Here is a 144,179-nt window from a genome sequence, read left to right as displayed (position 1 = left end):
TACTGCATTCTGGATTCCCATTCTGGTACCACAGACCTTTCTAAGTGATCTTCTAAGTCTTTGGCTGGAAAAGTACCACTCCATCTTTTTGTGGGTTCTGACACTCTAGAATTTGTTAGAGTCATTATATCCACCCTACTGGCCATTGTATCAATTTCAAAAGAGGCATAGACCTCTAAATCAAGAGTCAAAAATTTTATTACACTCCTAAAAGCAGTTAAATTCTTAGAATTTAGCAAAGAAAAGGGTTTTAGCAATTAATGAAGGACTTAAATTGCCATTGAGGGGAAGGAAATTAAGGAGCTGCAAGTAAGGAATTACAGAACTAAAAGAGTTTACAATCCTAATAGAAATTAGGTATTGTGGTGCTTAGCAAACAGATTAACTCCCAAAAGAAACCTTAACATGGGGAAAGACACCATGAGGCAGGATTGCACCATAGTAAATTAAACTTAAAAAGCAGTTAGCAAGGATCTATAGTATGAACAGATTTTTTTTAAAATAGCTTTTAATTTACAAAATATATGCATGGGTAATTTTTCAGCACTGACCCTTGCAAAACCTTCTGTTCCAGCTTTTCCCTTCCTTCCCCCCACTCTCTCCCCCAGATGACAGGCAGACCAATACATGTTAAATATGTTAAAGTATATGTTAAATACAATATTTGTATACATATCCATACAGTTATTTTGCTGCACAAGAAGAATCGGACTTTGAAATAAAGTAAAATTAATCTGAGAAGGAAATAAAAAATGAAAGCAGATAAAAACAGAGAGACTGGAAATGCTATGTGGTGGTTCACACTCATTTTCCAGAGTTCTTTCCCTGGGTATAACTGGTTCTATTAATTACTGAACAAATGGAACTGATTTGGTTCATCTCATTGTTGAAGAGAGTCATATCCATCAGAATTGATTGTCATATAGTATTGTTGTTGAAGTATATAATGATCTCCTGGTCCTGCTCATTTCACTCAGCATCAGTTCATGTAAGTCTATACAAGCCTTTCTGAAATCTTCCTGCTGGTCATTTCTTACAGAAAAATAATATTCCATAACATTCATATACCACAATCTATTCAGCCATTCTCCAATTGATTGGCATCCATTCAGTTTTCAGTTTCTAGCCACTATGAAAAGGGCTGCCACAAACAATTTTGCACTTACAGGTACCCTTCCCTTTTTTAAGATCTCTTTAGGATATAAGCCTAGTAGTAACACTGCTGGATCAAAGGGTATGCATAGTTTGATAACTTTTTAAATATAGTTCCAAATTGCTCTCCAGAATGGCTGGATGAATTCACAATTCCACCAACAATGTATCAGTATCCCAATTTTCCCACTCCCCTCCAACATTCAGCATTATCTTTTCCTGTCATTCTAGACAATCTGACAGGTGTAGTGGTATCTCAGAGCTGTCTTAATTTGCATTTCTCTGATTAATAATGACTTGAAGAATCTTTTCATATGGCTAGTAATAGTTTCAATTTCTTCATCTGAAAATTGTCTGTTCATATCCTTTGACCATTTATCAATTAGAGAATGGCTTTGATTTCTTATAAGTTAGAGTCAATTCTCTATATATTTTGGAAATGAGGCCTTTATCAGAACCTTTGACTGTAAAAATGTTTTCCCACTTTATTGTTTCCCTTCTAATATCGTCTGCATTAGTTTTTGTTTGTACAAAAGCTTTTTAATTTGATATAATCAAAATTTTCTATTTTGTGATCAATAATGATCTCTAGTTCTTTTTTGGTCACAAATTCCTTTCTCCTCCACAGATCTGAGAGGTAAGCTATGCTATATATTCTTCTTATTTATTTATAATCTCATTCTTTATATCTAGATCATGAACCCATTTTAACTTTATCTTGGTGTACAGTGTTAAGTGTGGGTCAATGCCTAGTTTCCATCATACTAATTTCCAATTTTCATGGCAGTGTTTTTCAAACAGTGAATTATTATCCCAAAAGCTGGGATTTTGGAATTTATCAAATGCTAGATTATTAAAATTATTGACTATTTCATCCTGTGAACCTAACCTATTCCCCTGATCAACTAGTCTATTTCTTAGCCAATGCCAAATGGTTTTGGTGATCTCTGCTTTATAATATAGTTTTAGATCTGGTACAGCTAGGCCACCTTTATTTGATTTTTTTTTTTATTAGTTCCCTTGAAAATCTTGACCTTTTATTCTTCCAGATGAATTTTGTTGTTATTTTTTTCTATCATTAAAATAGTTTTTTGGGATTGGTATAGCACTAAATAAATAGATGAGTTTAGGTAGTATTGCCATCTTTATTATACTCACTCTGCCTATCCAAGAACATTTAATATTGTTTCAATTTGTTAGATCTGACTTTATTTGTGTGGAAATTATTTTATAGTTTTGCTCATATAGTTCCTGACTTTCTCTTGGCAGATAGATTCCCAAATATTTTATACTATTGACAGTTATTTTAAATGGAATTTCTCTTTGTATCTTTAACTGTTGGATTTTGTTAGTGATATATAAGAATTCTGATGATTTATGTAGGTTTATTTTGTATCCTGCAACTTTGCTAAAGATGTGGATTATTTCTAATATCTTTTTAGTAGAATCTCTGGGGTTCCCTAAGTATACCATCATATCATCTGCAAAGAGCAATAATTTGGTTTCCTCATTATCTACTCTAATTCCTTTAATCTCTTCCTCAACTCTTATTGCTGAAGCTAGTACTTCTAATACAATATTGAATAGTAATGGTGATAGTTGGCAACCTTGTTTCACTCCTGATTTTATTGGGAATGGTTCCAATTTATCCCAATTACATATGATGCTTGCTGACTTTTAAATAGATGCTACTATTTTAAAGAAAAGGCCATTTATTCCTATACTCTCAAGTGTTTTTATTAGGAATGGATGTTGGATTTTATTATTTTATTTATTTATTTTTTTTTTGAGGCTGGGGATAAGTGACTTGCCCAGGGTCACACACCTAGGAAGTGTTAAGTGTCTGAGACCAGATTTGAACTCGGGTCCACCTGAATTCAAGGCTGGTGCTCTATCCACTGCGCCACCTAGCTGCCCCTTAAATGCTTTTTTTGCATCTATTGAGATGAGCATATGGTTTTTGTTAATTTGGTTATTAATATAGTCAATTATGCTAATAGTTTTCCTAATATTGAACTAGCCCTGCCTTTCTGGTATAAATCCTACTTGGTCGTGGTGTATTATCCTGGGGATGATTTTCTGTAATCTTTTTGCTAATATTTTATTTAATATTTTAGTATCAATATTCATTAGGGAGATTGGTCTATTACAACCTACTTGGTTTAGGTATCAGTACCATGTCTGTTTCATAAAAGGAATTTGGTAGGAGTCCTTCATTCCCTATTTTTTCAAATAGTTTAACATTGGAGCTAATTGTTCTTTAAATGTTTGGTAGAATTCACATGTAAATCTAAACACTCTCCTTTGCTGGATCCTCATTCAGATTATACCTTCTCACTTTAAGTATACTACAGAGAACTTTGTCTATCTTTATACTAATTCATTTGATGATCTCAATAACTCCAGGGATTTAATTACCATCTCTATATTGATGATTCCCAAATCTACCTATGCTCTCCCAACTTTTCTACTGATTGCTAATCCTGTATCTGTCTTCCAGGCATCTTAAATTGGATGTCCAGAAGGAATTTTAAACTCAACAAGTTAAAAATTGAACTCAATATTTTTTCTCCTAAACTTTCTCCCAATTCTTCCTACTTTCCCTATTATTGTAGAGGGCAACATCATCTTCCCAATCCTTCTATCTCACAACCTAGATGTCAGACAGAACTCTTCACTATCTCTCACCTCTCATAGCCAATCTATTGCCAAGTATTATCAATGTCATCTTTGCAACATCTTTCTAATAATCCCCTTTCTCTCTTGTGACACAGGTTACCACTCTGGTGCAAGTCTACATTACTTCATGCCTATATAATTGCAATAGTCTTGCTGGTGGGTCTAACTACCTAAACCATTTGTCACCAAAAGGGTTTTCCTAAAACACATTTCCAATAATGTCACTTACCATCTCCCACTCCATAAATTTCAGTGGTTCTTGGTCACCTCCAAGATAGAATATAAAATATTTTATTAGGTTTTTCAAAGCCCTGCATAATCTAGCCCCCTCCTACCTTTCCAGTCTTTTAGCACCTTACTCCCTGCACCTATCCTTCAATCCAATAACATTGGCCTTCTTGTTGTTCCATGAACAAAGCATCTGAGTTATAGGAGATGACAAAAAGGGAAGAGGAACCTTTTAATTAGTGGCCTCAATTTTTTTCTGTAAAATAGGAAGAAAGGTTCTCACATGATAGATTTGGGGAGGGGCAACTATGGGAAATCTGAGAAGGGAAGAAAAAGTTTGGATGACCCACTGTAGAGAATTGGATAGTGAGTTGATAAAGGAGAATTGCTTAAGAGCAGTAAGGGTCCAGTTGATTTTGTAACAAATTTAGTGAATCCAATTGGAATGATTGTGTCTTCTTGTTTTTTTTTTTTTTTTTTTTTTTTTTAATTCACCTCTGTTTAGCAGCAGTAGGAACAAGGACAGTAGATGGTTGGAGTAATCCAAGGCTGAGTCTTGGCAAGACAAAATCAGTGATACAAAGTGCTAGGGACTCAAGAGAAGAGGCCAGTGTAGAACTGATCTGATTTACAAAGGATCAAGTTAGATAAAAGAGGAGAATGGAAGTATGATAAAGATGGCCTGGAGAGGTTAAAGCTAGAACTATTGGAAATCCCGTTTTGGACAAATGATAGGGTTTGGTAAAGGAAGGCAAAAAGAGAGGTAAAAAGTCAATAGTTTATGATCAGATATGGAGTTTTTGAAGTCTTGAATGGGAAGAGATGATACATTTGTTGGTGATGGCAAGATCAAGGGTATGACTATCTTTGTGTGTAGTTTGAGGTAGGTTGGAGGAGTAACTCTTAGTAGTGAGTAGATTGAGATTGAGACATTGTATTTACGGTTTTGGGGGAGAAAGTCAATATGTAAGTTAAAATCCCCAAGTATAAGGATGGGAGTTGCAGAGGAGAAAAAAAATAATTATCAGCCACACATTGAACTCAATAAGGCAGAAAGAGGAGTGGCCTGGAAGTCTGTAGACAAAACCTGCCAGGATTTTGATTGGTTGATAGAAATTAATCCCATGAACCTCATAGGAGGAAAGGTTATTGAATGATTTAAGTAGGGAGATAACCTGGAAGTTCTAATAGGGAACAAGGAGTAGTTCAATTGACTCCCTTCATTGAGGATTTGTGCCTCTGTGAAACACCAAAAGTAAATAGTTTTTTTTATCCATTTTGATTTCTTGTGAGACTTGTGTTTTGTATACATGCCCCAAGAAGACGACAGCCTTTTCAATTTGTTACCAGGTTGACAAATGGCTATCTCAGCCCTTAAGCAAGGAATCACAATTACCCTTATCTTCTTCTGACCCTCACTGCCAGATCTGTCACTTTATAGAATATATTTGTTGGATATTTTGCAAATCTAATCAAAGGGGTTTAAACTAAAAAGAAAAGGAGTAAGAAGACCATTTGTGTATATCTCCCAAGTTATATAACGGAGAGTAGCTACAGAAAAGAAAGAACAGCAGCTAAGAAACCCAAAAGTTCATAGAACACACAGAAAAGTAAAAGCCATGGTATCTAATGTCAATAAACTCAAAGTGGCTATACTATATCATATCTTAGAGAACAAGCAGTTTTTCCCTCAGAGCATTTATCTTCCCCCTTCTTACTTTTTTGTAAGAATACCAAATTTGTGTTTTAGTTCTGCATGCATAGTTGTCCTTTTCTTCCTTTTCTCCTCAACATTCTTCTACTCTCCATAATCCTGACAAAGATCATCTTCCTTCTTCTACCTCAGACTTCCTTTGTTTTCTTTCAGTGAAATCTTATTTATTTTTCCTTTAGGAACACTTCATTCTTCCTAACAATCAATTTGGAGAGACATTCTTCTAGTCTCCAGGAGGTTTCTCTACTCCATGTAATGACTAAGATTTTTATTCCTGGTCACTTAAAATGTTTTTTGTTTTACATTAGAAATTTTATTGCAGACATGCAGAAATTGTTCTAATGTAGTATAAAAATAGATCTTTATACATTTTTTTTTGTGACTTTTATGTTGTTTTTTTCTTTATAATCAGCCTTCTCTTTAGTGTGTCATTTCACTAATGCTGAAATAAGCAGTTCAAACAAAGATGTCATCTCCTATGACCAAGTTTGGGCCCGGGACCAGTTCATAGTCACATCAATAAACTTTTAATAAATTTGCCTTTGACAAAGGGCAGCTAGGTGACCTAGTGGATAAGAGCACAAGGTCAGGAGACTGAAAGTCTAGAGTTCAAATATGACATCAGACAAATAGTAAGTGTGTGATTTCTGGGCAAGTCACTCAATCCCTGCTTGCATAAAACTGGAGAAGGAAAAGGCAAACCCTCATGAAGAATCAGATATGACTGAATTACTATACAAAACAACAAACAACTTGACACCCTCCTCAACTAGCTTTTTTATTTTCTTTTTCTTTCTTTCTTCTTCTTCTTCTTTTTTTTTTTAAAGTATAATGTCTCTCAAAATAACTGTATGGGATATGTATACATATATTGTATTTAACATATACTTTAACATATCTAAAATATATTGGTCTACCTGCCATCTGCTGGAGGATGTGAGGGAAAGGATGGGAAAAGTTAGAACAGAAGGTTTTACAAGGGTCAATGCTGAAAAATTACCCATGCATATATCTTGTAAACAAAAAAACTATTAAAAAAAAAAAAAAGTACAATGCTTTTTCCTTTTATGAAGTCTGGCAATTTCTACAATAATTTGCAATATTTTCAACATGTAAAAAAAGAATACTGTATTTACTCAAATGATTAAATTGTAAATTTTTGTGTATACCAGGTAACAATTTAAGTCTTCATTATGTACTTGTGCTTCTGCTATGGGGTACTTGATTGATGAAGAATTCATTTCTATAGGATTATATCTTGTTGGAGCATTCTTTAGTATTGGTCCACACTTGAACTCCCTTTTTGGACATTCTAATCTGAACAGCTGCATAGCTTATGCAAGTCCCCTTTAAATTGTGATCTTTTGTTCTTTGAAGCATTCAATATCTGCCCAAGTAGTTTTCACAAATTTTGTCTTCCAGAATTTTAGACTTCAGTTGTTCTTCACTTATTTGTTCCTCTAGCATCTTTATTCAGGCTTCTCTTTGCTCTGGAGTTTCTTGACTGAACATTTGGAAGCCAGATCCTGAGCAGCTATCTCCAAGTCATACTGCATTAGTTTATGTTTCTTACAAATTGCTCTTAAAGCTTCAGCATAGAAAAATATTCCTTTTTCTTTCTTTTTTTCTTCTATTTCTTTTTTTCTGTGGCACTTCATTCACTGAAAACTGCCACTGATTGGACTCTGAATGTTGAGTTAAGAGCTTTTAACCGAAAGTCTGCCTTTAGCTGGACCATGTTTCATTCACAGTCTCCTTCCAATTATTTTCCTTCTGTTATCTTGGTGTCCCAGGAACCTTCGAGTCAGCCCTCAGCTGCTTCCCATACTGGCCCCTACCTCATCTCCAGTCTCTACCTGATAGGCCTCCAGACCCCCAAGGGCTCTGACAAGAGGCAGTTTAGGTGCTTTCTGCTCCAGCTTTCCTTACTTTCAATTGCTCATCAGTCATGCTCATGAGCTTCAGCTTGTATCAAGCTCCTATTTCACCAGTTTGCCCCACCCACTAATCCACTCTATCAATTTGCTTTACCCTCTAATTGTTCCATTTAACTTTTTTCTTACCTAACTACTTACCTACATCTTACCTACTATGCTTACTTTTGTCTAATTACTGTCTTATCCTTATCCTCTGGAGTCTACCTCTTTATGATATATTTATATACCATATATATACCACTGGTGTATAAATATTGCAAATACAAAGTCCATACCACTCCCTAAAGCCTCTTGAATCTCCATAATCCTTTTTAATCCTTTTATACCCTCTTTCATCATCTTTAATCCTGCCTTATTTTCAACCTAGAAATAGAATTTGGACCCTGAGATTGCTCTCCTTAAATTTCTTGTAAATCTCACCAAATTTCCTATCCCAAAATTTAATTTCTGCCCTTCCATCTTAGATTCAATTTTCATCTCCTTTTCGTTGGGCTCAAATCCTCCATTCTTCTTCTATTCCTTCCACAAAAGCCAGAAGTAGGTGTGAGGTAAGGTAGTTTACTTCTGGGTAGCCAATGATTTAAGTAATAGAGAAACAGAGAACAAGAGCAATGGTATGAGTTTGTTAGATACACAAGGAGTAGATGAATGAAAATGCCCAGTCTTAACCTCATGATATTGGAAGAACAAAGACCTAACTCTTCCATTTTGGCTTGGTGGAGACAGTACTAAAATCTTTCAGGGAGTAAAACAAGATTCCTGGGCCTTGGTTACCAAACTTGAGTGCTTGTTCTGAGGTACTATGCTAGGCACTGGAGATAAAGAAAGAAGCATTTATTAAATACTGTGTTCCACAAATAATGATGAATGTTGGAGGGGATGTGGGAAAACTGGGACACTGATACATTGTTGGTGGAGTTGTGAAAGAATCCAGCCATTCTGGAGAGCAATTTGGAACTATGCCCCAAAAGTTATCAAACTGTGCATACCCTTTGACCCAGCATTGCTGTTATTGGGATTATATCCCAAAGAAATACTAAAGAGTGGAAAGGGACCTGTATGCGCCAAAATGTTTGTGGCAGCTCTTTTTGTTGTAGCTAGAAACTGGAAGTTGAATGGATGTCCATCAATTGGAGAATGGTTGGGTAAATTGTGGTATATGAAGGTTATGGAATATTATTGCTCTGTAAGAAATGACCAGCAGGAAGAATACAGAGAGGCTTGGAGAGACTGAAATCAACTGTTGCTGAGTGAAATGAGCAGAACCAGAAGATCACTATACACTTCAACAACAATACTGTATGAGGATGTATTCTGATGGAAGTGGAAATCTTCAACATAAAGAAGATCCAACTCACTTCCAGTTGATCAATGATGGACAGAAATAACTACACCCAGAGAAGGAACACTGGGAAGTGAATGTAAATTGTTAGCACTACTGTCTATCTACCTAGGTTACTTATACCTTCGGAAGCTAATAATTAATGTGCAACAATAAAATGGTATTTACATACATATATTGTATCTAGGTTATATTGTAACACATGTAAAATGTATGGGATTACCTGTCATGGGGGGGGGGGAGGGAGTGGAGGGAGGGAGGGGATAATTTGGAAAAATGAATAAAAAAATAAATAAATAAATAAATACTGTGTTCCAGGTATTACAATAAATGCTATTGTAATGCCAGAGAAACTAAGGCAGGATAGAGATTAGAGAACAATTTAACATTTTATTTAAAAGGGAGAGATTTATTGGGACCAAATGGATCCATGATTTGGTCCCAGGGCTGAAGGAGGCTATCGTCTCCAAGAATCCAGCAGGGAATGTCAGATACAAGATTCTTTCATAGGATAACAAGAATGATGACCTGATGGGGGAAGTACCTGGATGGGGATGATTTAATGAGGATGCATAATGGAGGGAGGTACTGAAGAGGCTCCTGATATTCTAATGATGTCTAAAATAGATAGACCTTTATCCCATCAAACATTAAGAAGGAATTGAATTGGATTGAGAGTTTAAGTGTTTCCTATGGTAATGAGACAATTAATTACAATTAATACAATTAATAAGTGTGAGAGGTTGGATTTGAGCCAAAATTTTCCTGCCTATAAAGATATATTGCTGTTCTGTATAATCCTCTCTTTTACTCTCCCTCTCTCATGTGTGCATGTATTATGATCCACTAAAGTTTTATTCCAGTGCTGCCTTAATTTGGTGTGGAGGTTATTTTGAGTTCTTGAAAGCCTTGCTAATCAAATATAACTTCTAAACTATCTGTTCTTAGGGGAAATTATATATGTCTAAATAGCTACATAAATAAAGTAGAGAAAGAGAACAATGAATTAGATATGCAACTAAAAAAACTAGAAAAAGAACAAATTTAAAGTCCCAATTAAATATCAAATTAGAAATTTTTGAAACTCAAAAGAAAAATTAATAAAATAGAAACCAAGAAAATTATTGAACTAATAAACAAAACTAAGAGTTGATTTTATGAAAAAAAGTAATAAAATAAATAAACCTTTGGTCAGAAAACTTGATCAGAAAAATGAAAGGAGAAAAAAATCACCAGCATCAAAAATGAAAGAGGTAACTTACCACCAATGAAAAAATAATAATTAGGAGCCATTTTGTCCAATTATATGGTAGCAGGTATGACAATGTAACTGAAATGGATAGATATTTACAAAAATATAAACTGTCCAAGTTAACAGAAGAGAAAATAAAATACTTAAATGGTCCTACTTTAGAAAAAAAAGTTGACCAACTTATTAATGAAGTAAGAAAAAATCTCCAGGGCTAGATGGATTCACAAGTGAATTCTACCAAACATTTAAATAACATTTAATTTCAATACTATGTAAACTATTTGGAAAAATAGGTAAAGAAGGAGTACTGCAAAATTATTTCTGTGACACAAATATGGCACTGATACCTAAACCAGGAAGGGCCAATACAGAAAAAGAAAATTGCTGACCAATATCCCTAATGAATATTGATGGAAACATTTTAAATAAAATATAATTTAAAATAAAATAAATTTAAAATTTAAACAAAATATTATTTTAGCACCTTATCAGCAGTTAAGTTATTATTTTGACCAAGTAGGATTTATGCCAGGATTCAATATCAGAAAAACTATTACCATAATTAACCATATCAATAACAAAACCAACAGAAATCATGTGAGAATCTCAGAAGATGCAGAAAAAGCTTTTGACAAAATACAGCATCCCTTCCTATTTAAAAACATTGGAGAATATAGAGATAAAGAGAGCTTTTTGAAAAATAATCATCAGTATCTATCTATCTAAAACCTACAGCAAGCATTATTTGTAATGGAGAGGTGCTGGATGTATTCCCAATAAGATCAGGGATGGAACAAGGATGACTATTATCACCACTAATATTCCACATTGTATTAGAAATATTGGCTTTAGCAATAAGAAAAGAAAAAGAAATGAAAGGAATAAGAATAGGCAATGAAGAGATAAACCAGTCATTCTTTGTAGATGATATGGGGGTATGCTTTGAGAATTGTGGAAAATGATCCAAAAATCTATTAGAAACAATTCACAACTTTAGCAAAGTTGCAGGATAAAAAATGAACTTACACAAATCATCAGCATTTCTATATATTACTGACAAAGCACATCAGCAAGAGATAGGGAAATTCCATTTAAAATTACTATAGACAAAATAAAATACTTAGCAGTCTATCTGCTAAGACAAACCCAAGAACTATATGAACATAATTACAAAAAGCTTCTCACGCAAATAAAGTCATATTTAAACAATTTGAAAAATATCAATTGTTCATGGCTAACCAAGCTAATATAATAAAAATGACAATACTGCCTAAATTGATCTACTTGTTCAGTGCTATACCAAGTAAACTTCAAAAACATTATTTTATAGAACTAGAAAAAAATAATAACAAAATTCATCTGGAAGAACAAAAGAATATCAAGGAAAACAAAAACAAAGTAGTACCAAACCTAAAATTATATTATAAAGCAGCAATAATTAGAACTATTTGGTATTGGCTAAGAAATGGAGTAGTGAATCAGTGGAATAGATTAGATACACAAGACACAATAATCAAGGCCTATAGCAATCTAGTTATTGATAAACTCTCAAACTCCAGCTTCTGAAATTAGAACTCACTATATAACAAAAATTTCTGGGAAAACTAGAAAAAAATATGCCAGAAATTCATTTCAGATAATATCAAAATAAGGTCAAAATGGATACTTGGATACTATAAACAAATTAAGAGAACAAGGGATAATTTACTTATCAAATATTTGGACAATGGAGAAATTTATGACTAAAGAACTAGAGAACATTATGAAAGGCAAAACAGACAACTTTGATTACATTAAATTTAAAAGGTGTTGCACAAATAAAATCAACAAAAGTAAGATTAAAAGGGAAAGTACAAAGCTGGGGGAAATTTTTATAGCCAGTATTTCTGATAAAGGTCTCATTTCTAAAATATATAAAGAACTGTGTCAAATTTATAAGAATGCAAGTCATTCCCTAATTGTTAAATGGCCAAAGAATATGAACAGATAATTTTGAGATGATGAAACTCAAGCCATCTATATAGTTATATGAAAAAATGCTCTAAATCACTATTTAAAAAAAAAAAATACAAATTAAAACAACTCTGAAGTACCATCTCACATCTCCCAGATTGACTAAGATGAAAGGAAAACATAATAAGTGTTGGAGGGGATGTGAGAAAACTGAGACACTAATGATCCAACCATTCTGCAGAGCAATATGGAACTATGCCCAAAGGACTATAAAATTGTGCATGCCTTATTATTATTATTATTATTATAGCTTTTTGTTTGTTTGTTTGTTTGTTTTCTGAGGCTGAGGTTAAGTGACTTGCCCAGGGTCACATAGCTAGGAAGTGTTAAGTGTCTGAGACCAGATTTGAACTTGGGTCCTCCTGAATTCAGGGCTAGTGCTCTATTCACTGCACCACCTAACTGCCCTGTATAGCTTTTTATTTACAAAACATATGCATGGGTAATTTTTCAACATTGACCCTTGCAAAAACCTTCTGTTCCAACTTTTCCCCTCTTTCCCCCCACCCCTACCCTAGATGGCCAGTAGTTCAATACATGTTAAATACATTAAAGTATATGTTAAATCCAATCTATGTATACATATTTATACAGTCATCTTGCTGCACAAGAAAAATCAAGTCTAGAAAGAAAGAAAAAACCTGAGAAGGAAAACAAAAATGCAAACAAACAATAACAAAAAGAGTGGAAATATTGTGTTCCACACTCATTTCCCATAGTTCTCTCTCTGGGTGTAGCTGATTCTCTTTTTTACTGAACAATTGGAACTGGTTTGAATCATCTCATTGTTGAAGAGAGCCATATCCATCAAAGTTGGTCATTGTATAATCTTGTTGTTGCCATGTATAATGATCCCTTGGCTCTGCTTATTTCACTTAGCATCAATTCATGTAAATCTCACCAGGCCTCTCTGAAATCATCCGGCTGGTCATTTCTTACAGAATGATAATGTTCTATAGCATTCATATACCACAATTTATTCAGCCATTCTCCAATTGGTGGTCATTCATTCAATTTCCAGTTTCTAGCCACTACAAAAAGGGCTGCCACAAACATTTTTTCACATGTGTCCCTTTCCCTTCTTTAAGATCTCTTTGGGATATAAGCCCAGCAGTATCATTACTAGGTCTGTATCCCAAGGAATTCATTAAAGAGGGAAAAGGGTCCACATGTGCAAAAATGATTGTAGCGTCTCTTTTTTGTGGTAGCAAAGAATTAGAAAAGTTGTGGATGCCCATCAATTGGGGAATGGTTGAACAAGTTGTGGTATATGAGGGTAATGGAATATTATTTTTCTTTTAAAAAGATGAACAAGCAATTATAGAAAGGCCTGGAAATTTTTACATGCATTGATGTTAAGTGAAACAAGTAGAACCAGGAATACATTATGCTGCAAGAATGTATGGTGATCAATTATGAAAGCCTTGGTTCTTCTCAGTAGTTCAGTAATTCAAAGAAATCCCAATAGACTTTGGAGAGAAAATGCCAACTACATCCAAAAAAAGAACTAAGGAGACTGAATGTAAATCAACACATGCTATATTCACTTGTTTTTTTCTGTTGTTGTTTTTTTTTTTATCCTTCCATGGTTTTTCTCTTTTGCTCTAATTTTTCTCTCCCAAGATGATTCATAAAACAATGTGCATTAAAAATAAATAAAATAAAATAAATTTTTAAAAAGAAGAAGAAGAAGAGTGATGTTCAAGGTGAGGAGGCCCTTGGGGCTAAGGGAAATTTCAGTGCTAGATGGTATTTTGAGCTCTCTGGCAAAGTTAAGAAAATAAAAACATGGCTGAGAGGGGGATGAGAAAAGACAAAGAAGAAAACAGTTTTTTCACCCAAGGAATATAGAGGGAGACAAGTCTAGAACTAAACCACTTTTATTTGGTTTCCTTATCTTAACAGTGGGAAAATAATATCCCCTAAAACCACTTCACAGGGTTGTTAGTAGTCTGGAATGAAGTAATGTACTTAAAGCACATTATAGATTTAAGATAGATAGATAGATAGATAGATATATCTATATATATAGATATATCTATCTATCTATCTATCTATCTATAGCAAAAAAGTCAGCCTTCATATGGAAAGAAAGAGGTGTTGAACCCCACTTATGATGAGGGAAACTATAGTTGTGTATGGCTTGGAGGAAGGCTGAATACACATCTCTAGACTCCTTTCCTCCACTTTTCTCCAAGGAATGCCTCTTTTAAGAGGGGAAGCAGGAGTTTGGAGCCAAAGGCCATCACTTTGCTCTCAGAGAGAGTGTGCCTAATTAGTATTGTATCTATCTTCTTCCTTAAAAATGTTTCAAGCTAACTTTTGATCACTTTGTCATGTTATGGGGAAGGGAGACCCCAAGACTTATAAGCAAGGTTTGATTCCTTTCAGGCCAAATACCAATTCCACAGAAAACACATGTAACAAATAGCAAAGAAATACATTTATGCAAATCACAGTAAAACAGAATTTGGAGAAGGTATACATTAGAGAAAAAAATGCAAACAATACAGAATAAAGGAGTTCTTCCATTGAGAGTGAAATAATTCAGCTTAATCAAGAGAGAATGTTTTTCATCTCATTTAAGAAGAAAATTCCCTGAAGTATCTAGAGTAGCAAACTAGGAATAGGGACATGATAGAGACTGCCTACTTCTCTCATGTCTTTTCAGTCTTTTCCTTCAGAATTTGAAATTGGATTGGTAGAAGCTGGAAGCTGATTCAGTGCTGTGTTCAAATGCTTAAGAGTCCTAAAGAGGCACTCTCTCTTGAAAAAGTCTCCAAAGGGGGATTGGTAAAGGCAGAGCTATCTAGCCTTCATTTCCATCAATAAATCACATATAATGAGCTTTGGTAAGAGATTAAATATAAATGATGAGCTAAAAAATGTATGGATGAATTATCAACTGGACCAAAATGGCCTCTAACCTGTAGGTAGCCAGAACCACACAAAGCAGGCTAAAAACAGAAGAGTCAGGAGTCAAACAGAAACTTAATTACAGAATGAGAAAAATGGTTTGTAAGCAAGAACTAAGTTAGACACATATGCTGGAGCGCCATTCCTGTTTACTGTAGGTAGATCTCAATATACCTATGGCTATGCAGTGAGCTGTAATCCTGACAATTAGGATACAGTAACAATGTGTCCAGTTTGAATCATAGCAGGACTTATGATCACAATTTGTCTGAGTTGTCCTGTGCTTGTCGTGTCTTGGAAAACACTTGATGATGGTCAAATCAATACAATAATTATGTGATTTTGCTGAGTGAAATCATCCAGAGAGTGAAGGCAAAGGATTGTCATTTTGCCAAGCTTAGGGTTAAAGCTTGCTTACTGGTGCTTATCTCTAGTATGTATACATGCATGTGTATATATTTATGGAATTAAAATAATTTAACTTTGCAATTTACTATACAGTGTTCTGACTCATTTTAAAACAAGTCTCATATAAAAAAATCTTTATAGGCTTTTGTAATTAACTCTTTTTTAAAGTTAAAAAAAAGACACACACACAAACAAACAAACAAACAAAAAACCTGACAAAACCCCATAAGATCAGTATCTTTTCTCAAACTGGATTTTAATTTCTTAAATAAGATCATTGTGAGGAAGCCAGTTTGAAACCCTTTAAATAATAAATAGTCTTCCTTTATGTTTCATGGCATCTAATGATTTATAAAGCATTTTATAGAAAGAGAGAATAACCAATGTAGCCAAGACTAGAAAGGAAGCAGAAAACTGAGGGAAAACTTTTACATCCAAGGATTCTGATAAAGACCTCATTTCTAAAATATATAGAAAATTAACTCAAATTTATAAAAAATATAAGCCATTCTCCAATTGATAAATGTCTAAGGATATTAACAAACAATTTTCAAATGAAGAAATTAAAGCCATTTCTACTCATATGAAAAAATGCTTTAAATCACTATTGATTAGAGAAATACAAATTAAGACAACTCTGAGTGATCATTTCATACCTCTTAGATTGGTTAAGATGGTAGGAAAAGATAATAATAAATGTTGGAGACTTGGGAAAACTGGGACACTGATATACTGTTGGTGAGTTTTGATCTGATCCAACAATTCTGGAGAGCAATTTGGAACTGTGCTCAAAGGGCTATCAAACTGTGTATAGCCTCCTACTCAGCAATGTCTCTACTGAGTATCCCAAAGAGATTATAAAAAAAAGGGGAAAGGATTTACATGCGCAAAAATGTAGCAGTTCTTGTTTTGGTGACAAGGAATTAGAAATTAATTGGATGCCCATCAGTTGGGGAATAGTTGAATATGTCATGGTATATTAATGTAATGGGATATTATTGTTCTATAAGAAGCATTCAGCAAGATGATTTCAAAAAGGTCTGGAGAGATTTACATTAACTGATGCTTAGTGAAGTGAGTAAATCTAAATAACATTGTACAACAAGCAACAAGATTATGTGATGATCAACTATGAAGGATTTGGCTCTTTTCAATAATGAGGTGATTCATGTCAATACTAATAGACTTATCTTGGAAAGAGCCATTTGCATCCTGAGAGAGGACTATGAGGATTGAATTTGAATCACAACATAGTATTTTCACCTTTGTTGTTTTTATTTGCTTGCTTTTTTCTTTTGTTTTGTTTTGTTTTTTTCTTTTTGATCTGATTTTTCTTGTGCAGTATAATAAATGTGGAAATATGTTTAGAAGAAGTGCATATGTCTAGGAGAGAGAAGAAGTGGGGCATTTCATGGAATTGGAAAGTTATATGTCCTTATGTTGTAGAGTCCATATGTTGTCACATCATAAAATAATTCCTATGAGTTGGGAATTGTTCAATACTTTCATTTTTCATTTCAAAATGAAAGAAATTTATTTAGTAGTGTTTTTCTGAGAACTAACAGTGCTGCCTTTGTCTTTAAATCCATATGGGAAAGTCATGTGAAGGTATAATATTGAATTAGTGCTCTGTGAATTAGTATTTCTGCAAACTGGCAGAATGAAGAACATTTTCTGAGCCTTAGCAGAATATAAAAGTATTTACCTCAATACTCTTAAAACTATTTCCTTAGGTAAAAATTATTGTCGAATATATTTTTAAGCTTTTTAAGCTTATAAGAAAATGTAAAAGAACACAACTGTACAAACTAATTTGACATTGGAAGAGATACTGAATACAATATGATGTAAGAAGGCATTAGATGTTGGGTCAGTGGTAATAGAAGTGGAAGGGAAAGGGCAGAAGCAAATAGTTGAGGACATTTGAATGTTTGTATTATGGCATTGGCAAAAATCTGTTCATTTCAGATTAAAGTCATCTGTGCAAATTGGTTAAGCTAATGTAGGAAAATGGCAGAAACTATGCTCTGGTGTTAAGTGACAAATGAGATGGAAGAATGCCTCATGGTTATCAAAAAGATTGAAATGGTTGTGGTTTTTAAAATCTCTACAAAACACTTTCTTCATACTTCCTTTTCTTCTTTCCTTCATTCTCTCCTGACACATTTTGTTTTGACATATCAGTCATTTCCCAATAAATAATAACTCCTACTCTAGCTTCTAGAAAACACAGATTTCCCCCCCACACACACACACACATGCAAATAGCTCAGCAAAATTACATAATATGGTGGTTTCAAGTGTCACCTGATATTATCTTTCATTTCTACAGTTTATGACTTAACAGAAAATAGATTTTAAAATTTTCACTCCTCTCCTAGTTCTACTCCTAATTCTCCAGACTTTTCTGATTTTTCCCAGCAGTCTCATCACTCTAGAAAACTCCTACACTTCTCATCTTGAAAGATCCTCTTGCCCTGAAATTCCCTTTTCTGTTTGATCAGTACTTTCTGGAACATCCATTTTGAGAAAGTGCCAAGGCCACCTTCATTTCTCTCCCTACTCGTGACTCTCTGGACTTTTCTTTCAAGCCTCCATTGAATACTTCCTTCACTGTTCAGGTCCCTTTCCCAAGTCATTTTCCTCCATTAAAAGGTAAATTTCTTGATGGCAGGGACTATCTTTTTTCAAAGACAAAGATAAGGATCTTGATGACTAAGGAAACCTAATTGCTTAGTAGACAGCAAGGTTTTGAATGGACTTCAAGGGAACAGAATTCCTCTTGTTCCTAAGGTAAAAGTCCTAATTCTTTTTTGAAAGAACCTATCACTTCATTAGTTAAGGGTTTAAATTTAGTCTGTGGAGTTTGTAGAAATTTTGGCTAACCATCTTGGCAAGGTGCCCAATGGAGTAGCCCTACTGAGCCAGGCAAAGAAACCCACTCAGACACGAAACCTTGCCTAGCAAGAAACATTTTATGATTTACTGTTGTGAAACGAAAGCCACCTGCCAGTGGCTATTGGAGGTCTAATTCAGACCTGTAGAATGGATCTCTTCATGTGAGAGGATGATGATACAAGGAGACTGAGAGGCAATTGTGTTCTCTGACCTCCCTCCTCTTCCCTCTTGCCTCCAATTTATTTCATTCTCAATCCATAAGGAATATCTTCAAAGGCTGCTTTGCAACTCCTTCAAGTTTATGATTTACAGGGTGGAGGCTCTCAGAGAATTGACCTGCCCCTTCACCTAGGCATGGTCCTCAACAATTCCCCATTTTTTGTTTTATGGAAATGCAATTGTTTTTCCCTCATAGCATGGTTTGTAAATTTGTACATTAGCTGTTATCTGAGTTCACATGCTAAGAAATCTAAGTCCACATGCTAGGAAGTGCAAACAGCACTATAGCAGGTATTGACTCTTATGAGATGATATTGAGGCAAACTTTCAAATGGAGAAGAGGACTATTGTCAGAACACGCATTTTTCATAAGTCTCTCATCAGTCTCCTGGCTTGGCCCTTTGGTGTACTGGCTTATTTAATTATCCCAACTAAAAAAAAGTCTTACCAGGTCTCTTTTCCCTCTCCTTCCTTGAGGGTTACCAAAGGAACTTTGAGAGGATCCTACTCACAAACAGCTCTTGGGCACTGCTTCTTTTTTGTTTCTTGTGTTTCTTATGGCCCACGTCTGGGCACCATATGTTATGTCTGGACTAGCTCTCTGGAGGATCTCAAGATTAACCTTGGTCTTAGTGGAGGAGTGAAAGTGGCAAGAGACCCAGGAGGATTCTCAAAAATGGAGTCCTTATTTCCAGTCCTCCCAGTCCTTAAATACCTCAGTATGATTACATCATTACAGCACTCTAAGCATGTGTGCTTATATCATTAATCACACTGAGCAAGTGCTAACTATAAGCATCCTGCTATGTAAAATGCCTCTTACTCTAAGTAACCCTTGTTTCAAAGGGAGGTGAGAAGCCAAACCAAACATTGTTAGCAAGTTCCCTGTAGATTGAAGGGTCTTATACCTTACCCAGAGTTCCCCCACTATCTGTGGCCCTCTACAATTCACCATGAGAAGAAATTAGGAGCTAAAGAGCATCAGTGATGTGAGCTGCCCATCCACATGTGGGCCCCTCTTGTGGGTTTGCTCATTCACCACATTAATGCTATGGTTATTTGTTGTTGAATATGTTATAAGCTTCTAAGGGGAAAAGGTTCCACTATAAATCTTACAATTCTATTTCTAGTAATCCCCTTTGCTTTGAGAGAACATATCAGTGTGGTCCAAAAAAGATTAAGAGTTCACACTCAAGAGGACCTGAAATCTAAAGTAGCAGTCTTTTGGGGAACTTCCCCCATAACATATTCCCCCAGAGTAGCTTAAAGAGTTTCTACATAATTACATAATTATTAAGTGAATTGTTATTTTGGTTCTGCTTTGCAATGTGACTTACTGGATAGAAAGTATCTTACTTATATGAATGCTACACTGATGCTACATGAAGTGAGAGAAACCAAGAGAATGTTGTACATAGTATCAACAAAATTATGTGATGATCAATTCTGTTGGACTTGGCTTTTTTCAGCAATGAAGTGATTCAGACCAATTCCAATGGATTTATAATGGAAAGAGCCAACTCCATCCAGAAAGAAGTCTGTGGGAACTGAATATGGATCACAATATAGGATTTGCATCTTTTTTGTTGTTTGCTTTTTTCCCATTTCTTTCTTTCTCATTTTTTCCCTTTTCTGATTTTTCTTGTGTAGTATGATAAATGTAGAAGTATGGATAGAAGAATTGCACATGTTTAGCATCTATTAAATTTCTTGCTTTCTAGGGCAAGGGTGAGGGAAAAGGGAGGGAGAAAAACATGGAACACAAGGTTTTTGCAAAGGTGAATGTTGAAAATTCTTTGCATGTATTTTGAAAATTAAAAGCTATTATTTAAAAGAAAAGTGTGTCTTAGAAATTGGAAGACCTTAAGTCAAGTTCTTCCTTTGACAAATACTTATTTGTGTCAGTGACCTGGGCATAGTGGTCTCAACATATTAGCAGTCTCTAAGACTTTAATTTGCAGAAAAGATGCTGACCAGAACTATTAGAGTGAGTTTCTAACAATTATAGTTATTTGTTTCATATCTTGGGGATTAGGATAGTAGTGCTCCTGGAATATGAAAAATCCAAGTAAATTTTTTTGGCCCTTTTTTTTGTATCAGAGAAGAATTATGAATTTTTTTCTTTTTCTTTTATGGGGTGTTTATAGTACCTTTTAGGAAAATTTGGATTAAGTATTTGATCATAAGCTCTGTGTCATATGCTAGCCTTCACATATCATCTATGGTTTCTGCAAAACTCCTAAAAAATTGCTATTTAATTTTTTATGCCATCTGAAATATATCAAAACTGCAATAGGGAAAGTTACAATGTGGAGGGATAATTGTAAATCACAGATCTACTCTCTATCCCTATCCTTTTGTATCAATTCATGTAAGTCCTCAAAATGCTATAAGGTAAAACCCTAAAAGACAAAGTATCCTAAAATATAAGAAATCCAGACCTATGAGAATAGAATGTGAATGACAGACTTTTGAAATTGTGTAATAGCTTCCAAGCTCTTCCAACAAAGACCTTAATTTTTTTCAGGAGGAAGTAGCAACATGTTGATTTTACAAAGACATTCAGAACATAGGAGTAACCACAAGTATTAGAATGAATACAAGAGTGGAAATACAAAAAGAGTTGTAGTAAGGCACTTTAGATATCATCTAGTTCTACTTCCTCATTTTAAGGATAAAGAAACTGAAGGCAAGAGGCTAAATGATTTGGCTAAGATCAACATCTAGTTCTTCTAAACCAAAATTCATTCTTTTTGTTTCTCTTTCTCTCTTTTTAATTTGCAAATTAGTGTTTCCCTTCCCCTCTCAATGAATCTAATCTCAGAGCTTATTTAAATTTGTGTAAGGTCCTAATGACAACAAAAATGTCCTCTAATTGATTTTTTAAGCCACAATGATTTTAGGAGAACACTGAAGTAGAAGAAAGTGATGAAATACTGATGAGGTTAGTGGCAGTACAGAGAGTTGAGTTGTGGGAATCCCTTTCTGGTTGGCCCAGGTCCTTAGTGAAAGAATTCACGAACTCGAAAAGTTTGAATGGCAAAAGGGAGGTTTTATTGACACTGCAGAAATCAGATTTGCTAGGAGACTAACTTCCTCAGTGATATTGTCCTAGTAGGGAAATAGAGTTTTGCACTGAGAAGAGAATGTCTTCACAGCAGGCAGGAGTCCTAATAGGTGGCTATGCCAAGAGAGGTCTCTTGGCAGAAGCATAAGTCCTACTTTGGACATTCTGCAAAAAAAAAAAAATGAGTTTAAAATTCCCCTTTAGTAGGAAATCTGAGGCTCAGATTTCAAATTGAAAAGAAAATCAAAGTCCCCAGGCCTAGATGCTTATCAATATCAGGCCCAGATCTCCAATTATATGGAAATCACTTTGAATGCTTCCCCATTGAGGATTCTACTACCTATGGTGGTGGGGGGGGGAGGGATGATTTACCTTAGAAAAGGCCCAGTTGAATGACACCACTTAACTTGTCTGGGGAAATATGCTTCCCAGAAAGGCCTGAGACTGAAATCTCCCTTCTTTACAGATCAAAGGATACACAATTTCAGAGTATTAATTTTACACATCAAAAGGAGACATTAATACAACACATCAAAAAGATACAAGTGATGAAAGTGGTAGTCAACTGGAATGATTTCACAGATCAGACTATTTCCAGATCAAGAAGCAAAACTTTATTATAACACTTAGCAGGGTTAAAGTTCCTAAAGAATTTACAATTAATATGAGGATAAGTTTGGTCCTTTTATAGGAAAGGATTCATAGCAAGGTAGTAAACTATGCTAATTGTATAGGTCAGTAAATCAATTGTTGGTGGTCACTCTCTCTTTATACAAGATAGCCTTGGGAGTTTGATATTTGTATATTAATCAGGAGGAATCAATATAGGATGGCTCTGTTTGTACATAATAATTTTGTCAGTACAAGATAATTATATGGGGTTGGTTTGCTCATTAATGGGGCCCACTCAGATATTGAGATCCATTCAGATACTGTTTTACAGCCAGGGACATAGTATTTTGCTAAGATACATTCATTCCATCAGTACAATGATAACAAGTAACCAGAGCAGGCAGGATAGCTATTTAAGTCTCATAGTACTTTGTTTCTACTTTTTTTTCAAGGAGAATGATTTTTATACTAGGATGTATAGAACAAAAGTTGAACTGAATTGAAACCCATATATATGATCAAATGATCAGAGAGCTGTTTTCAATAATTTCAAGTTACTAGGTCTACATGAACTACATATTTCAAAGTAGTGAAAGAATTAGTGATTGGTGAGTTCCTGTCAGGGATCTTTGAAAAGAATTCATATAGTATATTATATAGACTATAAACTTAGAGACAGAAAGACCTAGACTTCTTTCTTCTTCTTCTTTTTTTTTAAACAAGGCAATTGGGGTTAAGAGACTTGTCCAGGGTCACACAGCTAGGAAGTGTTAAGTAACTGAGGTCAGATTTGAACTCAGGTCCTCCTGACTTCAGAGCTGGTGCTCTATCCACAAGATCTAGATTTCAATATCAACTGAGACACTTATTAGATATATGACCTTGGGCTGGTCCATCACACATTTATTAAGCATCTGTTATGTTCTAGGTATTGTGTTAATTGCTGAGTATACAAACCAAGGCTTCACTCTCCTCATTTATAAAAGAATGAAATAGGTAGCCTCTAAGATTTCTTTCTATTTGATGTATTTGGGATTTTATGAATTAATATGTTAGGAAAGATAATACCCTAGGAAAGACAGTGTCAATAATAGTGACTGCTTATTGAGTACCTTATGAGCCAAACACTGTGCTATAAGCATTGGGTGCATATAGCTGTCCAGAGTTGGGCACATACAGTATTTAAGGGGACTTGAAACTGTGCCACAAGAGAATTGGCAAAAGAAACTTGTGTGTGTTTTCTCTGAAGAACACATGACATACATATGTCCCTAAGGGAGGGCAGAGGGTATCATGAAAGTTACATTTGAATATTGGAAACATTGTGCTCTTGAACAGGGATGAGATTTATTTATTTACTTTTTTACTTACTTTAAGAGGGCATGGCTAGAAGCAATGCATGAAAGTTGCAGAGAGACAAATTTTGATTTGCCATAAGGAAACAATTATTAACAATTAGAACTAGTTAAAAAGAAAAAGGATTCCTTTATGAGAAAGTGAGTTCCTTGTAACCAAAGGTTTTTAAGTTACAAGAAGATAATTACTTATCAAGAATGTTTGAGAGGGAAATCTTGTTTGAAGAAAGACTTATATAAAATAAATCTGAGATATCTTTAATTTTTGAAAGTCTGGAATTATATAGTGAGAGAAGAGTAATCATATGCTTAAAATGTCAATGGAGGGAATCTAACTATTCCATTATAGTATATTTCAATTAAGTTGCCCCATTGGAAAATTTTATATTTTAATTATAATCCCTTCTCTGGGAGCTACTCCCTCAAGGAGGTAAACACTCAAACCCCCAGATTGAGACACAACCTTCGCCCCCCCCCCAAAAAAAAAAAAGTTATATAACTACTCTTATTCTGGATTTAAATATTCCTGAGGGCTGGATTTCTAGTGCTTTCATTCACAAGCACTGGGCTTCCTGTTGTTCTTAAAGCAGTAGCCTCAATTAACTTTGAGCAAATATTTGCCAAAGTAATATGGTAAGAAAACTTTAAAAACATTTTACTTAAGCCCAGAAATGATTCCCTCTCATGGATTGATTAGAACTTTTCTATACCTAGTTTGGTCTGCCAAAGGAATGGAAGATTCTTAGATGGCTCATTGTTTAAAAACATATAGACCCAGAAGTGTTTGATTTTCTTTTTAGAAAGTCAGAAGGTATTTACTCTGTGAGTTTCTCTATATATAATGATCCCAACAATTTCTCAAATTAATCAAGGACTTATTCACAACTAGATTACCCTTTTGATTGATACAATTGAGCTTTCTGTGAATACATAAGTAGGAAGACATAGTATTTTAATAGCTTTAGTAATATTGTTAAATCCATAGTTGCTTTTTAAAATATACAAATGTTCTTTAAAAGAGAGATTAAGTATTTGTTTTTCTTAGCATAATTAAACAAACATTTATTAAATGCCTGCTACCCAAATTTCATAAAATATATTATCAGAGAGGCACTGACATCTATCTATATATCTTTATCATTGTTTAGCTTTTGTTGAAAAAAACAGCAACAACAACACACTTCTTTGTATAAGAAACAAGAAACAAAAACCCATGAATATAATTGCCAAATATCAACATCTTGCTATCTTATTTCCTTATTTCATCTCCTTATTTCAGTGGCATTTTTATAGTTTTTGTATTTGTTATAGCTTTATTCCTATTATCTTGAGCTAAAACATTTGAAAGCAATATTGTAATTTATATTATATCAAATGAAACCAATTTGCTAATAGTAAATTGGGACTAAAATGAATTTGTCTTAGAAGGTTTTATGTTTTTTTCATGGCATCTATATGGATTAACTTTTCTCTTTAACTGAGGCAAACAATTTTCTACATTCAGCAGTAATTCAATAAACAATTTATCACATTATAGTAACATTCTGTGGGTAACTTAGAACTATTTCTCCATCATATATTTTTCAACTGAATATAAAATTGGTGAAATAGAACAGTGTCACAGGATCCATGTTAATTTTTAAAAGCAAACATCTTTCAACAACTAGTCATATAATCACTGGTTTAGAAGCTTTCTTTTTTTCAAGTTAGAAGCAAACATGAACTTAATTTTTGAAATTATCTCATAGCAGGAAGCCATTATCTTACAAAATTTATGTGCTTCATCATGTTTGTCACTTAATGATTTAAGAAGGTGCATGTTCTTAATAAATATGAATATCCTTATACATCTTTTATTTCTTATTAAGGGGAAGCTCACATAATAAAAGAAAAGGAATTTAAAACATGGATGGATTAAATAATGTTTTTCAGATTGGTGGATATAAATGGTTATTTGGAAGTATAACTATTTCCCAAATAATTATTTTGTTCCAATTTGTTAATGTTGCAAATAGACAAAGATTCTATCCTATCTCATTTATGATAAAGTGTTCCTTTTTAAAAAAAAAAACTCATAATTGAAATAAATTGATGATATTTTGGCTTTTAATATGCTATAAAATGTAATATATTCATTTATGATTTTTTTTGAGAATTTTTTTTAATGTGAAAATAAAAATTTTGCTGCTTCCCTGACATTGTTATTTTTCTTTTGGTCTAGACTTGTGAATTTGTTCAGCAAGTCCTATTTAATTTATAGTCAAAGAAAATTACCTAGGCCACTGAAAATTTTAGTGTATTGGTAGTGTTCATATAACTAGTAAGAGAGGAGGTCGGAAAAATAAGAAAGCTAACGATGAAATTCTCAGACAACCCCCAAAACTTTAGTTAATGATTTTAATCCTATTTTTCTGAAAAACCTTTGAACAGAATGGATAATATAAATATAATTTAAATTTTATGTTCTTTTTCAATTTTCATTCTCTGTTGATATGCTAAGGACTTAGAAGAAAGGAACTGATTTCCCCTCTGATCTTAGCTGCACTAGTTGTTTATGCAAAAAATGTTAAATTTTATAATATTCAAAATCATCCATTCTATGCTTCTCTATATCCTTTTTTGGCCATTAACTCTTTCTCTATTCTATTTTGTTATAGCAAAATAATTGTGGCATATATATATAAATTGCTGAGGCAACTGGGGTTAAGTGACTTGTCCAGGATCACACAGCTAGGAAGTATTAAATGTCTGAGGTCAGATTTGAACTCGGGTCTACCTGAATTCAAGGCTGGTGCTCTATCCACTAAGCTACCTCGCTGCCCCTGTGGTTCTTATTTTCCTTTCATATACAAATAGGAAGGAAAGACTATTCCAATTCCCTCAACCTTAATTAGTGAGATAGAAGAATGAGTGAAAATGCAATTTGTGCTGAAGAGGGAGATCAGGGAAACTGTCATAAGGATGGATCCAGGGCTCCATGAGAGTCAAAAGATGTAAGAAGTGGGAAAAGAAAAAATTTAAGTTGAAAATAAGTTCATCGTCTATGAAGCAGGCATTCTAGAAATTGTAAAAGTATAGGAAGCTTTAGATTGGTACATTGAAGGGGGTGGGTTGAAGGGAATATGAATAAGAGATGATCCAGTGAAAGTTGGAAAATTTGTATAATGACAGCCAAGGGTTCAAGATCACTGGGGTGGGGAGAATATAACCAGGTGAGAGTTTGTGGATCATTGAGAAATAAATTAAAGTAGGTTATCAGTATTCTTACATAATTGGTCTTAGAATAAAGTCCTCATAGGATCTTAGGCAGCTCAGATAAAGGGAGAAGTTGGGGGAGCTGAAGAAAGTGCTACTTCCCTTCCTCTCAGTGATAGAGATCAGACAGGAGATGTGATGACCTGCTGTTTCTCCTATTCTAGAGAGCAAGAAATGTGATGCAGTGTTATGTTTTCTCTCCCATGCCTCTAAGGAGAACTAGAACTAGAACATCACAAAATAATGAATAGGAAAAACTAAAAGAGCCCATTTATTCAAACCTGTTCCTGAACAAGAATCCCTTCTTCAAAATTCCACATATATGGTCATTCAGTCTTAGTTGGAAGACAGAGTGATGGGGGACTCACTATCTTTTGAAGAAGCCCATTCCAAATCTCAGACAGTTTGAATTGTTAGGAAGTTTTCTCCTCATATAAAATTGAAATGTACCTCTCTGACACTGTTCATTACTCCTACTTCTTTCTGGACTCAAGCCGAATAACTAACATTTTTATAGTCTTTAAAAATTTTCAAGGTTCTTGACCTTTTAACCCAACATCACCACACTCCAGGAGTTGGCACTATTGTTCCCATTTCATAGATAAGAAAATTGGTGCCCTGAAAAGTCAAGTAACACAATTAGACCCTATGTTTTAGCATCAAAAAATCATAGATCTAGACCTGAAAGATACCTCAGAGTCCATCAAATTCAATTCCCTAATTTTCCAAATGGGCACTATAGATCCAGAGATCCTTGAGCCAAGTGCATTGTAACAGAAGGCCTCTTCCAATGGCTAATTTTTTCCTCTGAAGACTAGTGACTTGAACAGAATCATAGAGCTAGTAAGTTTCTGAGGCTGATTTAAACTCAGGTCCTCCTGATTCCAGGATCAGTGCTTTACCCACTGTGCTGCCTGGCTGCTCCTGGGTCTGAAAACTGAGAAACATGTTAGTTTAAAAAGGTCAGGGTCTCCTACTGTATAGGACCACCATCAGTCATCCTGACCTAGGTCTTACCACTGTGATTCTGAAGATCCTAAAAGAGTTAGGCTGATTACAGCACAATCTTGCCTCACTCAAATTTAATTCACTTGCAAGACAAGATATCACACTTCAGATAATGATGGTCCTCTTCAAAGAAGAAAAACTAACAACAATAGTCTAATGACTGATATTGTGCACTTCCCATTCTACCTGATTGATTACAACAAATAATAAAACTCTAAGGTTGTGGTCAGTCAAATTAATTAAGTCACTTTGATAGCTTAAATAAATGTGGAAAGAAAATAGGAATCACAATTATTTTGCTACATCTTGATGAACTAATCCCCCAACTAATATTAAAAAGTCCCCAACTGTTAATGAAGCAGAAATATATGCAATTTTCTCTAATAAAACTTCTTTTCACAGTTGTAAAAGTACCTGGTCATTTCCCTTTAATCCTTGCCTTTGAGTAGGAAATGTTTTCTTAGAATAAATTCTGCAAATTGCATTGCAAATACTTCCCTTTTCTTCCTAGATTGATTTTCTTCTTCCTCTACTATGAAATGTTTTATTTAACAATCCTAAATTTTTGTACAATGCTTCTAATTGATTATGTGTTCTAAGTAGGTCAGAGAGGTAAAAACTAAAACTGTACTATTTTGTGAGAGTAATTTTCCTCACAATGTTAATAAATATATCTTTCATTTCATTTGGCTTTCTATCTTTGATTTATGGTCATTAAGCCCCTTTCCCCCATCTTTCCTCCTTTCCCCCCCTACAGTGATACTTCTCCCAAGAGATTCTGGTCCTCTCAATCAAGAGAAGTTCCCTCCCCCACAGCAACTTCTGGGTTGTCCCTTTGTCACCATCATTCAGTAATTTCTCTGAGCTATACTCAATTCATATTTATCACCCAATCAAATTTCTTGTAGCTTTGTCTACCAACCTCCAAGACAGATCTACTTATCCAACCATCCAACCTTTTTGTTGACCTCCATTCTTGTATCTCCAATTGCTTATCATACATATGAAAATGGGTATTCCATAGGCATCTTAAATTCAGTACAAAAATAAACTCATTATCTTTTCCCCAAAGCTCTCTTTTCCCCCCTAACTTCTATTTTTCTGTCCTATACTGCCATTTTTTCAGTCACCTGAATTTATAATACAGGTGTCATATTTAATTGCCAAGATCTATCAATCTCACTTCTCTATTTCTCCAATATGTCTATTTCTCTCCTTTGATATTGCCACCACTTTTAGTGCAGGTTCTTATCACCTTATGTTTGGTTTACTATGATAGCCTACTGATGTGTCTGCCTGACTCAAGTCTCTCCCCAGTCCAGTTTATCCTCCTTTCATCTATCTATTAAAATAATCTTCCTAAAGTTCATGTCATACCATGCTTCCCCACCATACTCTTCAATAAACTCTAGCATTTCCCTATTACCTCCAAGATCAAATATAAAAAATCCTGTTTGGCATTAAAAATATTTTTAACCTACCTCCCATAACTCTTTCCAGTTACTTTACCTCTTATAGCCCTTCATGTACTCCACTAATATTGGCTTCCTTGCTGTTTCTTGCAAGAAGAGTGCAAGAAATGGCTCTGGGCATTTTTACTACTTCTCTGCAGGCCCAGAATGCCCTTCCTCATCTCTGCCTCCTGGCTTCCTTCAAGAGCCAGCTAAAATCTTACCTTTTATAGAAAATCTCTTCTGATCCCCCTTAATTCTAATGTCTTCTCTCTAAGTGAATTCTAATTTGTCCTTTCTATAGCTTATTTGTACTCAATGTTTTGCATGTTGTATCCTCCATTATGTGAGGGATTATGTAGTTTCTCATAGAATCACTAAGATAGATGGAATCTACCATTAAGATTTAAATATATGAAGTAAATTGATGGGTTTGGGAAATGAAATTCTTTGTATAAATATTATGATAAGAATTTAAAATTGTTTAAGTAAAGTATTGTGACCAGCTAAATTTGAGCAAACATTTGTAATAAGTCAACCATATCCATTTGAATAAGCATTATTACAGACTGGAATGTATCAAACATTGTAACACTTTATAACACTTTAACCATGGGTGAAAGGGGAAACTGAGGATTTCTCAGAATAGTAAGACTCAGCACCAAGGATTTAATCATTAAGGCTCTGGGAAGAAGCCTTAATCCAAGAGAAAATATTTAAGAGATAACTGGTTAGAGAAGAATCTGACTATTTAATGGCCTGGAGATATTTGAGAAGTCTACCAACTGGCTAATCTCTAATTGTTGATTGAGAAAAGTCTCCTTAGAAACCTCTAAATTGATTATTACCCTTAGAAGCAGAACAGACTCTTTCTTTTGAAATAGGTATAGCTTAACCAGGACCCTAGTGCCACAAAAGCCCACCTATATTCCAGAAAAAAATAAATGCCAATGATTTTAGGAATATTAACAGGAGATGGGTGGGCGAATTGTTTCTGTAATTTTTTTTTTTTTGAACATTTAAATTATCTCTCAGCCTTTGTGAAACCGACCTCCTTTCTCTGAGACTCCAGTGAGTGGACTGTCTACTTCTCGTGAGATTCTAATAAAGCTTCTGTTCTACACTTTGAGATATCTCTGAGCAGTTATTTTGAATTAGGGCTTGCAGTCCCACACAATTAGACGGTGAACTTCTTGAAAGCAAGGATTATCTTTTGCCTTTTTTTGTATCTGTTAATCAAAAGAACAAACTCTAAAATTTGAAATTGTTTTAGAAAGAAATTTATTAGGTCATCTAGTGGGAAGAGAGCCAGCAATGTGTGGCTTTTTCCTGAAGTCTTTATGAATTACAATGTATAGAATTCAGACAAAGGAATAAGAATATTCCCCTCATTGGCCTCAAATTGGCCATAGATAATCTGTAAGAAAAGTACAACTGGAGATATATATCAGCAGATAAGTCAATCAAATTTAAGAAATCCAAAACAGAAGACTTGAGCTAATCCAAAACAAACACAAAGTTTGATCTAAGTATTCTTTACATCCATTAGACTTCCCTGGGGATCTTGGAAGTCAAACTGACCTCTACAGCTAATTTTTGGATTAGGCAATTTTCTAACCACATAAAACTAATTTCAACAATATTAATAAAGTTTTCCAAACAATATAATGATATTTCCTTACCTAGAAGCTTAGCATAATGTATGACTGCATCTAGGTCCTGATCTATATCTGACCATTGAACCCAGATGGCTCTGGAGGAGAAAGTGAGGCTGCTGACTTTGCCCAGCCCTCCTACACTTAAATCCAATTTACTAGCATAGGATGGCTCATTCCCTTGAAGTCATGACCCTTTTCAAGAATGAAAGGCAAACAAGAACCCTTGAGAAGGAGCAGTCCCACTGAGGACCAGGCAACTACAACTTCCTTCCTTCTTTTCTCCTTTCCCTACGCCTTCCCTCTCTGCCTTCCTTTCTTCCTTCCTTCCTTCTTTTCCCCTTCTTTCTTTCTTTTCTTCCTTTCTTCTTTCTTTCTTTCTTCCTTCCCCCTTCCTTTTTTTTCTTCCTTCCTACCTTTCTTCCTTCCTTCTTCTCTCTCTGTCCCTCTCTTCTCTCCTTTCCTTTCTCCTTACCTCTGTTCCTCCTTATCTTCCTCCCTCCTTCCATACCTTCTGCTCTCTATCTCTACATCCTTTCCTTTCCTTCTTTTCCTTTTCCTTCTTATGGATGCCCTGCCAAAAGGAATATGAATTTTTATAGCTGATACCTTGCCAAAATATATTTCTTTCTTAAGGACAATCCCTTAAACTCAAATCACTCTAGTTTTCCTTGATTGGCCAACAAAAGGTCCCAGGACACGTCCCACTTGGTCTTTTTGGGGGGAGCCTGATGACTCAGAGGGAATGTAAACAACAATTATTTCTGTTTTGACCAGAAAACCTGAGGTCTTTCTCTCCCAGATTAAATTTTTTTTGACAAGATAAAAGAAACCATTCTTTGATTCATTTCTTTCTAACTGAATCTTAATCACTGAATGGGTGGTTGCCTGGGTCAAAGTGAGACCTGTTATAGATCTTTGCTTAAAAAGGCCAAGGTCTCCCATTGCATCCTGATCTATATCTGCCCACTGGACTTAGATGGTTCTGGAGGAGAAAGTGAGGATGGTGACTTTGCACAACCCTCCCTCACTCAAATCCAGTGCCAAGTCAAGTGCCCTGCTCCCTGATGTCTTGGTTGTCTTCAAGAAGAAAAGACAAACAACAACAACTACAATAACATAGATTGACTATTAGCTCTCCATGTGAGCTTAGACAATTTACCTAATGTCCAGTCAAACAGGACAACTTTCTTTATCCTGGGAACTTACCCATAGATCATGAACTTAAGGCTCTTCATTATCTTGACTCTACTATTCTAGATTATCAGTCCTTTCTAAAACATGGAGCCCAGAAGTAAATCTAATAATCCATGTATAGTTTAACCAGCCCTTTCCAAGGTTGCTCTTTGGTGTCCACTTTCACCCCCCGCCCAACTCAGTATTGGCTCTGAGTAAAGTTATCTCAACCAACAGGCTAAATCAAATTGAGGGTAACCAACAGGCTGACTTTCCCTGATTGAATAGGTGGATAAGAACAATTTATTCCAACATTCATGAAGGAGGCTGAAGTAAGGGTTAAGTTTAAAGCCTAAACAGGCATCAAACATGGCAAATCATTCACTTTATTCTGGGCCTTCACCAATCATTTTTACTTTTGTCCTGTCACAATGAATCTGGCAACTCTGTACAATGTTGTCTCAATCTAATTCCCACGCAAGTTATCCTCATGGTGTCATTGGTCTTCTCCAAAAACAAAGTATAAACAATAATTATGTCTCTATCCCAGAGTACACTGATAGATATAAAGCTAGCTAGATAATTAGATATAAAGCTTAAGTTTAACTTATCTAGCATCTCCTCAAAAGGGATTAATATTTTTACTCCTAGAAAGGCTCTTAATATACAAAATAAATCAAGTATGGACAGTTTATTTCCTTCACCAGAAAAGAAAAGAGGCATTACGGTGAAGTCACTCCTTTTAGAATTCCCTGAGTGGGTCACTCTTGCTGATTCTTTGACATAGTCCTGGGAATTATGGGCATACCTAGATGTAAAGAGCTGAAACTTGAGTTAATGCACTGAGGTTGGACAACCGAGCACTTAAGGCTAATTACTGATTGGACAATACTCTATAAGAATATGCTTGGAAAATGGCCCTTCCCACTCTTCTGTGCTGGCCCAATCATTTGGTGTATACAGAGAATTGTAGGAGGGACTAGGGGGTGGAGTAAGATTAGCCAAGGTCACTTCTGGCCAGGAGACAAAGAAGTGAGGTCACAGAGATCCTGTGTGTCCATTCACTTCACTTCTATCACTAAAGACCAAAAATAAAGACCAAGGACTTTTGCTTATCCTGACTCCAGATGATTCTAAGGTATCCAGGGTGCTGACCTGGTCATCACACCTGGACACTAGCCAGATGTTTTGTTTGCTCATGTCCTTTAGCTTTAGGCAAGCGTGTAGTGACTAGAGTGTAAGACCATTCCCAAACAAAATCCAGGAGATAGTTCCAGGCCAACAGATCAAGATGTTGCCTCAATTATCACCATTACAAATAAAAAGTTAAAGTTTACATCTTATCTTACAGTGTCAAGTTTACCTCATCCTTATTTTGTATACTTGTTTTTAAGTATCTGAGTTTAAAGGTTTTTCTGCTGATTTTTTTTCTTAGAATTTCTTAAAATGCATAGAGGGTGGAGAAAGGGGGGCTTTACTGAGCATTTCTATTGCTATTCTTGTCCCAACATGATAACTCTTCTTCAATAATTAAAGATGCATAAAGATAGCTATATCTTTATAGCAGATAGCTTGGTAAAGCATCTATAAGTAATTTTCTCCCTTTTCCTTTTAAATTTAAGCCCTTTGGATTAGAATTACAGGATTCTAGATAAATAGATTTAAACCAGCATTTGTTATGTTTACTGTATCTCTGATTAAGAGTCCATCATATTTTAAATTTTAACTTATGATCTAGATAGCCAGATCTGTTCCTCAGACAACATTTTCTTAATCAGAAGTCTTTTTTTCTAGTTTTCCCGTTTCTTTACAAACTTCTTTCTTAAATGGGCAACAATGAATAATAAATATAACATATACTTTTGGTCTATCATTTAGAATTACCTGCCCTATTCTAGTTATATCCAGTATTCTAATAATTGCTCCTATGAGCCTATTTCAAACATGGGCTATATTTTCCAAGTCCACATCTCCAGTTTTCATGAAAGTGCAGGAGGAAGCACTTCTGGATTTAGCAGGTGATTATAACATCCCCAGTAATATTTTGAGTGAAATAGCCATTGGCAAAGATAAAGAGTATATTCAGGCCAAGGGAACAATGTAAACAAATGAATGGAGAACATAGAATACTAAGTTTGGGGAATAGATAATTGTTCAATCAATTAGACTGTAGAGTTCATTAAATGGATTAATATGAATTAAAGCAGGAAATGTAGGTAGAAGACAGATATTGAAGGTTTTAAATGCCAAATTTATAGGTTACTATTTATTCTAGAAACAAAAGAGAATCACTAAAGCTTTTTGAATAGGTGAATTACATGGCAAAACCTGTAATTTAAGATTATTAAAGTGGAAGATTGATTGGAAGGTGTGATATGAGAAGTCCAGAATTGTGATATGAGAAGTCCAGAATCAAGGAAAACATTTAGTAACCTATTATATTCAGGCAAGAGGTAATAAGGATAAAAACACTGGGTTGATAGTTATGGGAGGAAGAGAAAGGTAATGAGAGATGATGTAGAAATAATAACCTACAAGATTTGATAACTGAATATAAGAATAGAGACAAGAATGAAAGATGTTTCCAAAATTACAACATAGATAACTAGGAAAATGATGCTGCTGTCTTCAATAGAAGTAAAGAGGTTTAGAAGACAGGAAAGATTAGAAGGGAGAAAATCATGATTTTCATTTAAGACAAAATGAATTAGGGATGCCAAAAGGATATCCAAGATGTTCATCACTTAGCAATGTTCTCTCACTCCTTGATATTTCTTGTGTCATACTTAATTTGTACAGTGTTGCATTCCCCTCAGAATGTTTCCTGAAGGCAAGTATTATTTCATTTTTCTCATTGTGTCTCCAATGTCTAGAACAAAGCTTTGCTCATAGTATATAATTAATAAATGTTCATTGAATTGAATTTAATTGAAATATATCACTAAAGTTCAGGAGAGTCATTAGGCTTAGATTCCAGAGTTCAGCTGCATCTGGCTCTTCATGATCCCATTTGGGGTACTGTTGGTAAAAATAATAGAGTTATTTGCCATTTCTTTCTCTGGCTCATTTTACAGATGAGGCAAACAAAGCAAATAAGGTTAAATGATTTGTCCAAAGTCACACAGCTTGCTAAGTGTCTAAAGCCAGACTTGAACTCAGGGAGAGTTCTGAACTTGACAGGAAGACCTGAATTCAAATCTAGCCTCAGATACCTAATAAAGTGTTTAATCCAGGAAAAGTCACTTAGCCTCTATCAGAATCATTTTTTCTCATTTGTAAAATGGAGATAATAATATCATTTACATTAAAGCGTTATATAAATATTATGATGATGATGATGATGATGATGGTTTCAGTGTCCCTAACATGTTTATTAGAGTGTAATTAAAATGTTCAGGTTGTAGGTTTATTTAAGGATAGTAAAGTTTCATTTTAGACTTAATAGCAGCTAAAGATAACATTTTTTTTTGATCAGCATATTTCCAAAGTCCATATGAACCCTCTTAGGAAGTTCATACACTAAGAAATATTTTTTCCAAAGTACTTTAACAGCTTTGGAAGTTTTCTATTTTCTGGTTGGCTATACTTATGCATATCTAATAAAGTAGTCAGTCATCATCAATATATGACTTATGTTCTTGCTATCTTTTCCCAAAGATAATCAAAATAGGGAAGTTCCAAAGGTTTACTAATATACTACAAATATACAGCATGAATAAGCTGTTTTTCTTTGAATACAAGTCTCACACTTCCTGGGAATATTTGAAGTCATATGTAGGTAAGTAAAATCTGTTTACTAGCATTCAAGTGTTTTCTTAATCTATATGTCCAAATCATCATTGTTAAGCTTTTATGCTATAGAGATATGAACTGGGTATCATCAACTACTTCCTGGTATTCTATGTGTAAACACTGACTATTCAGTCCAGTATTATATTGTATACTTCTGTCATTACAACAATAATATGATGTCTACAATTGACTGGTTCTGACTTCATAGACTGCTTTTAGGTTTATATAATTTTATACAATCATTTATCAATCATTTGCTCTTTATGCCAGCCATTCAATCTATTCAACAAAGACAACTGAGGCAAAGAAGGGTGCTTAAATGAAGTGAAATTCATGTATGTTGCTGGTATGCAGTCTGGAGGAAGTCTCAAATATTTGTCTCTACTTCCAAATGCTTGTATATAATTCACTTCTTTAGTTTCACATATAGCTTTTATTACTTCAGTTAGTTTCACCATAGTTTTGGTGTTATGTGGCTTACTGGATAGGAGATCTATATACACATTGATCTTTCCTGGTTGGTAGAGAACACTCAAGTCATAGTTGAATCCACCTCTGGAAAACAGGATCCAATTTGGCACTGGCCAACATATATCAGTAGAATTCTATCAGTCCACATCTGAAACTTTGTTTCATATGTAATGTCCTTGAATTTCCCAGTAAGAGACGAAACCCAAGCATAGGTAAAGATCTGAATAATACGGGTGTAAAGCTCTAGGGGAAAAATTCTATCTGTGGACAGAATGGGGAAAAGAAAGTTTGAGAGATGTCTCAGCATCTTGCTTATGCAGGCAAAGGTGAAAAGCCCTTAATTATGTTTCCCACCAGTTATTACCCTTTCTGATAGTTTTGAAGCTTGTGTCCAAGTATCATCTCATTTCTCCATTCTGACCAAATCCCATGTCAAACAGATCTCATCCTTCTCATCCCATCTTACCTACTGCAGCCATGATACAGTTATCTCTCCCTGAAGAAGCTATCTTATCTTGTCTTGGAAAATTTTAGGAAAAGCCACATCATGAATCTAGAAAGAATTCATGAGGACAGGGATTATCTAGAAAAGGAAAAATCACAAAGAAAGCATGTCTTCTTTAGAAACAAGTTGTCAATTCTAAGTCTATGATCTTGTATTATGTCACACCAATCTTATTTTCTTTTTAGGGGCATTAATCTGATAGACCAGCAAAATATTGTAAAGTTTATCTAGAATTTAGCAAAACATTTAATGACCTACTTTATGTTTTACCCTGGAAAATATGGAAAGATGTTAGCTACACAATGGTTTATAACCCATTGAATGTCTGGGTTCCACAAGTCATCACTAATCATTTGATGTCATCTCAGAAGATTTCCATTTAAGGAGCCCAGGGAATTGTTCTTGGATCTTTTTTTTAAAATTTAAGATTATTATCAATAACTTGCATAAAGACATAAATAGCATTCTTTTGATCTGAAGATGACCTAGGTTGGAAAGGATACCTAGCACACCAAATATTATAGTCAGAATTGAAAGGCTAAAATATTGGGTTGAATCTGATAGAATGAAATTTAATAGCAACAAATGTAAAGTTATGTATATTTGGGTTCTTGACTTTACAAATAAAAGAAAGGGATAGCCAGACAGCAGTTAATTTGAAAAAGAAGTGGATTACAAACTCAATGTGAATAAAAAGAAACTAATGCGATCTTAAACTAAGCTACATTAAGAAAGTAGCACTTCAATTATAATCTAACTATGAAAGAGTATAGCAGAAGTTCTTTGCTTCTATTAATTGGCCTAAAGCTACATTAGTCTTTTGAGTTATCATGTCACCTTGTCAGCTCATATTGAATTTACAGAAACTAAAATTCCTGTGTCTTCTCCTTATGCTTCCCCCATCTTCAACTTGTATAGTAGAGTAGACTCAGATAGTGATTAGAGCAATAATAGGTAAATATGCTGAGCTTCATATGTTGGTAGAATCAGGCTTAACAATTTTAGGAAAATATACTTAATATGATTCCAGGCCCTTAGATTCTTTAAGATAGAAGCTACTAGGTCCTGGGTAATCCTGATTGTGCCTCCTTGGTATTTGAATTGTTTCTTTCTGGCTGCTTGCAATATTTTTTCATTGGTCCAATAGTTCTGAAATAAAACTACAATATTCCTTGGAGTTTTCATTTTGGGGTCTCTTTCAGGAGATGATCAGTGAATTCTTTCAATAATTATTTTATCTTCTGATTCTAAAATATCAGGGCAGTTTTCCTTGATGATTTCCTGAAAGATAATGTCTAGGCTTTTTTTTTTTTTTTTTTTTTTTTTCATCATGGTTTTCAGGAAGTCCAATAATCCTTAGATTGTCTCTCCTAGATCTATTTTTTAGGTCACTTGTTTTTCCAATGAGGTATTTTACATCTTCTTCTATTTGGGGGGGGGAGAGTTGTTTGAATGATTCTTGAAGTCTCATCGATTCATTCACTTCCATTTGTTCAATTCTAATTTTTAATGAGTTATTTGTTATCTCCTTTTGCATTTGGCCAATTGAAATCTGATATGTGGGGTTTTTCCATTTCACAAATTCTGTTTTTTAAGGAGGTGTTTTCTCTTTCCATTTTGTCAAATCTATATTACTAGAAACTCTAGCCTTGGCAATAAGAGCCGAGAAAGAGATCCAAGGAATTAGAGTAGGAAATGAAGAAATCAAATTGTCACTTTTCGCAGATGACATGATGGTATACTTAGAGAACCCCAAAGACTCTGCTAAAAAGCTATTAGAAATAATTCAGAATTTTAGCAAAGTCGCAGGATACAAAATAAATCCACATAAATCCTCAGGATTTTTATACATTACCAACACAATCCAACAGCAAGAGATACAAAGAGAAATTCCATTCAAAATAACAGTCGATAGTATCAAATATTTGGGAACATTTTGTCAAATCTATTTTGTAAGGAGTTATATGCTTTTTCCATTTCACTAAATCTATTTTGTAATGCATTTTCTTCAAATAATTTCTGCATTTCTTTTTACATACCCTCTTGCAAAGTTCTCGTTTTCTTTTCCCATTTTTCTTTTAATTCTCTTTTAAGAGCCTTTTTGAATTCTTTCAAGAGAGCCTTATAAGAGTGGGACCAATTCATATCCCCATTTTGGGGCTTAATCTGGAGACAATTTGCTTTTAGTGTCTTCAGAGTTGAAATCTGTTTTTCTCTTTTTCCTTAAAAACTATCTATGGTTAGAATTATTTTTTGCTTTTTTTTGCTCATTAAAAAAAAAAAAAAAAAGGTTGAGGTCTGCTTTTATGGCAAAGCGGATGTTATCCAAGTTTTCTCTACAGGTAACAGTGTCTGAGATGGGCTAGTGCTGACTAGCTTCAGGTGCTGGGTAGGAATAGCCTGTTCCTGTGATATTCTAGGGTATAAGAGCTCACTATTTGACTTTTGTATTTTCATTAGATGTCTTACAGCTAATCTGCTGATCTACTGGCTTGCAATCAGGACAGAGTAGCCAATACTGCTGTAGATTCCTTCTGGTAGATTCTCTGGTGCATGGAGCTCACACCACTATGGGTCTATGCACTATTTGCACTCAGCGGCTTGTGCTCTGCCTGCCTTCCTCTATGCTAGATTGAAACAGACTTTTTCTGTAAATCTTCCAAATTATCTTCTGCTGAAAATTTGTTACACTCCAAATATTTGTGGGTTCTTTCACTACAAAACCAGTTCAGAGGCTGAATTTGTTGTTAATTTGAGAGACATGGAGAGAGCTCAGAAAAGACATGTCTTCTCTACACCATCTTGGCAACAAACTCTTTTTAGATTGAGAAATTTTTATATGACTCTGAATATAAAAATATATAAAATAAGTATACAAATTACACATTTACTGGTAAAAAATTGTAATTTCACAATTTCTACATTCAGTTATGAGACCACAAACTATAGCTTAAGAAATTGACACAGTTCAAAACTTATCCTTCCTATAAGTTTACTCTTGGAATAAGGTAAATTTATTTATTTATTATTATTATTATTGTAATTATTATTATTTTATTTTATTTTATTTTTACTGAGGCAATTGGGGTTAAGTGCCCAGGGTTGTAAGGATTCAGTTCCTACAAAACAAGAGAAGGGAATTGTAAGGGTCCTTTAAATTGGTGGCCACAGCGCAACAGGACATTGAGTGGCCCAGAAGTAATTTCTGTGGATATAGGACTGCTCTGTGGGTGGGATCCTGGCCATATTGAGATAGCTTCATAATGGGTGACAGCTCTCTTGCTGGTTGGCTGTGTGTGTGACCTCACAGGCCCTTTATAAGCCCACTGCAGACAGCAGTTGCTCTCTTTAACCTGGCTTCCTAGCCTGGGGTAGCTGAGCCAACTATGGATAGCCCAGAGAGGTAAGGAGTTTGGTAGCGAACACATGGGTCTTCAGACCAGGTGTTCACTAGGGAGCTAACAAGTCAGGGAATTATGTGAGTAGGTATAATAAAGGCTTTTAAGATTACACGTGGCTATTCTTGAGTGCGCTACCAGTTATTAAACTAAAGATTAAGAAATCATGGCCAGAGACCTTTGAAGGCCTCAAGAGGAGGTGAAGCAGGTAGAGTTGACACTGCAAAGGTCAGTGGTCAAAGGTACTCTGCTGGGCCTAGGACAGACTGGTAATAGTAACTGCCAGGAAGGCAAGTTACACAGGGTCACACAGTTAAGAAGTGTTAAATGTCTGAGATCAAATTTGAACTCAGATCCTCCTGACTTCAGGGCTGGTGCTCTATCCACTGCACCACCTAGCTGCCCTTAAGGTTAATTTTTTTAGATAAAGAAGGAGGAATTTAGGAGTAAGGATCTTTTTTGAGCAGTGGGAATGAAATTTGGAATCTAGTGCCAACAGAATCCTGAAGTCTGGTGCCTTTCTTAGTTTGGATCATTTTGTTCCAGGGAGAAGCTTTACTTGTATCTGTTTATTGTTTGTGAAGAAGAGGAATAAGCAAGCATAATTATACATAGAGAAAAATCTTATTTGTTTGTTCTGCTAGTCATCTTGTTTCTTAATCCCCTTCCCACCCCCCACTAGATTTGAATATTCTTAATTTCCCTTTCTATTGGTATGTCACATTCCCTCTATCTCTTTGACATATAGGATTTTTAGGTTTAAAGACCAAAGCATAAAGCTTTGATATTAATGGGACATATATATATATATATCCTCTATTATGCTGATTTTATTTCTATCAGAGTAGCAATAAGTTGAGAACATGTGTCCTATTCAGAGTGGATTTAAGTGGAAAGAAACTAATTTTGGGGGGAGGAGAAGAAAAAAGATGATAACTATGGAAAACAGTAGACAAATCAATCCTGGGTTTCCTGGGAACCAAGAAAAAGATAGAACTTAAATGGAAGATAGGTCAGAAGTAAGATTGCCCCAAAGGACTTAGACTAGTAGAATTCTCCTTTTTTCCCCTACAGACTTCTCTTTTGAAAGTGCACGATTATTCAATTTTAAAGTTTTAAAACTTATAAACATATTTTTCACCGTAAAAGTAAAGAACATTTTTTCCTTGCTAATCTATCACTCTATTATTTTGAGTTTAATCTAGGCATTTCATGCTAATTGTCTGCAGCATAAGCCAGAATGACTTTATGCTAACTGGGAATTATATCTACGTTTCACTTTGACTTATTTAGGAATGGAAATTATTACAAGACCAGCTATAAACTTATTCAAGAAGCAGGAATATATATGAAATTTACATGTAAATTCAAGTCAAAAGTCAAGATGTAAACATAATTATTTTTTCTTGATATCAAGCAGCTATTAAAAGGCTATCAGGGGGCAGCTAGGTGCCACAGTGGATAGAGCCCTAAAGTTAGGAGGACCTGAGTTCAAATTTAACTCAGACACTTAATACTTCCTAGCTGTGTGACCCTGGGCAAGTCAATTAACCCCAATTGCCTCAGAAAAAAAAAGTCTGATAGGACTTATATCCATTTCCTAATTGTACTCCTTACTCACTTAGCTTTAATCTTTCCATCTTTTAAAAGAGAATGAAAATTTTATTTTAATTTAATTTAGTTGAACCAAACTAAAAATTGGTTTTAGTTTACTGTATATAGAACTTAAAGATTTTGAGCTGAAAGGGGATTAGGTCTCATCAAATTCCAATAATCTCATTTTAAAATTGTAGGAAGTAGGTGAGGAAATAGGCTAAGGAGTTCAATGACTTCCCTGGATTACCATAAATAGAAAGTGTCTGTGGCAGAGAACTTGGGTTTATAGAATTTCTGGGCTCAAAGTAGTCAATTTCAACTTGCTATATAGGCTAACTATGCTATATAGGTTGCTGTTATTTTTATAACAAAATAATAGGGAAAGAAATGAATACTTGGTGGTGTTTGTTTTTTTCTTCTAAAGCCATTATATGCTGTAAAGTATTTTATCATTTTATTATTCATTTTAATATGAGGATTTGGAATCTGGAAGACGAGATCAAATTGTGCTTCAGATACTTATGGCATAATAATATAATAATAATATAAGCAAATCCCTTAACCTCTGTCTGCCTCAATTTCCTTATCTATAAAATGGGAATAAAAGCACCTCTCTAACACAATGGTTAGGAGGGTAAAAATGAGATATTTGTAAAGTGCTTTGCAAACCTTGAACCACTATATAAATGCTAGCTGCTATTATTCAATATTCAATAATTAAATGATTCAGGCCAGTTTCAAGGGTGTTATGATAAAGAGAGCTATCTGCACCCAGAGAGAGTACAGTGAGGACTAAGTATAGATCACAACATAGTATTTTCACCTTTTTTGTTCTTTGTTTGCTTGCTTTTGTTTTCTTTCTCATTTTTTTCCTTTTTGATCTGATTTTTCTTGGGCAACATGATAATTGTAGTAATATGTACAGGAGAATTGGACATATTTAACACATATTGGATTACTTACTATCTAAGGGAAGGGGTAGAAGAAAAGAGGGAGAAAAAATTCGGAACATAAGATTTTGCAAGGGTGAATGTTGAAAATTATGCATATATTTTGAAAATAAAAAGCATAAAAAATGGGAAAAAAAAGTTTGTTTGCTTCCCTCTCCTTTTCCCTATCTGGGCATAAAACATGCACATGGATGAATAAATACAAGGTAAGTTGAAGTGAAAAAAGGACACTAACATCTCAGTAGATCTGGGAAGATTTCAAGAGGAATACGAAGGAAACTTGTACAAATTCAGAGAGAAAGGAGATGCAAAAATGAGTTCAAGTGATGGGGGGTTGAGGTCCCTTTAAGATTCCTTTCTAATTGCCCAACCCATGGCTGACCTTGATTCACAAATCCTGGTCAAAGGCACCCTTTGAATATCTGGGCCCACCCCCACTATCTGCTCAGCTTCCCCCAGCCCTCACCTGATCTGAGCTAACTGAAAAGCCCACCAAGAATTTAGGGGTACCGCCCATCATCTTTTAGGTATAAAAGAAAGGAGCCGGAGCTCCCTCTTGGCAGGAGCCCTCCCAGCCAACACATGGTATCCTACCGACCATGTAAGGGTTCCTGCCTGCCCAGCGGCCACCTCTGGCCCTGGCTTCTTTCTAACTGAGCTTTACTTCCAAATTTCTACAATAAACCTTTTATTTATCAGTCTAGGTTTTTGGGCCTGTAAATTCATTTACAGGGGACACTGCACCTCATGGGATTATCTATGCGCCAAGAAATGGGGTTCCCCCTTTCCTTTCCCTCATTACAAGGAAGAGCTTTTTCAATTTGCCTGAAATGTAGAATGCATGAAGTAGAATAGTACGGTGATAAGGTTTAAAAGGAAGCCAATTTATTCAGGCCTCAAAAGCCAGGCTGAGGAACTATCATAACTAGTTTATATTGCAGTCAAGAAGATGTGATTTCAAATTTGCTTGCTAGCTAGGTAAACATGAGTAAACTTTATCTGTTTGCTTCAGTTTATTCTTCTATAAATGGGAATGAATAATAATATCAGCTGCCTCCCATGATATTAGTGAGGATCAAATGAGGTGCTTAGCACAGGCTTGGCCCAAAATATTGGCTACTTTTGTTGTTATTCAGTTATTTTTTTCTTGGCTCCCTATGATCCCATTTTCTTGCCAGAGATCCTTACTTGTTATATGAATCTGAAACCCTATTTAAATTCAGGAAGATTCCAAGTCTCATGCTCTATCAACTCTATCACCTAGTTACCTGCTATTAGCTATTATCATTATTATTGTTATTATCATTATCATCATCATCATCATTATTTTACTAAAATTTTAGCCTCTTTAATTCCAGTTTGTTATTCTTTCCTAGTGGAAAGAGCATTCTCATGCATAAGTCCCTAATATATGTCACAGAAATGTTTAAATTTGATGCTAAAAAAAATAGATTTATTTGTCCAGAAAGAGTTAAGTAGGGGGGCAGCTAGGTTTCATAATGGTTATAGCACTAGCCGTGAAGTCAAGAGGACCTGAGTTCAAATTTGGATCAGACACTTAACACCTCCTAGCTGTGTGACCCTGGGCAAGTCATTTAATCCCAATTGCCTTAGCAAAAATAAAAAAAATAAAAATAAAAAAAAATAAAGTTAAGTAACAACATATAAGAAAAAATTGAGTTAATCAGTCTTGTATATAAACAGAAACCTATGTTTCTCTATAAGTAAAAAGTTTGGAGAACATTAGTACAAGCTAGTGGAGATCACTAAGTTCTGTTGATTTTTCCTTCATGTTCCTCAGTCAATATATCATCCTGCTTTTTAGGAGGATCTGGATTCAAATCCTACTTCTGACTTCTCTGTGTCACTGATTTGTTCAATTCACTTAACCTTGTAAGGTCCCAGGCAATTATCTATGTCTATGATTTAGTTGCAAATGAATTACTTGTCTGTACCTGTGGAGGGAGTTTCCCATACCAACAATTCTCTCAAATAAATGAATTCATAGGTCTATGCATACATACAAATAAATGAGCTCCTTTTAAATTCTTATTTCCATTAATGTAGCCTATTCTTATTATTGGGGCTATTATTATTGGAGTATTTAAAATACTCATGCATCAGGTCTCTTTGTCTTTGCCCACTATTTCTTTCTTTCCTAATCCAATCTGTGTGATGTTACAAAGTGGGAAACTACAACAAGATGAGAAATAATAAATGTACTTAACAGAACAACTGAAAATGGTATTTTGATATTCATGAAGGAGAGAAAGCCTTGGCCAAATAGTTTGCTAAGATTAGGATGAACTGAATCTAATATATTTTTGAAAGTTAGGTCTTTTTCTCAAGAATTATATTAATCCCTCATTAAAATTAACAAGAAGCACAAAGATCTAATAAGAGAAAATATAGAAGGGCAAATTCTTTTGGTATAGAGCAAGAAAAAAAAAGGCAGAAGCAGGAGAACAATATGTATAATGACATCATTAATATGAATGAAAACAAAACTAAAAGGCAGTTAAATTCCAATTAAATGCAATGAAGAATATTGCTTCCAGAGCTCAGTTGGTAAAATATACTTCCTTACTTGGGGGAGAGAAGAAAAAGCAGGGACATATTAGAGATAGTGAATGTTTTATATCATGACAGTTACATCCAACCTATCAGTATAGCAGAATTAATTTTCTTTGTTTTAAAGTACAGCATTGTGTACATATGGGGGTACTATATTGTAAATAAGTGTGGTATAAAAAACACGTATAATTTTTTTAAAGAGTTTTTACTTTAAAAAAAACATGAACATTAACTTGAAAGGTAATTTTTAAATTTTCTTTTAACTCATTTATTTCTGAAGCATAAAAATTATTTATTCCTTTAGTTTTATTAATTCTATTTTAAATTTTGTTATTTTGTTTTGTTTTGTTTTGTTAAGGTAATTGGGATTAAATTACTTGCCCAGGGTCACACAGTTAGGAAGTGTTAAGTGGCTAAGGACAGCTTTGAAGTCAGGGCTGGTGCTCTACCCACTGCATCATCTAGTTGCCCCTAAATTTTCTGTTTTACACCTGTCGTGTCATAAGACTGCAATGTAAGTTAAGTATATTTATTTACCAAAAGGTACTATTATTATAAGTATACAAAAATACTGTTATTTTAAATATTTTGGATTATGCACTAACAATATTACTAATAAAATAACATAAACTTCAACAGAATTAGTTGAATATTTATAAGCCAAGCTGTCATCTGAAATTAGTGTTAATGAAAAGTTCTAATTTAGCAACATAGGAGGAAACAAATGTCTCTTATTTATATAAACAAAATATCAGAAAAGCTCTGCCTCATAAAAATAAATTAATAGGTACATCCTATTTAAAATAAATCTATGTTTATAAAAGCATATTATCTGACTTTTGAGCATTGGTTCTTATCTGTATTCTCTCTCTCTCTCTCTCTGTCTCTCTCTCTGTCTCTCTCTCTGTCTCTCTCTCTCTCTCTCTCTCTGTCTCTCTCTCTCTCTCTCTGTCTCTCTCTCTCTCTTTCTCTCTCTGTCTCTCTCTCTCTCATTCTCTCTCTGTGTCTCTCTCTGTCTCTCTCTCTCTCTTGCCTTTCTCTTTTTCCCTATTATATCTTTCTGGTTCAGCCTCACCTAGGGTTTCACCTGGAAATATCAGAAATTAGTTGTTTCTTTCCTTTAAACTCCCCCCCCCCCCCCAGACATTAATAAGGTTCACAGAATAGTAAACACAGAAGAGGGCTATTCTAAACAAAATATGGAGGTTACCATAGAAAGTAGCTTCTCTTTCCCAAAGGTTCAGCTCCGTTTCTCCCACCAACCTACTGAATAGACCTGAGGACTGCCAAAGGATTGTTCTTCCCTTACTTGTCTGCTTTCCTTTTGATGTCTCCTCCTCCTTGCTTCCATAGTGCAGGATATGCTAACTCTTGGTCTATGGTCAGCTTTTCATCTCCAATCTCTCTTTAGCATTCCCTCTCACCAGAGGTATGCTGAGTCATTATTGCAAGAAGTGCAGAAAACAGAATCATGGATCTTTATGTTTTTAACAATTTTTCAGAAATTCTCAAAATAGAGTCCTGTAAACCAGAAAAAAAAAAAAAAAGTGAAAAGTCTCATGAATTATAAAGAAGATTTAAAAGTAATTTTTTCTGAATGACTTTAGCTAATGTCTTAGGAAATATAATCACATCTAAAAGGAAACTAGTTATTGAAATGATATTATTCCTCATGTAAACAGCATGGTAATTCTTAAATAATTGCCTTCGTGATAGTGCTCAAGACATTGAAGTATTTTGGGTTTTTTCCCTATTTGATTGAATTTTTCTTTTCTAATTCTTTTTTCTCTACTCTTTTGTCCTTACCCTTCCCTTTTTCCTCTATCTTTTGGTAAGTGTCATTTTCTCTATATCATGGTTATGCTGTCACAACAGTGATAATTATTTACTAACAGCAGTGTGAAAAGAACTCACTCACGAAAGACCCATAAGGTTCTCTTGAACCTGGGAGGAGAGCTTTTATGAGTATTTGAATCATATTTTGAGAGATCCAGTTTTAGTTTCCAGTAGCTAAAAAAAAAAAAAAAAATGAAGAAAAACATAAATCTAATTTCAGATTTTGTAGTAAAGACAGGGTTTTATTGAGACAGCAGTTTAAGTGAATTAATATCATGTAACAATAAAATAATTCATTTTTCTAAGAGGTCAGTCTAAAAACAGAACTTGAATCTGTACTTGAATCTCCTACCTTTCTAGTTTTAAAATTGTACTATTTATATCACTAAGCTTCATTAGATCTGAATGCTAATTTCAACATCTCTGTGTTTCCTTTGGCTTGATAAGCTGAAAATGATTGTCAAAATATCTCCTTCTTTACTTTTATTTTTAGTTAGTCCAAAAAAAGGTATCATCCACAGTAGCAAAGATCTTGCTTTATGAAATTTGAATTACCAACAATTAAAAAGAATACTTTTCTTCCCCAAGCCATTGGTGAATATGTTACAACTATAACAATCACAAATAAGTTAAAGAATAGGATTTCTGAAATAGAATAAATAATTTTAAATTTCTTAATGTCCTCAAGGCCTGAACATATGAATATTCTATTAGTGAAAACTTTCAGAATTTTTCTAATAATCCCTAGTACAAAATTCATAAACTATGCATGTTCTGGTCATACTGAATGTGAATAGTTTTCAACAATTTTTGAATGAAGGGATTAAAGTGACTAGCAATGAATATGAGAATGCTTTGACTTATTTCTAGAAATAAGCTAGATTTTAAAACCTCTTAAAGAATCTACATGGACTGTTATCTTTTCAATGCACATGTGTAACAACTATTAATATTAACAGTTATCATTTTAGGAATCGCTATTCTCCCTAAGTCAATAGGTAATTCATTGGTGGAATAATTTCAAACACCAATGTTTCTAAGAGGTAGCAGTTAAAGACAAATTAATATAAAGGAGATTTATTTTGTGCCATTAAAAATGTGAGCACATTAACTGGAAATATTTGTTTTTATTCCAAGAATTCACATGTATTTACAAAGAAGATTGTTTTTAAGACATGCAAGACCACATATAGCAATAACCTGGTAGCAGATGGAAACTGGAATCCATTCACAATGTAGTGCTTTATCTGAACTAAACCAAGCTTTTAATATACTATGTATTGATCAGCAGGATGATTTCAGAGAAGCTTGGAGAGACTTACATGAACTGATGCTAAGCAAATAGGATGATGAGCAAATAGAAAAACATTATATACAGCAACAGCGAGATTATATGATGATCAATTCTGATGAATGTGGCTCTTTTCAACTATGAGGTGATTCAGGTCAGTTCCAATAGTCTTGTGATGAAGAGAGCCATCTGCACCTAGAGAGAGGACTGAAGGGACCAAGTGTGGATCACAACATAGTATTTTCACTTTTTAAAAAATTGTTGTTTGCTTACATTTTGCATTCTTTTTCAATTTTTTTTTTTCCTTTTTGATCTATTTTTTCTTGTGTAGTATAGAAGAATTAGGGGAAGGGAGTGAAAAATTTGGAACACAAGATTTTGCAAGAGTGAATGTTGAAAATTATCTACTCATATGTTTTGAAGATAAAAAGCTTTAATAAAAAATGCTATGCATTTAGTAAATGTTTATTTTTATTTTAATTTTAAACCATTTCCTTTCTCCTCCCCCCAGCATTCACTATTTAGTATCCATTCCTTCACAGGACCCAGCCTCTTCTTTCTGAAGGCATATTATATTCCCTTATATAAAAGAATGCAAATTCTCAAAATGAAAAAGTGAAGTAAGTACATATGAACAAATAATTTCGGTCTCTCTGCCATGTGATCTATTTTCTGTCCTCATCCCAAGACTACTTTTAGGATTTCTTTTTAACTTGGAGCTATTTCATTCACATTAGAGGGTTACTATAGCATATACTAGAGAGCGAGCTAAGGACTAGTAATTGAGATATTAGTGTTTTGTCTTTGCTCAACCAATGATTAATAGTACAATTTTTAGCAAATTATTTAATTTCTCTAGATTTCAGTTTCCTCATATGGGAAAAGAGGAGGTTGAGTTAAATATGGTATTTTCAAACTTTTTGAAGACATAAAATATTTAATATCTTAAAAAATTAAATAAACCTGAATATTGAATTTTCAATTATTATCAAACAATTTGACATACCAAACCATTATATGTAATATATATTTTCCATATATATATATATATCATTTATATATGGAGACACACACAAACATACACACACAATTGCATTTGACATTAATGTGTATGCATTAAAAATAATGCATACATGTAATGGAATAAAGGAACATTTATGTAAATTTGTAACTAATGACCCATGGTGAGGTTAAGGAAAGGAAGTGGCTTGAACCAACAATTATTCTTTCTTATTAGTAAAAATATGAATAAAAATGAATTTCTCCATTTAATTACAACTGTGATAGCTCATGATGGCATACAACTTCTCAAAGACTATGCCAGGGAAGCACAGGGTCTAGCCAATCTCACCTGGGTAGAAAGATGGAAGTATAAGCCTTGGAATGAATTCTGTATCTTTCCAGGAACCAGTATATTGAGTCTGAATAGGCTCACCACATTGACATGTATTAATTTTTTTTTTTTTTTTTTTTTTTTTTTTTTTTTTTTTTTTTTTTTTTTAGCCACAACAGTTCTCAATGATAGACTACTCAATGGAGAGGAATTCCAATGTACCAGTGCCAATAAAACTGTGACCTTATAAAGTGTTTAACTAAGTAAATGTTAGAGTAGTAGGACTTGAGATAGAGTTCCTAGGAAAATGTCGTAAAAATTCTTTCCTTATATATTATTCTGTATCTGGTTCATAATAAAACCCATGTAACAATGTTCTATCAGTTTTTAAACAACACTTTTAAATATCACCTAGCAGAGTGACCAATATATACTGATTGTAATAGGTAATAGACCAGCAAATGCTCAGAAAACACATCACTCTATTTTACTCAAATTGTATTATTGACCATGATTAAAATATGAAAGAGCCGGAGAGAAGAATTAAAATAAAAGTATAATGACATAAGTTGTAGCTAAATCAATGAACTGGCAAGAATAACCCACCATTGAGTTTAGGTCTATAATGTTAAAATTCTAGATTGGAAATTAAAAATGAAAACAAAAACAAAATCCCTGCTCTTAAAAATAGTAAAGAGAGGAAAGAAAAGAAAAGAGAGGAAACCCTCCTTAATCATGTTGTGTAAATGTAAGTTGAAATATTTGAAAACTACTGTATCATTTGGAATTCTTGGGAAGGTATGAATTGAAGAGAGAATAAATAGTCCTCCTATTGTAAGTCTCCATTACCTACAATTTACTTTAAATTATTTTAAATGACATTTATAAAAGATGCTCTGAAGAACATAGATTTGAATTTAATATTTGCCCTCTTTTTTTCCTTCCTAGCATCTCTGGAATCAATGAAAATTGGTTGAGAATTGCTCTTTCACAAAGAACTTATAGATTCAAACCTTTGCCATTTTTTGCTCCCTCTTCATCAATTCTATCATAGTGCAGATTCCCCTTGTATGCAAATTTTTCCTTAAAACAAAACCAAAAAAATTTTAAACTACTAACTGTGATTTGAGTCGATTTCTTATTTTTGATAGAATTGGTTTTGATAGACCTGGATTCTTAGTAGTGTTTAATTACTTTTCATAGCTGAATGGCCCACTGAGTAGAACCTTGTACTTAAGTGTCAGGAAGACCTGTGTTCAAAACCTGCCTTGACCATTTTAGCTGAATGACATAATCTTTCTATACTTCAATTTCTCAATCTATAAAATGGAGATAATACCTACTTCACTGAACTTTTATGAAAGTCAAGTGAGATAAAAAATATAAAATGATTTATAAATTTTAACACCTAAAAATGGGATACAATACATAAAGGGCTTTGCAAACCTTTAAAACTTATAGAAACGCTAGCTATCATCTTATATTTGCACAAGCAATACCCCAATTTAGAAAAAAAGTTAGTTACAAAAGTTCTTACATAAGTTGGTTTGGATATTGGAACATATTTTCTCACAGAGACTATGTTATAAATGGGGTTTAGGTTTCTAAGCTATTTATTTAACCAATAATGTAGTTGAACAATAGTATTAATAGTATTAGCTTAAACTCTGAATCCTTCCTGGAAGAAGAAGGTCTATGTGGTAGAAGAGGAAGGATAAGGGGAAAAAAAGAATTTCTGTACCCTTTCCTGAACTTTGGTTTATCTTTGGCAAACTTTCTACATGCTTATCTATATTATTTCCCATCTCTTCTTTCTTTCTAAATTTTGTAGGTAGCCAGTGCCCTATTGTTGCCCTAAGACCCCAATGCATCACTTATTCTAGACCATTATTATCCTTAAAATGTTCAGTGCCTTAAAATGTATGCTTCCCTGAATAAATTACAGTATATGAATGTTATGGAATATTGTTATTCTGTAAGAAATAACCAGCAGGATGATGATTTTGGAGAAGCTTAGAGAGACTTACATGAACTGATGTTAAGTGAAATTAGTAGAACCAGGAGATCATTGTACATGGCAAAAACAAGATTATACAATGATCAATTCTGATGGACATGACTCTTCTCAACAATGAGATGATTCACACCAGTTCCCATGATCTCGTGATGAAGAGAGCCATCTGTACCCAGAGAGAAGAGTATGGAAACTGTGGTTTTCAACATAGCATTCTCAATCTTTTTGTTATTTGCTTGCATTTTATTTTTTCTCTTTTTTTTTTCTTGTTTGATCCCATTTTTCTTGAGCAGCAAGATAATCGTATCAATATGTATGCATAAATTAGAGTTAGCATATATTTCTACCATTTTTAACATCTTGCTGGGGAGAAGGGGAAGGGAAGAAATTGGAACACAAGGTTTTGCTAGGGTTAAAGTTGAAAAGTTATCCATGCATGTTTTGAAAATAAAAAGCTTTAATAAAAAAAATTGTTTTCCTTCTTTATTTAGTTATGGCTCCCATTATTTGTCAGTGTAATTGATCATAAATGTTAACAGAAAAGCATTCTTATTGAATCAAATTATGCTAAATAATGCTTTAACAGGCTTACTATGGTCTTTCATTATGGTACAAAAGTGGTCTTAGATTGTTGGAAGTTATACCAGTGAAGCCCAGACTTCTAAAGTTCTATGAAACTGGAAGAAAGGTCTCGGATACAGTCCCAGAGGTGGGGCAATTGAGCTCAGATCATAGAGGATTATCATTAGGAAGTAGATTGGCAACTAAGTGCAGGATTATTTTTGGTCATAGCAACTCAGGAAAAATAATGCTGCCTAGATTTGCATGAATTTAGGGCTGTACTCATAGCACTAAATCACAGATCTTTTGAAATGTTGATCTAAGTCTTGAAAAGCTTCTTTACTTTTGCAGAAATATTTGTATTTTTAAAAAGAGAATGTATACATAAATATACATTTACACACACACACACACACACACACACACACACACACACACACAAAAACACCTTTAATAGCAAATAAAACTTCATTTCAAGAACCAACTGAAAAATTCCAGATAGTATGGGAGAAGGTTTGGGAGAAGGAGTAAGTCAGAACCCTTTCTAGGTAGTCTAAGATTCTGTACTGGGATGTTCAGCTATCATGAAGGTAACCTTACTTAGCTAGTCAGAAAAAGATGGAGGCTGAGAAAGAAGATTGCCTAAATTCTGAGAACTATAGAGGGGTTGACTTCTCCCCAGTCCTTTCACTGAGATGGATTGTATAATGACTAATCTCAGCTCTGGACTTCACAGAACATTATCCTTCTTTTTTAAAAATTAGAATTAGGTTAATGACCAGCAGTATCACTTAGTGGTTAAAACTGCAACATAGGAAGACAAATAAGGGTCATTTAGGCTGCAGATTGAAAATCATGTCTTCCATCTGTCAGTCCTCATCTTCCCAGGAAATTAAAAACATAGAATTAGACTGATAATAGATAAGACTCCTGGTAAAAATCTTAGTTTGTTAGTTACTTAACTAATTCTGAAAGTAGCAGTGCAAATAAACTGTCTCAAAAGTCTTACTGTAGTTTAAAGCTATTAAAGCTTAAAACTGCCCTACAACTTTTGAGACATTCTGTTTATTATTATATCCTGATGGTGGAAAAAATAGTGGACAATATGTCTTAATAAAGCATAATTTTGTATGTACTAGAAACATGGAAATTTTGTTCAGTCTCCATATTGAGTATGGCTTTCCAAAGTCCCAATCTCTATTCACTTTTTGAACCTAGATATCCTTGGTTATTTAATCATTAAGCAATTATGTGTTTTCTTTCTAATGACTTTTTGGCTGCGATTAAATCCACTATCCATTCAAATATCTTCCCAGGCTAAGCAGATTTTAAAACTAAAATAACCCTGTTCTCTAGAGTGTTTTCACTAAAATACTATCTTAGTGAAAATTGGGGAGACTTCTGGCCAAGATGGTGGCATGGAGGCAGACAGCTGCTTGACCTCCATGTTTTCTCTCAGGACTTACTTCATGACAAGCCTCGGAGTTAATGCTTGACCGGAAAAGACACCCACAAATAATCATCAACAGAAGATATCCTTGAAATTCGCCAGAGAAGGTCTGTGTTTGCTTGGGGGAGGGTCGAACAGACTGGGCGCAGACTGAGGGAAGGCAGTGAGAGCGAGACAGGCAGCTCACACAACCTGGACCTGAGGGGGGAAGGGTACAATCTCTTCCATTTCTGCCAAAAGACTTTTACCCCAGAGTAGATACTCCGTCTTGGCAGCAAGCCAGGAGCAGCAGATAAGGTGTAAATACGGAAAGCCAGCATCTCTTGGAACCCGGTCACCCCCACCCCCACCAAGAGTGACTCAGTGCATTCTTAGAGCCTCAGAGCTCAGACACAGCACAGCCATTGCTGTCCTGTTACTGCCTCGCTGCTGCCTTCCCCCCCCAATCTGTAGAGGAAGCTCGTTAACACCATCCAGCCCCATTCCCCCCCAAAACAGACCAATTGTTTCTCTTGTCAATTTGTTTTCTTTGATTCCCACTCTGACAAAATGAACAAAAAATTTAAACGGGCTCTAACCATTGACAGCTTCTGTATGGAGAGAGAGCAGACTTCAAATACTGAGGGCACTAAAAGCAGATTGTGTCCAGAGGAATCCCCTAAGGGGGATATGAGCTGCTCCTCAATGCAAAAGACTCTCCTAGAGGAAATCAAAAAATCTCTCACAAGAGAGCTAGAAAAGAAATGGGAAAAGGAAAGGGAAACTTGGCAAGAGAGTCTGGAGAAGTCATTCCACGCATTTAAAGACAGAGTGGATAAAGAAAACAAATCATTGAGAAACAAAATTAGTGAGCTGGAAAAAGAAAACAGCTCTCTAAAAAATAAAATGGATGAAAAGGGAAAAAATTCCATAGAAGGAAAAAAACTCACTTAAAAACACAATTGGACAATTACAAAAACATATAAAAAAAGTGAGTGAAGAAAATACATCATTGAAAATTAGACTTGAACAAGTAGAAATGTATGACTCAAGGAGAAACCAAGATGTAGTCAAGCAAAATCAGAACAACGAAACAATTGAAAAGAATGTCAAGTACCTTATTAGAAAGACAACAGACCTGGAAAACAGATCCAGGTGAGACAATGTGAGAATAATCAGACTCCCTGAAAAATGTGAGGAAAAAAAGAGCCTGGACACTATTTTCCAGGAAATTAAAGAGAACTGCCCAGACGTTTTGGAAACAGAGGGTAAAATAGACATTGAAAAAATTCATTGATCACCTACTGAAAGGGACCCTAAAATCAAAACGCCAAGAAATATATTGGCCAAGTTCAAGAACCATCAGACGGAGGGAAAAAATACTGAAAGCTGCTAGAAAAAAGCAATTCAGATATGGAAGAGCCACAATAAGGATAACCCAGGATCTAGCAGCATCCACATTAAAAGAACGAAGGGCTTGGAACATGATATTCCGAAAGGCTAAGGAACTTGGTATGCAGCCAAGAATAACTCACCCAGCAAAAATGAGCATTGTTTTCCAGGGAAGAATATGGACATTTAACGAAATAAATGAATTCCATCTATTCTTGATGAAAAAACCAGACCTACACAAAATGTTTGATCTTCAAATACAGAACTCAAGAGATTTCTAAAAAGGTAAAAATAAATCTTGAAAACTATATTTCTGCCATAAAGATATGTAAAGAACACATGTATAATTTGTCCTAGAAACTAGAGGTGGAAAGGAAATTATATCATAAAAAAGGGTAAAGTGGTGGTACTACATCTCATGAAGAGGCAAAGGTAACCTATTATATCTGAGAAAAAGAAAGGAGGGAGGTGAACATAGTGTATATCAATAGACATATTCGATTTTTGGTGAAACTTCTTCCACTTCATTGAAAAGTGAGAGGGAAGGAGTAAGCTAAGAGGAAGGGAATACAGAAATTGTGAGGAAAAGGAGTAAAATAAGGGGAGGAACTTTAAGGTGGGGGAGGGATCCTAAAAAGGGAGGGCTGTGAAAAGCAAGTGGTGTTCACAAGTTTAATACTGGGTAGGGGAGTAAGAGGGAAGGAAAGGAGAAAAGCATAAGCAGGGGTTAACAGGATGGCAAGCAATATAGAATTAGTCACAATAACCATAAATGTGAATGGGGTAAACTCCCTCATAAAGAGGAAGCAGTTAGCAGACTGGATTAAAAGTCAGAATCCTACTATATGTTGTTTACAGGAAACACACCTGAAACAGGGTGATACATTCAAACTAAAAGTAAAAGGGTAGAGCATAATCTATTATGCTTCAGGTAAAGCCAAAAAAGCAGGGACCATCCTCATCTCAGATCAAGCAAAAACAAAAATTGATCTAATTAAAAGATATAAGGAAGGGCATTATATCCTGCTAAAGGGTAGCATCAATAATGAAGCAGTATCAAATATTAAACATATATGCACCAAGTGGTGCAGCATCTAAATTCTTAAAAGAGAAATTAAGAGAACTGCAAGAAGAAATAGACAGCAAAACTATAATAGTGGGAGATCTCAACCTTGCACTCTCAGAATTAGATAAATCAAACCACAAAATAAATAAGAAAGAAGTCAAAGAGGTAAATAGAATACTAGAAAAGTTTGATATGATAGATCTTTGGCGAAAGCTAAATGGAGACAGAAAGGAGTATACTTTCTTCTCAGCAGTTCATGGAACCTATACAAAAACTGATCATATACTAGGGCATAAAAACCTCAAAATCAAATGCAGTAAGGCAGAAATAATAAATGCATCATTTTCAGACCACAATGCAATTAAAATTACATCCAATAAAAAGCCAGGGGAAAATAGACCAAAAAATAATTGGAAACTAAATAATCTTATACTAAAGAATGATTGGGTAAAACAGCAAATCATAGACATAATTAATAACTTCACCCAAGAAAATGACAATAATGAGACATCATACCAAAATGTGTGGGATACAGCCAAAGCAGTATTAAGGGAAGTTTTATATCTCTAGAGGCCTACTTGCATAAAATAGAGAAAGAGAGGATCAACGAATTGGGCTTACAACTAAAATTGCTAGAAAAGGAACAAATTAAAAAACCCCAGACAAACACAAAACTTGAAATTCTAAAAATAAAAGGTGAGATTAATAAAATTGAAAGTAAAAAAACTATTGAATTAATTAATAAAACTAAGAGTTGGCTCTATAAAAAAACCAACAAAATAGACAAACCCTTAGTAAACCTGATTAAAAAAAGGAAAGAGAAAAAGCAAATTGTTAGTCTTGAAAATGAAAAGGGAGAACTCACCACTAATGAAGAGGAAATTACAACAATAGTTAGGAGCTACTTTGCTCAACTTTATGCCAACAAATTCGATAACTTAAATGAAATGGAAGAATACCTTCAAAAATATAGCTTGCCCAGATTAATAGAGGAAGAAGTAAAGAGTCTAAATAGTCCCATCTCAGAAAAAGAAATAGAACAAGCTATTAACCAACTCCCTAAGAAAAAAACCCCAGGACCAGATGGATTTACATGTGAATTCTACCAAACATTTAAAGAACAATTAACTCCAATGCTATATAAACTATTTGAAAAAATAGGGATTGAAGGAGTCCTACTAAATTCCTTTTATGACACAGACATGGTACTGATACCTAAACCAGGTAGATTGAAAACTGAGAAAGAAAAATATAGACCAATCTCCTTAATGAATATTGATGCTAAAATCTTAAATAAGATATTAGCAAAAAGACTTCAGAAAATCATCCCCAGGATAATACACTATGATCAAGTAGGATTCATACCAGGAATGCAGGGCTAGTTTAATATTAGGAAAACTATTAGTATAATTGACCACATTGATAATCAAATTAATAAAAACCATATGATCATCTCAATAGATGCAGAAAAAGCATTTGATAAAATCTAACATCCATTCTTACTAAAAACGCTTGAGAGTATAGGAATAAATGGACTATTCCTTAAAATAATAAGGAGCATATATTTAAAACTTTCAGTAAACATCATATGTAATGGCGATAAACTAGAACCTTTCCCTGTAAGATCAGGAGTGAAACAAGGTTGCCCACTATCACAATTACTATTCAATATAGTACTAGAAACTCTAGCCTCGGCAATAAGAGCCGAGAAAGAGATTCAAGGAATTAGAGTAGGAAATGAGGAAATCAAACTATCACTCTTTGCAGATGACATGATGGTATACTTAGAGAACCCCAAAGACTCTGCTAAAAAGCTATTAGAAATAATTCAGAACTTTAGCAAAGTTGCAGGATACAAAATAAATCCACATAAATCCTCAGCATTTTTATACATTACCAACACAATCCAAGAGCAAGAGCTACAAAGAGAAATTCCATTCAAAATAACTGTCAATAGTATAAAATATTTGGGGATATATCTACCAAAGGAAAGTCAGGAACTATATGAGCAAAAAAAATTTTTTTAATTTAATTTAATTTATTTGTTTTGTTTTTTATTAATTTTTATAATTATAACATTTTCTTTGACAGTACATATGCATAGGTAATTTTTTTTTTTTACAACATTATCCCTTGTACTCCCTTCTGTTCTGAGTTTTTCCCCTCCTTCCCTCCACCCCCTTTCCTAGATGGCAGGCATTCCCATACATAATAAATATCCTAGGTACAATATATATGTGCAGAACTGAATTTTGTTGTTGTTGCAAAGGAAGGATTGTATTCACAAGGTAAAAATAATCTGGGAAGAGAAGCAAAACAAAACAAAACAAACAAACAAACAAAAAAACAATGCTCACAGTTTACACTTTATATGAGCAAAATTATGAAACACTTGCTACAAAAATAAAGTCAGATTTAAATAATTGGAAAGACATGAGTGCTCTTGGATAGGCCAAGCGAATATAATTAAGATGAAAATACTCCCTAAACTAATCTATTTATTTAGTGCTATACCAATCAGACTCCCAAGAAACTATTTTAATGACCTAGAAAAAATAACAACAGAATTCATATGGAACAACAAAAGGTCAAGAATTTCAAGGGAAGTAATGAAAAAAAAATTAAATGAAGGTGGTCTAGCTGTGCCTGATCTAGAACTATATTATAAAGCAACAGTCACCAAAACCATCTGGTATTATCTAAGAAATAGACTAGTTGATCAGTGGAATAGGTTAGGTTCACAGGGCAAGATAGTGAATAAAAATAACAATCTAGTGTTTGGCAAACCCACAGATCCCAACTTTTGGGATAAAAATTCATTATTTGATAAAAACTGCTGGGAAAACTGGAAATTAGTATGGCAGAAATGGCATGGACCCACATTTAATACCACATACTAAGATAAGATCAAAATGGGTCCAAGATTTAGGCATAAAGAACGAAATCATAAATAAATTGGAGGAACATGGGATGGTTTACCTCTCAGACTTGTGGAGGAGGAAGGAGTTTGTGTCCAAGGGAGAACTAGAGACCATTATTGATCACAAAATAGAACATTTTGATTACACCAAATTAAAAAGTTTCTGCAAAAACAAAACTAATGCAAACAAGATTAGAAGGGAAGTAACAAATTGGGAAAACATTTTTACAGTTAAAGGTTCTGATAAAGGCCTCATCTCCAAAATATACAGAGAATTGACTTTAATTTATAAGAAATCAAGCCATTCTCCAATTGATAAATGGTCAAAGGATATGAACAGACAGTTTTCAGATGATGAAATTAAAACTATTTCCACTCATATGAAAGAGTGTTCCAAATCACTATTGATCAGAGAAAAGCAAATTAAGACAACTCTGAGATATCATTACACACCTGTCAGATTGGCTAAGATGATAGGAACTAATGATGAATGTTGGAGGGGCTGTGGGAAAACTGGGACACTTATGCATTGTTGGTGGAGTTGTGAAAGAATCCAACCATTCTGGAGAGCAATCTGGAATTATGCCCAAAAAGTTATCAAAATGTGCATTCTCTTTGACCCAGCAGTGCTACTCCTGGGCTTATACCCCAAGGAAATATTAAAGGGACCTGTATGTGCCAAAATGTTTGTGGCAGCTCTTTTTGTAGTGGCTAGAAACTGGAAAATGAATGGATGTCCATCAATTGGAGAATGGTTGGATAAATTATGGTATATGAATGTTTTGGAATATTATTGTTTTGTAAGAAATGACCAACAGGAGGAATACAGAGAGGCTTGAAGAGACTTACATCAACTGATGCTGAGTGAAACGAGCAGAACTAGGAGATCATTATACACTTCAGCAATGATACTGTATGAGGATGTATTCTGATGGAAGTGGATATCTTCAACATAGAGAAGAGCTAATCCAATTCTAATTGATCAATGATGGACAGAATCACCTACATCCAGAAAAGGAACACTGGGAAATGAGTGTAAACTATGAGCATTTTTGTTTGTTTGTTTTTCTTCCCAGATTATTTTTATCTTCAGAATACAACATTTTTATCTTCCTTTGCAACAACAACAAAATTCGGTTCTGCACATATATATTGTACCTAGGATATACTATAAGATATTTAATATGTATGGGAATGCCTGTCATCTAGGGGAGGGGGGGGTGGAGGGAAGGAGGGGAAAAATTCACAACAGAAGGGAGTACAACGGAAAATGTTGTTAAAAAAAAATTACCTATGCATATGTACTGTCAAAAAAATGTTATAATTATAAAAATTAATTTAAAAAAAAGAGCGAAAAAAAAAGAAAATTGGGTATCTTTTAAGATATTGTAAGAGAGAAGGTTTTGAATATGGAGAATGGATTAAGAAATAGTAAAAGGATGTATCATTATTCATTTTAATAAAAATATATGATGCTAATTAACCAACAACTCTAATTTTATACTTAAATTTGTTTGACTTGTTACATAGATGTTGTATTTATATTTTATTTATATTAATAATAATAAAAATATAAATATTCAAATATTTGTTGAACAGAACAAAATGCACTATGAAATCAGATTCTGAATGAATAATGATGCAAATTATTTTAAGAGTATTTACAGAGTATCTAATATAGTCCTACAATTCTTGCTCTATGAGAAATGCAAGATTATATTCTTTAATCCTTAAACAGATTAACATGTTGAATTGGCAACCAATAACATAAATTGTATTTTATGATTAGAGGGAGGATGGAATAGTGAACAGTGAGGCAGCCTTGGAGTCAAGAAGACTTGGAATTAAATCCTGCATTTGACATGCTGGCAATGTGATTGCGGGCAAGTTTGCTTAAATTTTCAGTTTTCTAGGCAATTCTTTATATGTTACAGAGAGTTTCTGAGCTCCATCAGTGAAGGTAATTTCCACACCAAGAGTTTGCTAGACTGTTGAAATCACAGGTGCAGATCAAAATGTGTTGTCTAAAATTTAATACAGAATTTTTTAAAATAGTAAACATTTCAAAAATATTAAAGATTTAAACATACACATTATGTTTTAATTGATTATTCCATATTAGAATAAAATAAATTAATTTTAATCAGTGTAATTAAATGTTCTGATCAAGAATGCTTCCAAGGTTGCATAATACATATTTTTATAGCTGAAGAAGACTTTATTTTATAAATAGATTTTATGCAGAACAGAATACTCAAAGTTTCAGCAACTATGAAACACCATTAACAGAATTTCATAAGTAATAAAGTGAATGTTTTCTTAATAATTTTTTATATACAGAACTCAAATTTATTTCATAAGATTTAGTCACTTTTTTGGATTAGTTATAGTAATAAGATTGATTATATTCAGCAGAGCCTGAAAAGTACCTATTTAATCATAGAAAAATTAAGCCTTTCCATTTCATTGTTAGAAAAAAATTTTATATGGTCATGGAACTGTGGCTGACTTTGTGGTTCAAGCATGCATCTGAACAATGAATTGTGAAAAGTTGTTCAAAGATAATCTTTGTTCAATCCCTTATTCACCAAAACAAAACAAAAAATATGGTGGGGTAGGGCATAGGGAGGAGAAAGAATTGAGAATTGACACAAGGAAGGAGAATGATTTTTTTTTTTTTGTCTTTAAGACAAACCTTGAAACCAAGTATCAATTCTAATATGAAGTTTAATTTATATTCTAGGACCTGAAACCTAAGTGGGATTTTCAAACTACGTGTTGATAAACAAGAAATGGCCAACTTTCTATGAAAACTTTTTGATTCAACATGTAAAAACTATGGACTAAGTAGCAAGCAGTTCAAGAGTTGGTAGTTTTAATGCTTACTACACCACAGATCTTTTGAATGACCTAACAATTACATACCCAAAGTTTTCATTTGAAAAATTATGGCAACTTTATTTGCTATCTCAAAGGATTATTGTAAGCAATAAAATTTCTTCATTTTTTTTTCATTCATTTCATCACTTAACAATGTACAAGATATCCATAGAAAGCAAATAATTAAAAATGCTTTTGAATAAAATGAATTTTAATAAAATTAAGATGTTGGAATCATGTATAGTTCCTACAAAAAAATTATTTCTTTTAAATATAGTTAAAAGAATATAGACAAAGTAGTAGCAGGGATACAACTGAAAGAATCTTAGATTTGGAGTCATTTGTTTCAGCCCTTGCTCAGTCATTTATTATCCTTGTGCCTATTTTAGAGTCTCAATTTCCTCATTTCTAAAATAAAGATAATAGTATTTGTATTATGTATTTCACAGGATTGTTGTGAGAAAAGAAATTTGAAAGCTATGAGGATAAAGTTGGCAGTATTTTATTCAATGGAGTCACCCATCCCCTGCTTTGAAGTAATCAATTCAATTTGCTAATTCAAGACTTGGAGCGATTATAATTGGACTCTCAATTTTTTTTTTTTACTCTCTAAAACAGCATAAAAGGGAACAATGAGGTCCTGAAGAGCCATTATATATTCCCTAGGCTTTAAAAAAGCAAACTATTGTAATTTGCTTTAATAAATATTTGTTTTAATAGATGTTCTTTAATAATGTTCTATTATAATTTGTATTAATAAATGTTCTATGAAAATGAGAGAATTATGTTTTGTGATTATGACTCAAACTGATAAAGGAGAGAAGAAAGGAAGAAAAAGATGGGAATAATTAGAAGGAGAAAGGCACAATGAATAATTAAGCATGCCAATAGGATACATTTGGAGAATTATTGTATATAGAAATGGAAAGTTGAAACTCAAGACTATCCTGATTATATTATTTAAATGGAATAAATTCACTTTATTCCAGCTTTTTGGAAATGGAAAAAAATTAGCTATCATGCTAATTAATTTGGTTAATTCAGAAATTTTGTTGTATAGGAATAGTTCTTTGGGATCCCTAATTTCATTGATGAGTACTCCTTTAAAAAAATCAGATGTGAGGATTCATGATTTGCTATATCCAAAAAGCAAGCAATTCATCATTTAGGTGCCACCTTTCTAGAGGTGAGTCTTAGAAGACAAAAGGTTTTAGGGCTCTTATTGGAAGCCTTTCTTTATGGTGAGACATATAAAAGTTTGTACTTTTTTTTTCAAACCCTTCAAGAATCCAGGGTCAGCTCCATGCTGTGACACATAATATAAGGACTTTGGTCAAGATTCAAAAATAAACACAATGAAAATTAAACAGACTCATACCTTGTTCTGAGCACTCTGAGAATGGTTTAAGCAGAGAACTTTTTGTTTATATAAATAAAATATAGTTTCTCCAAAAAGAAAAAAGAAAAAAGGCTTCATTCTTTATTGTAATATTTAAAAATTGTAGTAACATGAAAAGAAGAAAAAAAAGAGTATCATTGACACTTTTTAAAAACACATTAAAATTTTTTTTTAATTCTTCATGCAGAAGAAGAAAGTTCAGGAGATAAAGAGCAGCAAGATTGTTTTGTTATTATCATGTTAAATTTAAAACTATATGTAGGGGCAACTAGGTAACTCAGTAGGACCTGAAGTCAGTAGGACCTGAGTTCAAATTTGATCTCAGACACTTAACAATTCCTAGCTGTGTGACCCTGGGCAAGTCACTTAAACCCAACTGCCTCAGCAAAAAACCAAACAAACAAAAAAACTACATGTAATTTCACAGTTTCATATATAACCTTGTTTTGTATATTATAAATTGAAATACATTTAAAAAGAAAGTAATGCTTTCAAAATTACATTATTTATACCAGAATTCTTCTGTGGATATAACTCCTATTCTCAATTTCATTTTTTGAGTATCATTTCCATATCGTCGTTGGCTAAGACTCCAAATGTCCTCATTTATAAAGTAGATTATTACTATAGAAATGTTATAAGATGTGTCATTTTTATTTCATTTGTTGTCTTTCCCATTTCCCTATAAATCATTATAAATTCTCTCTATGAATGCTGTTGGGATTATCTGATTTACTTGATTACCATATTAATCATCAGATTTGTTTTCCTTTCCAGTATTCTTTAGTGTGTTGTGAAGTGTTGCTGCTTGTAATTTTCTACCATCTTCCTCCAAAATATTTTGCCAAGTAATTTTTAAACTAATGTTGAGTGTGGCTACTATGTCTCTTAATTTGGAAAGGAGAAAAAGCTTTGTTAAATAAAGCATTTTCTCTGATTTGTTAGCCTCTTTGTTATGGTGATTAATTTATATCCTACTATTTAATTTTTGTAGAATTTTGTAAGAATACTTACTTTGTAGAAAAATAAAGAGATTTATCATGATTTTTTTCTCCCCTGAGGCTGGGGCTAAGTGACTTGCCCAGGGTCACACAGCTAGGAAGTGTTAAGTGTCTGAGATCAGATTTGAACTCAGGTCCTCTTGAATTCAGGGCTGGTGCTCTATCCACTGTGCCACCTAGGTGCCCCTTATCATGATTTTCTACAAAAATTAAATGATAGGATTAACTTACAAATCAACATGATAAATCTCTTTATTTTTCACTTTAAAAGATTATTTTCTTGTTATTTAAATTAGCTAGTTTCAAACTATTGTCAATCAGTCAATAAATATTTATCAAGTTTCTACTATATGCCAAACATTGGGGATACAAAGAAAGTTAAAAGATGGTCTCTTCTTTCTAGGAATGTATAGTCAAATGAAAGACAATATACAAATTATTATATACAAACAATGTATGTACATGATGAATTGTAAATATTACTGGAGGAAAGGCATCAAGACTTAAAAAGAATTAAGAGTGACCACAAAAGGCTTCCCATAAAAGGTAGGATTTTGGCTGGGACTTAAAAGAATAAAGTATTTTTGTCATCTTTCAACTCTAATTAGTTGCTATCTGATCAGAAATGTAATATGACTCAAGTAATGGGCTTCAGTTTTCTTCATTTTTAAAATAATAGTTTTGACTATGCTCAAAAAGTTATCAAACTATGCATACCCTTTGATCCAGCAGTGTTACTACTGGGCTTATATCCCAAAGAGATCTTAAAGAAGGGAAAGGGAGCTGTATGTGCAAGAATGTTTGTGGCAGCCCTAGAAACTGGAAATTGAATGGATGTCCATCAATTGGAAAATGGCTGAATAAATTGTGGCATATGAATGTTATGGAATATTATTGTTCTGTAAGAAATGCCCAATAGGATGATTTCAGAAAGGCCTGGAGAGACTTACAGGAACTGCTGCTGAGTGAAATGAGCAGGACCAGGAGATCATTATATACTTCAACAACAATACTATATGATGATCAATTCTGATGGAAGTGGCTCTCTTCAACAATGAGATGAACCAAATCAGTTCCAATAGAGCAGTAATGAACTGAACCAGTTACACCCAGCAAAAGAACTCTGGAAGATGACTATGAATTACTACATAGAATTCCTAATACACCTATTTTTGTCCACCTGCATTTTTGATTTCCTTCACAGGCTAATTGTACACTATTTCAAAGTCTGATTCTTTTTGTACAGCAAAATAACTGTTTGGACATGTATACATATATTGTATTTAATTTATACTTTAACATATGTAACATGTATTGGTCAACCTGCCATCTGGGGAAGGGGGTGGGAAGGAGGGGAATTTTTAAAAAATATGTTAACATGCAAGAAGTATATCTTAAAATGAGTTAAATTATAAGAATTTTATTTTTTTTAAATAATAGTTTTGAACTAAATGATCTTTAAGTTCCTTTTTAGTACTACCAATCACACCTATGATTTTTGCACTTTATACCAAAGAAACTGAACTTACTTTAATAATTGCTGATATTGGGGCAGCTAGGTGGTGCAGTGGATTGAGCACCAGCCCTGAATTCAGGAGGACTTGAGTTCAAATCTGATCTCAGATATTTAACACTTCCTAGCTGTGTGACCCTGGGCAAGTCACTTAACCTCAGCCTCAAAAAAAAAAAATAATAATAATGATAATAATAGCCGATATTTATATAATGCCATAAGATTTATAAAGCACTTTACACACATTCCTATGCCATCCTTAAAATAACCTTTGATTACAGCTGAAGTAACTGAGGCTCAGAGTTATTAGGTCGGCTTATAGTCACAGAACTAGTAAACAGCTAGTAAGTACAAGTCTACCTTGCTTACAAGGACAGCAGTCTTTCCATGACTCCACCCTTATCTCAGTAACTGAGGAATTACCTCAGTAGTTACACCTTATACAAAGACTTGATTATGTTTCCATAAGAAAAAATACAACATTAAATCTTATTCTCTACTAATAAATGAGAGAACTTCACTTTTCTTTCTTTTCCTCCCTCTCCTTCCCAGAAAATTAGTTTGGAAGGATAAAATTAGGAAATTAAGAAACTGGATATGAGAAGGCAGGATTATTTCTCAAAATTAGAATGTGGAACAAGTTGCCAGACTCTGATTAGAAATATTCATTCATTCATCTGTTCATTCACTCATTTAAGAAATATTACTTGCTATATTAGAAGCAAATGCTTGGTATACAAGGATTTCAAAGTAGAAAAAGCATATTTCCTGTGTTAATGGAGCTTCTTTTCCAATAGAGGGGATAGGACATGTAAGTAAATAATTATAATATAGTATGTAAAAGTACAATAGGAAATATACAAAATGATATGTTATTTTAAAGGAGGAAGATGGTTTTTCTATTAGGAAGAAAGAGAAAAGCTTTTTTTGGTAAAGAGGACATTTCTACTGGGTCTTGAAGAAAAGGACTGACCTGATCAGGTGGACCTGGTAATAGAGTGAAGGACTGACAGCACCCTCCCTGCCCATATTAAATGCCTGGATACATACAACTCTGATTAGAACTGTTCATTCTCTGCTATACATAAAGTTACAAATTTATCTAATGCAGTACTGGAATCATGCCTGGACTATGATCATAGCTTTTAAATAATAATAATGATAATAAATCATCTATACAGTATGTTAAGGTTTACAAAGTATTTGTAAAAAAAATCTGTGAGGTACATTCTTGATCTAAATTTGTTTTAAAATATAGTGTCTATAATCTGATAATCTTTTAAAAATCATAACTAGATTGATGTGCCATTCTGGATTGGATTTTTTGAAATTTTTTTTATTTTAATCTTACAGATCTATTGTCAGGTCTAGATTCAAGTTAAGGCATTTGTTCACTTGAGTCAAGACCTGAAAATTTCAATTTATCACTAGTTTTGACAATTAGATTTGGTATATTTTGTCTTCTATCAAGTTTTTGACCTATCACTGCAAAAAGATACAATTTGATATAAGAAATTCAATATGTAATGGGAAACATGATATCTGGAATTAATATTAAAAAGTAATATTAAAAATTATCCTTTTTATACTCCATGTGGCTACCTATCTTTCTTACTCAATATCTATATTAATGGGAATTATTGTAGTAGCTCTCATTTGTCTTTTTTTCTTTGCAAGTGAGATAATTTTTTTTCAACTACTGAGAAAGATAAACAGTTACTGAAACCAGTAACTGTTTTTAGCTATGTCTATATCTATAGGATTTTTTCCTATTGCATGGATGAAAATATGATGCTCATGGTAGTTAAACAATGGATAAAAAAAATCAGTATCCAAAAAAGGTATAACAGGCCTAATTTAAGAAGCAATAGGAGGAACAGGGACTTAATAAGTCGAAATAGTGAGGTGGTTAATACTGAGAAAATATGTGGATGAAGGTAGGGAGAAATTTTCTTATCATCTATTTTGCTATTGTGTTTAAATATCTTTTGATTTGAACAATTTTAAATCTAATCCTTCTGATACAAGTATTATATCAGTAAGGGCTCATGATGTATGGTTTTAAGTGAATATTTAGATGGATGCTATCACATTCCTCAACCACAAAATAGCTTTACATAGGGGCAAGTGGTGTAGTAGGTAGAGCACCAACTCTGAAGTCAGGAGGACCTGAATTCAAATTTGACCTCACTTCCTAGCTGTGTGACCCTGGGCAAGTCACTTAACCCCAATTGCCTCAGCAAAAAAAATGAAAAGAATGAAGAGGTCCAGAAAGATTAAATGATTTGCTCAAAGTGACAAAATTGGTATGTTGGACAGCCAGGATGTCAGATATCACAAGATAATAAATTATTATAGTCATAGTTAAATGTTACCCCTCCCATGGTAATTGACATTCTGATTGAGCTCAAAGTCCTAAGGTCTTTGCTTTTGTAAAGGAAATTCCAGGGTGTATTTCATGGATCAGTTAGTGGATAAGATATTTGAAGAATACATAAGGAGTTCTCAGTATTTCCTCAATCACAGCTCCAAAGAAGACTAACCTTATAGGGAGTTCTATATATCAAAACTATCTCTGTTGGATGAAGTATACATTCTTTCAGGAAGGAAGGGAATCCTAAGATCCTGCTTCCATCTATTCCAGATGTTATTGGCTAGCCTATCTATAAGGAAATTATTATCTACAAGTCATCAGGATCTTTGAATCAGGATAATCCTTAGATGTGACATTTCTCCTTTGTTTGTAGTACAGAGCTCTAGGGGAATCAAAGATGGATAGAACAAAAGGTTGGATATTGAAAAAGATAAAAGAAGCTGTTTATCATTTCAGTAGGGACTTTTTATATTTTCTAAAGTAACAAATAGATATCTCCCAATCCACATGTTTGGGGATTTACCAGGCTTTGTATCTATATTCATTTAATGTTATTCAACAAACTTTTCTTAAACACCTACAATATACAAGATGCTGAGGATACAAAGATGAAAAACAATCAAGTCCTAGCTCTCATGGAATTCACAATGTAATAAGATGATCAGACATATGTAATAATTAATGTGATATAAATTAAAATAATGAATGAACAAATAAACATACAACAAATTAATATGTACAAGGCACTGGGAATATAAAAAGAGGATAATTTCTATTCTCAAGGAACTTACATTATAGAAGCATATATTTAGAGCTGAAAAGGTGCTTAAAGGCTATCAAATCCAATTTTTTCATTTACAAATAAAAAAACAAGGCTGAGAGGGTAAATAACCTGTGTAAAAACACAGCTAGTATGAAGCAGGATTTGAATTAAGGTCAAACTCTAACTCTAGCACACTACATATTGTACTTCCTAGCTATCTAACAGGGGAAATCACACATGTAGGAAGTTTCAACTGTAATTCAGATGAAAAGGTCCAATGATTGGAGGGGACAGTGGCAAAGCTAAAGGTAGGTAATAATAACTTTTATACAGTGCTTACTTGGTTTCAGGTACTGTGCTATGTGCTTTATAAATATTATCTCATTTGATCCTCACAACTCTAAAATGTCAGTGATGTTATTATTCCCACTTTACAGATGAAGAAACTGAGGCAAACAAGTTAAATAACTTGCCTATGGTCATACCGTTAGTGTCTGAGACTAGCTTTGAACTCTTCCTGATTCCAAGCCCAGGACTCTATTCCCTGAATTTATAAAATTATATCTGCTTCTATTGTTGGATCACTTGACAGAAACAAGGATTTTGGTGTCAAGTGCTTTCTTTTTCAACCTTATAGTACCTTCAGAGACACTTGCCAGGCTGCATCTTCACAAGGATTATTTCATTGAATGATGATTGAGAGTCTGATTCAGTGTCTTGGAATTTTTTAAGGATGGGAAGGTTATATTTGTTTTGAATTCTCAGTTCTACTCTAAAGATAAGAGAACACATCTGTGGGATTTAACCTATTCAATTCTGGAACACCTACTAGGCTTTATATTGCTCTGTCAAGCATCTTCCATAGCACCTATAAATTCATATCAATTAATTATAGTTCAGCCCACACTGTAGCAAAACAATACTTTTCCTCCTAAATTATTTCCTATCCCCTTGTCCACAATGAATTTTCCCAATCTTTCCTTCTTTCCTCAATTATCCAAAAGCATACCCTTCCCTATAGCCCTGAGCTATTCTCATCTCCTATTTTATTTTAAACATCAAGAGTTCCCTATCATTTTTTCTAAATATGTTTTACTCACATATTGCAATCTTTCCTTATCATTGTTTATATCATTAATATTCCCTTTTTTAGTCCAGTTTCTGATGACTAAAATCTCTCTATATATTCTTGATTCTATCTTCTCCAATCTATTCTAGGGGATTATATCCCAAATCATTATTCCTCCTTCTAATCTACAATCTCTTCCTATTTACTGATTCCTTCCCTGCAGCCATTCCCAAGGCTTTTCCCTTCCCTAAAAAAAACCCTTCAATTAGATCCCATCATTTCTGCTAGCTACTATTCTATATTTTTGCTTTCTCACCAAACTAAGCCTCTACTCCCCCTCTTCTTACTCTTTTCCAAATAATTTTCAGTCTTCCAACCTTATCTTTAATTATTTTCAAACTTATTAATGATCACAATTGTTCAACCTTCTTGATTATTCTGTTGGCCACTCCTTCCTCCTAAATATTTTATGTTATTTTTGTTTTTGCAATACTTTTAAAATTTCTTCTTTTACTGACTGCTTCTTCTCAGTTTCCTAAACTCATTTTTCATCCTTGTCATTCCCCTTAACCAAGTATTGCCCAAATACAAAGCTGATATGGAAATATTCTGTATGATGCCATATGTATATACACACACACACACACACACACACACACACACACACACATATAATGTATAACTAGCCTTCTCAATGTATATAAGAAGAGGATGAGAGAGAGGGAGAAAATTACAGTCAATTCTAACAGTTTCTCTTCTAGATCAAATAAAAATTCTTTTTGGCATTTAAATATCATCTCAACAAGGATTCTTTTAACTTTTTCTGTCTCCTTATACATTATTCCCCCTTTCCCCACTTCCCATTTCCACCCAACATTAACCCAATTCAGCCATTAATAATCTACTTGTTCTTTTGCACATATAATATATTTCCATTCCTTTGCATTGGTTATCCTTCCTTGATGTCCTCAGGTGCTGGTGCACTCCCACCTGAAACTACTTTGTATTCATCTTATAAATATCATAGATAGGTTTATATATATTGTTTCCCCCATTGGAATGTTAAGATCCTTTAAGGTAGGAACTATTTCACTTTTGTTTTTGACATTCTCAGCATTTAGCATAGTGTTCTGGCATGTAATAGGTGCTTAATGATAACATAATGATTAATGATATAGTTCTCTATTTTTAACTTGTCCTAGTCATGTTTCACTAGAAACCCCAGCCAACTCTGCTACCATTCCTGTACTCTATTCCTCTCTTTTTTAGATATGGAATCATAATGTCAATGCTGCCATTACTACTGGAAAAGGTGTGCCAATCTACTCTTTTGTGGTTCACTATTCCATATCCAAACTAAAATATGCCTTCTGAGCCATAATTTTATTTGTGTTTTCTTTCCATATTTAGATTGTAAATTCATTGAGGACCAAAGCTGTCTTGACTTTTAATTTATATTATCAGCACTTAACTCAGTATTTAACACATAGTAAACAACTAATAAAAGCTTTTTCATTCATTAGAGATTGCATAAAAGAAATAGATTGAAAATTAGACCCAGAGAAGAGGCAATCAACTATAGGAGATAGGATATGATAGGATTATGTAGAGGGAAATGTGGAAGTTAACTTCATTAGAGTTTAGGGGAGAGGAAAAAGATTGTAGCTTCATTGTAAGAATAATGGTGTTTAAGATCGCCTTAAATACTTCCTATTTCCCAAAGGCAATTGAGGTCACTTTTCTCTTTCTATTCAATTTTAGATTCAACATATTGTCCTTCTATGAGTCCTGTCTAAGATACTTGATGGTGAACTAACTCAGTGGACTGTCCATCTAATTATATGTCACCACCTGGGCAATTTTCACACTTTACCCAATTCCTCTTCTGCCCCCCTACCTCATACGGATTGCTATCTCTTTTCAGTGACTGGATTTTGCTAGAGAAGTATTATAGTATTCTGAGTTTAAGTGAAATCAATAGAATGCCATCTGCAAACAAAAAGCATCTAGAAGATTTCACGATTAGGGAATGCTTCTTCGATTTGGATAAAGTGCACAATAGGGCATCTTCCTAGAGAGTAGAGCTTTGACTATTGTTTTTCTCTTTGTTTCTGTTACTTTTTAAAAAATAACATTGGTAAGGATATATTATTGAGTAGTTATCTGTGTGTTTACTTGTAGTAAAGACTCTTATAAGACCTTAAAAACATATGGGAGTTATTTGGGTGCATTCTTCTCTAAGAGGTTGCATTCTTCTCTAAGAAACTAAATGTTCTCCTTCAATAATAAACAATAAATATCATAAGATCCCGTATTCACAATAGTTTTTAGTCAGCTGTGTGAAAATATAGTTTGCTGTAGAAAATTCATTGAAAATTTTCCTATCCCTTCATATTAAGGTTATGTTTTATTAAAGTTATGCTTCTCAAAAGATTTTAGAGAGGGGAGAATATAGGCCTATAAGGCAGCTAGGTGGTATAATGTAGTGATATTACAGTCAAATAGAAAGGAGCACCCTCTAAATATAAGGATCCCTGTGGGTTGCATATTTAGTTTGAAAATGTATTACATTGTAATTATCTATATTTTATTTTATTTTATCTTGTTAAATAAATTCCAATTACATTAAAATTTTTAATTATTATTTATTTTTAACAAGCTTTTTTTCTTTAATTATGATTTCCAAATTCTCTCCTCTCTCATCCACTTGTGCATACATTGAGAAGGCTAGTAAACACATCAATTACATATATATGACATCATGCAAAACATTTCTATATTAGCTCTGTTTCCAAAAATAGCAAGAAAAAAAATAAAGGAAGTGATGTAATGCCTGAGAAACTGAGGTAAGATAGAGATTATTAATATTTCATTTGGATTTCTAAGAGGGAGAGATTGTGCTGAGGACATGATGACCCCAGGGCTGATGTCCAAAGCAGCCAGAAGTGAATGTGAGTTCTCAATGACATATATATATATATATATATATAAGCTCCAAGTCCAAAGCAGCCAGAAGTGAATGTGAGTTCTCAATGACATATATATATATATATATAAGCTCCAAGCCCAGGTACACAAATTGGGGTGGAGTTCAAACTGTGGTGAGCAGGGAATCTCCAGGCAGGGACCATCAATCCAGTTCTGACAGCTTTGGGAATAGGACCATAAATTCTTACTAACTGTGAGTTGAGGTGTCCAACTAGAGCCAGGAAATCTGAAACTTTTATATATATATATATATATATATATATATATATATATATATATATATATATATATATATATATATAAACAATGCCAATTAGTTATCTGAGATAGGACATCTGAAGTCTTATTTTCTGGAATGTCAGATCTCCAGAGCCCTAATTCTCTCAGTTCTAATGAGCAGAAAAGGGGTTTGCAATCAGGGAAACTGAGGCAGAACAATTTAGAGAAACTGAGGCAGGATCATTTAGAGGAGACTGTGGCACAACAATAAAACAAATTATATTTTAACTTGCACTCAGAATTTTTCCAAAGTTTTCTCTTTGGAAGTGAATAGTATTTTTTTTCCTCATCATGAATTCTTTGGAATTATCTTAGATCATCATATTGAACAGAGTAGCCAAGTCTTTCTTAGCTGATAATCACTACAACATTGCTGTTACTATGCATCATGATTTCCCATTTCTTCTCATTTTATTTTATATTAGTTCATATGGGTCTTGCCACATTTTTCTGATACTGCCCCCATTTTGACATTTCTCTTATCAGTAATACTCCATAACAAACACATGCCAGAACTGGTTCAGCCATGCCCTAATTAAAGAATATTGCCTTGATTTCCAATTCTTTGTCTCCACTAAAAGAGACAATAGAAAAAAAAATTTTTTTAATATAGGTCTTTTTCCTTTGATACAAAACTTGTAGTGGGTTATGATGGATTAAAGGGTATGCACAGTTTTATAGCTCTTTGGGGCTAGTTCCAAATTGTTCTCCAGATTGTTTTGGACCAATTCACTACTCTACCAACAATTCATTAGTTTATCTATATTTCCCTTATGCTTTCCAGCATTTGTCATTTCTTATAGGTGTGAGATGGCATCTCAGAGTTGTTTTAATTTGTCTTTTTCTGATCAAGCAAGCTACATGACTATAGATAGCTTTAATTTCTTCTTCTGAAAACAATATGTTGATAGTTTTAGACTATTTGCCAATTGGGAAATAGCTCTCATTTTATAAATCTGACTCATTTCTCTACTCAGTATATTGAGAAATGAGATCTTTATTAGAGAAATTTGCCGTTAAATTTTCTTATGTTGCTTCATTGTCTTTGGTACTTTTTAGGAAAATGTAATTTCCCTGATTCTCTTTAAATTAAGTCTATTTTTGCATTTGCTTTGTCTGAGATCATGATTACTATTCCTACCTTTTTGGTTCAGCTGAAGCATGTTAGATGTTGCTCCAGCACTTTTAACTCTGTGTCTTTTTCTAAACAATATGTTATTGAATTCTAGTTTTCAATACATTCTGCTATCTGCTTCTGTTTTATGAAATGAGCTCTTTCCATTCACATTCATTGTTGTGATTATAGTGTATTTCCCTCCACCTTGTCTTCTTTTGTTTTCTCTCTCTTTTGATCCAGTCTCTTTTCAAGTCTCTTCTGCTAAGCTTTGTCTTCTATAATCTGGCTCCCTTTTATAATTCCTCAATCCCTTCTCTTGTCTCCTTCCTTTCCTATTTCTATATTGGGTAAGTTATGTTTCTATGTGCAACTGAGTGTGCATATGTATTGTTTGAACCAATTTCAATGAGAGTGTGATTTAAGCTTTGCTCTCTCTCCCCATCACCTTGATTTTTCTTCTCCAATCTAAAAGCTCTTTTTTGCATGCTCCTTAATGCAAGAAAAATTTCCCATTCTACCTCTCCTGTCTCCCTTCTTCCCATGATTCTTTTTCCACACACCCTCTTTTTTTGGAAGAACACTTAAACACAATCTACTTACAACCATACCTTCTGTTTATATAAACTCCTTTTAACTGTCCTAAAAATAATAAAATTCTTGGTAGTCAGATGTATCATTTTCCTATGTAGGAATGCAAATAATTTAATTTTATAAAGACTCATGTTTTATGTTTACCTTTTTATGTTGAATTTTGTGTTTGAATGTCAAATTTTCTACTCAGTTCTGGCTTTTCATATTTAAAAGTCTTTTATTTTATTAAATATAATATAATACCAGAGAAACTGAAACAAGACAGATTAGTTTTTAATCTTTTAATGTGAAGAGTTTAGGCTAGCTAATCAGATGGGACTGGCCCAAGAATTAAGGCAGGGAGTTTATATAGGGTTTTAGCTAACTAGGTTTTGCAAACAGAATACATAACCCAAGTATACAATCTTATAGGGGAAACAAAGGCAGATAAGGGGGACAAGGACACTAGGTGGGCGAACAAGCCATAATTTCAGGAAAGGATCATAACTTAATCCTGACTGGATAGGGGTTAAGATAAAAAAGTTGAGGGCAGGAGACAGTGAGGCAAGCAGCAATATTCAAACAAAGAGAGAATTATCTGAGAAATTTGCATCTGGAGTTTAAGACATAATGGTATGTGATCAAAGCTCCAAAGTTTTCCTGACTCAATTCTCCCAGTCCTAATGGTAAGGAAGGGGGAGTGGCCATAATAATTTTTTTTAATTTTTATTCAGGGCATAACAATACATTTTTTTATCCTGAATAAATACTCAGTTTTTCCTGGGTATATCATTCTTGGTTGTAATCCTAGCTCCTTTGCCTTCCAGAATACCATATTCAAAGCCCTCTGCTTTTTTAACATGGAAGCTGCTACTTATGTGATCCTAAACTGTGGCTTTACAATATTTGAATTGTTTCTTTCTTGTTGCTTGAATTATTTTCTCTTCATAGAAGGTTTTTTTCCTTGTTCTTTTTTTTTTTTTTTTTTTTAAGAGATAAATAGTGGAGTCTTTCAATTTTCATATTACTCTGTGGAGCTAAAATTCTGAGGAAGTTTTCCTTGATAATTTCTTGAAATATCATGTTTAAACTCTTTCTTTGATCATGTCTCTTACTCTCTTTATTTTTCTAGGTCAGTTTTTTAATAAGACATTTCACGTTTCTTTCTATTGTTTTGTCATTCTTTTGACTTTTCTTGATATCTCAAGAAGTCATTAGCTTCTGCTTGCCCAATTCAAATTTTTAAGCAGTTATTTTCTTTAGTGTTATTTTTTTACCTTTTTTCCACTTGGCCAATTCCATTTTTTAAAGTATTCTTTTCTTCAGTATTTTTTGTTCCTTTTCCCAAGCTATTCTTTTTTTTTCATAATTTTATTTCATCACTCTCATTTTTCCTTTATCACTCTTATCTTTTTTCTTGAACATTTTGAGGAAATCTTATTGGACTTAAGTCCAATTAATATTTTTCTTTGAATCTTCATTTGTAGCTGTTTTTACATTGTCTTCTATGTTGATGTTTAGAGAATTATGTTGTAAAGTGAGTTCCAAAGCTCAGAGTGCCTCATAAATGCTTATTATTAATTTTTCTTCTATGCCTGGAATTTTTATCAATTTTTTTAAACATTATACTGTCTTTATTCTTACTTTATTATTTTTCCTTGTATTCCTATAGTGAAAATCTTATTTTATTCTTCCTTTTCTTATTCCCTCCCCTCTTGACCCAGGAGAGCATATTTTACCTTTGTAATCTACCATCTTAATTGGATCCCCAGTGCTTGATGTATGTTTGTTGAATTGAACTGAATTCCCCTTGTTATTTCAGTCATATCTAAGGCCTCTATCCTAGGCACTTAATTCTTTTCAAAAGGTGTGGTTAATATGTGTAAATTGTTTTGCAAACCTTAAAGCTAGATAAATATTAGTAATTATTATTAATAACATTTCCTAGACACTTCAGCAATTTCGTTTATAATTATCCTCTCCATCTCATCCAATTTTTAGAAGTAGGGAAGGAAATTTACAAGAAATTATAAGAAAAGAACACTATCAACCTGTTTTATCTTTTAAATAGATCCAACCAAAGAATTACATTAATGGGTATTGTTCTATCACTAAACTAAATCAATATTATCTTTTAAATGTAGTAACTAAGATTTTCCGAAAACACCAAGCAATACTAAAAATATAAGTGATCAACCTAGTGATTAAAAAAGAAACTTGTTTGTTTCAGTAGTGTTCCAGTCAAATTAATCTTATATAAACTGCTTAGTGTGGTTTTTAAAACACTGATTTATGCTTTAGAAGTACTATGTGCCATTCGTTTATTAAGCAAAGAATAAAAATAAATTAAACATTTTAGAAAAGAACTCACCCCAGTACAAAAGGCCCGTTTTATATATAATTTCACATAATCTCCCCACGCCTTTCAAGAAATATAATTTAAAAATCAATAATTTATCATAATATATTTGAGCAATTAATCTTTCGTGCCATTAAAACTGTAATATCATCTTATTTATTCTTATTAATTACTCGAAAAAGAGCACAAATGCAGATTAGTTATTAGAAGCTCACCCCAGAAATACAGATTAACAGTTATGAAAAGAAGAAAGTAGACAACAAAAACACTAGGAAAAAATATCTATTGTCCCCCTTGTTGATGGTTATCATTTAAGTGAAGCTTAATCACTGAATTAACAATAAATATAAGGATCACAAGGATTCCCAGAAGAAAAAAGGCAGATGATATTTTGTGTGTGTGTATGTGTGTGTGTGTGTGTGTGTGTGTGTGTGTGTGTGTGTGTGTGTGTGTGTGTTTTGGGGGGCAGGGAGAAGGGGGGAGTTCCCAATTTACGATTGTGAATCATGTCTGGGAACCAGTGACGTATCCATTTGTAAAAGTGTACTCCTATTCAATTCTTCTAAAACATCCACAAAGCAATAAATAATACCGGGCAGAAGAAATCAGTGAATTTACTAAAACGAGAAAGTAAGAAAGGATACGTTTTAAACTGGGAGCAGAGAGGAAGCCTCTTTCAGTAGTGGGACCCTGTTTCAAAGGGTACGAATTGTACAAGCTTTTTTTCTTGCTCCTTTACTATCTTATCTTTTCCTCCCTGACCCAGGCAATCAGTGCCTTTCTGCCCACTCTAGTACTAGCAAGTTCAGACTTTGGGCGCCCGTGCTCGGGGCTGGAATGTGGCCGCCTCTGGAGAAGTCTAAGCAAGGTGCGATGAACTTGGCATCGTTGGCCGGGGGTAGCTCCTGGCAGCTGGAGGTGAGGGGAAAGGGCGAGGCAGGTGATGCAGGAAGGAAGTTGGAGCTTTTTATATGGAATGAGGACTTTTTTTTTTTTCCTTTTGGTGTGGCCGAGGGAAATCAAAGAGAAAAGGAGACTGGGGTAAGAAAAAGTAGAAAGAAGATGAATACTGGATATAAAAGGGGGTGGGAAAAAGCTTGTGCGAAGTGGGACGCTTCGGTCTGAGCTCGAGGAAGGGGCCGGCTCTCCCTTCTTCTTGGCTCCCCCTCTCACCCCCCACTTCTTTCCCAGCAGCCGGATAAAGCTGCGGGCGCGCCTCCTCCTCCTCGCGGTTGGGACTGTCCTCTTCCTCGTCCCCGGGCCGCGTTCCCGTGAGTGCTCGCGCTCCGCCGTGGGTGCCTCCGCGCCCGGGCTGAGCCGCTGGAAGGCGGCTGCGGGCTGCCTGCCTGCGTGCCCCCCGCACCCCTCGGGAGCAGAGGACGAGGACGGGGAAGAGAAGAGGAGGAGGAGCTGAGCAGGAGGAGGGGGAAGAGAAGGAGGAGGAGGAGAAGGAGGAGGAGGAAGGAGGGAGGAGAGCAGCGGCGGCAGCAGCGCCAGCGCCGGGGCGCGGAGCCGGGGCCGGAGCCGGAGCGGGAGGAGGTGGTGGCGGCGGCGGCGGCGGAGGGAGCCGGGCGCCGGTGCCGGGTAAGTGTTCTTCTCCACAGCAATCTCGGATAGGAGGTGAGGGGAGGTTTCGGTCTTTCCCGAGCCTGCTGGACGCTCAAGGGGACCGAGGGGGGAGGATGGACTGGCTGGAAGTCGGGACGTCTGTCTGCGGGATCGGGGGAGCTCGGGAGCGGTGGAGCTCCTCCAGGCCGGACTCAGGAGCCCTGAGCTTCGGCCCTGTCCCGGAGAGGCAGGGCGGCGGCGGCAGCGGCCCAGCTAGTGAGGCCTGGTGCTGGCGGCGCTTCCGCTGTTTGTTTGGGTTTCGCTCCCTCCCTGCCGGGTTCCCTGCGAGGCCCGGCCCGCCGCCGCCTTGCCGCCTTTGTGGCCGGTATGTGTGGGTCTGCGTGTGGCCCGCAGGCCCCTAAGAGAGGCCGGGGCCTTGGTGCGGCCTCTGGGCCGGAGCGAACTGGGAGCCCCAGGCTGCGGTGCGGGGCTCGTGTAGGAAGGCCCCCCGGAAGGAGGAGCTGGAGAACGAGGAACAAACTATGGAGCCGAAGACTCTTCGCGCTCCTCTCCTCCATCTGCCTCCATACCCTTGTTCCTGGGCTGACTGGAGGGAGTAAGAAAGAGCCCCCGAGAGAGTGGATTTAGTGAAATGAGAAACTAGGGAGGACTCCAATTTCCTCCCCCTCCCAAATACCTGCATCCCGTACGTCTGGACACTCCCCCACCCCATGACTGCACCGTGCCTCCTCCCCCCCCCAACTCTTCTGCCTTCGTGGTCTCCAAACCACCCCTCTTCATGGGGCACACAAATACTTTGTAGCCACTTTGGAGAGAATGTTTAAAGTGCCCAGGTAAAACTGACTAGGAGACGTCCTTGATAAAATTGAGCGTTTTCTATACAACGTAAAACTGCTCCCAGTAGAGATTGGAAGGAACTAGGACTAGGGTCTAGAGGTGGGTTAATTAATAGGAGCAACACCACTTTCCGCTGTTCTGGAAACTGAAGCAGACCTTACCTAGTACTAGGTCTCCTGGATGGTTGTAAAGTTTGCATCAATACCCCAGATCAATACCAGAACTCTTCAAATTTTGATGAAGGATCTGACACCAGATTGTATGCCAGCCTAACATTTTAAGGACTCTGATAGGGTCTAACAGGAGAGGGAAGCCCAAATTGAAGTAGAGGAGTAAGAAAAAGTTATGTGACTATTTACCAAAGCACAGTGTCCTACATACCTACATCCACATATGGAGGATTAAGGATGATTTTCTCACCTAAGGAGAATCCATTTACCATTGAAGTTTAGCTAAGGGAACTGTGCTGGCATATTCATCACTTAGGGTGCTTCTTCCGGGTTGTCCTAGGTTCATTTAAAGCCCTAAGTGACATTGGAACAGTGCCAGTTTTTATAATATTTATAACTCAGAAAACCAATCTCCTAGTTTCACCTGCAGATTTAGCTTTCAATTACTGACTGCTATTTTGCCAAGCCTGGCATTTTGCCCTGATCCTTTTCTATCTTTTTCTAATCCTTTCTTTACCACTGAAACTAGAATCTCATTGTTGGACTAGTAGTCAGAACTAGTCATGCTGGGTAGTCCAAACGTGTTTTGATCATGAGGGCAAAGTTGATAAAGTTGATAGGTTAGTGTGGTTCCTTTCCATTTAAATGTTTCTTTTAGTCATTCATAAGCCAAAAGGTAATAAGAAATAATTACCTATATTCCAGCATCTGTGGGAAAGGTATCTGTCTAAAGGCTTTTGGAATAGATGAAGTGATTCCTAGCAGATCCTATCAGTTATGATGAGCCTGAGGCAGAAGAGCTAAGGATATCTGGAAACTGCTTTCCCCTTAACTAGTAGGTATAGGAGCCAGCTTTTTCACTCACCTGGAATTGCCCCTGTAGGCAGGAAACTAATGCATGGCTAGATTGCTATTGATTGAAACTCTAAAAGAAGTATGGGATGGATACTGCAGGAATCTCTAACTTTACCTGAAGGAGGAGGGAGGAGTATTGATAAACATCTTAAAAGAAAGTTCTTCCTGCATTTCGATAAGCAAGGAAGGGGGAAGGTAGAATAGGTGGAAATTACTCTCTATGCCTCCTGTGTGAATTAATGACATTTCTGTTGGCACTGTAAGCCAAAAGGATCACCCAGGGGTGGGAGGAATTTCAATACTTATTAAAGATTGACCAGTATAGATAACTTTCTTTTTACCTGTATACAAGTGTCTTTCCCCCTCTCCCCTTTCTTCTCTGTGCTGTAAAATATTGCTTTAGATTTTGAGGAGGTACTTTCATGAGTTGTCCTTTTTAATATACAATTCTAAGGTACATGTTTTGCATACATTATCTCATGAGATCCTTTTTAACAGCCCTGTGAAGTAAGTAGGGAAAATAATATTTTCAAGACAAGGAAACTGAAGCTAAGGGAGATTAAGTAGCCTGTCCAAAATGATGTATATAGGCAGCTGGTGATATAGTGTATAAGACCTCTGGTCTTGGACTCCAGAAGACTAGAGTTCCCATCTGGTCTCCAGACACTTACTAGCTGTGTAGCTTTTTGCAAGTCACTTAACTTCTTAACTTAATTTCTTAAACTGTAAAATAAAGATAATAATAGTACCTATTTCCCAGCTTTGTGAAGCTCATTTTTGTTGTTATTCAGTTGATCTGATTCTTTGTGACTTCATTTGTGGTTTTCTTTGCAAAATTCAAGAGTGGTTTGCCATTCTCTTCTCATTTTACAGATGAGGAAACTGAGGCAAAGAGGGTGCAGTGACTTGCCTTGGGTTACACTCAGTAAATGTCTGGGGTTGGATTTGAACTCTGGAAGATGATTCTTTATGATTCCAGCCTCAGTACTCTATCCTCTTCAATAGTCTAGAAGGATCATACGAAATAATAATTGTATGATTCTTAGTAAATGTTATCTGTTTGTAGCATTGATGATAGTTGTGTCAGTCGAGCTTTGTTCTGAAGTTTTATGGTAGGTGTATCGAGCTGCCTATGTTTTTTTAGAAGATTAAATGAGAATTCCAATTATTTTTCTTTTAAAAATTTTTTTAGTATTTCCTTGCTCTGAGAGAAAAGTAAAGCAATGTACTACCATGCTACTAATGGGAAAACTAGTTTTTCATAAATGTTCAAATTGACATTTATTTTACTTTGCTCAATAGCTTTAATGCATCAGTGTAATATAATAAAGAATATATGCATAAATTCTTTAGGAAAAATCTAAACTATTTTGGTTTGGTGTTTGGGAAAATTTATTCCTTCGTAACATTTTAAAATGAGATAGTATTTGTAACGTGCTTAGTATCATGATAGCCATATAGAATACACTTAATAAATGTTTATTCCTTTTTTCCTCATTTAGAAATTGGTAATAATCTTGTTACTTTGTAACAAGTACCTTATAAATAAGAAATTATAAGGTATGTGATTTGACTAAATCGCCAGTAGCCAAAGAAAGAAGCACAAAACTTCACTGTCCTATAACAATGAAAGTATATATGGTGGGGTTTTTGTTTTGTTTTTTACAGTTTATAGAATGCTTTCCTCATAGTGAAATGCAAATCAAGGGAGCCAATTGACCTGCAGCTCACACTTTATCCTCCATTTTGCTGCCTCTAACTGGGGAGGAGAGGTATGTGGGTTAGCCTGTCTAGGATTGCCCATTTCTCTTGTTATTCAGTAATTTTTAGATGTGTTTGACTCTTCATGAACTCATTGGGTTGGTTTGGTTTAAGCTATTTCCTTCTTTAGTTCATTTCACAAATGAGAAAGCTGAGAAAGTCAGAATTAAGTGCCTTGCTCAGGGTCACACAGTTAGTGTCTGAGGCCTGATCTGAACTCAGGTTTTCCTGATTCCAGGCTTGGTATTCTATATACTCTGCCACCTAGCTACATCATAGGTATATACCTCTTCCCATATTTTCTGGTGATTTTTTTTTTCCCCCCTCAGGCAGTTGGGGTTAAGTGACTTGCCCAGAGTCACACAGCTAGGAAGTGTTGTGTCTGAGGTGAAATTTGAACTCAGGTCCTCCTGACTTCAAGGATGATGCTCTATCCATTGCCACCTAGCCGCCCCTTTTCTGGTGATCTTAGCAACAGCCATTAGGACTGATGTTTCTGATGTCCTCAACCCATTATGCTTTGTACTGATTTCATGTTTTGTATTGGTGGACAAACAAACACAGGTTAAGTTGGGACAATTTTTTTTGCTTAAGTAACTTTTATAATGAGAGTATTTGTATTTTCCACAGCTTAGCTGTAAGGTTTTTCAAAAGACTGGGTCTTTTTATTGTATTAAGAATAGACATTTTTATCTAGTGCTTTTAAGACTTTCTAGGGACAGCTAGCTGGTACAGTGCATAGAGAACCTGTCCTGAAGGCAGGAGGACCTGAGTTCAAATACAACTTCAGACACTTAACCACTTACTAGCTGTGTGACCCTGGGCAAATCACTTAACTCCAACTGTCTCTCAAAAAAAAAAAAAAAAAAAACACACAAAAAAAAAACCACAAGAGTAAAATTTCACTTTCCATGTAAAATGTCATAGATTTTCATGAACTGAGCTGTTTGGGTACTTTTGAATTTTATTTGTTTATCTGAGTCTGAATTCAGTGGAGCGTAAAGTGTTTCTGGTGATAGCTAATGAAACCTAAGTTATCCCCATAAGGATAGTATAACCTCAGTTACCTAGAACCCAACCATCCTGTAGCCTAAGGTATGTGGAGCTGCTATGAACCTATTAACAAGAAACAATCAAACCAACCCCCATCCCCACCATGCTTCGTAACTAAGGAAAACAAGCACAGAACTTCAAAAAGACAGCAAGAGAACCTTGGATACTGGAAATGAGTACTTTTAAGCTCATGGTAAAACAACAATCCTTTCTGTGCAAAAGCTGAGATGCCAAGTATAAGCTATAGCGGGCTACAGAAGGTAAGAGATAAGGAAATCAGGAAAGGCAGGTTACAGCTACAGACAGTAAGAAGGCAATAGTATACATGATTTTTGGGGTCATCTCCAGTAGCAAAGAAGGTAGGAGAAATCTGAGGTTTGAGGATGGAGGTTGGAGTTGGCCAACAGTCATGTACTAAGTCCTGAGGGCATAACTGTCAGGCTGAAGGTAAGCTAGACTATACAATTTAGTTGTGTGGAGAAGTGTTCTTTGTGCATTGTAATTTAGTGACAAACTTAGTAATTATGTTTAGTTTATGTTGTTTATGTTCAGTACACTATAGGAATTTCCTATACTGTTGAAATCAATGGTTCAGACCATTCTACTCTTATTTTCTTTTTTCCTAAAGCAAATTAAAGAAAGTTAACATAAAAACCAGTGTAGCTTTTCAGAATTCTAAGCAGTTTTATTTTACTTGATTCATAAATACTGCTGATACCCTCTCTGTTTTTATATGTATATGTATGTATGCATGTGCACATGTATGTAGCACTAGTTTATAATGATCAGAGAATTTTGTTTTAGACCTGAAAAGAATTTTAGAAGACTATCTTATTTATGAATCTGTCCCTCCCACTATGCCTCTCTCTACCCCAAGTTAAACAAACAAATTTTGAAAATAAAGCTATTAATGTGAAGGATGAAAAATTTCATCCATATCCAGAGAAAGAACTATGGAGGCTGAATGCAGATTGAAACATGCTATTTTCATTATTTTTTTCTTGTGGTTTTTGGAACTTATGATTTTTTTTTTTTTTTAACAACATGACAAATATGGAAATGAGTTTAAAATGATTGTACCTGTATCAGATTGTTTGCAGTCTTGGGGAGGAGGGAAGTAGTAAGGGAGAAAGAGGGGGAAATTTGGAACTCAATCTTACAAAAATAAATGTTGAAGACTATCTTTACATGAAGTTGGAAAAAAACCCATTTATTAAAAATAAGAATAAGCACACAAACATTTCCTTCTCAAAAGAAAAAGAAAACAAAGTCCTTAATATATAGCTGTATAATCTGGGAAAACAAAATTCTCATATTGTCCATGGCTAAGTATTTGTGTGTTCCTTTTTGCATTTTAAGTTCATCACCTTTCTGCCAGAACAAATAGATGTGTGATAGATGTGTTTCATTCTCATTCTTTTGATCCATTTATCATAGTGTTGATCAGAGTTCTTAAGGCTTTCAGGGTTGTTTTTCTTTTTGTTTAATTATTGCATAAATTATACTCTTAGTTTTGTTCACTTTGATTTGCATCGCTTCAAAAAAGATCTTTCCAATTTCCTCTGAAACTGTCTATTTCAGTATTTATTATAGCACAATAATATTCTATTAAATAAATACACCACAATTTGTTGAGATATTTCCCAATAGAATACTTCAATGTAGTTTCCAATTTTGACTCATGAAAAGAATTGCTATAAACATTTTGCATATAGATTCTTTTCTTTTTTTGTTTTCTTTGAGTTATAGGCCTAGTAATAACATAACTGGATCAAAGAATATGCACATCATAGTTACTTTTTGGATATAATTTCAGATTACTTTCTAGCATGGCTGTACCATTTTATAACTCGACCCTGAGTGTAGTGCTGTACCTTTTTTCTTATTGCCTCTTTAACATTTGTCCCTTTCATGTTTTGTCTTGCAGTCTCAGAATTTCCATTTCCCTAAGTAATGATTTAGAACATTTTCTTTCAGATGATTGTTGATAACTTGAATTTCTTTCTTTGAAAACTGTCTTTATTTCTTAAACATTTATATATTAGGGAATAAAATGAGATTGTACTGCAGAGAGATTAAATAATTTGCTTAAGATCATAGAACTAGCTGGGGATTGATCCAGAATAAAATTTGACTCTCTTGACTTTTAGTTGATTGCTTTTCTTCTTTTTTTTTTTCTCCTTAGAATGAATGAGTATATTAAAAAGCATTAATACAATATTTAATAAGTGATAAATACTGAAAAATGAAATGCTATACACTTAGAGTTCAAATTAATCAATTCCTATTTTTTGGCATTAATTTAAAGTAAATCAGTACTGATCAAAGAACTGTTATCTTCTGAATCTGAATAACAGTAGAAGTTACAATAATAAATAAAACCAATTTTTATTATGAGTGGGGCTGTAGGACAAATCAGGTTTGGTTCTTTGGACCTACTTATATTCTGGTCATTTTCATTATAGTTATTTACATATATTCATTATAGTTATTTATAGACATTAAGATTGGCTATATCACATAATTTAAATGTTGATCTGCTTTTGTATATGTAATAAAAAACTCTACATGTGAATAATCAGTAGACAGTTTGATGGTAGAATGGATAAAGGGTTGTTGAAATTTGAGTCAGAATGTCCTGAGTTCAAATCTAGCCTCAGAGACTAGCTGTGTGACCCTGGAAAATTCACGTAAACACTATGTGTGATAAAGTCGTTTTTCATCTGTAATAATATTAATACCTCCCATAGTGGTTGTAAGGATAAAAATGAAGTAGTATTTGAAAAGCATTTGAAAACTTTGAAACTGAAAATTATAAGGTAAAAGTCATTAAAATGATCTGTTATTAAAACATGAAGAGATAATAGGTGTGGAGGGGAGTTAGCATTTCTTGACTTCAAAGTATCTTATATTTTTGTTTGTTTGTTTGTTTGTTTTCCTGAGGCTGGGGTTAAGTGACTTGCCCAGGGTCACACAGCTAGGAAGTGTTAAGTGTCTGAGATCTGATTTGAACTCAGGTCCTACTGAATTCAGGGCTGGTGCTCTATCCACTGCGCCACCTAGCTGCCCCCTTCAAAGTATCTTATAAAAAGCAGCAGTCACCACAACCATTTGGTATTAGTTAAAAAACAGATCAGTAGAATAAATAAAACAAGGTAAAATCAAAAACAGTGTCATTTAATAACTTAATGTTAATAAATCAGGTGACAGAAAGTAATTGAGAAGGTTATTTGAGAAAAACTATTGGAAAAATTGTAAAGCAGTTGGGTAGAAATTAGATCAGCACCAAACATCATATTCCACAATAAATTTGAGATGGATACATAATCTTAATATTAAAGATTATATTGTTAAAAATCAGAAGAGGAAAAGATAATACATGTTTCACACCCATCAGTCAGAAAGTATTCTTTTATCAAATAAGGGATAGAGGTATTTATAAAAATAAAATAAATAATTGTGATTACATGAAATCTAGGAGCTTATGCACTGACAAAAATACCTAGTATATTAAGGAAGAATGAGAAAAATCTTTATAATAGATTTCTCTGATAAAAGTTTGGTATCTGAGGTATATCAGCAATTAACATGTGGGAATATACATGCATATATAGTTATACCTTTGGAGATAAGTAGTCAAAAGGTACGAATAAGCAGTTCTCAAATGAAAGATTAAATATCAATCACCTGAGTGAATGCTTGAAACCTCCAATAATAAGAGAAATGAAAATTAACCCAGTTCACCTTACATTCTGTAAATTTGAAAAATGACCAAAAAATGTTAATCAATTCTAGTATACAGTAAAATAGTAATGGCAGCACTTTTTGTGATAGGAAGGAAATTGGCAACATTAAGTGCCCACTGATTGTGGGGAATACCTAAACAAATTATAGGACTTGAATGTAATAGTAGTAGTAGTACTACTGTGATGTATATAAGAAATGATGAATCTGATGAGTTCGGGATGACATGAAAGATATGTGAGAGGGAAGATAGGAGGTCCATATGTGTTATACATTACATATTTTTCCTTTTTCATCTTTTAAAACTACTGTATCTTATATGGAATACCTCTCTGGCAGAGAGGGGGGAAGCATATGATAAAATAAAAACAAAAGACCATCAACAAGGGTGATTTTTATTAAAAAGAAGAAATAGAAATGGTGATGGGGTTTAACAAGCAATGGCTTTAGAATCAGAAAACTTGGATTCAGATTTTGATTTGACAGCTTTATGCCTATGTGACCTTAGGCAGATGATTTAAACTTCTTGGGAGCTTCAGTTTCTTTCTCTTTAAAATAGAAACAATAATACATTCCCTGATATACCTCATAGGATATCCAGTGTGTGAGAGTACTTAAAGAGAAAAATTTCAGCTTTTATTATTTTGGAGGCAAATTAGTTTAGATTTTTTACTTTAAATTGTGAGCTATAGTTGAAGACTAGAATTGTGTTTTGAATATTTAACTTGATGGGAATTCTAGAAAGCTTAGCTTCCAGACATACCTCTGTAAAAATGGGGAGAAGTCCAGCTTTGTTTATGGGAGTGGTTGGTGAACTCTGTCTTTTATTATAGGACTTCTCTTTGTTCAAATTATATAAAAGTAAATTTAATCACTTTATTCTTCACCTTGATAGCCTTTTGATTATCTTGCTGCTGTACTTAAGTAGGCAAGAACCCATTTAATCATTCATTTTAATGATTTTTTCCCTGTTTTAAATAGCATCTTTTTCTCTGTTTCCTTTTCTATAGCCATACTATTCATTAATATTCCAGAGGATCTATGATCTTATCAATTCTTGAGTTCTTTCCAGAAATATAGAACATATTCTATCCATGCTTGTCCATAGGGATTAAGGTCTTGCTCACCTTTTTAATGCATTGCAAGAGAATCACTGTGATGCTGTAGCTTTTTTCTGTCATTCTTCATTCCACCTTGTCATCTTTTTTTCCTGACCTTTTTCATTAAATTGTTTTTTCTTTAAATCACATGTAACTCTCTGGTGTATAGTATTTCAGCACATTTAGTATGAAAATCTTTGTTTCACAAAATACAAATTAAAAGATGATAATTCCATATATAAATGGATGTACCACAGTATTCCTTTAACTTTCCAGTCATCTTTACAGGAATACTTTTGGTGAGACTGGGTATAATTGTGCTAGTGGATCTTTGATTCATCACTATAGGTTTCCTCTCTAGTAATTTCATACTTTATCCCATGAGATTTTCGTCACTGGCCTTCCATAAATTTGCCAATCTCCTTAGTGTGCTGAGGAGCTTCTTGATTAACCAGCCCATCTTTTTCAATTATGTGTTTTTTGGATAGAATCCTTTATCTCATTTCTTCTGGTTATTTTTTTGTTTGTGTGTGCTGTTGTCTGCATATGCCAAAATAAACCTTTCCATTACCTTGAGTTTTAAGTTCTTTGAAAGTTATAATTTAATATAGATAAGCTTAGAAGGGAAGCAATACATTGGGAAAACATGTAAGAGTTATGATAAAAGCCTCATTTCTAAAATATATGGAAAACTGACTCAAATGTATAACAATCCAAGCCATTCTCCAATTGATAAATGGTCAAAGAATATGAACAATTTTCAGATGAAAAAATTGAAACCATTTCTAGTCATATGAAAAGGTGTTTTCCAAATCAGTATTGATCACAGATGCAAATTAAGACAACTCTTGAGATACCACTACACACCTCTCAGATTGGCTAAGATGACAGGAAAAGATAATGAAGACTGTTGGAGGGGATGTGGGAAAACTGGGACACTGATACATTGTTGGTAGAATTGTGAACTGATCTAGCCATTCTGGAAAGCAATTTGGAACTATGCCCAAAAAGTTATCAGACTGTGCATACCTTTGACCCAGCAGTGTATCTACTAGAGTTATATCCCAAAAAGATGTTAAAGGAGGAAAAGGGACCTACATGTGCAAAATGTTTGTGGCAGTCTTTTTTGTAGTGGCCAAATACTGGAAACTGAGCGGATGCCCATCAGTTGGAGAATGGCTGAATACATTATAGTATGTGAATGTTATGGAATATTATTGTTCTATAAAAACGACCAGCAGGATGATTTCAGAGAGGTTTGGAGAGACTTACATGAACTGATGCTAAGTGAAATGAGCAGAACCAGGAGGTCATTGTACACAGCAAAAGCAAGACTATACATGATCAATTCTGTTGGATGTGGCTTTTTCCAATCATGGGATGATTCAGGCCATTTTCAATGATTTTGTAATGAAGAGAGCCATCTACATCTAGAGGGAAAACTGTGGGAACTGAATGTGGATTATAACATCATTTTCACTCCTTTTGTTGATGTTTGCAGTTTTTTTTTTTCCTTTTTGATATGACTTTTCTTGTGCAGCAAGATTATTATATAAATATGTATACATATGTTGGATTACATTCCATATAGAGGAGAAGGGGAGGAAGGAGGGGAAAATTTGGAACACAAGGTTTTATAAGGGTCAAGTGTTGAAAAATTATTCATGCATATGTTTTGAAAATAAAAAGCTTTAACACTAGAGGAAAAAAAAAGTTATGGTTTTGTATCAGGCTCAGGTACATGGCATTTCTGTAAAGGTACCAATAAATAAGTCTTTGTTCTAAAGAGGTGGGGAGTCACAAAAAAACTTTCCAGATTTCCAAGGAAAAATTTCTTTTCTGGATTGTTTTTGGAGGAGGCATAACAGTGTAAAATCTCATATATAAAATTTCCCTTCCTTAAGTTTTCCTCTCAGGTTTTGTATAAGTATTCTTAACTATTCTTTAGTTGTAGAATGATAAGGTTCTCTAGACCTTTGAAATCAGGAACTTGGAAATGGAAGGAAAAAAGACTCAAGAAAAATGTAAATTATTTGCCTAAGTTTACACAGCTAAATTTCTAACTCCTCCTCAATTGCTTTTCTTCCTATATTGTGTTCCTTTTATAACATATTCCCATTATCTACATTTTTACTTCCAGAATGTTTGGAGGGTTTTACTACTATTTTCTTAAGCACATTTTGTAAATGGTCTGGCAAAATTAAAGACCTTTTATAACCTCTTATCCTTCCTCTATCTCTGCTAATTTTTTATAGTTTATAATCTCTCCAAATGGAAAAGACAGATTCTTCTCTTATTGGAAGCATCTTTTTTTTTTTTTTAATTATTAGTAATTGTATAGTAAACTATATAAAGAGGACATCAAAACTTTTTCTGAAAATTGTCTTACTTCTCTAACTTGGATTGATCCATTTGTACATGATGGGGAGCTTCTCTTTGTCAGTCACTTAACAATATGACTTGGGGAGGGTGGGAGGAGGGAAATGAGGAAGAGAAGAAAAAATGATTTTTCTAGAAGGACATCCATGTTGAAATATAGGTATAAAAATAAGTTTCAAAGTAAAATACAAATAATTTTTAGATTGTTACTCCTATTCTAGTGAAAAAAGCATTGTACTTCTTTCTTCAGGATTTCATAAACAGTATATATGTTCATATAGTAGTAGTTATGATGATGATAATACTTATGCACTTATGCCTGTTTTCTATAAGAGATTAAAGGTAAAGAGCTTCTTTCGTTCCAATAAAGTGACTATAGTTCAAGGTAATACTTTGCTTCACTTTCCTTCCCTAGAAAAATGAAATAGCAGTGATAATAGTAATAGAAACTCAATCATCTTAACACTTTACAATTGCAAAGCATTTCACATAAATCATTTCACTTTATTACCACAGTACTCATCTGAAGTAGGTAATAATCACCATCATCATTTTATACATGAGAGAAATGAAACCTAAAGAAGTTAAGTAATTTTCCATAGCCTTGACTTCAGATCCATTTCACTTACTATGTTAGGGAGATATTGTCATTAAGATTTTGTTTTGTTTTATTTGTGAGACTGGTCTCCCTATCTTGCTCAGGCTGAAAGTGCTTCTACTAATCACTTTCTAATCTCTTTGCTTTGACATGCACTGTTTCCTACCTAAGCCAGTTGGGTCCTTGGGCAGCTTGGTGACCTCCTGCTCTTAAGACCTGACCACTTAGTGCAGCCATTAGACCAGATATAATTTTATTGCAGCTCAGAATTGCTGAGCTTGTCAACCAGCTTCAATTTCCCTGATAGCAGGGATACAGATTATAGTACTATGTCTGTCTTTCAATCTTGATGGAATTATTGTCAGAAGATAAATTGAAACAAAATTAAAAATGGAATCATAGTATTCTATTTTAGGAAATACTTGAAGAGTTTTAGAGCTTCTATTCATTGATAAAGTAGGACATAAGTTTGATAAGACATTATATTTTTGTCATAAAGACTAAAGAAATTATAGATCAAATTTTGTACTACTTTGTTATATTTTTTCTTATTTTAATAATGATAGCAATTATATAGAGCTTAAAAGTTTGCAAAATGCTTCACCTATTTTTATCTCATATTTCTCACAATGTGAGAAAGAAAATTCATATGAAAATAGGTGTTAAGTGAAAATGGGAGAAGTTGAGTGACTTGACTTAGGATTCCATAGCATGTAGGTGTCTTAGGCACATTTGAATTTGGGTCTTTCTGATTTCAAGTCTAGAACTTCTTTCACTTTCCCATATAATGGCCTATTTTTAGCATCATTTAAAGTTTTATTATATATATTTCTGCATCATTTGTTGAGTTTTTGTTATTAACCTATTTTCATTGTCATGTGTTTTACAATTTGGGTTGGCAAATTTGGTTTATAAATTTCCATGTGTGAATTAATTTCCAATAGGATTTATAAAGAATCAGGGAGGGAGAGTCTAATTGTAGAGAATGAAATTTTAAAAATCTGGATTCCAGTTCTGTTTCCAAGACTTATTAGTTATGTGATTTTGGAAAAGTCACTTTAATTTCTTTGAGCTCCACTTTCTTTATTTATAAAATGGGGCTGATAGTACTTACTTTGGTTTTTGTAAAGGTAAAATGATACGTAAAATTCTTCTCAAATTTAAAAATATTCTATATGTGAGCTATTATTCTTTTGGTTTCTAGATGATAAGGCTAGTCATTTTGACAGACAGTATGTGTCTACTTTATGCCAGGAACCCTGCTAAGGTCTGGGCAAAAGAAAAGCAAAAGACAGTCCCTGCTCCAACGATTTCAATCTAAAGGGGCAGATGACACATAAACACTTATGTACAAACAAGCTATATACTGGATAAATAGAAAGTAATTAACTGAGGGAAGGCTCTAGAATTAAGAGGGATTGGGAAAGGCATTCTGTAGAGGTAGGATCTTAGCTGGGATTTTCCATAGAATTCAAAAAGTGGAGATGAGAAGGACAGCATTATAGGTATAGGGGCACAGGCAGTAAAAATGCTCAAATTTGAGTGATATTGTTTCTTGTGTGAGGAAGAACAAGGAGGCCAATATCATGGGATTGCAGAGTAAATGGGGATGAGGAGAGGAAGAAATGAGGGAGGCGTAAGAAGACCATAAAGGTAAGGTTATGAAGGATTTTTATATTTTTATATAATTTTATATTTGATTCTGGTGATAAGGAGCTACTAGAATTTATTAAACAGGAAGTGGGACTAATGATTGTGTTAACATGATCATTTCTGAGCTTCAGGATCATTTTGATACCTGACTGGAGGATGGAATGGCATGAGAAGAGACTTGTGGCAGGCAGAATGACCAGCAAAATCTTTTGGTAGTCCAGGAGAGAGGAGATAGGTACCTGGCACCAAGATGGTTGTGAGCCTATTAGAGTGCTTGGATAAGTGTACATTCAACATTAATAGAGAAGTTAAATGGAAGAGGTTTTGGGGAAATAGTGAGTTCAGTTTTAGACAGGTTGAATTTAATATGCTTAGTGGATATTCAGTTTGAGATGTACAATAGATACTTGGAAATTCAGACTGGAGTTTGACAGAAAGGGTAGGGCAGGCTAGATGAGATGAGACTCATCAGTTTAGAAGAAATAATTTAATCCATGGTTGCTGATGAGATCACCAAATGAATTAGGGGAAGAAGTTCTGTGGGACACAATTGGTTAAAGGCCTGTATGAAGAGATTTAACAAAAGAGTGATTTCTCTTTCTGTCTCTGTCTTTTCTTAGCCTTTCTCTCAATGTCACTTTTCACTCTCTCCTTTGGTAATTGCTCTCACTCTCATTGATTATACTACTACCTGCATGCAGATAACTTCAAAATTTCCATCTTTCATAACTCTTCTGAGCTTCTGTATATTTCCCTTTTCAGCCTTTCCTGGTATTACTCTTCTTACACTGAATACTTCAAGCAAACTGAATTATTTGCTGTCTTTTGAACACTTCTGCTTTTGTGCCTGTGTTTACAGTGTTTTCCTAAACCTTGTCTGCTGTCCTTCCTCTGTTAGGAAGGCACTCCCTGCCTTTAAAGCCCAACTCACATATTCCCTTGGATATTTCACAATTTAAAACTTTTGATAACTTTGTATAACACAGTACTTTGAGCACAATTGATGTTTAATATGTACTTAATGAGAAAGAAAAAACACTTTTTTATTTTAAAACACAAGGATAAACAGTAAGGATACAAATAGAAAAAAAAGACAGGTTCTGTCTTCAAAAAATTCATTCTAATTGGGGAAAGGAATACTGGTAGGTTTTTGTTTTTTAAACAAAAAGTGAGCTTTATTTTTGTTAACATAGAAACTGAGTAGACAAATTACAAGCAGTGGGCTTTTTCAGAACAGCCTATTCCCTTATACTAAATTCTTTTTTTTAATCATTTAAAATTTTTTAAAAAATTTTATAATTATAAAATTGTTTTTTGACAGTACATATGCATGAGTAATTTTTTAAAAATAACATTATCCCTTGTATTCATTTTTCCAAATTTTCCCCTCCCTCCCCTAGATGACAAGCAATCCTATATTCAATATATGTGTGTAAATCCAATTTTCTTGTTGCACGTTAAGAATTGGATTCCGAAGGTATAAGTAACCTGGGTAGAAAGACAGTAGTGCTAACATTCAATTCCCAGTGTTCCTTCTCTGGATGTAGTTGTTTCTGTCCATCAGTGATCAACTGGAAGTGAGTTAGATCTTCTTTATGTTGAAGATATCCACTTCCATCAGAATATATCTTCATACAGTATTGATGTTGAAGTGTATAGTGATATTCTGGTTCTGCTCATTTCACTCAGCATCAGTTCATGTAAGTCTCTCCAAACTTCTCTGTATTCATCCTGCTGGTCATTTCTTACAGAGCAATAATATTCCATAACATTCATGTACCATAATTTACCCAACCATTCTCCAATTGATAGACATCCATTCATTTTCCAGTTTCTAGCTACTATAAAAAGGGCTGCCACAAATATTTTGGCACATACAGGTCCCTTTCTCATGTTTAGTATATCTTTGGGATATAAGCCCAGGAGTAGCACCGCTGGATCCAAGGGTATGCACAGTTTGATAACTTTTTGGGCATAGTTCCAAATTGCTCTCCAGAATGGCTGGATTCTTTCACAACTCCACCAACAATGCATTAGTGTCCTAGTTTTCCCACATCCTCTCCAACATTCATCATTATTTGTTCTTGTCATCTTAGCCAATATGACAGGTGTGTAGTGGTATCTCAGAGTTGTCTTAATTTGCATTTCTCTGATCAGTAGAGATTTGGAACACTTTCATATGAGTGGAAATAGTTTCCATTTCATCATCTGAAAATTGTCTGTTCATATCCTTCGACCATTTATCAATTGGAGAATGGTTTGATTTCTTATAAATTAGGGTCAGTTCTCTATATATTTTGGAAATGAGGCCTTTATCAGAACCTTTAACTGTAAAAATGTTTTCCCAATTTGTTATTTCCCTTCTAATCTTGCATTCATTTTGTTTGTACAAAAGCCTTTTAATTTGATGTAATCAATAATGATCTCTAGTTCTCCTCTGGTCATAAATTCCTTCCTCCTCCACAGGTCTGAGAGGTAGACTATCCTCTGTTCCTCTATTTATGATTTCATTCTTTATGGACCAATCATGGACCCATTTTGATCTTATCTTGGTATATGGTGTTAAGTGTGGGTCCATATCTAATTTCTGCCATACAAATTTCCAGTTTTCCCAACAGTTTTTTTCAAATAATGAATTCTTATCCCAAATGTTGGTATCTTTGAGTTTGTCAACACTAGATTGCTATAGTTGTACCCTATTTTGTCCTGTGTACCTAATCTGTTCCACTGATCTACTAGTCTGTTTTTTAGCCAATACCAAATGGTTTTGGTGACTGCTGCTTTATAATATAGCTTTAGATCAGGTACAGCTAGACCACCTTCATCTGACTTTTTTTTTCATTAATTCTCAACCTTTTATCCTTCCATATGAATTTTGATGTTATTTTTTCTATGTCATTAAAATAGTTTTTTGGGAGTCTGATTGGCATAGCACTAAATAAATAGAATAGCTTGCGGAGTATTGTCATCTTTATTATATTCCCTCGGCCTATCCATGAGCACTGAATGTCTTTCCAATTATTTAAATCTGATTTTATTTTTGTGGCAAGTGTTTTGTAATTTTGCTCATATAATTCCTGACTTTTCTTTGGTAGATGGATTCCCAAATATTTTATACTCTCGACATTTGTTTGGAATGGAGTTTCTCTTTGTATCTTGCTGTTGCATTTTGTTGGTGATGTATGTGGATTTATTTTGTATCCAGCAACTTTATTAGAAATAATTCACAACTTTTTATTAGAATCTCTGGGGTTCTCTAAGTATACCATTATATCATCTGAAAGAGTGCATTTAAAATTTTTTAATAATAACTTTTATTTTCAAAATATATGCAAAGATAGTTTTCAATATTTACTTGTAAAATCTTATGCTCCAAATTTTTCTCCCTCCCTTCTCATCTATTCCAGCAGAGATAATCCAATGTAGCTTTAAAATGTGCAGTTTTCCTAAACATATTTCTACATTTATCATGCTGCATAAGATAAATCAGATCAAAAAGGGGAAAAAAATGAGAAAGAAAAAAAAAACAAGCAAATAACAAAAAAGACAAAAATATTATGTTGTGATTCACACTCAGTTCCCTTCTCTGTGCAAATGGTTCTCTCCATCACGTCTATTGAAATTGGCCTGAATCACATCTTTGTTGAAGCCAAGTTTATCACAGTTGATCATCACATAATCCTATTGTTGCTGTGTCGGATGTTCTGTTGGTTCTATTCTCTTCACTTAGCACCAATTCATGTAAATCTTTACAGGCTTTTCTAAAACCATACTGTTGATTGTTTCTTACAAAACAATAATCTTCAATTTCATTCATATACCATAATTTATTTAGCCATTCCCCAAGTGATGGGCATCCACTCAGTTTTCAGGTCCCTGCCACTGAATATTGATAATATTTATATAGTACTCTGCATGACAATAGACATAAAATAATTGAACTAATATGCCGGGGTAGCTGGGTAATGCAGTTTTAAAGTGCCAAAGTCAAGAAGACTCCTTTTCTTGAGTCAAATCTGATCTCAGACACTTATTAGCTGTGTGGTCCTGGTCAAGTCACTTAATCCTATTTACTTCAAGTGCCTGATTTGTGAACTGAGCTAGAGAAGGAAATGTAAACCTCTCCCGTATCTTTGCCAAGAAAACATTAAAAAGTGCCATTAAGAGTCACAGAATTGAAAAACAATTGAACTGATGAAAGACTAACTTATTTTTGGAATAAACTGGTGAATTTTGGTTTGTTGTAGGGTTGTTAATTGAATTAGATTTAGATTTCCTGATTCTTGTACTCTAGCCATCTTTCATTTTTTTTTTTCCCTTTTTAATGAAAAGATTCACAACAGAAAGAATATCATGACTTTATGTTTACTAAGAAAAATATTTTATAAAAGTATCTAAAAAAACTAAAGCAGATATGTTTTCTTTTTTGTTATCAACTATTTTAGCATTTGAGTAATGTAAAATTAGAGCTAGTATTTGATGAATTTCTAACAGATCTCTGCAGCTTATATAAAGAGTCCCGCAAGTCTTAATTTAGTATAGGTCATTAATGATGGTACTGAGAGAAGTGTTGGGCTTTTAAGATGTCTGTTCAGTAGCTGATTTGAATGACATTATTCCAAGTGACTAAAAGGGGTAAGAAGAACTCTTGCTAAGAGATGGACAAGTTTCTTATAACTTTGCTATTAGGACCTAGTGAGAATTGTGCCTTACATATAATAATCTTTAAGCAAATAGATATTTAATTCAAGCAAACATTAAATACCTGTTATGTGCCAGAACCTGAGAAATAAAAAATGCATAATCTCTGATAATGAGTAACTTGTGATGGAGAAAGCCATCTGTATCCAGAGGAAGGACTGTGGAGACTAAATGTGGATCACAGCATAGTATTTTTGCTTTTTTGTATGCTTTTTTTTTTTTTCCCCTCATTTTTTTCCTTTTTTGATCTGATTTTTTTTTTTTTTTTTTTTTTGTGGGCAGCATGATAAATGTGGAAATATGTTTAGAAGAATTGCACATGTTTAACCTATATTGGATTACTTGCTGTCTAAGGGTGGAGTGTGAGGAAGAGGGAAGGGAGAAAAATTTGTAGCACAAGATTTTGCAAGGGTAAATGTTGTTTTATTATACATAAAAGAATAAGAGTAGCCCATTTAAAGTATAAGCTAGGAAGAGGTAGCTAATGAGAAGCCACTGAAGTTTTTTGAGTCTGGTATTGAATTTTTCAAAGACCTTCACATTAAAAATATTTCAATGTGAACAGTGTGAAGGCCAAATTGGAAAGATGAGACTATTAGAAGGAAGAAGAGTTAGAAGGCTATGTGACTTGGAGCATTATCAATGGAAATGGAAAAGAGAGGGACATTCTAGGGAGATAAGAGTAGATGAGAGAAAAAGCATTTATTAAGTGCTTTCGGGCTTTACGATAAGACCTGTGGTTGTGCAGCAAAATTGTACAATGATCAGTTGTGAATAATTAGCTTTAAGCTGCAATACAATGATTTAAGACAGTTCTGAAGGACTTTTGGTGAAAAATGTTACCCATTTCTAGAGAAAGAATTGAATGTGAATGCATAGTGCAGAATACTTAAAAAACTTTTTATTGTTTTGGGTTTTTTGGTCTGTATTTTCTTTGGCAACATGCAGAGCTTCACATACTTAATGTACATTAAATTACTTGCCTTCTCAAGAAAAGAGAAGGGGAAGGCAAAATAGAATTTGGAACTCAAATTTTTTTTTAAAGTATTTAAAATATTTGTTTACAAGTAATTGAGAAAAACATTAATTACCCCCTTCCCCAATTACAACTAAAAGCAAATTACTTTTCCCTAGGCCCTTATATTCTAATAGGGGAAGTGGACACATAAAGTGGAGTTAGAAGGTGGGGTCAAAGTTCAAGTTGCAGTTGGTGGGAGGAGAATAGTCATTTAGCAAATAAATGGTTTGGTAATTGTTAGAAAATGGCTTTTGTGCTGAGAATAGAAATGCCACCTTTGGAAATATGAAGTTAGTCCTGAGGGAAGGAAGAAGATGAATTCAGTTTGTGAAATGTAAGATAGAGTTGGAAATCACCAGAATGCAATTACAAATAAGAATGGAAAGTGAGAGCTATGAAGAACTGTGAGGAGTGGTAGTAATAGTAAAATGAGAGTCCCATCATTATAAAGACTTGGGTGTGACTTTTTTAAACTTGGAGAAGGTCACGTGTTTTACACAATAAAATAATTTTAGGCAACTATAATGTGGAACAGAAATTGAAAACAAAGCCTTTTCATTTTGAAAAAAATGTTCCCTTTTCAATTAGAAGATAAAGGAATTTCCATCTTAGTCAAATTCCATGTGCATTCTAAGACATTAAAAGCATCATACAATTAAAAGTGATTAGTAGGAGATTATAGTTGGACTTTGAGATGCTGCATATAAATATATCAAATCTTAATGATTATATTATCTGGCTGGGTTCAGCAAAACCAAGGAAAGAAATACATGTGGTTTAATTTATTTCTGCTTCACAGAATATTTTATTTGACTATATATATGACAAACAATGTAAACATATTTGGATGAAAAACATTTGTTTCTATTGTTTGTATATTTACAGAATTAAGAAGCAGCCCAATAACAATATACAAAGCAGCCCAATAACAATATACAAAGCACTTAATAAATAGATGTGATCAAGATGATTTCTCTGAAGGAATAACTTGTCTTCCACCAAAGTACATACATATTTATACAATTATCTTGAACAAGAAAAATCAAATCAAACAGAAAAAAAAAATGGGAAGAAAGATAAGTGCAAGTAAACAACAACAAAAAGAGTGAAAATACTATCTTGTGAACCACTCTCAGTTCCTACATTCCTCTCTCTGAACAATTAGAATTGGTTTGAATCATCTCACTGTTGAAGAGAGCCATCAGAATTAATCATTATATACTCTTGTTGCCATGTATAATATAGTTTTGCCCATTTCACTTAGCATTAGTTCAAGTAAGTCTCTCCAGGCCTTTCTGAAATCATCCCACTAGTTGTTATACCCCTATGGACTACTCTAACCTGGTAGCTCCCCTTAGAGCTACTCTTAATGCCAGTCCGTCGACGGCACGGCTAGGCCACACTTACCCGTCTTTGGGCACCATCCCGGATCCCACAGAGACAGACCACCAAGAGGTAGGGGTAAAACGAAAGAGAACTTTATTCTGAAATAGCACATATTTATACCCCACTGATGATATGGGGGAAGGGGGAAGTCCTCTAGGAACCTGGCATAATGTGATTGGCCCAAGAAGAAGGAGGGAGGCGTGCTAGGCTTTGAGAACACTAAGGAGGGAGGCGTGGTACCTGGAGTCAGACACCGCCTCATGGGGCTGTGCCCCACCTCCATGTAGGACTCCCTGCGTCTCAGAACCTCTCATCCCTCAGGTCCTCCCACATGCCTTGAACTGCATTCCTTGCTTCTAGAGGCTTAACCCTTACACTAGTCATTTCTTGCAGAACAATAATATTCCATAACATTCATATACCATAATTTATTCAGCCATTCTCCAATTGATAGGCAGTTCATTCAGTTTTCAGTTTCTTGCCACTACAAAAAGGACTGGCACAAACATTTTTGTACATGTGGGTCCCATTCCCTCCTTTAAGATCTCTTTGGGATAAACACTGCTGGGTCAAAGCTTATGTACAGTTTGGTAGCCCTTTAGGCATAATTCCAAATTGTTCTCCAGAATGGGTAGATCAGTTCACAATTCCACCTCTAATATATTTAGTGTCCCAGTTTTCCCACAGCCCCTCCAACATTTGTCATTATCTTTTCCTGTTATCTTAGCCAATCTGAGAGGTGTGTACTGGTACCTCAAAGTTGTCTTACTTTGCATTTCTCTCATCAATAATGATTGAGTATCTTTTCATATGACTAGAAATGGTTCCAATTTCTTCATCTGAAGATAGTCTGTTGATATCCTTTGACAACTTATCAGTTGGAGAATGGCTTGAATCATTATACATTTGAGTCAGTTTTCTATATATTTTGGAAATGAAATCTTTATTAGAATCCTTAAATGTAAACATGTTTTCCCAATTTATTGCTTCCCTTCTAATCTTGTCTGCTTTAGTTTTGTTTGTACAAAATCTTTTTAACTTAATATAATCAAAATTATCTATGTAATTAATAATGAACTCCAGTTCTTCTTTGGTCACAAATTCCTTTCCTTCTCCACAAATCTAGGAGATAAACTATCTTATGTTCACCCATATTGACCTTATCTTGGCATATGATGTTAGGTGTGGGCCATTGCCTAGTTTTGCCTACGTTTCCAAGTTTCCCAATAGTTTTTGTCAAATAATGACTTCTTATCCCAGAAGCTGGGGTCTTTGGGTTTGTCAAACACTAGATTGGTATAGTCATTGATTATTTTGTCTTGTGAACCTAACCTATTCCACTGATCAACTTATTATTTTTCTAGATCTGTAAAATAATTTCTTGAGAGTTTGATTAGTATGGCACTAAATAAGTGTTCTTCCAGGTAAACATTTTTATCTTTTCTAGATCTGTAAAATAATTTTTGAGGAGTTTGATTGGTATAGCACTAAATAAGTAGATTAATTTAGGTAGTGTTATCATTTTTTATTATATTTGCTCAGCCTTAGGTAGGGCTTATCTTGAAACAAACAAACAAAAATGGTTAGAAGACAGGCCTTGGAGCCTAGAAGATAACATTTAAAATTTTGTTTTTGCCACATGTCATCATGTGCACAAGTTCTTTAAACTCATGCAACTTTCTAAAACTGTCAATGACAGATAAGCTATTGATCTATATTCCTGGAAGGTATTTTCACACTCCAAATTGATGAAATCATAGACTTCTTAATCTTTGTATCCCTCATACACATTCCCCATAGGTGACCATAATTCTTTCTCAAATATTTATATTACTTTTGTTTAGAATAATTTAATTATAAATATATAAATTTATAATTTTTTTTTCTATACTCTGTTCTGTACACATCTTTTTAGCATTTTAAATCTCTGTGAGATAAGTGGTAGACCCCTTTCCCAAATTAACTAATCAGAGACATCTTCAGGTCCTACAAGAAAGCATTTATTTAATCCCTGCAGCTCCCTGATCAGGAGGAAATAGAACACTCTGTTAAATAGCAAAAGACCCAAGCCTTTTAATTGGATAGACTAAAAGGAAGTAAGGACCCTTCACCAATGATCACTGATTTTGCCTGCTTCCTCTGGGTCATGTCACTTCTTGTAACTTCCTATTACTGATTTGGGTCTAATCTTTAGAGACCTGGAACCAGAGATCATGTGACTTCCTGAAACCTGAGGCCCAAGACCTCAACTTAAGTCTAGAGTCATAAATGGAGAAAACTTCACCCAATCAGTCCCATTCAAATTTATTCATTATTCTGTACAAAATTGTAATTATATAGCATGTTATTCTTTGTAGATGTCAGACATTAGAAGGAAATGTCTAATTTCCTAGATTTTTTAGGATATTTTAATCACATAAAATTTGAATGGGACTGATTGGGTGAAGTTTTCTTAGATCACAGTTTTACAAATTAGGAAACTGCCCCCCCATTACAAAGTTACTAAGTATCTGAGGCAAGATTTGAATTTAGGTCTTCCGTACTTCAGCTCCAACAGTCAGTCCTCATCAATACAATCTCAAAAACTACATAACCAAATTCTTTCAAGGGAAAATTTTTCTGGTAATTAAAAAAAATGTGTGAATGTACATATGTAGAGTAAAAATATGCATATATAGAGTAAGTAATTTGAATTTCTGCAGAAAAAAGGGCATCAGCATGGAGTGAGGCAAAGGACAGGCAACAGAATAGTATTTTTTATACTCTTACACTTTGTTACACCTTAAGCTCCACTTATGCCTGATTTTCTTTTAAGGATACAAGAATGGAGGAAGTAAAGATTACAAAGTGGGTTTGTGTGAGATTAAGCAAAGGTACAGGCAAGGGGGGATGCCTGAAACTGTAGCCCCGAACTATGACAGGGGTCAGTTCTTTGAGAAGGCCTCACATTGATTCCACATAAGCAGTCATCTTTTTGACCATTTGAAGACTTCTCACACCAAACCCTATATAATTTTTCAACTTCTATATCTATTTTGCCTTCAGGATTTCCCCTGTCTTCCTGACTTATGGGTTTCCACCCCCAATTCCCCATTAATTGGATGTTACAAAAGTTCCAGTAAATGAATCTCCACCTATCATTACATAGCCAAGTTCCTGCTCCAAGGAGTTTACTTTCTTTTGGAAGAAAATAAACTCCCTTGCTTATTCCCCAATGTGAGCTTTAGCTCCCCAGTTCAAGCATCATCTCTCCAATAGAATTTTTACAACCATGAAAAAAAAAATGCCCATCTATTTCTCACAATCCCACTTTTTTTTTTCTTTTTAATAATTTAGTTTCCACATCCTTTTCTAGTCTTACATTTGGCAAATAATTTTTACATCTCACCTCATAAAGGTTTATTAACCCCTGAATAGATCTCCTTACACAGAGGATGTATTATTAATCACCAGAATTCTCTGTTAATTTCAGTAGAGCTCTACTAGGAGTGAAATTTCCAATTGTAACACATGGTCTTCTTCTTTCTGCCATTAAGTTTTCTAGAGTCTTTCTGTTTTCCCATGTCATTCTGCTAGTGGCATCATAACTATTCTGCTATTCTCTAACTGCTTCTCTAGTGTAACTTATTCAGTAATATTTACTCACCAGAATGGGAATGACCTAAATTCAGAACTAGATTTCTTGTCTTGAATTCATCTGTTACTATCCTTAACTTAATTCTTTCTAATTGAGTCTTTCTTACTTCATTCAGTGCCAGTTGGATTGGTGCACAGGTACCCACCCAGTTCCTGGACAAAGCAGGTTTGAGAGTGCTGCCTCCATAACACCACCCAATGTTTGCTTGGGGTATTGCTCATCCAAGAAATTACCTGCTACCCTCAGTTATATTCCAGACTTGGGTACATGACACTATAATCCCTAGATTTTGTTTTAATCTCCAGAGGTAAGGGACCAATAAAAAGCATTGTAATTCTCCTTAGGAATGTTATGTTGGGAACAGGAGGAGTTCACTGTCTTGTTTTTCCATACTCAAAGGGAATGGTATTAGGACATGGGGCAACCTGTAGCACAGACAAAGAAAGTGCTTTTGGTTCAGGCTCTTTTACAGAGCATTTTGCCAATTCTCCCCAGGCTTTGGTGTCTATGGTGTCTTTCGTGTAAGGTTTTTATTGTGACATCATTTTGTAGTGTTAGCAGATTCGGACCTTAAAATTTTTAGCAAGAGTAGAATAAGTTCATTTTTACATCTTCAAAGGAAGACAGGATTTCTAATGAACAATTAATGACTGTGCAAGGAAATGTAGAATTTCTGTGGGATGATAATCTTTTTTTTTTTTTTTTTTTTGTTAAGGATAAGCTTCCTTAAAGATGAAGTGTTCTGCAACTTTAGAAATGAATTTGTTATTTGCTTAGAAAATTGTTTCATGTTTTAATTGCCCAATGGGATACATTTCTTGGCCTTAAGTCCTTACCTAGGAGATCTATACTTATTATATGTATAGCCAACTTATTCTTTGATCTGCATTTTTTCACTTTTTTTTTATTAAAGCTTTTTATTTACAAAACAAATGCATGGGTAATTTTTCACTATTGACCCTTGCAACATCTTGCATTTCAAATTTTCCCTCTTTCCACCTACCTCCTCCCTTAGATGGCAAGTAATCCAATACATGTAAAATATGTTAAAATATATGTTAAATCCAATATATATTTATAGAGTTACCTTGCTGCACAAGAAAAATCAAATCGAGAAAAAAACAAAATGCAAGGAAACAACAACAAAAAGAATGAAAATGCTACGTTGTGGTCCACTCAGTTCCCACAGTCCTCTCTCTAAGTGTGTAGATGGTTGTCTTCATCACAAGATTATTGGAACTGTTGAACTGCATTTTCTAAATATCTAGTCTTTGTAGCAAACCAAACATTATTCCAAGTTGGACAGGCAATTCTGTTAAAAACCTCTTTCTTCATTAGAACACAATTATACTGACTTGTCAAGGTTAGTCAAGCTTCTATAATTCTGTAATTTGACAAGCATCAAATTTAATTGTTTATGTGATATCATTTCCCCATTAATATTAACCCAAATCTTAACCTTATATCCCCATCTTAAGCTCCAAATACTATTGCTGCAGGGGATAGTGTTAACCTCCCACCTTCAGAATTCCTTACAGGGAACCCACTCAGACACTGGGTAGTTTGGGGTCCATTCACCAACCAGTTTCAGTTCCTTCCCAAACAAATAGGGTCCAAAGTCTTTTAGGGTATGGGGTGATGATCTCATCTTCCTGAAATTACTTCCTGCTGAGAATGGGCATTGAGCTGGGTTATCCTACAGGGTCTTCTTTGGAGGGGCTTCAGTTGATTGAAGATCCAGTGAGTTAAGTCAGACCCCTGAAGGTGGTCAATACAGCTGTCTAATGCTGGTCATTTGAAGATGAGTTGCTCAAAGCATGGAGGAAAACAAACCTAATAAGAGACGTAGAGAGAGAGTGCAAGTACAGAGAGCAGAACCCTCATTTTTGGGAGGTGTGCTCATATTTTTTTGCTTAAGATTCTGTAAATGGTTGGGCATCATCTCCTTTTTAGAGACTACATTATACGCAAAAGCAATTTTCAGAAAGGGGGAATTCCATCTGGGCTAGCTCTCTAGAGGACTTTGGAATCAGGCAAAGTCCTTTGTCTTAGGGTGAAGTGAAGGAGACAGGAGAGTTGCTACATGGCTGGTCCAAGGTGGAGCCTGGAGTCTGGAATCTGTAGCCTGACATCTTCTGTGGCTGAGAGCTGCTGCTAAGAGCTGCGATTGAGAGACAGCCCTCTGTCCCTGGGACTCCCCTTAAATACTCCAGCACGACCAAATTACGACACCACACTGGGTATGCGCTGTTGTAGAACATCACATCACCACATTACCCTAAGTATAACCCAACTAGACTGACCACATCATGACATTACACCAAGTATGTGCTTAGAGAACCACTATCTCACATAGAGTGGGTACTTAACAACAAGCACCCTGCTGTCTTAGATTCAAGTACACCCTTTTAGAGTTCTGGCCAGCTACACATCAGAATAACAGAAATATTCACAAAGTCCTTCAATAGTTCTCATTTATATATCAAAAGCAGGATAGTAATAGAGATTAATCCAGACTTCTGCATTAAGCATATGTACATGTAAAGCCTCTGCCAATGTGTGTGTGTATGTGTGTGTTTTGTATTCTTCCCTGTGAACTGCCATCCCCAATCCATGTGGGGATAGACCGTACCCTTTTACAACATCCAGAGTCCCCTGAAAAGTTGGGACTCTGGGGGTTGGGGAACATAGGGACCCAACTAGAGAGAGAAAATAAGGTGACTCCAGAGTAGGGATTCTTGGGGGAGATTACTGTTATTTGGAGAGGCTGGACAGGACATACAGCAGCCCTGGTTGTTCCCATTCTCTTCCAGGGAGAGAATTTTGAAAGTTTAAGAAAAATTCAGGTTACTTTCCATTAAGATGTCTTACAAGTACTTTAAATGGCCATTTCCTTTGCGTTGTAATTCAGCTGACTGAAAAACTTTGAAGATAAAACACAGATTCAAACTCACATACTTCTTTTAAATTCCTTACATATGAATTTAACTTTTGACATACTCAATCCTAGGAGGATCTATATTTGAGCCAAATAGTACCTCCTCCTAGTTTATTACCTAGGGGACTTACCCCAATTTTCAATTTGTTTCTTAGGTTCATGCTCTGATTTATTACTGAATGCCAGTTATGGAGGGTGGTCCCCTTCTCTCAGTCACCCAGTGCAGCTTATGGATGCTTCTCCTCTCAGGGCCCCCTTTCAGCCTTTACACCTTCATGTACATGTAAACCTTGTGTAACTGTTCCTCTCACCACCAGCCAGGCTTTTTCTTTTTTTAGTCTGTTGGAACTTCCTCTAATTTGTGTTCTGGTGAGTCTGTCTCTTCAGACTCTTACTTTTCCCACATCAAGATCTCTCCATCAAGTCCAAAGACCATAAGACAGATGTTGCTTTCCTGATAGATGTCTTCCTTTGGAAGTGACGAGAGAATCTTCAGCAAAAGAGCACAATCCTGGACGACACCCCAGAAAACTATGTGGGACCACCATTAACCCAAAATAAATCAGATAGACGTTTCTCAGAGCCAAAACAGGAAGCAGTTTATCCATTTTCTGCAGAAAAAGGGTATCACCTCCGTTAGCAAAGTCTAATGAAGTGAGGCAACGGACAGGTAAAAGAAAAGGTTCTTTTAATACTCTAAAACTTAATCATACCTTGAACTTAGCTATCCCTGACTTACTCTGACCTCAGGATACAAGAATAGGGGGACTATAGATTATAAATTAGTTTGCACAAGATTAAGTAAGGGTACTAGCAAAGGGGAGTTTCCTGAAATTGTAGCCTCAAACTATGGCAAGTATCAGTTCTCAGGGAAGACTTAACATTGATCCCACATATAATCTTTAAAATTTTCTTTGTTGTGCATGTGCCATTTGAACCCTGTGCTTATTATTTCCTCCTAGTACCAATTCTCTTAGGCAGTATAAATTTGTTACCTGAGGTACACTATAGATTTAGTGTTCTGCTAGTACATTTGTTAATTAATCTGATCCAGATAAATATCTTTATTATGCTATGCAACTAGTTCTTTAGCCTTCTTTTGGAAATGTGTTGTACTTCTGATAGACATCAGCAAGCATTCATTAAACTTTTATGCTAGGAACTGTGCTAAATTCTGTGAACACAGAAAAAAAAATAGCCTTTGCCCTTAAGGAACTCACTATTTTCAAATCTCATTCCCTTAAAGATAACCCTAACTATATCAGGAAAGGAATGAAAGAGATTTGGGTTTAGAGTAGGAATTACAGTATAACTAGAAAAACATATTGCCTAGCGTGTTTACTCTTTACCTACATTAACATTGTGAAGTTTGTTGATATTTTATATATGATCTCTTCACAGATTCTTTTTCTCTTTAAGGAATAGTAGCTATAAATTACAGACTTAATATTTTTTCCTCAGATGTTACTTCAACATAGGAATGAAAAAATCAAATTTTTTCTTAGAAAAATTACATAAGAAAATTTGTCCTTTGAAGAAACTTGTTAATAATACCATGATAGCCACTTAAAGCAACATTTTATTTGCTTTTTTCACCTGTTTTAAATATGTGTTAATTCCAACTTTTATAGTTAGAAAAGTCTTGGGATAAGACATAGTAATTCTGTTTTAAAAATACTGTATATTTCTAGAAAAGCAAGAAAAGTCTAGAAAAGTACTATTTAAATAATTTCAAAAATATTCTGAAAAAGCATCAAGGAATAAAATCCATGGTGAAAATCCTAACAGAACAGTTTATTATTTATGGCTAGTATTCTAGAAATTAGCATTTTATTTCTTGATAAGCATTATTTCTTGATAAACATTTGCTTATTGTATATATTAATTCTGAATCAAAAAGTGAATAATTAATCAATAGTTGGCCAAATCTATTATTGAATTATGAACCTTTAAATATTCTTCTCTGATTTGATCTATGTGGATGTAGAACTAATAGATTTGTTAATATATGAAGATTGTAGATAAATAGGAGAAATATATTTCAGCCATTTAGATCATAATGAAGATTTGTGATGGTGAATCATTATCAACATTATTAACTTGCTTTTAGTAGCATCACTGCAGAAGTTTTCACATACTCCAAGGACTCTTCTTAGCAAAAAATGTAAAATTCTCAAATTTTATATTTATTTTAGATGTGCTTTATCCCTTTGTTATTCAGTAACAAGTACTTGGTTGGACCTATTTTTCATTTAGAACTTCCTTTTCCCATTTACTATCTCACAGGGCTTCATTGCCCCTCCCATGCTATTAGAAATTTATTTTTGTGTCATTGATTTAAGATAAGGTTTTGAAACTATTGTCCTGGAATATATTCCATATTCTTCCCTCTTAGTAGTTGTATAATGTAGTAGAAATTTGTCCTAAGTCTTATTAGCTCATCTTTTGAAGAAAGTGTTGGACTCTGTCTTCCAGGGTTCCTTTTAGATTTTATCTTTCCGTGATTCTATCTTATTTAGGCCTTTCTTGCTCACTGTTTTATGATCTGGATATTTTCTGTCCCCATGAAAACTTAAATCTGTTTCCTTTCTTTTCTCTCCTTCCAGCTTTATTTTTGGGGAATTCTCATTCCGTAAGATTTTTTTTCTTTTTTTTATTGCGAACTCTAATGTGTTTCAAGAAACATTCTATCAAAGTAATTCTTATTTTATTTGAATTTAGTTAACAATTTATTTCTGTCCCTATGTTCCAACTCTAGGTTCTAGAGCTATTATTAAAAGGAAGATGAAACAATGATTAATTACTGAAAGTTATTGTAAATTTCCTAACAATTATAGCTTTGGAATAGTCTGATGCCTTTGGAGGTAGACAGTATCCCCTTTCCCCAAATTAGAGATTTTCAAGCACAGCCTCGATGACCACTTCAGGTGTGTTATAGTGATGATTCTCTTTGGTTCCTGATACATCTAGATGCTTTTGAGGTCCCTTTCACATTCTCTGATTTTCTGAGTAGATACAGAGAGGTGACATAGTATAGTGCCAAAATGCTTAAATTGTGGGTTGTGATCCCATAGGTGGTCACGTAACTTAATGTGGAGGTTTTGAAAAATTTGGCAAAGTAAAAAGCATCAAATATTCCACCAAAATTTAATTCTTTATGTAAAAATAAGACATCTATCTCATTAGTATACAAATTTGCTTTTGTCTTTAGTAAACTGTAAAATTATATGTATACCAAAAATTGTTTTAAAACTGAACAAAATCTTCATGATTTATCAGTAAATGTTTGATTTCTATACCTGTTTTATGTATCCACAGTTGTGTTAAAATTTCTCAGCTAGAAGAAAAGGGTTGGAAATGAAAAAATGTTAATCCTGGTCTAGTGGATAGTGTGTGGGACTTAGAATCCAAAAGACTCAGGGTTAAATCCTATGTTGGTCCCTCAGAATCTTTAATATCTTCCTGTCTAAATTGAATGAGTTGGACTTGTCCCTTCCAGTTCTAAATCTTTGATTTTAATGTAGTCATGCTTTTTACACTTAATCAGATCATCTTTACTTTGTCCTACTACTGTTTTAGGGCCAGATTCTCTGATAATGCTAATTAGATAAAGTTTGATAATGTTTTAAGATATTAAAGAGTGATTAATAGGTTCATATATCCCTCTTTATAATTTATTTATATTTAATAAGACTTTTCAGCATCTTTTAATACAAAGGAGATATTGAAAGTAGGAATTTTTGATGCCTTATTAAGCCAATAGGCTAGGCAGTTTGGGGGCATGATGTGTGTGTCTTTTGTGTTTCTTTAAAACATAATACACAGGCTGTTTCTTATTGTGTCTATGGACAAAGTTTTTCATGAATGAGTATACGTATATACACATGTACTCACATGTACTAATTCTTCTCTGTCTACTGGTAAAATATTATATTTCTTCAGCATTTTGATATTCTTTTTAAAAACTTGTGATGAGCAAAATTTTAACTGCATCCTTAGCTACTAATTTCCATGGTTGTAATTGCAATGATTGCTATGTTTAAGACAGTATCTTCTAAATTATATTTAGTAATGCCTCTCCTAAACTTTCCTCCTGTTTTTTTTAAAAAACATTGTCATGTGTTCTGACATCTTTAAAAATCTTTTATCTTTTTTGTCATGAACCCTCTTTTTCCCAGAAACAAATCTATAAAAATAATTCTTAGCTTGTATTTTATTTTAATAAAGTAAACAATTTATTTGAATATTTATTTATTTATTAGCATTTTTTTTGACAGTATATATGCATGGTTAATTTTTTACAACATTATCCCTTGCACTCTCTTCTGTTCTGAATTTTTCCCTCCTTCCCTCCACCTCCTCCTTAGATGGCAAGCTTTCTCATACATGGGGATACACAAATATTGATAAAATCTTTAACAGTTTTTATATTTATAACTTTGAAAATGATTGTAATATTAATGTGTTAAGTGGACTTTTGGGTAGTTTCTCAAAAAGTAGTTACATTAATATTAATATTTACAATTATTTATCAGTATCTAATTAAAATGAATATTTTTATAATAGAAAACCCTATTTCACACAAATTATGTTTAGAAGATTTGTATCACTTTATTAAGTCAGCACTTTTTGTATTTATTCCAGTTTTAATTCTTTTAATATATATCTATCATAAAGCAAATCCATTAATTGTTCTTCAGTTAGCTTAAGAACAAATTTATTATATTTTCCATGGCAAATGAGTTCCGTTTCATTAATATTCAGAAATAATCAAGCCCTAAAAAGAAAAGACAAAATTGCTTCTGTACATTGGTGAAGTGATTAAGCTGGCCTTTGTTATTTTTCTGCTATATTTTCAGGGTAAGCAGTTTTGAAATTAAGAATTTTTAGTATCTATATCCCTTTTTAAATAAATTAAATCATTTCATTTTTTCTGGATTGATGTAAAGGACTGAAACTCTTAAAAGATGTGCTTGAATCAGACATCTGAGCACTTAAGACTACCTATTGGACAATAACTATTAGCATATGTTTGGAATTTTTCTTCTCACTGTTGATACTAGCTCTATGCAGGGAGGGGGTGTTAAGAGAATTGTAGGGAAGAGTTAGGGGATGGAATGAGAGGAGGTGAGAGAATAAGGAGGAGAAAAGTTGGAGATTCTGGACTCTAGAATCAAGGAAGGATCCTTGGCAAAACCCCTGGCAGTTTTGTCCATCTTCTTCATTTCTCCCCCTAACTCCTGACTCAGGCTGATTCTGAGGCCTCCAGGGAGCTAGCCCAAACTTTACAGATTGAAGTATGAATTTCAGGGTTTGGAATTATTTTATTTAGAAATTTTTTATTTTGAATTTACACCAAAAAATCTGTACATAGAAGACAAAAGAAAGATTCTTTTTAAAACTTTGAATCTACATTCCATACTACATGCTTTTAAAAATAAGTTCATAAATTCTACACATTATTTTCAAAGTTGTTGTGCTTCTTTCCTGGTTAATTTTCTTCTTTTCTTTGTGTTTTAAAAAGTATTTCAGTGGTCCTCTTTCAGTCTTTTATAAAGCCCATCAAAAGTAACATTCAGATGTTCACTAAACACTTAAAATGTGCCAGATACTATGCATAGTTAACTATATCTCTACTGTCATACAATTGATGGAAAGACAAAGAGAATTTAGAAAATCTTATTGCGCTTATTTTAATTTTAGCACATATTAACTCTGGAAATCTTATTCACTGTGTTGAGTCAGATTCCCAATGTACTGTCTCATATGGGATAGTTCTGAGGAATTGAGGGATCTATTCTAATGCTTTAAGTCATGAATCCCCAAAGTATTCTTTCTCCATGAATATCAATTGATTGCAAGTAGCCTGTTTTAATTACCGTAAAAAAATTTTTAGCAGTGAAATAATAAGAACAGTTATTACGAAATACTCCCACAACAACCCATGTCACATTTTCCCACCATTACATACAAAGTCCATGGAATGTTAGGTTCAGACTTAGAAGGTTTGTGTGGCAAAGATTTAGTTAAATCATAGTACTTGGTTGCTAGAAATCTTTTATTCCTCTTGATCAGTATACTTATGAAGTTCCCCTTAAAAAAAAAGAATAACTTTCTTTGGAACCTCTGGAACCTTTGGAGCCTTGAATCTATCTTTTCTTACAGCATCTATACTTCTCAGCTTCCAAAAGCAGACACTATTGCCAACTGTTGCTGACCTGGGAACACTGCTAGGATACCAGGGGGAAAAGTCCAAATCTTTTATGCCTCTAGTTTTTTATAGTTTCTGAAATTATTTACTAAAAGTGGGAAAGATAGGAAGGAGAGGAAGTCAAGGCCAAAACTTTCCTCTTTCCCAAGTGATTCCTTCTCTGGCATATGGCTGGAATACTCTGTCACAGCTCACTGCTTGCTCAAATTCCTTATTCCACTTAGCTCATTAGTTTTGTAGAGGTCCTGGAGAATGAGGGTTCAGTCTAGTGAATAATCAAGATAATACTCTCATCTGATAAATATATCAAGGCTAAGATGGGGTTATTTTGATCTCACCTTTATTAATGATCATACTCTATTTTTAAAAAGCATTTGATTTAAGTCGCCTTTATATGGCATTCCTTATGTATTGTCAAAAAGATAGATATAACAATAAATAAAAACCAATTTTTAATACTGAAGAAGTTTGAACTTTATTTGGTAGGAAATAATGAAGATTTTTGAGGAGTGGAGAGACAAAGTCAGTCAATGAAAAGGAAAAATAAATGGCATCAATATGAAGTACAGTTTTAAAGGGAGAACAAATGGAGTTAGCTATCCCTGGCAAGATTTTGAACATAAAGACTGAAAAGGGGTACAACTGATAGAAATAATGATGTTAAAAAAGGAGGAATAGGTTTTAGTATTTTCAGTTGAGCTTCCAGTGACAGCTATGTCTATATCTATGTTAATAGATACAGATATAGACTTCTCTTTTGAGAAGTTAAGCATGTCTGCAGGTCATTTGGAATATATATTCCTTATATTCTAAGAAATGACTAGGTAATTATGCTGATGTAATGAGCACAATGATTGTTTCTTTTCTTCTTGAGTACTGACTTTACCATTAAAGAGAAAAAAAATGATTAATTGAATTCCAGCATAGATGTTACTTTCAGAAAATGCTTAGATATTGTTTGCCTCCTCTTTTTGTACACTTAACAATTTACTTGCTAAGTAGACTAGTACCTATTTATATCTAGGAGTTACACAGTCATAGTTTTTTGCTAAACTGAAACTTTTCTCTTGAACTTTTAAGTATCCAAACTGTTTAATCCTTTTATAATGTCATTATAAAAAGTATTATAAAATTACTTGCCTGACTTCCTAAATAGTGTGCCCAATATAATTTAACCATTTCTTGATGACTTCAAGTCATTATGGTCTACATTAACAACTATGATATGGTGGAATTCTCAGGCTGCTGTGAAACATAGTTATTGCTATACCAAAACACATTTGCTGTTATGCTTTTTGAATTTGTTACTTAACATATACCTTCCCGAATAAAAGGTCGAGAATTGCAAGGGAACTAATGAAAAAAAAAGTCAGATGAAGGTGGTCTAAGTGTACCTGATCTAAAGCTATATTATATAGCAGCAGTCACCAAAACCATTTGGTATTGGTTAAGAAATAGAACGGTAGATCAGTGGAACAGATTAGATACAAAGATCAAAAAAGGGTACATCCATAGCAATCTAGTCTTTGACAAACCCAAAGATACCAACATTAGGGATAAAAATTCATTATTTGGAAAAAACTGTTGGGAAAACTGGAAATTAGTATGGCAGAAATTAGATATGGATCCACACTTAACACCATATACCAAGATAAGATCAAAATGGGTCCATGATTTAGGTATAAAGAATGAGATAATAAATAGATTAGAGAAACAGAGAATAGTCTACCTCTCAGACCTGTGGAGGAGGAAGGAATTTATGACCAGAGGAGAACTAGAGATCATTATTGATCACAAAATAGAAGATTTTGATTACATCAAACTAAAAAGTTTCTGTACAAACAATACTAATGCAAACAAGATTAGAAGGGAAGTAACAAATTGGGAAAATATTTTTATAGTTAAAGGTTCTGATAAAGGTCTCATTTCCAAAATATCTAGAGAACTGACCCTAATTTATAAGAAATCAAACCATTCTCCATTTGATAAATGGTCAAGGGATATGAATAGACAATTCTCAGATGATGAAATTGAAACTATTTCTAACCATATGAAAAGATCCTCCAAATCACTATTGATCAGAGAAATGCAAATTAAGACAACTCTGAGATACCACTACACATCTGTCAGATTGGCTAAGATGACAGGAACAAATGATGATGAATGTTGGAGGGCATGTGGGAAAACTGGGACACTAATACATTGTTGGTGGAGTTGTGAAAGAATCCAGCCATTCTGGAGAGCAATTTGGAACTATGCCCAAAAAGTTATCAAACTGTGCATACCCTTTGATCCAGCATTGCTGCTATTGGGCTTATATTCCAAAGAAATACTAAAGAGCCGAAAGGGACCTGTATGTGCCAAAATGTTTGTGGCAGCTCTTTTTGTAGTAGCTAGAAACTGGAAGTTGAATGGATGTCCATCAATTGGAGAATGGTTGGGTAAATTATGGTATATGAAGATTATGGAATATTATTGCTCTGTAAGAAATGACCAGCAGGGGGAATACAGAGAGGCTTGGAGAGACTTACATCAACTGTTGCTGAGTGAAATGAGCAGAACCAGAAGATCACTATACACTTCAATGTTGTATGAAGATGTATTCTGATGGAAGTGGATATATTCAACATAAAGAACATCCAACTCACTTCCAATTGATCAATGATGGACAGAAATAACTACACCCAGAGAAGGAACACTGGGAAGTGAATGTAAACTGTTAGCACTACTGTCTATCTACCCAGGTTACTTATATCTTCGGAATCTAATACTTAATGTGCAACAAGAAAATGGTATTTACACACATATATTGTATCTAGGTTATATTGTAACATAGGTAAAATGTATGGGATTGCCTGTCATCGAGGGGAGGGAGTAGAGGGAGGGAGGGGATAATTTGGAAAAATGAATACAAGGGATAATATTATAAAAAAAAATTACTCATGCATATATACTGTGAAAAAAATTATAAATTAAAAAAAATTTTAAAAAAACAACAACAAATATATACCTTCCCAATTTTATTTTTAACCTACTCTGGGTTGAACAATTAGATAATCAGTGCCTTTTAGAAATTTAGGGGGGGGGCGGTGAGGAATGAATAAGTTCTAATTGAGGGAACAAGGGAGTGCAAAGTTTTTATTATGTCAATTTTGATTACTGCCTCATTTGAATTCTTCATAAGTTGAAGAAGCCCAAAAATTAGTATTATTGTATTTTGAAATTTTGCCAAATAACCCAGAGATATTGAAATATTTGTATAATTTTCATGGAAAATTTTGCATTTGCCCAAGTATTAAAAGGGCAAATAGGATTTTAAGGAATTTAAGGTGTTGTGAGCTTAATGATAAATAATGTGAGTAGAGAGTAGAAATTGTGGGACTTTTTTAGGAGGAGAGATGAATAAACTAGTTAGGGTGGAAGAAGAGTACTATTTGTGAAGGGAAAATAGTGTGAAAAAGTTAGATTGGTACCAGATTGTACAAATATTTGAATCATTGGAGGTTTAAGTATTTAGGTGGCATATTGATCTTGAAGTTGAGAAAACCTGAATTCAAATTTTGGCTTCAGATACTTAATATCTGTGTGACCCTGATTGGGTCATATAACATCTGCTTGAGTTTCCTTATCTGTAAAATTGGTAGGACCAACAATTCTAAGTTGTTATTTGTAAAGTATTTTTCAAGCCTTAAATATTATATGTCCTAGCTTTTATTATTGTCAAGCAAGGAAGTATTACTATCAGAGGTATTTGTATATTGGAGACGTTGATCCATAAGCATATGCAGGATGAATTAAAAGCTAGGAAGATGTGTTAGTAGGCTATAGCATTAGGACAATAGGCATCTCATCAGTGATGAGAGGTGTAAGCCAAATTAGTGGCAGAAGAGGAAAGGGTGAAGGAGATTTCTGAGGTATGGTTAATAGAGTATAATAAGCTTAAATGACTAAGGTGTTGATTTACCTAGAGAATGAAGGTTCCAGAAATATGGTTTCTGAAATGTTTGATTTTGCATATAATGAATTTGAGGTACTAGTAGAGAGGATCAATGGTTAAATAGGCATTTATAAAGGTGGCTCAGAGACAAAGTAAGCAGAACCAGGAAAACTATAAACAATGAGTATAACAATGTTAATGGAAAGAAACTTGGTATTGCAATGTATAAAATGCTGAGTCAGAAAGATCTGAATTCATATGGCCTCAGATGCTTGCTATCTGTGTGATCCTGGCCAAGTGACTTAACCACTATCACAATTTCTTCACTTGTAAAATGCAAATAGTAATAGAACCTATCTTCTAGCGTGTTTGTGAACATCAAATGAGATCAGTAATTGTAACATGCTTAACACATTGCTTGGTACAAAGTGAATGCTATATAAACGTTAATGACCAAACTGAAGAATTGAAAAAAGGCTCCTTCCTTTCTGCTTTGGAGACATTGTGGAATTATGAATGTAAAGTATTAACTTTATTATTATCAGACATGCTTCATTTTGCTAAAAATGCTTTCTTTTCTCATATGCTTTTTTGATATTTGCTAAAAAATGGTTTGTTCAATGGAGAAAATTTTTGAAGTCACAATATACGGGATTCTTTCAAAAAAGAATTATGAGACAATTCAGAAGAGAAGTTGATATTAGACAAATTTGGGGCATAGAGGATGCCTTTGGAGCATGTGCCTTTTACATGCTAAACATTTAATAAATATTAATGGAATTGAATTGAAAGTTGATGAACTCACCAAAGGAGAAAGTGTTGAGTAAGGAGCCAAAGAAAAATCTTAGGGTTACTAAATTTAAAGAATTGAGAGCAAGAAGAGAATTCAACTAATCATTCAGAAGAAATGATTAGAGAATTAGAAAGGGAATCATGAAGTTACATTGTTATGAATAAGAATATGAAGGAAGAAAAGTATTAGTTGTGTATTATGATTCAGTTGTTGCTCAAGGAAAATGGGATTAAGAAAAGGCTATTGAATTTAGTAATTAGGAAGTGATTTGTGACTTTTTAGAGGGAGAGATGAGAATTTCAGAATCCAAACAGACTCTTTCCAGCCATTATTTCAAGGTTTTAAGTTGTGCAGTTTTCAAATTAATGCAAATGATATAATTTTTAAAAATGATATTCTAAGATTTTAAAAAATATCCCACTATGTGCATGTGTATACACATCACACACACACTCACACACACACACACAATTATTTGCCTTTTATGCCTTATTTTCTCCACCTTTTATATAAAAAAAAGTAGTTTCTTCAGTTTTGAACCCCGTACTTTAGGAATATATTTCAGAGTTGTGGTATTCTTTGTTATTTTCTTTTTTCTTTCCTTAAAAAAAAAAATCAGCAGAATTTAGATAAACCTTTAATCAAAATAAAATGTAATTTTAGCTCCTTTTTTGGGGTCATTTTCTCTCTTGATATTTTGCTTTCTTTTCTTCAAACTCCACATTTTTAGCTTCTCTTAAAGTTGTTTAATAGAAAGGTGAGAACAGTAAACTGGGGGAGAAGGAGAAATCTCTTTTTCCTCTAAAGATCTCTTATCCCTGTTATAACAGTAAGTGGATAGAACTGTCATTCAGAAGTTAAACATTAAATATTAAACATTTAAAGTAAACATTTATGACTTACTAGTGATGGAGTAAGAGAAACAGGATACATTATTGGATAAAGATCTGGTCTCAGATTGAGGGCAGTCTAGGTTCAAGTCCTGCCCCATACCTGTTACTGTGGGCAAATCATTTAACTTTTCAGGGCCCCAGACTTACCTTTGCAGAACAGGTATTAAGCTAAAAGAGTTCGTAATTCTGGGAAATATTTAACAAAATGTTATTATTATATTTTTTATTTTCAAAAGAAAATAAAACATTGATAATGTTAAACTGGTTTTCTAAGTCAATATGAGGTCCATAGCAATCTATTTTTATTTGAATACTATTCTAGAGTAACTTGCCTTGAAGTCATTCAGCAAGTATATATTAGACGCAGAATATCCAACCTATCAATATAAGGCCCACAGCAATGTATTTTTATTTGAGTTTGAATACTATTCTAGAGAAACTTGCCTTGAAATCATACAGGTATATATTAGAGGCAGGATATCAAATGTCTTACAGACTCCAGAGTAAGCTTTTTATCCAATATACTTTCTTGGTGGTGGTGGTGGTTATTACTTCTGACTCATTAGAATCATGACTTTAAAAAGTAACAAAAAGTGCATGATATCATAGGATTAAAATTATGCAGATTAAATTCAGAGCAAGTGCTAATCTTCATTGGTAGAGCTAGTTTTCTCATAGTGTTCCCCATGTTAGTAAAATCTCAAGTTTATTCCATTATATGTTTGCAATTCTGTTTTTTTTGTTTTTGTTTTTGTTTTTGTTTTTGTTTTTTTATTGGGTGTGTTTTCAAATAGTCAGATCTAAACAATTAGAAAAATATGAAGTGCTCCTGGATAGGTTGAGCTAATATAATATAGATGACAATATTACCTAAACTAATCTATTTATTTAATGCTATACCAAAAAAAATACATAGAAAAAATATATACAAGAAAAAAAAATAACAGAATTCATCTCGAAGAGCAAAAGGTCAAGAATTTCAAGGGAACTAATGAAAAAAAAAATCAAATGAAGGTGGCCTAGCTGTACCTGATCTAAAACTGTATTATAAAGCAGCGGTCATCAAAACCATCTGGTATTGGCTAAGAAATAGAGTAATTGATCACTGGAGTAGTTAGGCTCACAGGACAAAATAGTCCATAACTATAGCAATCTAGTGTTTCTTAAACCCAAAGACCCCAACTTTTGGGATAAGAATTCACTATTTGACAAAAATTGCTGGGAAAATTGGAAATTAGTATAGCAAAAAGGCATTGACCCATACATAACACTGTATACCAAGATAAGATCAAAATGGGTTCGTGATCTAGGCATAAAGAATGAGATTATAAATAAATTAGAAGAACATAGGATAGTTTACCTCTCAGACCTGTGGAGGAGGAAGGAATTTGTGATCAAAGAAGAATTAGAGATCATTATTGATCACAGAATAGAAAATTTTTATTATATTAAGTTAAAAAGCTTTTGTACAAATAAAACTAATGTGGACAGGATTGGAAGGGAATCAATAAACTGGGAAAACTTTTTTTTTTTTTTTAAATTATAGCTTTTTATTTACAAGATGGGTAATTTTTCAGCATTGACAATTGCAAAACCTTTTGTTCCAATTTTCCCCCTCCTTCCCCCCACCCCCAGATGGGAGGTTGACCAATACATGTTAAATATGTTACAGTATACATATGTATACACATATGTATATAACATGTCCATACAGTTATTTTGCTGTACAAAAAGAATTAGACTTTATAATAGCGTACAATTAACCTGTGAAGGAAATCAAAAATGCAGGGGGACAAAAGTAGAGGGATTGGGAATTCTATGTAGTAGTTCATACTCATTTGGGAAAACATATTTACAGCTAAAGGTTCTGATAAAGGCCTCATCTCCAAAATATATAGAGAATTGACTCTAATTTATAAGAAATCAAGCCATTCTCCAATTGATAAATGGTCAAAGGATATATCGAACAGACAGTTTTCAGATGAAGAAATTGAAACTATTTCTAGTCATATGAAAAGGTGTCCAAATCATTATTTATCAGAGAAATGCAAATTAAGACAACTCTGAGATACCATTGGCTAAGATGACAGGAAAAGAGAATGACGAATGTTGGAAGGGGTGGGACACTGATGCATTTTTGGGGAGTTGTGAATGGATCCAATCATTCTGGAGAGCAATTTGGAACTATATCAAAAAATTATCAAACTGTTCGTACCCTTTGACCCAGCAGTGTTACTATTGCACTTATATCCCAAAGAAATCTTAAGGAAGGGAAAGGGACCTGTATGTGCAAAAATGTTTGTGGCAGCCTGCTTTGTAGTGGCTAGAAACTGGAAATTGAATGATGCCCACCAATTGGAGAATGGCTGAATAAATTGTGATATATGAATGTTATGGAATAATATTGTTCTATAAGAACCAGCAGGATAAATACAGAGAGGTTTGGAGAGACTTACATGAATTGATGCCAAGTGAAATGAGCAGAACTAGGAGATCACTATACACTTCAACAATGATACTGTATGATGATCAATTCATGGCTCTCTTCAACAGTGAGAAAATCCAAATCAGTTCCAATTGATCTGAAATTAACAGAATCACTTACACCCAGAGAAAGAACACTGGGAAATGAGTATGGACTACAATACAACATTTCCACTCTTTCTGTTATTGTTTGCATTTTTTTTTCCTTAGGTTATTTTTACCTTTTTTCTAAATCATATAAATGTGTGTGTGTGTGTGTGTGTGTGTGTGTGTGTGTGTGTGTGTATACACACACACACATACATACATGTACATATATTGTATTTAACATGTATGGGACTAACTGCCATCTAGGGTAGGGGGTGGAGGGAACGAGGGGAAAAGTTGAAACAGAATTTTTTGCAAGGGTCAATGTTGAAAAATTACCCATGTACATGTTTTGTATATAAAAAACTATACTTTAAAAAAAAAGAAAAATATGTCCCCAGCAGAATTAAGATGAATAAACACAATACAGTTTATTTAAAAAAAAAAAAAATTGGGTGATGGTAATTATGAAATTGATAAATTACCTCTGACTAGCAATGTTTTCCTAAGAATACTTGGAATACTCAGTATGTGTTGTATTAGAATAAAGCTTGGTTAAAAGGTAATAGCCTACAATATAAAGGAGTAAGTACTATTTATTGCCAGTCCTATATTCTTTTCCTTGGATTAAAAAAAAAATCCTCAAATTTCTTTCCACTCTAGTTCATTTTCTATTGGACGATCAAATTCATTTTCCTAGAACATGGATCTGACCATATCAATACACCTCATTCAGTATACTCCAGTGGTTTTCTGTTATTTCTAGCATCAAATTTTAAAAATCATCCTTTGGGCTCTTAAAATCTTTTATTATCAAACTCCTACTTTTCTAGTTTTTTATCTTTTCTCTTCCATATACAATATATACCATTGAAGATAGATCTCTTGCTTGTTCTCTCACAGAATTTTCACCAGTGTCCCATATGCCTGGAATATACTTTCTCTGCATTTCTACCTCTTAGCTTCCCTGGCTTCCTTCAAGTCTCAGTTAAAGTTCTATCTACAGCAAAAAACCTTTCCTGGTCTTTCCCAATTCTAATGATTTCCTTTTCTCCAATCTAAGCTAGTTCTTATTTACATGCTATATGTCCTCTAAACTTCTTGAGATGACTGTTTTATGCCTTTTTTCCCCATAGCACATAATAGTGTTTAGAACATAATAAATGCACTGATTTCACTGCATCTTCCTCTCTCTTTTTAGTAATTATGCTTTAAAATTTAAACCTCCCAGGTTTTAAAATTTTTTTTTTACAATTTTTCAAAACATTTTCATGCTATATATAACTTAATTTGAAAAATAAATTTTTGTAATAGAGTTGATTGTGTTAAATGTACTACTGAAAAACAATGCTAAATTAGAATCATGAAGATTTCTATACTTATTTGAAGCAGCATAGTATTCTAACTCTAGAAGTAAATATTTTCAGTTCAAAGAATTTTAATTGTATTTTTTTTTTTTGTTAAGTATTTCTCAATTATATTTTTAATTGGTTCTGGTAATTGTGAATTTTGTGGGGCATTTTGAGGTTGCAAATTTGAAGACCTCTTACATTTTGCAAAATACAAATAGTATTAAAACTTTTTACATAGCATTTTTAGGGCAATTTTTAAGCTAAACCCCAAATTTATAATCTGATACCTTTCTTGGTATTTGTGATTTTTAGTTTTCTTTTGTCTTTTTATAACTTCAAGTCAAATTGGAATTTATTAAGCACCTACTATGTTCTAGGCACTATGGTAGGGCAGGGATAGATACAAAAGAAAGCAAAACCACAACTCTGCTTTCAAGGAGCTTTCAGTGTACTAGGAAATAGTAAGAAAACAACTATGTGAAAAACAAGATATGTACAAAGAGTAAATTCTTTGACACATATCCTGAGTTCAATTAACCATTTATTCAATACATAGTTGTGAGAGGAAACACCCTCTCCCCTTCCTCAGTCTGTATAAGATTCTCTAGCTCTGTAATTTGATTAGGAGTTAATCTTGTATCTCAAATGTGATTTCTGTGCCTGGTCTTACTATCAATTCACAGATCCAAAAAAGCATTTTTGTAACAAAATACAATTAATAAAGATGATTGCATGTGAAACTTACAAATCTGCTATGTACAATTTTCTGTTCCTTCCAAATATACAATTAAATTATCCATATATATTCTGTTTATCAGCTTTTTCTCTGAATGTAAACAGCATTTTTCTTCGTGTGACTTTTATAGTTAATTTGTATATTTATAATAATCAGAATGACTTAGTTGGCTCAAAGTAAAATTTTTAATATATAGTAGTTTCCCTACTTGTAAAGACAATTTTCAATATATGTTTTTGAAAGATTTTGTGTTCCAAATTTTTCTTTCCCCAAGATTGCAAGCAATCTGATATAGCTTACAGATGTACAATAATGTAAAATATATTTCCACATTAGTCGTGTTGAGAAAGAAATAGAACAAAAAGGGAAAACTCCACAGAAACAAAGACCAACAAAAAGTAAAAATAGTAGGTTTAATCTGCTTTCAGATTTCTTCACTTCTTTCTCTGGATGTGGATAAATATTTTCTTTCCATCATGAGTCTTTTGAAATTGTCTTGGATCTTTGTATTGCTGAGAAGAGCTAAGTTAATCATAGATTATTATTTCACAGTGTTGCAGTTACTGTGTTTAGTATTCTTTTGGTTCTGTTCACTTCACTGAGTATCAGTTCATGTAAGTCTTTCTAAGTTTTTCTGAAACCTATTTGTTCATCATTTCTCATAGTATAATATACTGCATAACAATTATATACCATAACTTGTTCAGCCATTGTTCAACTAATGGGCATCCCCTCAATTTCCAGTGTTTTGCTACTGCAAAAAGAGCTGCTATAACTATTTGTGTACCTGGAGCTCTTTTTTTTTTTTTTTTTTTTTTTTTTTTTTTTAATGATCTCTTTGCTGAATTAAAGAGTATGTACAGTTTTATAGTCCTTTGGGCATAGTTCCATATGGCTCTTCAGAATAGTTGGATCAGTTTACAATTCCAGTAGCAATTCATTAGGGTCCAAGTTTTCCCACAACTCCAATCAACATTTTCCTTTTTGGTCATCTCCGAATGATAGAAGGTAGTGCTTCAGAGTTGTTTTTGCAGTTCTCTAATCAATAGGGATTTAGAGTATTGCCGTATGATTATAGATGGCTTTGGGTTTCTTCATCTGAAAACTTCTTGCTCTATCTTTTGGCCATTTATCATTTGGGGAATGATTTGTATGTTTGACTCAATTCTCTATATATATGAAAAGTGAGGTTTTATTAGAGACATTTGCTGAGAAAATAAGTTCAAGTTGCTCTGCCACAGCTTGGACACAAATAGTACTAGTGAACATTTGGAATGGATTCTCTAACTTTGTGTATCTCTCATTTCTTCTAAACTAATTCTGTTCCTCTTTGCTCATAGAATCCAGCACCTTGATGAGGGCAGGACATGCAAGGTAGTCCTTTTCTCCCATGTCATACAATCCTAAAGTTCTTAAGAGAGATCTTGTATCACTTTTTCTGACCACCTTGTGAGCATTTACCCTGTGTGAATTTTTCATAAAACAGTCTTTTTTAGCAAGTGTATGTTTAACATTTGAACAGTGTGGTCAGCCCTATAGAGTTTCACTCCCTTTAGTAGAATTGGAATGCTTGGCAGTTTATTTTGAGAAAGGACCTCACTGTCTGCTATCTTATCCTACCAGGTGATCTTCAGAAGCTTCCTAAGACAATTCAAATGGAAGAGATTCCGTTTCCTGGAATGGCGCTGGTGTACTGTCCAGGTTTCACAGGCATACAACAATGAGGTCAGCACAATGGCTCTGCAGTCCTTTAGTTTGTTAGCCAGTCTAAAACCTCTCCTCTCCCACACTTTACTTTGGAACTTCCCAAACAGTGAACTAGCTCTGGCAATGTGTGTGTCAACACTGGAAAGTATACTGCCAAGGTAAGTGAACTCCTCCATAGTGTTCAAAACTTTTCCATTTGCTGTGACCCAAAAGTTCCACATAGAGATGGTGTAGTGTTGACTGATGGAGTTCCTGTTTTCTTGTTGTTAATAGTTAGGCCAAAATTAACACAAGCAGCAAAAAATTGATCTATACTTTATTGTAGTATTCCATCACAACCATGCACCATAACTTCAGCCATTCCCTAATTGATGGCATCCCTGCAATTTCCAATTCTTTGTCACCACAAAGAAAGCTCCTATATATAAACATCCCATTCACATTCATCATTATAATTACTATTTTTGAATTTCCTTCCATCATATTTTACTCACTCAATGTTTTCTTTCTCAGCTTCTCATATCCCTATTACCTTAATGTCTCCTCCTGCCACCCTTGTACTCCTATACTTTCTCTCTCTCATCCTCTTCCCTCCTATCTCAATCCACACACCTCTCTATTCTTCCCAAAATCCCAATCCACACACCCTGTAAAAGTCTCTCTTCCACCTTGTTATCCTACTTTTCTTTGCTCTTTACAGGCTTTGAAGATTTCTCCATCCTTCCAGTTAATAAGTTGTTACATACTTCCACCCCCCCCCCCCAAAAAAAAAAAAAATCTTTATCCAGTAGCATTAACTCTTCTTGATCTTTGGGACCTGAGCAATTTCACGGGGGCCCCATGCTCAAAGCCTCTATATTTTGAGTTGGACTGAAGAATATGTCAGTGACACTTTCAATAGGAACTTTTCTTATTGTCAGATCCTTCCTTTATTAAGAAGATGCAACTTGATCTTATATATGGAATGTTTTTGGTTACTTTTTGAGAATTAGAATACAGCCATGCCCTATTTCATTAAATTATTATGTTCATTTTTCACAACTTATTTTACCATTTTCAAATCAGTTTTCAGTTCTTTGATGAAACTATAAATATTTTGAGGTATATAAGTCTTTTTTTTTTTTTTTGTCATTGATCTCTGGAGTATATTTTTAGTATGGAATCTCTACATCAAAGATAATGACATTTTAAAAATTTTCTCCACATAATTCCAACTTGTAGTACATTGGTGTATCTTCCTTTCTCACAATCCCTCCAACTTTGACTTTTCTAATTCTTCCTTGGAGAACTGTTTGGTGCCATCTTTGATCATTTATCTCTTGAAGAATAACTTGATATTACATATTTCTCTTAAATGTTTACATATCAGACTCTTATCAGATATATTCCCAGTTCAGTTATTTCACTTCTCCTACTTGCATTAATTTTATTAATGTAAAATTTAACAATTTTATGATAAACATTCTTTTATCTCCTGTAGTTGTTTCTATCCTTTAGTTAAGAATTCATTCCATAGCTGTGAAGCTCATAAAAACATATGATATGCTTCTTTTTAAAAAAATTTTAATGGTATGATCTTTACTATTCAAGCCACAGATTCATTTTGAATTTATTGTGATATGTTATTAGTTTCTACCAGATCATTTTCCATTTCCCCCAGTAATTCTTGGCAATATTTCCCTTGAAATTCTAGAACAGAATATAGAAATATTTTTTTGGTTTCTATTAAAGGCAATGAACCCTTTCTCAAAACAGTGGGTTTTAGATGCATAAAATAAGATATATAGAATTTTAAAGAAAATGAATTATATTGAAATAGTTTTAATTTTTTCCCACCCAGTGGTATTCTAGATCTCTTATTCCTTCAAATAAATCTTATTATTTCTAATAATAATATTAATTCTTCTAGAATATAGAAATTCTTCTAATAATAATAATAATAAACTATCTTGTCGGACAGGTTCCATTATTATCCTCATTTTGTAAATGAAAAAACTGAGTTTGAGAGAGGTTAAAGTGAACTTGCCTATAGTTACATAGCTTAGCCAGTATTGGAGGCAAGATTTTAATTCAATTGCTATACTTGAAGAATAAAATAAGCAGAACCAAGAGGATGTTGCGTACAAGTTAGCATCCTATACCTACCTGCTTATCTTAGCCCTGTGAAGTAATATTACCTGTAGTCTCATTTACTTGCCCTTTTAAATTCTAAACCCATTCGATTATCCCTTGCACATCACTGGAGTGAAGGGTTCCATGACACCATGATCTGAAAAATCTGCATGAAAACTTTTTGATCCTCCCTTTATGACAGAAGAAATCTGAATTTTTTTTTTCTTTTATATGGAGTATTATAAAATTTGGGATGACATTATATAATACTATGCATATATTTTATACATTTCTGAGAGATGAAATTTTTTCTGTGTCATCTTCTGGTCTTCTTGTGTGGTATAAGGTTTTTGCTTAACTCCCCCGCCCCCAATTCCCATTTAATTTCTTATGCCAACCTGTAATATAGTGAAGTCATGATATGGAAGGATAACTGTACTTAAAATTTTAAACTGTTGGATTTAGATCTGAACAAGGTCATTAAGGGTTCCTTTATCCAGATTTCAGTAGCAAATCTGGGCTTCAAACTCAGGTTTGCTAATTTTGGAATTAGGCTTTTAGGAAGGTGGGAGTGTGGGGTGGTTTTTTTTACATGTCCATCTTAGGTATATTTAATTTTTTCTGTTGTTTTCTTAAATTTGTTCCTCCTTTTGATTTTCCTATCTCTTTTTTACTTCTTGCCTGAACTATTGTAATAATTTTCCAACTGATTTGCTTAACATCCAAGGTCCTTCTCTCTTTAATCTATTAACCACACAATTGCCAAATTGATACTTCTAAAGTACCATGTTATTTCTTTTCAAGAAGTTTCAGTACTTCCTTTTTGCTTCTTATACAAAATATATACTGACATTCATAGCCATTCACAATCTGGCATCAAACTGATCAACTTACTGTTTGTGTCCTTAGCTCAGTCAATAAGTAACTTATATACATATACTAGATGTCAGACTTGTGTTAAGCTCTGAGAATGCAAATACAAAAAAAGAAAGTCCTGGTGTCCAAGGAGTTCATAACTTCCTAGGGAAGTCATCATATACAAAATAAGCTAAAAGGGGATGATGGGAGAGAAATGATAGAGAAGTCAAAGGATATCAGGGTAAAAAATGAAGAGACAACTGGCCTGCATTTGCCCTTTAAATGGAGATTTTGGAAGAATCTCTTTTTTCTATCCATCATTCAGAAAAGTAACAAGGCTAATGCAACCTTGAAGGATAATGAGGCTTCTGATGAAGCTCCTTCTCCCTTCAAGGTTCAGTTTAGATGTCAGACACTACTTCTAATAAGAAATGTTCATGTTACTAGTGTTCCACTCTCCTATATTTGTTTTGTGTCACATACAAGCACTTTATAATAAATATTTGAATTGAATGGATTTTTACCAGTCAGCTGAATATAGCTGTATTGCGATAATGTTGTTGCCTCATATTTGCAAAGCACAATTATTGAGAATGTACTATTTTCATAGATGGAATAAAATATTAGTATGAATTCATATGCTCAGATGTACCTTAGTAAGGAAAGCACGATAGTGGTTAATTATGGTGAGTGGTAGAAAAGAAATTTTGCATGTGAGATGATTCCAAAATATCATTTCAAAATTATTAGTGTTTGATTAGGGCATATATTTTTGTTTTAGAATATACTATGGGAAGAGACAAACAAAACAACCCAATAGGAAATAAAAATATTCTAAAGTAATATCTTATCTGTCTTGTTTCAGATATTAAGTATAATCCAGTTATGGCTGCAATTTGTAACATGATCAATCTAGTTTCAGAAGGGCCATCAAAGATTGCTTAGCTCATCTAGTTTGAGGAAACTGAAATCTAGAGAGGTTAAGGGGTTTGGTCAAACTACCTAGGGAGTAATAATGCAAAGCAGGATTTTAATCTTTATGCTCTGACTTGGTCTACTCCACAGTACCTCCAATACTTCTTGAAAGAAAGGATGAGAGATTTGGCCTATGCATCTTTTTCTTTAAATTTTTTCCCCCCCTTTGGTTTTGTTTGTTTTATTTTATTTTGGTATTCCTTTTCTGTTTTTATCTTCTCTTGTTTTATTTTTTTTTTTAATTTTTTTAAATTAATTTTTATAATTATAACATTTTCTTTCATTCATAGGTACTCTTTTTTTTTTTTTTTTTACAACATTATCCGTTGTACTCCCTTCTGTTCCAAATTTTTCCCCTCCTTCCCTCCACCCCCTCCCCTAGATGGCAGGTATTCCCATACATATTAAATATTTTATAGTATATCCTAGGTACAATATATATGTACAGAACCGAATTTTGTTGTTGTTGTTGTTGTTGTTGTTGTTGTTGTTGTTGTTGTTGTTGAAAAGGAAGAATTGTATTCAGAAGATAAAAATAATCTGGGAAGAAAAACAAACAAAGAAAAAAATGCTCACAGTTTTGAGTTACACTCATTTCCCAGTGTTCCTTTTCTGGATGTAGCTGATTCTGTCCATCATTGATGAATTGGAATTGGATTAGCTCTTCTCTATGTTGAAGATATCCACTTCCATCAGAATGCATCCTCATACAGTATCATTATTGAAGTGTATAATGATCTTCTGGTTCTGCTCGTTTCACTTAGCATCAGTTGATGTAAGTCTCTCCAAGCCTCTCTGTATTCCTCCTATTGGTCATTTCTTACAGAACAATAATATTCCATAACATTCATATACCATAATTTACCCAACTCCAATTACTCCAATTGATGGACATCCATTCATTTTCCAGTTTCTAGCCACTATGAAAAGGGCTGCCACAAACATTTTGGCACATACAGGTCCCTTTCCCTTCTTTAGTATTTCCTTGGGATATAAGCCCAGGAGTAGCATTGCTGGATCAGGTATGCACATTTTGATAACTTTTTGGGCATAATTCCAGATTGCTCTCCAGAATGGTTGGATTCTTTCACAATTCCACCAACAATGTATTAGTGTCCCAGTTTTCCCACATCCCCTCCAACATTCATCATTATTTGTTCCTGTCATCTTAGCCAATCTGACAGGTGTGTAATGATATCTCAGAGTTGTCTTAATTTGCATTTCTCTGATCAATAGTGATTTAGAACACTCTTTCATATGAGTGGAAATAGTTATGAGGCCTCTATCAGAACCTTTAACTGTAAAAATGTTTTCCCAATTTGTTACTTCCCTTCTAATCTTGTTTGCATTCGTTTTGTTTTTGCAGAAACTTTTTAATTTGGTGTAATCAAAATGTTCTATTTTGTGATCAATAATGGTCTCTAGTTCTCCCTTAGATACAAACTCCTTCCTCCTCCACAAGTCTGAGAAGTAGACTATTCCATGTTTCTCCAATTTATTTATGATTTCGTTCTTTATGCTTAAATCTTGGACCCATTTTGATCTTATCTTAGTATGTGGTGTTAAATGTGGGTCCATGCCTAGTTTCTGCCATACTAATTTCCAGTTTTCCCAGCAGTTTTTGTCAAATAATGAATTCTTATCCCAAAATTTGGGATCTTTGGGTTTGTCAAACACTAGATTGCTATTTTTATTCACTATCTTGCCCTGTGAACCTAACCTATTCCACTGATCAACTAGTCTATTTCTTAGCCAATACCAAATGGTTTTGGTGACTGTTGCTTTATAATATAGTTCTAGATCAGGTACAGCTAGACCACTTTCATTTAAATTTTTTTTTATTACTTCCCTTGAAATTCTCGACCTTTTGTCAGAGGAAGGTGGTCTAAGTGTATCTGATCTAAAGCTATATTATATAGCAGCAGTCACCAAAACCATTTGGTACTGGCTAAGAAATAGAATGGTAGATCAGTGGAACAGATTAGATACAAAGGACAAAAAAGGGTACATCTATAGCAATCTAGTCTTTGACAAACCCAAAGATACCAACATTAGGGATAAAAATTCATTATTTGGAAAAAACTGTTGTGAAAACTGGAAATTAGTATGGCAGAAATTAGATATGGATCCACACTTAACACCATATACCAAGATAAGATCAAAATGGATCCATGATTTAGGCATAAAGAATGAGATAATAAATAGATTAGAGGAACAGAGAATAGTCTACCTCTCAGACCTGTGGAGGAGGAAGGAATTTATGACCAGAGGAGAACTAGAGATCATTATTGATCACAAAATAGAAGATTTTGATTACATCAAACTAAAAAGTTTCTGTACAAGCAATCACTAATGCAAACAAGATTAGAAGGGAAGTAACAAATTGGGAAAATATTTTTAAAAGTAAAGGTTCTGACAAAGGTCTCATTTCCAAAATATATAGAGAACTGACCCTAATTTATAGGAAACCAAACCATTCTCCAATTGATAAATGGTCAAGGGATATGAACAGACAATTCTCAGATGATGAAATTGAAACTATTTCCACTCATATGAAAGAGTGTTCCAAATCACTACTGATCAGAGAAATGCAAATTAAGACAACTCTGAGATACCACTACACACCTGTCAGATTGGCTAAGATGACAGGAACAAATAATGATGAATGTTGGAGGGGATGTGGGAAAACTGGGACACTGATACATTGTTGGTAGAGTTGTGAAAGAATCCAGTCATTCTGGAGAGCAATTTGGAACTATGCCCAAAAAGTTATCAAACCCTTTGACCCAGCATTGCTGTTATTAGGATTATATCCCAAAGAAATACTAAAGAGCAGAAAGGGACCTGTATGTGCCAAAATGTTTGTGGCAGCTCTTTTTGTTGTAGCTAGAAACTGGAAGTTGAATGGATGTCCATCAATTGGAGAATGGTTGGGTAAATTATGGTATATGAAGGTTATGGAATATTATTGCTCTGTAAGAAATGACCAGCAGGAGGAATACAGAGAGGCTTGGAGAGACTTACATCAACTGTTGCTGAGTGAAATGAGCAGAACCAGAAGATCACTGTACACTTCAACAACAATACTGTATGAGGATGTATTCTGATGGAAGTGGATATATTCAACATAAAGAAGATCCAACTCACTTCCAGTTGATCAATGATGGACAGAAATAACTACACCCAGAGAAGGAACACTGGGAAGTGAATGTAAATTGTTAGCACTACTGTCTATCTACCCAGGTTACTTATACCTTCGGAAGCTAATAATTAATGTGCAACAAGAAAATGGTATTTACACACATATATTGTATCTAGGTTATATTGTAACACATGTAAAATGTATGGGATTGCCTGTCATCGGGGGGAGGGAGTGGAGGGAGGGGATAATTTGGAAAAATGAATAAAAAATAAATAAATAAAATTTAAAAAAAAAAAAAGAAAAAGAAATTCTCGACCTTTTGTTGTTCCATATGAATTCTGTTATTATTTTTCCTAGGTCATTAAAATAGTTTCTTGGGAGTCTGATTGGTATAGCACTAAATAAGTAGATTAGTTTAGGGAGTATTGTCATCTTAATTATATTCGCTCGGCCTATCCAAGAGCACTGAATGTCTTTCCAATTATTTTTAAATCTGACTTTATTTTTGTGGCAAGTGTTTTGTAGTTTTGCTCATATAATTCCTGACTTTCCTTTGGTAGATATATTCCCAAATATTTTATACTATCAACCGTTATTTTGAATGGAATTTCTCTTTGTGTCTCTTGCTATTGGATTGTGTTGGTAATGTATAAAAATGCTGAGGATTTATGTGGATTTATATTGGATCCTGCAACTTTGCTAAAATTCTGAATTATTTCTAATAGCTTTTTAGCAGAGTCTTTGGGGTTCTCTAAGTATACCATCATGTCATCTGCAAAGAGTGATAGTTTGATTTCCTCATTTCCTACTCTAATTCCTTGAATCTCTTTCTCGGCTCTTATTGCCGAGGCTAGCGTTTCTAGTACTATATTGAATAGTAATGGTGATAGTGGGCAACCTTGTTTCACTCCTGATCTTACTGGGAAAGGTTGCAGTTTATTTCTATTGCATATTATGCTTACTGAAGGTCTTAAATATATGCTCCTGATTATTCTAAGGAATAATCCATTTATTCCTATACTCTCAAGCGTTTTTAGTAGGAATGGATGTTGGATTTTATCAAATGCTTTTTCTGCATCTACTGAGATGATCATATGGTTTTTATTAATTTGATTATCAATGTGGTCAATTATACTAATAGTTTTCCTAATATTAAACCAGCCCTGCATTCCTGGTATAAATCCTACTTGATCATAGTGTATTATCCTGGGGGTGATTTTCTGAAGTCTTTTTGCTAATATCTTATTTAAGATTTTAGCATCAATATTCATTAAGGAAATTGGTCTATAGTTTTCTTTCTCAGTTTTCGATCTACCTGGTTTAGGTATCAGTACCATGTCTGTGTCATAAAAGGAGTTTGGTAGGACTCCTTCAATCCCTATTTTTTCAAATAGTTTATATAGCATTGGAGTTAGTTGTTCTTTAAATGTTTGGTAGAATTCACATGTAAATCCATCTGGCCCTGGACATTTTTTCTTAGGGAGTTGGTTAATAGCTTGGTCTATTTCTTTTTTCTGAGATGAGACTATTTAGACTACTTACTTCTTCCTCTGTTAATCTGGGCAAGCTATATTTTTGAAGGTATTCTTCCATTTCATTTAAGTTATCGAATTTATCGGCATAAAGTTGAGCAAAGTAACTCCTAACTATTGTTCTAATTTCCTCTTCATTAATGGTAAGTTCTCCCTTTTCATTTTCAAGACTAACAATTTGCTTTTTATCTTTCCTTTTTTTTAATCAGGTTTACTAAGGGTTTGTCTATTTTGTTGGTTTTTTTCATAGAACCAACTCTTAGTTTTATTAATTAATTCAATAGTTTTTTTACTTTCAATTTTATTAATCTCACCTTTTAATTTTAGAATTTCAAGTTTTGTGTTTGTCTGGGGGTTTTTAATTTGTTCCTTTTCTAGCAATTTTAGTTGTAAGCCCAGTTCGTTGGCCCTCTCTTTCTCTATTTTATGCAAGTAGTCCTGTTGGGATATAAAACTTCCCTTTGACTTCTCCAGGCTCTCTTTCCAAGTTTCCCTTTCTTTTTCCCATTTCTCTTCTAGCTCTCTTGTGAGAGCCTTTTTGATATCCTCTATGAGATTCTTTTGTATTGAGAAGCAGCTCATATCCCCCTTAGAGGATTCCTCTGGAGACAATATGCATTTAGTCTCCTCAGTATTTGAAGTCTGCTCTCTCTCCATACAGAAGCTGTCAATGGTTAGAGCCCTTTTGAATTTTTTGTTCATTTTGTCAGAGCTGGAATCAAAGAAAACAAATTGACAAGAGAAACAATTGGTCTGTTTTGGGGGGGATGGGGCTGGATGGTGTTAATGGGCTTCCTCTACAGACTGGGGGGGGGAGGGCAGCAGCGAGCCACTAACAGGACAGCGATGGCTGGGCTGTGTCTGTGCTCTGAGGCTCTGAGAATGCACTGAGTCAGTCCAGGTGGGGGTGGGGGTGGCCGGGTTCTGAGAGACACTAGCTTTCCGGGGTTTTAATCTTCACCTCCGGTGTTTACACCCTCTCTGCTGATTCTGGCTTGCTTCCAAGATGGAGTATCCACAGTGGGGTAAAAGCCTTTTCACAGAAACGGCAGAGATCGTACCCCTCCCCCTCCAATCTGAACTGTGTGAGCTGCCTGTCTTGCTCTGGCTGCCTGCCCTCAGTCTGCGCCCAGTCTGTTCCACCCTCCCCCGAGCAAACACAGACCTTCTCTGGTGAATTTCAAGGATGTCGTCTCTTGGTTATTATTTGTGGGTTTCTTTTCTGGTCAAGCATTAACTCTGAGGCTTGTCATGAAGTAAGTTCTGAGAGAAAACGCAGAGCTCAAGCAGCTGTCTGCCTCCACACCGCCATCTTGGCCGGAAGTCCCCTCTTGTTCCTATTTCCTGGTCACCAGGGATTTCTTCAGTGAAATTAGGGTCCTTGGTCCACATGTTGGGCACCAAATGTGAATACTGAGTTAGCACCCTAGATACTGTAGAATCAGCCAGAGTCAGGATAAGCAAAAGTCTTTGGTCTTTATTTTTGGTCTTTAGGTGTAGCAGTGAAGGGAATGGACGTAAGCTCTCCATCTTTTTTCTTTAAATTAAAAGGAAAAGCAAGAACAAAAAGAGATTTAATTATGTTTAAAAGAGAAAAGAGATTTTATTATTTAAAGAAAAGATATTTTTATTTCTCAACTAGTAAGTGAAGCAAGGAAGAGGAAAAAGTGTTAAAGGGGTGAATCAGTAAATACAGGATATAATTTGGAAAAGGAAAAAGTCAATTCAGATGCAAAACAAATTGCATAACAATAACAAATAAGGATAACTTGTGTTTACATAGTCCTTTAAAATTTGCAAAACTGTTTAAAGATACTATCATTTTATCTTTACAAGAACCTTGAAATAGGATATAGAATTGAATTTGCTTTGTAAAATATTATACTACCAACACACAAAAGCATTTTAGTGGGCCATTAAAAAATGAATAAGTGATGGTTAGAAAAATTTGGAATATGATTAACTTATGACACTAACCTTTTTTTTTTTGTTTGTTTGTTTTTTTAAATAGGAAATGGCTCTGACAGTTAAATGAAGCCAAGAAAACACATGAATAGCGTGGTATTATATATTCTGGGAAGAGCATATCAAAAAATAATTGATCATCTGGATTTAGTAATCAGTCATAATGAAGAAAATTAGTCTTAAGACCTTTCGGAAGTCTTTCAACTTGAATAAAAGTAAGGAAGAAAATGATTTTGTGGTGGTACAACAACCATCACTAACCACTGACTTTGGAAAAGATGATTCCTTGTTTAGTAGCTGCTATGGTAAAGACTTGGCCAGCTGTGAAATCAATAGTGAAGATGAGAAAAGTGGTAAAAATCGATCCAAAAGTGAAAGCTTAATGGGTACATTAAAAAGGCGACTTTCAGCAAAGCAAAAGCAGAAAGGCAAGAGCAGCCCACCATCTGTGAACTCTGCAGATGAGGACACGTTTTCCTCTTCGTCAGCCCCAATAGTCTTTAAAGATGTAAGAGCTCAAAGACCATTAAGGTCAACATCCCTTCGTAGTCATCATTATAGTCCTACTCCATGGCCTCTTCGTCCAACAAATTCAGAGGAGACCTGTATCAAAATGGAAGTAAGAGTCAAGGCTTTGGTTCACTCTTCTAATCCAAGCCCAGCACTGAATGGCGTTCGAAAAGATTTTCACGATTTGCAGTCTGACAGTGTGTTCCAAGAACAAAACAGTGCATTAAAGCGTACAGAATCTCAAAATGGAGACCTGCATCTTCACATCGATGAACATGTGCCTGTAGTTATTGGACTTATGCCTCAGGACTACATTCAGTATACTGTGCCTTTAGATGAGGGAATGTATCCTTTGGAAGGATCACGTAGTTATTGTCTGGACAGTTCCTCTCCCATGGAAGTTTCAGCTATTCCTTCTCAAGTAGGAAGAAACTCATTCCATGAGGATGAGAGTCAGGTAGACCAGGACATAGTAGTTGCCCCAGATATCTTTGTGGATCAGGCAGTTAACGGCTTGTTGATTGGCACCACGGGAGTCATGTTGCAAAGCCCAAGAGTTAATCACAGTGATGTCCCTCCACTCTCACCATTGCTACCTCCAATGCAGAATAATCAAATCCAAAGGAACTTTAGTGGACTTAATGGCACAGATACACATGTGTCTGAAAGTATGCGTTGCCATTTGAATTTTGATCCCAACACTGCTCCTGGAGTTGGAAGAGTCTATGACTCTGTACAAAATAGTGGCCCTATGGTTGTGACAAGTCTTACAGAGGAACTGAAAAAGCTTGCAAAACAGGGATGGTACTGGGGACCTATTACACGTTGGGAGGCAGAAGGAAAGCTGGCAAATGTGCCCGATGGGTCTTTTCTTGTTCGTGATAGTTCTGATGACCGTTATCTATTAAGCTTGAGCTTTCGATCCCATGGTAAAACACTTCACACTAGGATTGAACATTCAAATGGTAGGTTTAGCTTTTATGAACAACCAGATGTAGAAGGGCATACTTCTATAGTTGATCTAATTGAACATTCAATCAGGGACTCTGAAAATGGAGCTTTTTGCTATTCACGGTCTCGGTTGCCTGGTTCTGCAACCTACCCCGTCAGACTGACCAATCCTGTATCACGGTTCATGCAGGTACGTTCATTGCAGTACCTGTGTCGTTTTGTTATACGTCAATACACCAGAATAGACTTGATTCAAAAACTGCCTTTGCCAAACAAAATGAAGGATTATTTACAAGAAAAGCACTACTGAAAGTTTATGGGAATCTTGCATCTTGCACTTTGGGAACAAGAAAAAGAAATTGAAATACGGTTTACAAACTTTCATTGCTATCAGAATCTTTTGCTGCCATAACTATTTCAGTTTTATGTGTAAACAAAAGTAATGCATTGTTTTGTTTGGGAATGGGGAGATGTTGGCAAGGTGTCTTAAATTTATTTTTTGTTTTCTAGAGGGAAAATCTTGAGGTTTTTAGGAGTGTGGAATCTTTCATCAATGTGCAGAATAATCACAATGTGAATTATCAGATTACACTTGTTTTTTTCCCCAAATCCTTTGCTGCTATCCACTGTGATTTTTATGCATTAAAAGCACATTTCATGTGTATTCAACCATAAGTAAAATTGAATGAAACTTGTTACTTGTCTCTTCAAAAAGACCCATTTTCAAAAGTTAATCTTCAAGAACCTAGTATAAAAAAATGAAGATTGGTATCAGCATCATACCTTACGTTTTTAAAAAGTATTCTTAATTTGGAATGTATAAAATTACTTCACTTTAGGTAAATGGAACAGTGTAGCATATCTTTTGAAACAGTCATTTTTTGTTAATTATCTCTTTTTTTTTTTTTTTTTTTTTTTTTTGATAAATTAAATACTTCATTGCTTCCATTTTCATCTTATGGTTTGTTTGGCTTCCAAAAATTCTTTTAAAAAATCTTGAAAAATAAGTATGCACTAGTATAGAATACAAGACCTCTTTTTTACTTAAAGACAGGCTCAAATTGGCATAATGTAAATTTCACCATGAAAGAGCTATTAATTGAATAAATATTGAATGATAATGGATCACAAAGGATATTCTTTGTCAACATCCATTTTTATGTTATCTGCATTGTTCTCTAGCAGAAAATGTTTTATATATGGTTTAATTTGTTTGATATTTTCTTGGTTAGAATTTGAATTATACAAATTGGTCTAATTAATTTGATTATATCTCAATTCTAAAAGTGATTTTTAAAAGTTAAAATACATCATTTTGCATTTGAAATTAGGGTGATTTTTTTTCACGTGTCATTATGTAAAAATCCTTGATTTATACACAATTTCATTAGAAATTTTGAGAAGTGTAAGGTATATGTGTTTAAGAAGTAGCAAGTCCATATTATGAGTACTGAGATCCTAATGCTTCTCATTTCTAATACCATTTAGGAAAGTGATTTTTAAATTCAGCAATCTGGGCTCAAGAATTCCACATTTGCTATTCTGAAATACTTCTCTTTCATGGACCCTATACTACTCTGATTTTTTTTTTTTTTTAAAGAGCACCAGAATCTAATTGTTTTAAATATTTTACTTTGAGAAGTTTATTCCTTCAGAGATATTTTAATGTTCGATTTGTAGCAAATAAAATGATTTTTCTTAATGAGGAATTCTTTCCCTTCCAATTCTCCTTCCCCAATTTGCCATGTCTTTTGTTTTGTCATTACTTGGTATTATAAGGAACTCTTCTGGAATTGCGTATAATAAACTTAATTCCTTTTTTTTTCCACCTTAAAAAAGATTTTAAGGAAACAACCCATTATCAGATGATTTGGAGTCTTTCTCCTTGTTGTTAAGCTGTCATCTTTTCCTCTTCCTATTCCTACTTAATGTAGAACTTGCTGACTTTGTCAGTCAGATGTATTTATGTAAACTTGCATCCTCATTTCTTCTTTGCTTTTGGAGAATAAGAACTACAAAGATTTTACCCCAGAAAAGACACCCATACTATATGGTTAAATTTTACCTGGAGTGAGAAAAGGATAGTATCTAATTTTTAAAGAATTGTACCTTGGTGGGAAATCTCTTTAATTTTCTTTACTTTAAAAGGTATTTTACTTAATAAAATGGAGTTGATTTTAATAATTTAAATATTCATCATTAGCAGTTTGACTTAATAATAGTAAAAAGTTATTGAGCTCATGAAAGATATTGTTATTCTTATAGTGTATGGTTTTCTCCCCAGGGGATGGATTTTTAAACAACATGTTTAGATTGATACAAAAAGTCTGGTGCTAAATTCCTGTTACTTTGTTACTACAAAGATAATGCAAAGAAGTTCTTTAGAAAAATATTGACAATGCCTTCCTCTTAAAGCAACATATTTACTTATCCTACTGCAGAGATACCAATTTATTAGGCCTCCTCCACAGAAGTGGCCAGTGACTATGTTTCAGTTTGGTCACATGGAATAATTTTGAACATAATCTCAAATCTGCATCTTGAAATTATTTCATATATTTACTGTGTTTGAAATCAGGTCATTGAATTCTGAATTAAATATGTTTTTTTTTTTTAATTTCTCTTTTGTGTTTTTGGAATACAAATAGTCTTCAATTCTTATTACCACTTGTTGATGTGTTTTCACATGTGTCCTTAACATAAAATAATATTTTAAAATAGTTTTATCCCTCAAGCTGACCTAATTTGAAATCACTGTAATATGTTATCGAAATTAAAAAAAAAATGCCAAGAAACTAATGTGTAATTATAAACATGATGGAAATTGAAGTGCATTGCATCTATTCTGTCAGTATAGATTGAGGCAATACAATATAAATAGAAAAAGTTATGTGATATTAAAGGAGGCTGATTGAAAATGGTAAGTTAACAAAGCCATCAGTTACCCAGTTATTGTATTTGCATGATGCAGTTTAATTGCTTTTCTTCCTCTCTTCCTAAACTGATTAATTTTTAGAGAACTATATCAAATAATCGCTTGCGTGTCACACAGACATAGTCTCTGCTGGCAACATCTTTGCTTATAAGAAAAAAGTGAATAGGAAAGTTGTATCAATTTTTGCCAATAATAATAATAAGGGAAGAAAATGAATCTTCATAGAATATATTAAATGACAAAAGGTATTTTCACACTTTCAGCCACTCCTGTGTAAATTGAAGAATAACAAAATGCTTTCAAAAGTACTTGAAATCTTAAAAAACAAACAAATCATAAAGGAAAAATTGTTCTCATTCTACTTGGTGCAATACTCTCAAAGTTTGGAAAGCCCTTATGTTGGGAAATTACTATAGAATGAATTTTTAAATCTAGAATTTCTGAACCAGCCATTTAGATCAGTCATCTTGCTTTTAAAGTAAATAATGTGCCAAAAGGCTAAATTATTGGAGTATGATGAATAACATAAATTATACATTAAATATTACTTTATTATTGCTGAGCCAGTATTATAAAAACAGGATGGAAATTAGTAAAGTCTTAAGTAGGGAATGAATATGCAATGTCTTGAATTTTGCTGGTGCCACAAAAGTCTAAATATTTTTCTTAAGATCACTGCTTTCAGAAATGCCAATTTTAAAATATTGTATATTTCATAGTTTTCATGATAAGAGATATTACTTTATGACTGATTCAGAAGAATAATTTTTATTTTAATCCTAACTGCATTTCATAGTATGTGAATTATGAATTTGAAAATGGAATCACACTACCAGCAATAGATAGTATTGTTGAATACACTAATAAGGAACAATCCCCTGTTCCAGGAATAACTTTTAAATCCTAAACTAAAATTATTGGTACGGTAGTAATCGCAAATTTGGTTTCTTTTAATACTTTTTTAATCCTGTAAAGAATGTTTTTATAAACATCCTTTTTATTAATAGTTAATCATAACATGAAAAAATGTTGTGTAGTTGCTGTATCCGAAAAGTGTTCCAAACTCTACACCCATAGATCATGAAAAATTCTTATAGAATTTTGTATTAAGTATACATGTTGGATTAAAGAAATTTTATAATGGTGATGGAGTGCCATGAAATTAATACTTGCAATCCAGATTGCTGTAGTTTACACTTTTCTGTGTGTTTCAAAACAGGTGTGTACCATTTGTACTGAGCACACCACAGAATGAGAATTATCCAAAGTCCATTGATTTTAATATGTGTTTTGGTTTGTAAACAAAATTATAGTAATTTCTTGCACATTTTTGGAAAATAATTGTATAAGAACTTATGTATCTGCTTCTAGATACACTGTGTAAATAAAAGTTTCATTCACAAAATAATCTGCTTTAGTATTCTATTTTTAATATCTAAATGAAGCAAATTTTAAATTTAACTTGTGTGGTTGCCAAAATTATTTGTAAATGCGTCCTTTCAGGAGATGAAATGTAATCAACTATATTTTTAGTTCTTATTTGTATAGAAAAATAAATATGTCTCCTCATTTGTAGAAAATTAGATAAAAAGACAAAATTAGTTTAAAAAACTGTAAGTAAGCTTATTACTATAAGTAAGCTTATTACTTTTTTTTTTTTCCCATAGCTACCCTTTAAACTTCAAAACTTTATTTATTGGAAAAGGAAAAATAAAATTACCATTGACATATTTTAAGAAAAGGAGGATTTTGTTCATTGAAAGAAAAAAAAAAAGGCGTCCTTCAGATATATATAAGTAAAAATTTTGGGAACCAACTGGACTTTCTCTAAGATGTATATGTCTTTCTCCGCTGCAGCCCATTGAATGAGAAGTGCACATACAGGAAAGAAAAAAGGGGGGGATGAGCATATAAATGAATAAATTTTTGATTGATTCAGGAAAGACATGCTGGGTGCTAGCTTGAATGAGTTAAAAAGACATTCTCACATGCAACCTATTATTATCAAGTACATTATCAAATACAATCCAAGATGACAAGCAATTGTTCTGCTCCTGATGATATTACAATCTAAGGGTATAAGATATATTAAAATGCATACAATAGCAATGTAGAATGTAATAAGAGCAAAGTATCAAAATCCTACAAAAATTTGACAAAGGTTTACTTTTAGGAGGAGAGAATCATAAAACTAGAAAATAATTTATTAGCTCTGAAAACACTGGGCAAAACAATTTTATGAAGAACAATGTTTTTTTTTTTAATTACCTTATTTTTATTACCTTTGTGTCCTAAATTGTGGAAGTAACTCCCCATATACATAAGGAGCTGAAGCCTCAAAAATTAACTTGAGTTTGGGGGCCATATAGCAAGTATTAAATTCTAGACTAGACTTCAAATCATCTAACTATAGATCTGGTATATAGGGAATTTTACTTAGAGGCTTGTAAATATATTTTGATAACTTTTAATACAATTCATTTCCTTTCTAATGGTATAGATTTTATGTTTCTATTCAACAAGCCTTTTTAAAGCTCTTGTTATGTCCCATACATAATACTAAATCCTTAGCATACAAAGAAAAGCAGACAGGTCCTGCTTTTAGAGTGTTGCATCTTTTTCAAAGAATAGCAAGACAGCGAGTGCCACTGGATCTTGAAAATCCATATCCTTCATCAGTCAAAATTCCATGATACAAAAAGGTTAATGACTCCAGTTCTTTATAGTATCATGTTTTTATAGGAGACCTTCCCAGCCATGGTCTTCTCTACCAATAGTGCATAAACCACAAGTCTGATGGGTGATTACATTTGTGGGCTTTTAAATTTTTGCATGAATTTGAATTTTACTTCATGAAGTCTGTCTGCTTCCTCTTCGGGAATCACATGCCAGTCATACATAACTGGGTCTACTGTGTCCTACCCATACTTTGCCGATAGTGAATTAATATATCACTCCTTATCCGTTTTCTGTCATCATTGGACTTTGCTATTATATTGTGAAGATAAAAAGACATACATTATGAACTTCAAATATTAGTCAAAATCCCTCTCCATTTTTTCCCCATGATTCCAACCTAGACAAAAGTTGCCAAAGCCAACCTCTCCTATAGAACTCTTGATTATAGCTTAGCTTTTCTGTCAACTTCTAATTTAATAGATCTTCCTCTTCTGCCTACAAACATTCCTGTCACTCTCATCCAAAAAAATCCTTTACTTTCATAAACAATCATTCTGTATGTTACCCTATATTCACATCCAAAGTCTTAAAAAAAAAAAAAAAAAGTAATTTGGCTCTTATTTCCGCTTATAGCACTTGATTTTCTCTTTTCTTACCTCCTGGTCTACTAAAACTGTCTTCCAAGTTTTCTAATGACATTTAAATTGCTGAATTCAGCAGAAAGGTGGTATAATATTCTACCTCTCACATTCTAGTTAGTTACCAGCTTTCATAAATTCTTCCTGTTTATTGCATATATCGACTTTGTACTTATATGGTCACCACCTTGGTTCAGGCCTTCATCATCTCTCACCTGGACTAATTGCAATTAATTGGGATTTTGGCTTCTAGTCTCATATCTTCGATCCATTTTCTACACGATTTCCTAATAATGTTCTTAAAGAACAAATCTGACTATAGTATACCTTTTCTCAAGAATTTTCATTCATTCTTTTGCCTCCAAAATAGAATGATTCCTTAAAGGTTATTTCATAGCAAAGATTCTAGATTATTTTGCTTTTTATTCCACATTACTCCAAGCAAACTAAATAATTTACTATTCCCAGCATTTGATATTCTGTTCCCTTGTCTCTTGCCTTGGCTC

At 34.0% G+C, this 144,179-nt stretch overlaps 1 protein-coding gene and 1 long non-coding RNA gene across 5 annotated transcripts; both read left to right on the top strand.

The window, feature by feature from the left end:
- The first annotated feature begins 40,459 nt into the window (after positions 1-40,459).
- LOC141546351 (uncharacterized) lies at positions 40,460-50,439 on the top strand. Its single transcript, XR_012483280.1, has 3 exons — positions 40,460-40,508; positions 49,293-49,370; positions 50,254-50,439. It is a non-coding gene; the product is annotated as an uncharacterized LOC141546351 (long non-coding RNA).
- A 28,141-nt stretch (positions 50,440-78,580) lies between these two features.
- SOCS6 (suppressor of cytokine signaling 6) lies at positions 78,581-141,761 on the top strand. Of its 4 annotated transcripts, none has more exons than XM_074274084.1 (3): positions 78,581-78,695; positions 125,293-125,394; positions 136,007-141,761. In XM_074274084.1, the coding sequence occupies exon 3, from the start codon at positions 136,124-136,126 to the stop codon at positions 137,729-137,731; it is 1,608 nt and encodes a 535-aa protein (XP_074130185.1). In that variant the 5' UTR covers positions 78,581-78,695; positions 125,293-125,394; positions 136,007-136,123; the 3' UTR covers positions 137,732-141,761. The 4 variants fall into 4 exon arrangements, with proteins under 4 accessions (XP_074130185.1, XP_074130192.1, XP_074130176.1 ...); XM_074274091.1 differs by lacking the exon at positions 78,581-78,695 and adding an exon at positions 79,343-79,361; XM_074274075.1 differs by lacking the exon at positions 78,581-78,695 and adding an exon at positions 91,355-93,496.
- Positions 141,762-144,179: the final 2,418 nt, after the last annotated feature.

The sequence above is a fragment of the Sminthopsis crassicaudata genome, chromosome 1 (assembly GCF_048593235.1).
Source record: "Sminthopsis crassicaudata isolate SCR6 chromosome 1, ASM4859323v1, whole genome shotgun sequence".
NCBI classification, from domain to species: Eukaryota; Metazoa; Chordata; class Mammalia; order Dasyuromorphia; family Dasyuridae; genus Sminthopsis; species Sminthopsis crassicaudata.
The sequence above is the reverse complement of the archived record's forward strand: the minus strand, read 5'-3'. Positions and strand labels throughout refer to the sequence as shown.

Excerpts from the sequence above, each read along its gene's own strand:
- SOCS6 (XM_074274084.1), top strand. The coding sequence starts at position 136,124 with ATGAAGAAAATTAGTCTTAAGACCTTTCGGAAGTCTTTCAACTTGAAT.